At 43.3% G+C, this 144,179-nt stretch overlaps 2 protein-coding genes across 3 annotated transcripts; both read right to left on the bottom strand.

Moving 5' to 3' along the window:
* Positions 1-10,446: 10,446 nt before the first annotated feature.
* On the bottom strand, positions 10,447-44,424 carry THOC5 (THO complex subunit 5). Of its 2 annotated transcripts, XM_075829887.1 has the most exons (21): positions 44,319-44,424; positions 43,973-44,079; positions 42,990-43,133; positions 41,641-41,754; positions 40,598-40,695; positions 40,349-40,495; positions 40,064-40,178; positions 39,602-39,734; positions 28,800-28,835; positions 27,834-27,911; positions 26,641-26,681; positions 24,480-24,579; positions 24,256-24,364; positions 24,039-24,140; positions 23,623-23,719; positions 23,401-23,515; positions 23,217-23,320; positions 20,827-20,914; positions 14,788-14,903; positions 11,822-12,012; positions 10,447-10,642 (listed from the first exon to the last, which is right to left on the bottom strand). In XM_075829887.1, exons 2-21 carry the CDS (start codon positions 44,048-44,050, stop codon positions 10,579-10,581), a joined length of 2,070 nt encoding a protein of 689 aa, XP_075686002.1. In that variant the 5' UTR covers positions 44,051-44,079; positions 44,319-44,424; the 3' UTR covers positions 10,447-10,578. The 2 variants fall into 2 exon arrangements, with proteins under 2 accessions (XP_075686002.1, XP_075686010.1); XM_075829895.1 differs by lacking the exon at positions 28,800-28,835.
* A 34,646-nt stretch (positions 44,425-79,070) lies between these two features.
* On the bottom strand, positions 79,071-141,944 carry NIPSNAP1 (nipsnap homolog 1). Its single transcript, XM_075829875.1, has 10 exons — positions 141,797-141,944; positions 112,475-112,602; positions 110,392-110,437; positions 103,646-103,740; positions 103,510-103,580; positions 103,166-103,306; positions 98,678-98,709; positions 97,839-97,933; positions 83,510-83,593; positions 79,071-80,392 (listed from the first exon to the last, which is right to left on the bottom strand). Exons 1-10 carry the CDS (start codon positions 141,877-141,879, stop codon positions 80,328-80,330), a joined length of 840 nt encoding a protein of 279 aa, XP_075685990.1. The 5' UTR covers positions 141,880-141,944; the 3' UTR covers positions 79,071-80,327.
* Between the last annotated feature and the right edge of the window lie 2,235 nt (positions 141,945-144,179).

Here is a 144,179-nt window from a genome sequence, read left to right as displayed (position 1 = left end):
GGACTTGGAACAGGCATATATCGAGGAGCCGACTGAGGACAATAGACTGTAATGGCAGCAGGCGGGCAGATTGTATCAGATACATCTCAGAGAGAAGGGGGATAGGAAGCTGTTTTTTCTTAAACAAAACGCCTTTGAACTAGGTAATCAGTCTGGGAGATTATTATCACAAATAGTACACTCCAACCAATCATCTCCGGCCATTCTAGAGATCATGGATGAGGGAAGACGATTTCTTAATGATGCCGAGCAAATAGGGGATAGGTTCTGCAGATTTTATACTGATTTATATACATCCCAATATGATTATTCGGAAGACTCCTTGTTGGAATATTTGGAGGGGATTACATTCCCGCAGTTAGCTGAGGACCATAGAGACCGCTTAGATGAGGATATTACACTGGAAGAATTGCAGACGGCCGTGCAGGATTTAAATAATGGGAAATCGCCTGGGCCTGACGGAATCCCGTTGGAAGTGTACTCCCGATATTTAGAGATTATTGGCCCTGAGCTGCTTCAAATGTATGCAGCAGCCTTTGAAAAGGGAGTTTTGCCCACTTCTTTATATGAAGCTACCATTATCATTCTGCTGAAACCTGACAAAGACCCCGTGGAGTGTGGATCATATAGACCTATCTCCCTGCTCAATTTAGATTATAAGATCCTAACTAAAATTCTGGCAAACAGACTTTATCATATTATCACCTCACTCATACATGAGGATCAATCTGGTTTTATTCCCGGGAGATCTACTTCGGGGAATATTCGGAGGGCTCAGGCGGTTTCACAGGTAGGGGGGAAACTAAACAAACAATGGGCGATGGCCTCACTTGATGCGGCCAAGGCCTTTGATTCAGTGGAGTGGAAATATCTGCAAGCGGTATTGTCTAAATTTGGGATAGGGTCGGGATTCTCCAAATGGATATCTATTCTATATAAACATCCCAAAGCCAATTTATTGATTAATGGGAGAGGTACTTCCTTTTTTGAATTGAGCAGGGGCACCAGGCAGGGATGTCCATTATCCCCTCTTCTCTTTGAACTAGCCATAGAACCTCTGGCCATCCATATACGACAGGATCGTATATTTCAGGGAGTAAAAATTGGAGACAGAGAAAGTAGAGTGGGTCTATATGCGGATGACCTGATCCTTTACATGTCCGAGGTACATGATACTCTCCCAAGGGCAATTGATATTGTGAATCGGTTTGGCCGATATTCTGGACTGCTAATAAACTGGACTAAATCAGCCCTGATGCCGCTTTGGGAGGTAGAATGGCCGGAGATATACTATAATCTGGCCGTGGTCACTCATTTTAAATATTTAGGTATATACATTACAAAGCTCCCTGCAGAGTCTCATGATAAAAACATATATCCCCTAGAGGCTCTATTTATCGAGAAATGTAAGACATGGAAAATGCTGCCGCTGTCTGTGGCAGGTCGGATAAACTTGGTGAAGATGATTCTTTTACCTAAGGGATTATATTTACTGGAACATGCAAATGGTCCCATTCCGAGATATTTTTTTAATAAACTACACTCATTGACGGCTAGCTTTGTCTGGGGGAAATCTCGAAGGAAGCTTGCATTGGCCAAACTACAACGCCCACGGGATAGGGGAGGAATGGCACTGCCTGACTTCTACATTTATTTTTTGAGTGGTCAACTACGTTATTTGAAAGAATGGATAGGACAAGGCACAGAATCCTTTCCCGACTATGCTTTGGGACAGGTGCTGGGGACATCAGTCATGTGGCCGGTGTTGGAGAATCCCAATTTGTTTAGAGGGAGACTACTCCTACTCCATAGATTAGCTCATCAGGTATGGAAAGCAGCTAAGTTGATATATGGCTTTAGGGCCTTGGAGGAGGAGACACCGATGTGGGGAAATCCCATGTTCACACATTTACAAATGATGGAGGGTTCGGAGTATTGGAAGGTGAATGGGGTGCTGTGTCTGGGGGACGTTTATAGGGAAAATGTGTTGCTATCGTTTACTCAGATGATGGAAGAATATGGTTTACATCGCACCCAGTTCTTCAGATATTTGCAACTACGACATGCGTTGAACGCTCAATTTAACACGCAGTCCCCGTCTCTTTCGAAGTTCCCATTGATTGGAGTTCTAAAGACACAGGGACCCAAGGGCATTATTTCGGCACTGTACACTCATCTCCTGAATGTACGAACTGAGTCGCACAAGCTTCCGGTGCAATCGGCGTGGAAAGCAGTTATCCCCGGCTTATCCGAGGAAGACTGGTCAGAAGCCCTGGAGTCTCATATGTTGGTATCTCCTTCTGTTAATAATAGGCTGACCCAACTATACATAATACACCAATGTTACCTTACACCAACACTTCTACATCGAATGGGTCAGATACCGAACTCAGAATGCCATAGGTGCCACTCTTCAGGGGCAAACTTTATACACCTCATTTGGGAATGTTCACGAATCAGCTCCTTCTGGGAGGGGGTGCTTGAGGTTCTGAGGGACATTGTGTCGGTGCCTATACCCAAGACGCCGGAACTGTGCCTGTTGGGATTGTTGTGGGAGGAGGATTGGCAATTGCATACCCGAGTGTTCCTTAGGGAAACACTATTCTTAGCTCGTAAAGCCATAGCACTGAGATGGATGGCGGATAGACCTCCCACGATTGGGCAATGGAAATCCTTGGTTGACAATGTTATCCCATTTGAGAGAGTGGTGTACAGAAATAGGAAATGTGTTAATAAATTTGGGAAGATCTGGGATGGTTGGCTTGCATCATCAGGGACCTTGGGTATGGGAAATAATATGCATTCTCTATTACATTGATCGTCGAGGAGGAGAGGAGAGGAGAGAGAGGAAGGAGATATAGTGAACTAATGTGGTAAACAATTCAACGTTTGTACCTCTACTATCAATGTATGTATAATTGGTGCTAACTTGACCTATATCATAACCACCTACCCATATAAGGGAAGATGCAATGTTTGAATTGTAATTTGTGTTGTATATAATGTCTGGAATACCATGTAACTACTTTGTATTCAATGTTCTGAGATATATAATACCAATGGAAAGTTATTTCTTTTATTCTTGTACTGCAAGCTTGGAGTTCAATAAAACGAGTTTAAAAAAAAAAAAAAATAGGCCAGATTGTGAGATCTGATCATGCTCTGGTAACTATGTCTAGGAGTATTGAGTCCTTGACAAAGAAAACATTTACTTGGCGGCTTAATGACACCCTGTTGACCAAGGAGGGTGATAGACAGATATCTGACAGTATCGCGCAATACTTTCAGGAAAATACAGATGACACGATTGCTCAACCTATTGTTTGGGAAGCTCATAAAGCAGTTATGAGGGGTGAGTTTATATCCCTGGGCACCTGAGTTAAAAAGTCGCAGAGGAAAGACTTAGATGAGACCTTAGCCAAAACACTTCAGTTAGAGGGTCAAAAGAAGAAATCTTTAGCAACACAAGTACAAGAGGACAGGGCCGCCATCAGGGGGGTATTAGGGGTAGTACTGTAGGGGGCCCGGCCAAACTTAATTGAAAGGGGGGCCCGGCAACTGCCGCGACTTGCTTTTGGTAGAAAAAAACAAGCCCCTGCAATGGGGCCTGTTTTTTTCACCAAAACAATGTCGTGAGCTGCTGCGGGCCCCCGAGCTGCGGGCCCCCTTCTCATCACCGCCGCCGCGGCGCGAAACACCACCGCTTGCGCGCGTACGAGCGCGCACGACCGCAAGCGCGCACGATCGCAAGCGCGCGCCCACGTGCGAACGACCAGGCGCGCCGCCGAGAGGGAGCAACACAAGTACATCGACGGGGAAGGACAGCCACACAGGGACAGCGGCGCACGGTTACTTACCTGCTGGCCCGCCTCCGACTCCGCCTCCTCCTCATCCTCCTTGTCCTCCTCGTCCTCCTCGTCCTCCTTGTCCTCCTCCGACTCCTCGACCTCCTCCTCGTCCGCCTCCTCGTCCGACTCCGCCTCCTCCTCCTTCTCCAGAGCGTAGCTACGTAAGGAGAGGGGGAGGAGTCTAGTTCTTGCGCGGCGGCAGTTCTACGATCCCCGCCATTTTCTGGAGCCTGGAGGTGAAGGACGACGTCTGGACCGAAGACATCGCCTGAAGAGGACTGGAGTGGGAGCAGCTCTTCTGACATGGTGAGTAAAGTGTGTCAAAGTGCTGTTTAAGTATGGCCCTGTTCACACAGAGTATTTTGCAGGCCGAAAAAATCTGCCTCAATATTCCTTAAAGAATTTTGAGGCAGATTTTGCCCTGCCCACACTATCTTGCTGCGTTTTTTGCTGCGTTTTTTGCCCGCTGCGATTGAGGACAGCAGACAAAAAACGCAGGGAAAAATGCATTTTCTGCCTCCCATTTATTTCGATGGGAGGTCAGAGGCGGAACTGCGGCAAGAAAGGACGTGCTGCTTTTTATTTTTTCTGCGACTTACTCTCATTGATTTCAGATTAAATCAATGGGAGGCGGTTTTGGAAGTTTTTTGGTGCTGATTCTGACGCAGTGTCCGAGTCAATATCAAGGCCCAAAAACTGTGTGAACTGGGCCTTATTGTTAGGGCTTATTCAGACGAACGTGTAATACGTCCGTGCAACGTGTGTGATTTTCACGCGCCTCGCACGGACCTATGTTACTCTATGGGGCCGTGCAGACTGTCAGTGATTTTCACGCAGCGTGAGTCCGTGTGTCCGCTGCGTAAAACTCACGACATGTCCTATATTTGTGCATTGTTCGCGCATCACGCACCCATTGAAGTCAATGGGTGCGTGAAAATCCCGCCCAGCACTTCCGCAGCAGTATAAACTATGAATGAAAACAGAAAAGCACCACGTGCTACAAACAGAGTGTCATAATGATGGCGGCTGCGTGAAAATCACGCAGCCACGCATCATACGCTGCTGACACATGGAGCTGTTATGGACCTTTTGCATGCGCAGAACGCCACGTTTTTGCGCACGCAAAAAGCACACGCTTGTGTAAATCCAGCCTTAGGGTAGGAACACACTAGGCATGAACGCTGCGGATTTTATGCAACACATTTTATTGTGGATAATCCGCAGCGTATTACAGTCGCAGCCGAGTGGATGAGATTAGAACAAATGTCATTCACACGCTGCAAAAATAATGGACCTGCAGTGTGGCTTTTGGCTTTTTAAGCCGCAACATGTCAATGTATTCTGTGGAATCGCCGCTCCTCTGTTGCGGAAATGCTGCGGTTCTGCCGCAAAAATCACACATGAGAAAAAAAAGGTACTTTTTTACATTTATAAAAAAGTTTAGACTTGCCCCGGCCGTAGTCCAAGTGACGCGATCCTCTATTATTAGCGCAGCCCGGAATAGAGGATCGCGTCACCAGGACTACGGCCGGGGCAAGTCTAAACTTTTTTATAAATTTAAAAAAGTGCCTTTTTTTTTTTTCTCATGTGTGATTTTTGCGGCAGAACCGCAGCATTTCCGCAACAGAGGAGCGGCGATTCCACAGAATACATTGACATGTTGCGGCTTAAAAAGCCAAAAGTCACACTGCAGGTCCATTATTTTTGCAGCGAGTGAATGACATTTGTTCTAATCTCATCCACTCGGCTGCGACTGTAATACGCTGCGGATTATCCACAATAAAATGTGTTGCATAAAATCCGCAGCGTTCATGCCTAGTGTGTTCCTACCCTAAGGCCGGATTTACACAAGCGTGTGCTTTTTGCGTGCGCATGCAAAAGGTCCATAACAGCTCCGTGTGTCAGCAGCGTATGATGTGTGGCTAGGTGATTTTCGCGCAGCCGCCATCATTATGACACTCTGTTTGTAGCACGTGGTGCTTTTCTGTTTTCATTCATAGTTTATACTGCTGCGGAAGTGCTGGGCGTGATTTTCACCCACCCATTGACGTCAATGGGTGCGTGATGCGCGAACAATGCACAAATATAGGACATGTCGTGAGTTTTACGCAGCGGGCACACGAACACACGCTGCGTGAAAATCACTGACAGTCTGAACGGCCCCATAGAGTAATATAGGTCCGTGCGAGGCGCGTGAAAATCACGCACGTTGCACGGATGTATTACACGTTCGTCTGAATAAGCCCTAACAATAAGGCCCAGTTCACAGAGTTTTTGGGCCTTGATATTGACTCGGACACTGCGTCAGAATCAGCACCAAAAAAACTTCCAAAACCGCCTCCCATTGATTTAATCTGAAATCAATGGGAGCCAGTCGCGGAAAAAAGAAAAATCAGCACGTCCTTTCTTGCCGCGGTTCTGCCTCTGACCTCCCATCGAAATCAATGGGAGGCAGAAAATGCATTTTTCGCTGCGTTTTTTGTCTGCTGTCATCAATCGCCGCGGGCAAAAAACGCGGCAAGATAGTGTGGGCAGGTCAAAATCTGCCTCAAAATTCGGTGCGCAGTTCCAGGCGGGTGCGCATGCGCGGGAGTTTGCGGGTGTGCGCGATCGGTCGCATGGGCGGCAGTGTTTGACGACCCCCATGCTACCCAGGGCCGCCATCAGGTGGGGTATTATGGGTACTGATGTGAGAGGCCCGGCCAAACCTAATTGAAAGGGGGGCCCGCAGCTCACGACATTCTTTTGGTGAAAAAAACAAGCCCCATTGCAGGGGCCTGTTTTTTTTCTACCAAAGGCAGGTCTCGGCAGTTGCCGGGCCCCCCTTTCAATTAGGTTTGGCCGGGCCTCTCACATCAGTACCCATAATACCCCCCCCTGATGGCGGCCCTGGGTACCATAATATAGTGCTGGACGGAGTACCGTTAAGAGGCGGTGCCACGGTAGGGGGGCCCAGAAAATTTAGCTGTAGGGGGCCCTGAAATTCCTGATGGCGGCCCTGCAAGAGGACTTGACCATACAAAGAGAACATCTTAAAACGCTTTTAAACTTGAGAGCATCTAAAGCGTATCTATACACTCAGAACGCTATGTATGTTCATGGGAATAGGGGTTCTAAACTTATGGCACTGTTGGCTAAAAAGAGACAAGAGCAGACATTTGTAAAGGTTATACGTACTACTGAGGGGTTAGCGCTTACAGAGACAGATTCTATTGCTATTAAATTCAAAGAATTTTATCAATCTCTTTATAATCTTAAAACTCAGGAAACAAATAACTGAATCCTTGCAGAGGAAAGAGCGGATAGAACTATTTTTTGAGGATTTGCAGCTTCCATGCTTAGGAAGCACGCAACAGGAAGATTTACAAAAGCCCTTTACTATATCTGAGTTAGGGTATGTTCACACGAGGGCATCCGTAACGGCTGAAATTACGGGGATGTTTCAGCCTGAAAACATCCCCGTAATTTCAGCCGTACCGGCATGTGCAGGCGCTTGAACGCCGCGTCAATTACGGACGTAATTGGCGCTGCTATTCATTGGAGTCAATGAATAACGGCTCCAATTACGGCCAAAGAAGTGACAGGTCACTTCTTTGACGCGGGCGTCTATTTACGCGCCGTCTTTTGACAGCGGCGCGTAAATTACGCCTCGTGTGAACAGACAAACGTCTGCCCATTGCTTTCAATGGGCAGATGTTTGTCAGCGCTATTGAGGCGCTATTTTCGGACGTAATTCGGGGCAAAAACGCCCGAATTACGTCCGTAAATAGGCCGTGTGAACATTCCCTTAGAAGCGGTCTTCCGCGCTATGCCATTAGGAAAGAGCCCTCGCCCTGATGGCCTAACGGCCAAGTACTACAAACCCTTTAAAGATCAATTACTCCCGCATATGTTGCAAATGTTTAATTCCTTATCAGAGGGACAGGGCTTTACCAAGCAAACGCTGGAAGCGCATATTTCAGTTCTTCCCAAGGAGGGTAAAGACCCTTCTCTTTGTAGTAGCTATCGCCCAATCTCGCTTCTCAACATAGACATCAAGCTGTATGCTAAACTTCTAGCCAATAGATTGAAAACACTTTTACCAAACTTTATTCAACCGGAACAGGTAGGGTTTGTGACCGGAAGGATAACACCCTAAGGGTGCTTCATGTGATACAATATGCTAAGAAAAAGAGGATCTTTATCTTTACTATCTACTGACGCTGAATTTCTTTCGATAGTGTGGATTGACGTTCAGCACTCTCAGGAAATTTGGTTTACCTGGATTGGTGATAGACCAGGTTATGGCGTTATATACCTATCCCTCAGCTAAAGTCAGAGTTAATGGGGTTCTGTCATCTAGTTTTGATATAGCTACTGGGACGAGGAAAGGTGGTCCGTTGTTGCCCCTTTTGTTTGTTTTGACCCTCGAAACCTTAATACAAGCCATCCGCCACCAGATAGAAGGTATAAAGGTGGGTACCCAGGTACATTATACAGCAGCTTTTGCGGATGATCTGCTCATTTTGACAATTAATACAGATAAATCATTCCCAGCCCTGGCTGCATTGTTTCAGCACTTTCAGGACATCTCCAAATTCAAAATGAATTCCTCCAAATCGATAGCATTAAATATCACTTGTTCCAGGAGGCACGAGACGCTTCCCCATTCTCTTGGACTTCAGAAGTCATTAAGTATTTGGTTATAACATTATCCTGATCACCGAGATCTTGGTATAAACGTAATTATATTCTGCTACTTGCAGAAGTAGATAACATACTGAATAATTGGAAAATTGCCTAAATTTCCTGGATAGGGAAGTGTAACTTAACAAAAATGTTACTAGTGCCAAAACGAACATATTTGTTACAGACTATGCCCATCTATTTACCGCAAATATTTTTTCAGAAGCTTCATAGCAAGTTGTTGAGATATGCTTGGAACAAGAAGGGTCATGGATTAGCTTTTACTAAACGGCCAAAGTCGCAAGGGGGGATTAATCTCACGGATATCCAGAAGTTTTATTGGGTGGTTCAATTTGGTAGAATTTTGGATTGGCAGATTGGCATTCTAATGTTAAACATAAATTGTACGTATCCATAGAGGAAGAATTCAATGATGCCCCATTGACGCAGACACTTACCCGTATCTCCACTTTGGGCTCTTCATCTTCTTGTTCCAATATCTTAACCAAAGCTCCACTTATGATATGGAAAAAGTTTTCAAATCACAAAGAGATTGGACCGGATCCATCACCTCTAATTAAATTGAGAAATCTTGCTGGATTAAGGGACTTCAGTGCTAGTTATCAGACATCATTTCGAACTGAATTGGGGGGGGGTGCCTTTGGGAGATGTTTTACAAAATGGGGAACTACCCTCATCTGTTTTACAACTGAAATTCCCTCGAGCACATTTGCATCAAATGCATTACAATCAGATCCTATTAAATTATAAGTTACTATTGAAACAGGGTTCATTGAGTAGACCACTGTCATGGTAGGAGTCCCTGATCTCTTCAAAACAACCTAGTCCCAAGATAACATCTTTAATTTATAAGAAACTTCTATGTCTGCAGTAAAGTATCAACTTTGGACCTGCAGAAATTGAGCAGATATATAAGTTGAGTAGTCGTCCCTCTAGGTGTATAAACTTGCAAGAAACAAATTACAAGCCGGTTAGTAGATGGTACAAAACCCCTGAGCTTTTACACAAGACTGATAATGCAATTCCCTCGGTTTGCTGGAGGTGTCTGGCTCATCTGGGCTCTTATACCCATATTTGGTGGGATTGTGATTTGATAAACCTTTTGGTGCGAGGTGGAACACATTATGACATCTATGTGCCCTGATGCTCCTTCCCGAACGCCTCCTATGCTGTTCTTGAGTTATTCTCCGATGGTCATTGTTTTCCCGACTAAATCTGCATGGTTTCAATTGCTCTTGGCTGCTAAGGCAATGACACCTTTATACCGGCGCAAAGTAGAACCGCCCCACATAGCTCATTGGCTCAGGAAAGTGGCCCAAATTTCGAGAATGGAAGAATTGTCTTTTCGGTCACAACACAAACTTGCTAACCATCAGAGGATCTGGAGTCCTTGCACAGAGTATCAGGCTGATGGTAATGGGTTTGGTAGGTTAGCATCTGCCTAATGATCTATGTAAACACATGCAGGTGTCGAATCTAGACAAGCTTAATTTGTCTTTCTTCAATGGATTGCTTATCGGGATTTTCGTTCATCCCCTACCTCCATAATATTTGTTGAGATATGCTGTTAATAAAATCACACAGTCTAATTATTGATGTGAATGGGTTTATTATGGAAATACTTCTATAAAGTATATTGTTTGCATTGTATATATTTGTGTGATTGTATGGCGATATACTGTTATGCTTTCAAATGACATGATTTTGTGATCTATATGACTACATGTATCTCATCCTGTAGAAATTAGTTAATTATAGTTTCTATTGAAAAATAATAAAAAGAGATTTGAAACAAAAAGCATTTTCTCTGGGGAGAAAGCTTGTTGTAGCTGCGATTTCACTGATTTGAGGATTCCATTCATTCATTAAAACTGCAAAAAGTAATAACCAATGAAATAAGAGTCTTACTAACTTAATTTGAACAATGTTTTATTTCAAGCTATTATTCTATCGGCTTTCAATAATATGGAGCTGGGAGGAAAACTTCTAAATAAACAAATTCATAAAAAAATGGAAAAATAACCAAAACGTATACATCTGTGCGTCAACGGTGGCTGAAAAACCCTTGTGGATGATTATACTTGAAAGGCTTCATACGGCTTGGTCCCCTGTGATAAAGAAAGTGGAGAACAAGATGTAAATGGAAATGTACTTTGAAGAATGCAGCATTAAATTCCTCCCCCCTTCTCTACGGTTTATCGAATGCCACTACATAATTGTAACTCACATTACAAACTTAAAGTGGTTGTCCAATTTAGAAAACCCATTTTAATATACCCGATTAGGAAATATAAGGGGGTCCCTTGCTCAGAATCCTCATGTCTTGGCCAGAGTGGAGAGCGGCTATAAAGAGTCTCGGACTCTGGTTGATCTTTTCGTCCTGCACTACACAGACAACCCATTCATTCGAATAAACACTGTGTAATGCATTATTGTCCCCTGTGGAGGTGCTGCAGCAAAATCGATCTGTTACTGAAAGGTTTTCTCACAGATGACAATATGATTGGACACCCAGCGATCAGTTGTAAAGGAGCCCTTCTAACAAGTAGGAATTTTCCAAAGCTGACAATTCCTTTGAAAGGGTTGTCTGCTTTGACAAATCAATTTTTGTTAGGAGAGTCTCTCAATAGGCTGATCACAGGATATCCCACTGCTGGGACCCATAATATCAGAGGCCATTCTTAAAGATGATCACAGCAGCAAATGTTAAATTCCCTACAGCGCCACCCCATGGTAATTTGAGCCTTACACAATTTCCATTAAAATCAATAGGTGCCCGAGTAATGCACAGATGTATTGGGTATTGCAGAGACAGTGTTTCTGAATCCGCGCCAACCAGGTAAATTACAAGTGAAATATTTATAACATACCATGGGATATGCCATAAATGTCTGTTCGATGCAGGTCCCAGCTCTGTGACCCGCACCTATCAGACATTTATGGTGGATATGCAATAAAGAATTTAGTTGGGAATTCCCCTTTAAGTACTTTACCCATCCCAAAGTTGAAACTCTTGGAATATAGCATATTTGTATTCAAACTTTGTCCAGAATGTCACATTAAACCGAACTTTAAGAATTCATTAAAAAAAAATGGTTTGAACGAGAAAATTAAATGGAAATGCTCGTTTGCTAAAATCGCAGACATCTGTAAAGCCATTCAATTAGAAATATGTCTGGGATATTAAAACTTCACCATACACACTTCCTCATCCGGAAAAAAAAAAAAAAAGTATTGCTGCAAAAACTTCCAATAGTATATTATACAAGTTTTTCTTCCTTACATACCTGACCAAACGAAGACATATCTTCTCTGGAGGAAATTCATGTGGACCCTCCACACTGTTGTCATGGCATTCAGTCTCCAAATAGACATCTAATAACATGCACAATCGCTGTAGCTGATTTGTCAGCAGCTGAAACCCTGGAGCAGGGCCACAGAGTTCCTTGTAATAGACGTTGATCTCACATTCCATAACCTTTAAGGGAGTATAACGTTTATATCAATCAGCATCATCCAAACACAAAGTGAACCGGATCAGAACGTAAAGCTGAAATTTCTTTATATCATCATACTTTTCTTCTTTCCTTAAAATGCCGCTATGGTAAAACCCAGTTCAAGGGTGCTGCTCAGCACGGTGATAAGAATGGGTAGCTAGTACTTGGGGAAGGGAGCCAGGGCTCTGCTCCCTATTAGCTGCCCATGTGCCATTTTCACAGGGACTGTGTAAATACTGCTTTAATTGCTTGTGGGCATCTTACAGCTGCCTTTATTTAACCCCTTCCCGACCACCCCACAAAGATTAACGGGCTGCAGAGCTGGTCCTTGTGCCTGCAGCCCGTTAATCTACGTGTGCTCCTAACAGAGCACACAGACGCTCCCCGCAGCCCGGCATCTGCCAGTACAAGCTGCTACTAGCAGCCTTAGTACTGGGGGAAAACATCGGGTCGGATCACAGCGTTGATCCGAACCGATTAACCCCTTAAACGCGGCAGTCAATAGTGACCGCCGCATTTAAGTTATAGCAACATCGGTACCCCGCTACGCGATTGCGGTGGCCGATTGTTGTGGGGGGGGGGTGATTGCTATGGCAACCGGAAGCCTAACAAAGGCTTCTGGTCTGCCATCTATGGAAGGCGATTAGGTCCTGACAGAGGCAGGACCCAATATGCCCCCTGTCAGTGTGAAACTGACAGGTATAGTACCCTGCAATACATAAAAATTTGCAGGGTATTATAATAACGATCCAACAATTGGACTAAAAAAATAAAAAAAATAAAAAAAAGTTAAACTTTTTTTTACAAAAAGTTAAATGTCAAAATAATACATAAAAAAAAAAAAAAGAAATAGCCCTTTTCCTTATCAAGTCCTTTATTATTAGAAAAAATAAAATAAACTAAGCATAATTGGTATCGCCGCGTCCGTAACGGCCTGAACTATAAGAATATAATGTAATTTATCCCGCATGGTGACCGCCATAAAATTAAAAAAACAATACCGGAATTGCTAATTTTAGTCAGTTCAGCTCCCAAATAATAGCATAAATAGGGATCAAAAAGTCGCATGTACCCAAAAATTTTACAAAATAAAAATGACAGTTTGTTCCGCAAAAAACAAGCCCTCACACAGCTTTCCTGATAGAAAAATAAAAAAGTTGTGGCTCTTAGAATATGGCGACACAAAAACAAAATAATTTTTTTAAAACCGTGATTTTATCGTGCAAACACCGTAAAACATAAAAAGCCTATATACATATGGTATCGCCGTAATCGCATCGACACGCAGAATAAATTAAATGTGCCATTTATAGCGCACTGTGAAAGCCGTAAAAAAATAAAATAAAAACAATAGAAGTTGACGGCCTAATTACACTAAATTCAGCATAAAACCTATGGGATCAAAATTCTCACTATACCTCTAGACAAACTCTTTTTAGGGTTGTAGTTTCCCAAATGGGGTCACTTCTGGGGGGTGTCCACTGTTTTGGTCCCTCAGGGGCTTGCAAATGCGACATGACACCCGAAAACCAATTGAGTAAACTTGAGCTCCAAAAGCCAAATAGCACTCCTTCCCTTCTGAGCCTTGCCGTGTGTCCAAACTGCCGTTTATTACCACATATGGGGTATTGCCGTAATCAGGAAAAATTGCTCTACAAATCTTGGGGTACTTTTTCTTCTTTATTGCTTGTAAAATTTCTATGTTTTATTGGGAAAAATTTAGATTTTTCATTTTTACGGACTAATTCCACTTCAGCAAAAAACCTGTGGGGTTAAAATGCTCACTATACCCCTTGATAAATTCCCTGAGGGGTGTAGTTTGCCAAATGGTGTCTCTTTGGGGGGTTTCCACTGTTTTGGCACTACAAGACATCTTCAAACCTGACGTGGTGCCTAAAATATATTCTAATAAAATAGCGGCCCCAAAATTCTCTAGGTGCTCTTTTGCTTCTGAGGCCGGTGCTTCAGTCCATTACCACACTGGAGCCACATGTGGGATATTTCTAAAAACTGCACTATCTGGGCAATAAATATTGAGTTGTGTTTCCCTGGTAAAACCTTTTGTGCTACAGAAAAAAATGGATTTTCCGACAAAGAAAAAAGAAATTTGTAAATTTCCCCTCTACTTTGCTTTAATTCCTGTGAGACACCTAAAGGGTTAAGAAACTTTCTAAATGCTGTATTGAATATTTTGAGGGGTGCAGATTTTAAAATTGGGTGACTTATGGGGGTTTCTAATATATAAGGCCCTCAAAGCCACTTCAGAACTGAACTGGCCCCTGTAAAAATAGGTTTTGGAATTTTCTTGAAAATGGGAGAAATTGCTGCTAAAGTTCTAAGCCTTGTGACGTCCTAGAAAAAAAAAGAAGGATGTTCAAAAAACGATTCCAAACTAAAGTAGACATATGGGGGATGTTAATTAGTAACACTTTTGTGCGGTATTACTATCTGTTTTACAAGCAGATACATTTAAATTTAGAAAAATGCAAATTTTTGCAAATTTCCTCTAAAGTTTGGTGTTTTTCACAAACACTGAACTTATTGATGACATTTTTCCACTAACAAAGTACAGCATGTCACAAGAAAATCTCAGAATCGCTTGGATAGGTAAAAGCATTCCCAAGTTATTAACACAAAATGACGTCCGATTTGAAAAAATTGGCTGCGTCCACAAGGCCAAAAGAGGCTCAGTCCTGAAAGGGTTAAAGTGTCACCATCTCATGACGTCCCGATCTGATAAACAATAGTCTACTTACTCGTATGTTTTCATCATTTGTGGAACTACGCTCTCCCTTCCAATTGAGACAAAGACTAAACAACGGAGGGATCAAGCAATAACCGGGATTAAGAACTACTGCTGCATGAAGTTTGGCTGCAAAAAAAAAAAATTCGATACAGTTAAGAAAGCAACCTAGAGAATTTTTCAAGACATTAAGAACCAATAACTTTCTCATTACGTAACATAAAAGGCTGAGAGACATACAGTACTATCAGTGAACGTTAGAATTTCCACCTACCATGTTATTTATACAGGGGTGACATTAGCACATATGCGGGTGTACATACAAGAGATGCAAAAATGTACTAGGAACCTACTAGTGACAACGCAATTACACTAGTCTTACCTGTTACAAGAGAGGCAAACGTCCCTATAATACAAGACCACTGACCTGAAGAACTTACATACAACTTAGGGTATGTGCACACGATAACTGGCTTTTACGTCTGAAAAAGACAGACTGTTTTCAGGAGAAAACAGCTCTGTCGTTTCAGACGTAAAAGCTCCTCCTCGCATTATGCGAGGCGTCATCGACGCCTGTAATCTTGAGCTGCTCTTCATTGAATTCAATGAAAAACGGCTCAAATTAAGTTTCAAAGAAGTGTCCTGCACTTCTTTGCCGAGGCAGTCATTTTACGCGTCGTCGTTCGTTTGACAGCTGTCAAACGACGACGCGTAAATGACTGGTCGTTGGCACAGTACGTCGGCAAACCCATTCAAATGAATGGGCAGATGTTTGCCGACGTATTGGAGCCGTATTTTCAGACGTAAAACGAGGCATAATACGCCTTGTTTACGCCTGAAAATAGGTCGTGTGAACCCAGCCTTACTGTTGTGGTTCCAGCAAGGTCTTTCATTTCATACAATGGTAATGTTACTGTATTGTTCAGCGTGTACCGCTATTAGGCGAGATTCACAAGTTGCAGTTTTACAAGAATTTTTTTTGTTTATTAGCTAAACAGGGGAGTGGATACAAAACATCTACTTTTCATTCGCAGTAAACCGTGCTGTATCCTGCGCTATTCATGCCATCAAATGTAAGATCGGCAGCGTGAACATAACTTTATATAAGGGATCCTTACTGCTCCATACACAACATTTATTATGGAGGTTTCTGGAAATAGTTAATGTTGCCAATTATGTCAACTACCTCAGATGTAAAACCAGGACCTGCCACCTCGGTGCTAGTTGGTACAGGCTCTCATTAAAAAGCGCATCCTAGGGGGCGTGGCTGACTTCCGCCGCGAGCAGTCGCATGCTGTGAGAGCTCCGTCCCGGCTCCGGTGTTTCTGCATTAATCCTGCTGTAAAACTTCCCGCAAAAACTTCTTGAACGTGGGGCAATCGCAGGCACAGTAGAGGAGAGCTCAAAATGAGCAAGACACGCAATTCGGCGGCCGCTGACCGCCTTAAAGAGTTCGCCAGAGCAAGTAGCCATCATGGCGCCGTTACTCCTGGACAGCAGCATGACGAGGCGGACCCTCAGGGAGATGAGGATCCGGAACCATCACTGAAACAAGTCACAGCACAGCTCCTGACTGCTATACGTGAGTCTACTACTTCTCTTACTGGGAAAATAGATGAGGTTAAGGTGGACCTTGGATTGATGCGTCAGGATCTCCAGAAGCTAAGAGACCGGGTTCGTGATACCGAAACTCGGATCTCGCAAATAGAGGATGATTCTGCTCCTGTGGCGCGGCAAATCGGGGCCTTGGAAAGGGCTGCAGAAGCATGGGCGCAAAGATCGGATGATCTTGAGAATAGGATGCGCAGGAATAATGTTCGTATCCTGGGCCTGCCAGAGCGTGCTGAAGGCAGAGATCCAGGGACATTTATGGAGCAATGGCTCAAAGATACGCTGCCTGATGCTACACTGTCTGCGGCCTATGCGGTTGAACGAGCACATCGCGTTCCCGCCAGACCACCACCGCCAGGGGCCATGCCTAGGCCTATGTTGGTTCGCTTACTCAGCAGCAAAGATAGAGACGCCATTTTGAGAGCTGCGCGCCAAAAAGGCCAGATCACACACAACGCCGCTACGGTCACGATTTTTCCAGATTTCTCTGCAGCACTCCAGAAAGCTCGAGCTACATTTGTCGGCATTAAACGACGGTTGAGAGATCTTCAGATTCAGTACTCCATGGTCTTCCCAGCACGGCTCAGAGTTGTACATCATGATAAATCTATCTTTTTCAATACTCCGGGAGAGGCTGACGAATGGCTGAACAGCCGAAATAACCTAGGCCCCAGACCATGATTGTGGTTTTACTATCCGACACCTAGAATCGTGGACACGGAGACTCTGGGACTTTTGTGGAGCTGAGGACTGCTCCGGGAACTTTTATTATCCTCTTCTCTTGACGTTGATCCAGGTTGCTGCGTTGTGGTATAATATATGCATATCTGATACGTTTTCATTGAATGTATGCTCTCTCTAACCACTGTATTTTACTTTTGCTTATATTGTTGATATTGGATTGGGATTGTCCATGAATGGGTTGCTAGACCGATCTGAGGCGACTAGATACTCCATATTATTGCGGGTTCTAATGTGACGGGTTGTATGCCTGTCTTATGTGGGTTGGAGACGCTGGAGGAGGGAAGTTGGAGTAATAGTCTGTGTGGAGTTTCCAGTCTCACACAGGCTACCCCCGTGATTCAGAAGGGATATATTCCCCTAGTTCGGAAGATTTTCTTGATAGGGCGACTAAGTTCACCCTCCTACTATTGTTGTTTTGTTAAATCTTCTACTTTTGTATTTTAAGGATCGTTCATTTAGCGGTGCATGATGTTTCTAAGTGTTATGTCTTGGAATGTGCGGGGACTGGGAGAGCCACGTAAACGCAATCAAATCTTCTCACAGATCAGGGCAAGAGGCCCGCAAATAATATGTTTGCAAGAAACGCACTTAATGTCAGACACTATTAAATTTATGAGGAAGCCATGGATACAATGGTCAGCTCACTCCACGCACTCCTCATATTCCAGGGGGGTCTCCTTGTTAATTCACAAGTCCCTAAGGTGGGAGCCAGGAGTTATGCAAAAAGACCCAGATGGGAGATATATTTTTGTACATGCCTGGATAGAGAGTCATCCTTTTGTCATACTGGGTATTTATATTCCCCCGACACAATCCCTAGCGGTACTATATGAGGCAGCCAAATTTGCATCAGAGTATCCCCAAGCTACGGTCCTCTGCATGGGAGACTATAATACTGTAGCAAATCCTACATTGGACAGATTTCGTCCGGATGTGGGGACAGATCCCCCCGGTATAGCTAGACCCCCTTCTTTATTGCTATTTCTGGAAGAGGTGGGATGGCATGATCTATGGAGGTATATGTGGCCGGATGTTCTAGAATATACTTGTTATACCCCGGGGAGAAATGCATTGTCCCGGATTGACTACATTTGCGGTAATGTACGAGCATGTTCGATGCTCTCATCTGTAGAACATTTACCCCGGGTGTTTTCTGACCACTCCCCTATGATGGTTAAATTGGTCACGTCCCAGAGAAGGAGCCATATCTGTAGGAAAATACATCCATTTTGGTTAACTCAATTTACCCAGCAGGATCGCATTCCCGATCAAATTCATATTTACACACAGGGCAACGGAAATGGTACAAATCACTCAGCTTACTGGGATGCATTAAAAGCCTATTTGAGGGGCTGTCTCCAGTCCTCCATTTCTTATATTAAAAAGGAATCGGTTAAAAGGGAACAGGAACTAGCTAACTTCTGCAAGGTACTAGAGGCCACTTATGTCTCGGACCCATCGGAGAACAATAGGGTCAGCTGGTTAAAAGCGGGAAGACAATATTTGCTGTATTTGACGGAAAAAAGCAAGCGTAAAATGTTCTTTGCAAACCAGAAGTATTTTGAACAGGGAAACCAATCCAGCAGCCTGTTAGCACACCTCATCCATCAGAATACTTCCTCCCCAGCTATCTTGAAAATTAGAAGCCCTAATGGGGTTATTCTCACTGCTACGTCAGATATACTTTCTGCATTTTCTGATTTTTACAAAGACTTATATGTCTCTAGAACTACGGAAACGGCAGAAGAGTTGCAGGTATATTGTGAATCTGTCCCCTGCCCCTCTATAACTAATGAACAGAGTCTCCTACTTGATAGTCAGCCTAAATGTCTTTATATTCTGCAACACATATTTGTATATATCCCAAGGGCATTTTTCCAAGAAATAGACTCGCAACTAATTAAATTCATATGGGGATCTTCTAGATCTAAGCTACAGCTAGCAAAATTGCAACGACCCAGAGATCTAGGGGGAATGGCCCTCTCTGATTTATATTTATACTACCTGGCGGGTCAGCTCAAGTATATGGCTGCCTGGGTGTCACCTGAAGTACCGGAAGGATTGGAACTATGTCTGGCAAAATACTTAGATATTCCTAAACTCTGGCCTGTATTAGAACCCTCACTTCCCCTTAGTAGGAAATCTTTACCGATACATAGGGTGGCTCGTAATGTCTGGTCGGCGGCACTTAAGATCTCAGGAGAAGACCAAATAATAGCGGAAACACCCCTATGGCAGAATGAGGCACTAGATCAGTTACTCTCCTCACAGGATGATACATTTTGGTCGACACTAGGGGTAAATACGGTGGGAGATCTATTTGTGAATAATGTGATGCTGTCCTTTACTCAAGTTGAGGAAACCTATCAAGCTCCGAGAAGAGCTTTCTATAAGTATTTACAATTGCGCCATTCACTACTGACCCAGTATAGGGGAAGAGAAACACCTATTTCCACCTATCCCTTGATTGGGGTTATTAGATCACAGGGACCTGGAGGATTAATCTCATCTATCTATTCTTACCTTATACATGCGAAGGCAAATAAAGCGGATCTCCCAGCAATGGGCAGGTGGCAGACCTTGATCCCATCCCTAGATGAGGATTCTAGATTGGATCTACTAGAGTCACATAGATTCGTCTCTCCTGCTATTAACAACAAGCTTATACAGCTCTACATCATACACCAGAGCTATCTTACCCCGGTCAGTCTTTTTAAAATGGGTAGACGGCCTAACCCCAGTTGTCATAGGTGTCCTTATGAACCTGCGGATTTTCATCACATGATATGGGAATGTCCTCTGCTTCAGGTTTTCTGGACTGAAGTTACTGACCTGTTATCCCGGGTATTGGAAGTTCCAGTTAGACTGGAACCAGGAGTTTGTCTATTTGGATTGGTGGAGGATGGGATGTATGCTCATACAACACGTACGTGCCTTCGAGAGACGTTATTTATAGCTAGGAAGGCTATTGCTATTAGGTGGATGAATCCTCGTACTCCCACTAAATCTATGTGGATAGAAATGATTAATTCCATGATACCTTATGAACGAATTGTGTATGTTAATAGAAGATGTCCGGATAAATTTCATAGGGTGTGGGATCAGTGGTGTAATTCTGAACTCACATCCTACTCCAACAATGCTTTATCTAGGGCTCTTGAAGCAGCCCCCACTTAATGTGTGTTGTAAAGGGAAGGGAGGAGGTTGCCTCTCCTATCTGTTTGGGTAATGTATAAGCTTTAAGATGAGATGCGATATTATAGGTACCCTAGATCGCTTAGATGGAATCGAGATTTGTGGGATCTCTGTCTTCTGCATATGGTGATATATTATTGCTTCTAAAATATGGAGCACCATGCACTATGAACGATTGTGAAAAGGTTTTTTGTATACTATGTTTTAGTTTATTACCTGTTTAAATTTGAAAGAGATTGTAATGCCATGCATTGCTGATATGATATTGTAACACGCACTTTTGTATTTAATGTAGGGCATGTCCGCTGTGCGGGGGCCCAGAAATGTCTTGTATCATGGTGTTTATGTATCTCCTTCAATAAAACGAGTTTAAAAAAAAAAAAAAGCGCATCCTAGTACAAAATGTTACTGTACATTCAAACAATGATAATAAAGTCTGCTGTACACCTGTCAAGATAGGTCAATAAACCCCAATATTAATATGAGTGACCTCAGTCCCTACCTGTCCCCCTCTCAATCATGAGGGAGTAATAAAGATGGGTATCCTGTGCTAATCCAAATTCCACAACTTCCTTAGTATAGGGAAGCACCTGTAACAGAAGCGATCACACTGAGTAACAATGTACATAAAAGTGTAAATGCACATGTAGCTTTCATGATATACAAAGAGATAATTCAAATCCAGGAAATCTAGACAGGACTATATATACAAAATATCATTTAAAAATAAATCGCTGCACCTGCTCGCCCTAGTAAAGAAATGCCAAAAAATGGAGCAGCGCTGCAGCGGAGAAGCCTCACGGCCGATGCAAAGCTTCAGAGGAGCGACCTCTCGTCACAAGAACAGAAGAAATGGCAAGGAAGCAGCACCCAAAAACATGGGCAATGTATTCACCAGATATCAATCACCTAGTACGTGCTGATCCGCCACTCAAATGCCCTTCTTCAATTAAAGAAATGCAGGCTAAATTTGTGCATTTTTATTCTACGGGTTGTTCCGATTGAGCCGGTGCGCTACATTATTTTTTTTTTTCATATTTCTAATATCTATATTTAATTTAAAAAGCATTATTTTTTTCTTCTTTTTGTTTCTTTAGAGAACTAGTTTGTGATCATTTGTATAATGCTTTAGAATGCTTACTATTCCAAAGCGTTATTGCCTGTCAGTGATACAGATGACTATTGCACACCTGGGTCCCCCGGCTGCCATGGGCACCCCGCATTTGTATTGCAGCACGCCGATGGGCAGGAAGAGGGACCCCCCCTCAGTGTCAAGCACCTTAAATGCTGCAGTCACAATTGACCGCCGCATCTAAGGGGTTAATGGCCGGGATCACAAGTTTCTCTTATCCCAGCCTTTACAGCTGGAGCCCGGCATGACTGTCAATTACAGCGAAGAGTCTGCTGTTGATCGCACCATCACCATGAAGTAGATGTACATCATGGAGCCTTCAGTTAGAGAAATCCATGACCTACATGTATGTCATGGTATCTTAAGGAGTTAACCCCTTCCCGCCACGGGACGAGTCGTAGTTTTTCGTAGCACCATTTATTTTGCCATATAATGTACTACGCAAATGGGAAAGAAAATTATTTGTGGGGTAGAAAATGAAAAAAACAGCGACTCCTCCATGGTTTTTTGCGCGCCTTTTTACGGAATTCACTGTGCAATTAAAACAACATGTTAACTTTATTCTGCGGGTCAATACGATTACGGCGATACCAAATATATATAGTTTTTTCTATATTTTACTACTTTTACAAGTAAAAACCTAAGTGTAAAAAAGAAAATTTATTTTGTGTCGCCAAATTCCGAGAGCCATATCTTTTTTATTTTTCCATCGATTAAGTGGTATGAGGGCTTATTTTTTGGGGGATAAGCTGTAGTTTTTAATAATACAATTTTGGGGAACATGCGACTGTTTGATCACTTTTTATTTAATTTTTTGTGGGAGATTAGGTGACCAAAAAATAGACATTCTGGCGTTTACAATTTATTTATTTTTACGCCATTTACCGTGCCGGTTAAATAATGATATATTGTAACAGTTCAGACTATTACGGATGCGGCAATACCAATTATGTTTATAAATTTATTTTTTTACTATGCTCTAGGGGGAAATGGGAAAAGGGTTTTTTTTTTTTTAACTTTTTTTTTTTTTTTTTTACACAAATAAAAAACTTTAATTTTTACTTTTTTTTTTATTAGTCGTTAGATCGCTCGCACGTTATACTGCAATATTAATGCATTGCGTAGATCGTGATTCTGACAGGCAACTATTAAGCCCTGCCGGAGGCAAGGCTTAATAGGTGTACAAAGATGGCGGACCAGGCCGCCATAGCAAACATCGCCCCCCCCCCCCGTGATTGCATTGCCGGGGGCACGATGAGCTTTTAGAGGGGGTCGCCCCCCTCTTTCTAACGATTTAAATGCTGCGGTTGCTATTGACTGCAGAATTTAACGAGTTAAACGAGCGGGATCGCGCTCGAGCACAATTCCACTTGTTACTCTGAAGTGTCGGCTGTAACAAACAGCTGACACCGGCATCGTATGGAGCGGGTTCACTCCATGATCCCGCTCCATAATTCCCCTACCCGACTTTGGCGTATGGATACGTCAAATGTCGGGAAGGGGTTAAAGCTCCACTTTTGTGCATAATTACAAGATTACACAATCTAAATCTGCTCAAAATGTAAAATGTATTTTCAGATATTTTGCTTTCGTAAAATAAAAGTTCTCCATTCCGGTTAGCAGAAAGCAGTGTATTCTGGGAGGGCAGCTGACTAGTTAGTATTTAAGTGGGAGACGTTGCTCAAAATGAGATTGCTTTATGATCGCAAGAATGATTGGTTCCATCTTCCTAAAAGAATATTAAATCAATGTCAACTCACCAGGTAATCTTCATATGGGATCATGCTCCATCTAGTTAGGCGTGATACGACCTTTGTAGGAAATAGATTCTGGCATTCTCCAGAAATTGGAATAATGCCATGTTCTGCAAAATAAAACACCATGTCACAAAAGAAAAGTACAAGGTCTGCGGTGAAGAAGATGGAAAAGGACTAGATCACTTACCCAGGGAAGCAAATTGTTTGTGTAGAGATAAACGGGACATTACCCGCAACCTCAATAACTTAATGGTCTTCTCCATGTGACTGGCGCTTAGAGTGTTGTCTGCTATAATTGACGGCTGTGGGAGAGACATATGAACTATTGCGTCTTGTTTATGTATTTACAATCGCTGCTTGGTAGACAAAAAGGCCATGAAGCTACAGGTTTTGTAAATGGAGTATTTACCTGTGGTTGATCTGTTGGAAAATGTAGCCCTCCCATTGTTTGTACCCATAGGTAGGGGTGGCCAAGCTCTGATATATAGTCACTAAGATCCAAGATACTGCAATGATATCATAAAGAATGTCATTTACACAAACATTTCACCAGTTCTGTCAGCAGGTCGTCTTACTCCATTTTACACAGGACATTATGTCCTGTCTACAAAGATGGAATTCATTGAGAGACCGGTTCTCCTGGGAGAAAATAGTATGTATTGAGCCTACTCCTCTCTTCCTTGAAAACAGGAGATGCTTCCCTCTAGAAAGCGCTGCTTGATCGACAGTAAGACAACCAACCGGAGATGCCCTGTACACAAGGTAGAGTAGGAAACGATGTCCCTTTAATTAGCCCCATCTTGTCAGTAAATAAGTAGAACTCACCCCACTTTATCAAACTGATACTGGTTAGCTGGATTTGGAGTTTTCTTTCCATCATCTCCAGGGTAGAGGCAGTTGAGAACAGTTTCATGGTTCAGTAGCTCACTAGAAAAGAAGAGGATGATGGAAAGTGATATTAGAGAGATAAAAAAAAAAAAAGAAAAAAAGAAAAAGGACCTAGTTATTCATGTTAAATGGGCTTTTTTGTTTGCCCACTTACCTTGCAAAGATGGAGCTTGCCAGTTCAGAAGCTGGCACAACTTTTACCTTTACGGTGAGTATGTTGAGGTTCATAAGGAAGAAGAAAGTAAGATTTAATGAGCTGTTGTCTATAAAAGAGAAAAAAGAGAAAAAAAAACAAAAAAACGAAACAACGTTACAATAAATTTATTTTTACCCACGAAAACATATCCTACGGTCATACATGGACCAACACGAAGTTACCTTTGCCCTTCACTATGAGGGAAACATGAAGCGGATGCCTCTTTAACATCTCCTTCCTTTTATCATCCAGCTGCACACCGAGTGTTGGACGCCGACGCTTCTAAAAAATAAATGAGTAGTCAGTTGTTAAGCAGTGAAAAAAGAAGATCCTTATGAGCAGACAGGGATGTCTGTTACTTTATTTTTTATTTTTTTTAGAACAGCCTATACTAGTCGTCTCATCAAAGGCAACCCTTGAAGCAGCCTTGAAGCAGATGGCACTAGAGATCATTTTTTCCTTCTGGAGGAGAGCCATTTTCTAAAGATTTTCTACCAGCTGGATCTCTGCAGGCAGAATCTGTACATCCAAAATAAAATTAAGACTGCAGTCATGCAATCTCCACAGACCATGGATGCACAATCCACGGCCCATGGGCTGCTTGGGACCCGCAATGCAATTCTGTGTGGCCACCAGCAATCAAGACAGACATGCTTGTCGGTGACTGGATAGTTCAGAAAGACACGCCTTGACAGCCATGTTATTGGCACGGTTATGAGGGGCACAAGACACTGTGGGGTTGTATGAATTCTATTTTAGACAGCGTAAAGGAGCAATCCAGGTAAAACTGTTACCGTGTTCTGCCTTGTGCAGACCATGACCTATCAGTTCTACACAGAGTTCTTCTGTAAGGCGGTATTCTTGTGTAAGACTTATGGCAGATCCACAGTCCGGAGAGGCGGCTGTGCGGCTCTCTACTATGTCGTTTATGGGAGTTCCGACATGCTCAGCTGTTTCCCTAGCTCCATAACTACAATGCGACCACCTCGTCTTTTGTTTGGAGTGCAGGGAACTATTATCCAGATACGCGGTGGTTCAAGAAGTGAAACCCCACATTTACTGTCGATACTTCATAAACGCCATATATGGGAAGACCCCTTTTTTCTGCAGCCCTTTTGAGTGGTAGATTAATATGAATCAGTGTCCAAACAGCAGAAGTAAGCACTAGGCATTACTTTCAACTCCTACAGTGAGTCAGCTAAAAGGTGAATTGGAGTAACTGAAGTAAAACACACTTTATGGCCAATAGTATGTGGACACCAGACCATCAAAGAAGATTTTGGAGTGTGTCTGTGGGAATTTTTGCCCATTCATCCAGAAGAACAACATTTGTAAGGTCAGATACTGTAGTGAGTGATGTGACAGTGGATGGACGACTTCCCGCTCTGAGTTTGCGTGGTCTACCGCTTCGTGGCTAAGCGGTTAACTCAAACACTTTCACTTCATAATAATAGAATTTTTAAGGGCCTTTTAGATGGGGCGATAATCGCCCACACAATCGTTAGAGTAAACTAATTTTCCCAACAATTCTCCAGTGAAACATGTGCAGCGAGTAAACAATCAATGAAAAAATCGCTAATTTGTCATTATTTGCACCTTTTACTCGGACCTTAAAATTATCATCTGTCGGTAACACATCCACTCGTGTAATCAGTCAGCTCACGGTCACTTGGAAAGGAAACCGCATGAGAGGAAGAAAAGCAATCGCACAAACATCCACAGTTCCAAAAAAACAACACCCGATTATTGCAACGTAAAAATACAAGTCTTGTTAACGACTTGCTAATATTGGCGCTCGCTTCAGCAATCTATCTTTCCGTGCAAAAGGACCCTACCAGTTGACCGAGGCAGATCTAGCCGATCACAAATTTCACAAACTGACTTCCCATCTCGGACATTTATGGCGTATCCATAGGCAGTTTTTTTTGGTACGGGGGGCCCACCCAATCTCGAGATATGTGCGAGTCCCAAAGCTGAACCCACATCAATCCGACAAGTATATTTTAAGGACATTTTAAGTCACTGAGCTTTTCAGCATGACCGATACGACTAGCAATGTTGGTCTATGGAGAGAACATTTCTGTGTGCTTGATTTTATGCACTGGTTTGCAATAGTTGTGGCTAAAACATCTGAACTCAATGAGTAGGAGGGGTGTCCACATACTTTTGGCCATGTAGTATATAAATTGGAAGTATTATTATCAGGAATGACTGGAGATAGTGGAGCCAGATATCTGGTACTAATCTGCTTTGGATTATGAACCAATGTAAAACATGCCCATCCAAGACAAAAATGTTACATGGACTCCAGGCGGTTAATAGAAAAAAAACTATTTTCCTTACCGTTGTTTGCTCCTCCTCTGCATCAGAATCGCTTTCATCATCTACAATAAGAAAGAAGATGAGCAATGTGATCCCCTCTACTGACCCTTTCTAGAGCAGGATTACTTCACATTCTGCATATATAACGGCTTCAATAATTCATCTGCCATTCACGGACAAATTCTGCTTTGCTTATTTTAAGTCATTATAAAGGGGGTTCGGGTTTCCATTCAGCTTCTCAGCCATTGTTTTTCTGATTGTAAATATGTCAATACATATTTAAAGAACTAGACAAGAGATCAGCGTTGGGGCTCCGTGATTTTCTTCAATGCGATCCTGCATAAACTCACAAAAAGATCGAATACAATATTGCACTGAAGAAAACCACATTTGATATTCAGCAATTTAGGGGATAAAATCTTTACAATAGTAATAAAAATAAAAAAAGCAACAATGTGAAACCCAGCATGTGATTTTAACCATTTCGCTGCCAGGACAATTTCCACATCTTTGATAAACACAACCTGAATTAAAAGGGCACGTCACTTCGGTTGTGGATTTGTTGCACCATGCATAGGGTGCAATCCACACCAAAATCGTATCTTTTTTTGCGAACTCCACAGTGGAAACAGTGGAAATAGTCGGCAACATGTGCTTACAGACTGATTTTTCTTCCTCCCACCCCTTCCTTATAGCAACACAAAACCAGTAAGTAAAAACTTTTAAAATCGGATCCCCGACTTCAAGCAAGTGCAGCGCCCTGATTATTGCACTTAGAGTTATGATCCTGGTAACATTTGAAAGCGAATTCTGGACTTTAACATGCTACTAAGATTTAAAGTTCTACCCCTTATTTACTAGCTGCAGCAAGTGTTTAAATTCATACATATTTGGCAGTGAAAGGGTTAATATGTTCCTATGGTAGGGTAGCATGTGATTCACAATAATTAAAAAAAAAGACAAAAAAACAAATAAATTATATATGTGTATATATATATATATATATATATATATATATATTAATATCCCGGTCACATAAAACAAAGTAAGCATGCAACCTCATAGGAATACATGAGGCGAGACGTTGCACCGCTAGAATAGGTGGAGTGTGCTCCAGCATTTTCTTTATGTTGATAGAATGTAGTAATGCTGCAATAGGAAAGCCCTACATCTATAGATTATATATTCACTTCATTCCATGTTACATTATATACCTTGAGAATCCTCCGGTGGCTTAAATAAGGCTTTTGCTTCTTCAACACTTCCTTCAATACTGACCACAAGCTTCTTGTCTAAGATACAAGATGAAAGAATTAATCAATACAATATAAAGCGTTTAAAAAAACACACACACACGTGCGGTGTACTCTCCCGCCATGTAAATAGGAAATCTGTGTTACGTCATACTGAATGCATGTACGGATAAGCGGTAATTAGGGTATGTTCACACGGTTAACAAAATACGACAGAAAACAGCTCCTCATTTTCAGCTGGTTTTTTAATCAAACTAGCGTGTTTCAAGGCCGTTTTTGGAGCCGTTTTTCTATTGACTCAATGAAAAACTGCTCCAAAAACAACTCAAGAAGTGACCTGCACTTCCTATTACTGGGCGTTTTTTTACACGCCGTTATTTGAAAATGAGGCGTAAAAAAACGCTCCATCTGAACAGAACGCCATATTTCCCATTGAAATCAATGAGCGTTTTTTGTAGGCGTTCTGCTTCCGATTTTTCAGCCGTTTCAGGACAATAGCACGTGTGAAGATACCCTTATAGTAAGATATTGTGTCCCTAATGTAGATGTGGATGTACTCATTAACATATCATGGCTGCCTATACTATTAATTGTTTTAACACAAGTAGTCAACTCAATATTGATTTTTCTAGATTGAAAAAAAATTAAAAAAAAATTACATTTTATCATGCATGATCTTTGCAAAAACAACTGTTCATGCTTTTAGCCCCAGACCGCAAAGCACACTTCAAGACAACAAAAGCATATTAGCCAGCAAAAAACAAACAAAAAATTACACCATGAGACTTGAGGCCGCTATAATGTCTCTCCCAATTGTGATCACACCCAGATGCCTTCTTGACACCGGAAGCAAAGAGCTGTGTGTCTGCAATTTACCACACAGACGTAAAGCGACAGAGCAGAGGTGAATGAAAGATGTATACTCACCCTGTTTATAGGGCTTGGAGTAACTCTTCATGTTGGCTGACATCAGGGCAAGGGAAAAAACAGACACAGAGAAAGCAAGACATAAATTAGAGTGAAAAAGAGAGGTCAGAGAATGTAGGAGGGGACAGCAAGGAGAAGAGCGAGGGGTTATCTTGATCACTAGACTGAACAAGGTGACTAATCCTCAGGGATTACTATGATGAGCCCCTGTCAATTCTCGTGACTAAAAAGGTACAAATAATGTAAAAATCCCCAAGAAGAGGCAAGGAAAAAGTAAATAAAAGGATAGCAAAGCTAATGACAAATAAACACAGAAAGTAAATAATATTAATGTTATGCAAAAAAGGGTCCCGTGTAGTGATCTAGAAAACATAACACCACCTCTGATGAACCTTGTGCTACTCTTGACCAGTCTTAAGGCCTCGTGCACACTTACATCACCGATTTCACAGCCGCTTTTGATGGGTCCGTGAACCCGTTTTAGCGGCCGTGTGGTTTCCGTGTGCACTCCCATGTGCACTCCGTGTTTCCGTGCGCCGAGCATTGGTACTATCCAGGGTGCTGAAAGAGTTAACCCCTTAAGGACGCAGCCTAGTTTGGGCCTTAAGGCTCAGATCCCATTTTTCAAATCGGACATATTTCACTTTATGTGGTAATAACGTCGGAATGCTTAAACCTGTCCAAGCGATTCGGAGATTGTTTTCTCGTGACACTTTGGGCTTCATGTTCGTGGTAAAATTTGGTCGATATATTCAGTCTTTATTTGTGAAAAATTGCAAAATTTAGAGAAAATTTTCAAAAAATAGAATTTTTCAGAATTTAAATGCATCTGCTTAAAAAACAGACGGTAATACCACCCAAAATAGTTACTAGTTCACATTTCCCATATGTCTACTTTAGATTGGCATCGTTTTTTGAACATTATTTTATTTTTCTTGGATGTTACAAGGCTTAGAACATAAAACAGCAATTTCTCATATTAAGAAAATTTCAAGCCTTATTTTTAAGGTACCTGTTCAGTTCTGAAGTGGATTTGAGGGGCCTATTAGAAACCCCCATAAAACACCCCATTTTAAAAACTAGACCCCTCAAAGTATTCAAAACAGCATATAGAAAGTTTTTTAACCCTTCAGGCATTTCACAGGAATTAAAGCAAAGTGGAGGTGAAATTTGCAAATTTCATTTTTTCGGCTGAATTTCAATTTTATTAAATTTTTTCTGTAACAGAGAAGGTTTTACCAGAGAAACACTACTAAATATGTATTGTCCAGATTCTGCAGTTTTTAGAAATGTCCCACATGTGTCTCTACTGCGCTCGTGGACTAAAACACAAGCCCTAGAAGCAAAGAAGCACCTAGTGCATTTTGAGGACTCTTTTTTTATTAGAATATATTTTAGGCAGCATGCCAGGTTTGAAGAGGTGTTGAGGTATCAAAACAATGGAAACCCACCAGAAGTGACCCCATTTTGGAAACTACACCCCTCAAGGAATTCATTTATGGTTTTTGTTATCATTTTGACCGCACAGTTTTTTCACAGCACCTATTTGAATTGGGCTGTGAAATGAAAAAAATGATATTTTTTCCAATAAGATGTCATTTTTGATCAAAATTTCTTATTTTCACAGGGAACAAGATACCCCATTTTGTTGCCCAATTTGTCCTTAGTGCAGCAATACCCCATTTGTGGTGATAAACTGCCGTTTGGGCCCATTGGAGGGCTCAGAAGGAAAGGACCACCATTTGGCCTACTGAAGCTTTTCTGGTGCTAAGTCATGTATGCAGAAGCCCCTGAGGTACCAATACAGTTGAAACCCCCGAGAAGTGACCCCATTTTAAAAACTACACCCCTTAAGACATTCATCTAGAGGCGTAGTGAGCATTTTGACCCCACAGGTACTGTGTAAAAGATAATGCGCAGCAGATGGTGCAGAGTGAGATTTGCAATTTTATATATATATATGGCATGTCAGTGTCCGATATAGTGTGCCCAGCATGCGCCACCGGAGATATACACCCCTTAAATTGTAATGTGGGTTCTCCTGGGTACGGCAATACCCTACATGTGGCTGTTATCAGCTGCCTGGGCACACGGCAGGGCTTAGAAGGGAAGGACCACCATTTGGCCTACTGGAGCTTTTCTGGTGCTAAGTCATGTATGCAGAAGCCCCTGAGGTACCAGTACAGTTGAAACCCCCGAGAAGTGACCCCATTTTAAAAACTCCACCCCTTAAGACATTCATCTAGAGGTGTAGTGAGCATTTTGACCCCACAGGTACTGTGTAAAAGGTAATGCGCAGCAGATGGTGCAGAGTGAGATTTGCAATTTTATATATATATATGGCATGTCAGTGTCAGCGATATAGTGTGCCCAGCATGCGCCACCGGAGATATACACCCCTTAAATTGTAATGTGGGTTCTCCTGGGTACGGCAATACCCTACATGTGGCTGTTATCAGCTGCCTGGGCATACGGCAGGGCTCAGAAGGGAAAGATGAGGGGGATAAGCTGTGCGGAGTGCATCAGGGTAAATTAAAAATCAAGGGATGTATGATACATTTAAAAAAAATCTTTTATACAGAGCCCTGGTTTTTCGGGACACTTGTCACATTGATATATTGTGTTCTTCCTTATCCCCCTCTTATAGCAGACTCTGCACCTCTTTTGACTCTTTCCCTTTCCACCGGTTTGGGGAACTTCTCCTGGAAAGTGTTGTCCTGGAAAGTGTTGCCCTGGTACGATGCGTGTGGCCTCGCTTCCAAAAGTACTGGGTGCCCCCCCTTCCTGGTCCCTAAAGATTAGATTTTTGATAACCACCTCTTGAAATTCCAGGAAAGTTCCCGTCTGGCCTGCACATCGACGTAGCACATACGCATTGTACAAAGCCATCTGTATGATGTGCACGGCCAGCTTCTTACACCACACCGCATGGCGCTGTAGGGCTTCAGGACTTGATCTGACAAGTCCACCCCTCCCATGTACCTATTATAGTCCAGGATGCAGTCTGGTTTGGGGGTCTCTGTACTGGTACCTCGTACTGGTACATGGGTGCTGGTGTGGCCATGTATTGTTGTCAATACAAGGACAGCTCTCTTGTCCTTGTACTTGACACACAATATGTTGCTGCTAGAATGTGCCCTGCTCTCACCCCTTCTGAGTGTTTGCCCAAGCAGTGTTTTAAGGAGACCTCTCATATTTTTTCTAGAAGTGCCACAGTATTTCTGGAAGCGAGGCACTTGAAGAGTGGGACGCTGGTATAAAAATGATCCAGGTAGAGGTGGTAACCCTGGTCCAGCAGTGGGTGCACCAAATCCCACACAATTTTTGCATTAATTCCCAGTAAGGGGGGGCTGAATACTGGTGTCCTTCCCTTCATATATCCTGTATTTATATGTATGACGCACTCTCACACAGCTTATACATCTTCACGCCTTACCTTGCCCTCTTACTCGGCAGGTACTGGCGGAATTGAACCCTCCGTTTAAAATGTACCAGGGACTCATCAATAGAAATACACGTCTCGGGGGTGTATGCTTGGGAAAACCGGGCACCGAAACGGTCTAATAGGGGTCTCAGTTTAAACAAACTGTTAAACCTGGGGTAATCTCGGGGTGGGCACGGCTCATTATCAGTATAATGTAAGAAATGAAGTATTGCCTCATTTATTTATTTTTTTAGGTTCCAGTTCAGTTCTGAAGTTGCTTTGAGGGGCCTATATATTAGAAACCCCTATCAAACACCCCATTTTAAAAACTAGACCCCTCAAATATTCACAACAGCATTTAGAAAGTTTATGAACCCTTTAGGTGTTTCACAAAAATTTAGAGCAAAGTAGAGGTGAAATTTACATTATTTTTTTTGTCAGAAAATCCTTTTTTTATAACACAAAAGGTTTTAACCAGAAAAACGCAACTCAATACCTATTGCCCAGATTCTGCAGTTTTGAGAAATATCCCACATGTGGCCCTAGTGCGGTAATGGACTGAAGCCCCGGCCTCCGAAGCAAAGGAGCACCTAGTGGATTATGAGACCTCCTTTTTATTAGGCACCATGTCCGGTTTGAAGAGGTCTTGTGGTGCCAAAACACTGGAAACCCCCCAAAAGTGACCCCATTTTGGAAACTAGACCCCTTGAGGAATCCATTGTAGTTTTCTTGGGGTGCATGCGGCTTTTTGATCAGTTTTTATTCTATTTTTAGGTGGCGTGGTGACTAAAAAATAGCAATTCTACTATTGTTTTTTTGTTCTATTTTTTTTACAGCATTCACCCTGCGCTATAAATGACACATTCGCTTCATTCTGCGGTGCGATACGATTACGGTGATACCAGAGGTTTATAGTTTTTTTATGTCTTATGGCGTTTGCACAATAAAATACTTCTTGTAATAAATCATTCACTTTTTGTGTTACCTTATTCTAAGAGCCATAACGTTCTTATTTTTCCTTCAATAAAGCCGTGCGAGGACTTATTTTTTGCGTAACGAACTGTAGTTTCCATCAATACCATTTTTCGGTACATGCGAGTTTTTGATCTCTTTTTATTCCATTTATTAGGAGGTGAAGTGACCAAAAAAATAGTGATTCTGGTACGGTTTATTATTTATTTATTTTTACGGCGTTCACCGCGCGGGATAAATAACGAAATAATTTTGTAGTTCAGGCCGTTACGGACGCGGCGATACCAATTATGTATAGTTTATTTGTTTATTTATTGAAATAATAAAGACTGATCAGGGAAAAGGGGTGATTTTTACTTTTATCACTTTTAAAACTTTTATTTTCTTATTTTTACACAACTTTTTTTTACTTTTTTTTTACTTTGTCCCACTAGGGGACTTAGCCAGGAGGCTCTGATCGTTATTCTAATACACTGCACTACATGCGTAGTGCAGTGTATTAGAACTGTCAGCTACTCACTGACAGCAAGCATATTGGGTCCTGACTCTGTCAGGACCCACCAGGCTTCCGTCGATGGCATAGCCGGACGCCATTGTTTGGTGTCCGGTTGCCATAGTCACCATCCGCTATCGTGTAGCAGGCCGGCGATGGCGGATTAACCCCTAAGAAGCCGCGATCGCTATTGAACGCGGCTTCTGAGGGGTTAATCTGCGGGGACCACCGCGATCGGTCCCTGCACATTGAGCTGTGATAGCCTGCTGTCGGAAACAGCAGCTATCACAGCTCATGAACGCGCCCCGCGCGAACGGCGCCGTGTTTACTCCGTGACATACTATTATGTCATGGAGCACGAACGATGCACTTACCATGACATAAAATAGTATGTCCTGGAGCGTTAAGGGGTTAATGGGGTGCACTGATCGGCGGTAAATCTTTCAGCACCCTGGACAGTACCATGCTCGGCGCACGGAAAATCCGATTTTAATGTAAATAAAAAAAAGAATATATAAGTTCATACTTACATTCCTCCTGTCTGGCCTCCAGCGATGACGCTCAATCCATGTCGCCGCTGCAGCCAATCACAGGCTGTAGGGGCGGTCACGCACGTCAGGATGACGTCAGAAGGCCGGCCTCCAGGGATGACGCTTCATCCCACGTGACCGCCTCTGCAGCCAATAACAGGCTGCAGCGGCCTCTGCAGCCAATCACAGGCTGCCGCGTCACAAAAGAAGGTCGGACTGGAGGAAGAAGAGGGACTCGTCACCTAGACAACAACCGGGTACGTATGAAATGCTTTTTATTTTATTTTTATCAGCAGCCTCTTTTCTCTATCAGTTATTGATAGAGACAAGTAGCTGCCGATTAGTGTAATATTTTTATAATGTTCTTCTGCCCGCCCGGCGGTTGCTAGGCAACAGCTCCGTCACACACGGACGGCACACGGATGCCTTCCGTGTGACTTCAGTTTTTTTTGACGGCCCCATTGACTTGCATGGGCCTCACGGTCACGGATTCTCTGACCAAAGTAGGACATGCTCTACTTTGGATCGGAACGGAGCAACGGGACCGTCAAAAAAACTGAAGTGTGCATGGCCCCATTGAAATTAATGGGTCAGTGTGCTAGCCGTCAGAAAAACGGCTAGCACACTGAAGAAAAACACTGAAGTGTGCACGAGGCCTTATGAACCATGACAATAACGAGTGGACTATAGAATTCAATGGGAACTTCTTTAAGAAGGCCACATCTTTTAAAGAAATAGCTCTTAAAATATTGGTCTTTCATGATCAGTGTAATGTACTAGACACCAGTAGGACTGGACTAAAAAAAGTCTTCTATTCATACATGGTATCTCCCTGATGAAGAGGCCTAACATACTTTAAAAGGGGCTTTCCAGCTAATAACATGTTTTTTCTCATTTAAATGTAAAAAAACGGTTACTCACATATAGATCGCCGCACTTGCGGTCAGATATACCATTCCGCCCCGTTCCACCATCATCAGCGCCAGTCACATGATCACCCCACTCCATCCTTGTTTCATTGGTATTCCAATGGGCAGGTCAATTACATCACATGCAGCCTGAACCCCTCCTTCTCCTCCTCTACATCTTGCCGCTCGCAAGCAGATGTATTTGGTATGGCCTGATGGGCCGACCAACGGGGAAGCGTCTAGAATGGCGACACGTGGTCAGAACCACTGACTACTAACGAAGAGGCGGCGCTGATCTAATCACGAAACTGGTGCCGATAACAGGGAACAAGATGGAACGGCGCATCTAACAGCAGAAGTGGCGATCTATATGTGATTAACTCTTTAGATTTTTTTTTTAAACTATTTCAAAAAATTTCATGACAAGGTACAAGAAATAATATCCAAATTCACAAGTAGGCAAACATAGCCTAATGACCTTTAGAAAGCAACAGTTGCTCTGGAAGAATCATGTACATAGATGAGCAAGCTTGCATGGAAAAGTGTCAGCAAAGAGACATTGCAGGAACTAACAGAACATCAAAATATCAGAATGAACAGTCAGCATTACAGGTCCAATATGGTTTGGAGATACTTGACAGAGAGCACGGAGCAGTGATCCAACATAAAATCATCTACATGACGACTAAACATTAATTCAGGCATCCATCCTCGACTAGGAAGTCGGATTCACAGTATCAGCTGAGGCACGCCATCCAGTACAAATGTTGTCAAATTTAGTTGGACATCCCCGGTTATGGAAAATTACTTTCTCAAAGGGCAGCATGTTGTTAATCAAGGCTATCCATTGGGATGCCTCAGGTGCAGCAGGAGCCATCCATCTCAAGGCAATAGCCTTACACGCCATGAATAGGGCTTCTCTTAGGAATATCCGCTGATGGGGAGACCATGCTCCTTCATCCTCAAGTAACCCAGCAAACAGGGTTTAGGGTCTAACATAATGGGGGCTATTGGGAAGGGATTGATAATACGGATTACCGCAGCCCAGAACCTATGCATCTGGGGGCACTCCCAGATGAGGTGCCAAAAATCAGCATCATCAGCCGCACATCTATGGCATTGGGAGGATGGGAGACGTCCCGCTCTATATAGACGTATTGGTGTTAAGTATGTCTGATGAGTTATATATAGCTGGAAAAGACGGTTTGTAGGTGCAGGGGATACCAAGAGGCAAGAACCTAGCGCCTCTTGCCATTCCTCTTTGGTCAGGGAAAGGATGTGTTGTATCCAGCGTAATTTGGCTGGAGGAGGTCGGCTGTCATGAAATCTACTAAGTAGCTCCTTATAAATTTAGGATGTGCTAGCTATAGGCGAGAGTGTAGTAAAGTTGAAAACGAGGGTTGAGGCACCTATGGGACAGATGGAGTAATTAGGGAGTTGAGCTTGCAGGGCGTGCCTCAACTGGAGGAACCTGTAAAAGGCCCAATTCGGGAATATTTTGCAATTGAGCAAAGAACATCCAAACATTGTCAGGAATTAAATGTCCCAAACATAAAACACCCCCATCCCGCTAAAACCCACCTCCCTGAAACTCTCTCAATATTGGCATAAGAGCGTTGTTCCACAGCAACCATGAAGACTGATGGCAAGAGAGGTAATCATAGAAGGTCTTTACCCGTCTCCACACCTGTCTAGTGAGTGTATGTAATGGAGCAAGGTTTTCCCGTGGAGTAATACAGTTAATGGCCTCAAGATAAGCTTGCAGACCCCCCCCGCCCCCTTCCCAATCGGTTTCGTAGCAACATTTCAGCTCCCATATCTAAGGAGGGGCCATCAAAGATCGAGGATACCGAAGCTGAGCAGCCAGGTAGTACAGATGGAAGTGTGGGAGGGCGAGACCCCCCCTTTTCCTTAGTATGTTTGAGTGTGACAAGTCACAATTTGATTCTGGACGAGTGCCAAATAGAGGGGATCAAGATACTGTCAAGGGACTTTAAAAAAAAAACGACTGGGTGATGGGGCAACATACATGTTGTAGGGTATATAGGAGCTTAGGGAAGAATTATTTTGATTAACTTTATTCTCCCCACCACGGAGATAGGGAAAGGGCGCCAAGTGGTTATCTTGTGTCTAACCAACCCCAGTAAGGGTGCAACATTACGTTGGTGGAACTCTAACTGAGGGCGTTATGTGAATTCCTAAGTATCTAAAGCTATTTGAGGGAACCAGTGGTAAGCCTCAAGATGCAAGTATCGTCGGATCAGCATCAATAGGGTAAAGGACCGACTTATACCAATTGATGAGCAGGCCCGAATAGGAGCCAAACTCATCAATCAGCTGGATCCCAGCCCGTAGGGATTGGTCCGAAATCACTAAGGAAAAGGTCGAGGTCATCAGTATAGAGAACGAGTCGGGATTCAACCCCATTTCTAGTCAGACCTTTAACATCAGGGGAGGCTCGGAGCTGAATGGCAAGCGCCTCTATAGCTATAGCATATAAAGTGGGGGATAGGGGGCACCCCTGCCTAGTTCCACTTCCCAAGCGGAAGGAAGGAGAAAGGTGGCCGTTGGTAAGAATTCTGGCCTCCGGAGATACATATAGTAGGCGAACCCATCTAATAAATTAAAGCCCGAAGCCAAAGGCCTCCAGACATGCCCAAAGGAACCTCCACTCCAAGGAATCTAAGGCCTTGGCCGCATCAAGGGACACGAATACTCTGTCACCCATCACATCATGTTTTTTGTCTGGTGGGCTCTTTTAACCATGAAGGCAGGTGACAGGGCCGTGGTCCCAAAAACCTCTTGAAGCCATATTTCAGCAAATTTTTCCAGTCGTTGGCCCTCCACAAATTCAGGTAATCCGATAATTTGTACATTGTTGCGGCACAGCCGATTCTCCAGGTCTTCCGCCTTGGATTACCAGGCTGCTGCTGTAGTCAAGTAGTCGACCTTAGTAGATATAGGGGGAAGTTGATCCTCCACCGCAGAAATAAGGCCCTCCGCGTCCGACACGCAGTCTCTTAGGGCTTGGAAGTCATGCCTGAGAAGGCCCAGATCAACCCTCACCTCTTCGATTTTCCCAGTGAGGGTGGTTTGGCAGGCCATTATAGCATGCAGGAGCTGGGCTGTTAATTGCTGTAAAATAAGCTCCGGTTCGGCCGTCGGGGGCAGCTTAGGCTCCAAGGGCGTAGCCGCTGGGGAAGCAGCCAAGGTGCCGTGTTGGTCCTTTTGGCGCGCAAACCGCTCCAGAGGCCGGTGAAGGCCTGATTTTGACCACCCCGGTGCCGAGGCGAAGGTTGAGGCTAATAGAAGGTATGTGTACATGTAAGAACGTAATTGGTACGAGTAGGAGGAAGCAGGATACCGATAAGGAGTCAGAACAGCCGGCTTGCTTTACATTTTAAAACGTATAAAAACATGTTATTAGCTGGTGAAAACCCCTCATTTTAATTAGAGGCAAAGATTAGATACGCCTATGTGCACTGTCAGGGGCGGTCACTTTATCTAGACTAAACCATTTTTCAGCATGCCAACCAGTGGAATCACAAGCATACGTAAGCCCTACTATATACACAATAGTCTAATTTGAAATTCTAGGAGTGTGATTAGGCAGTCAGGCACTGTGCAGCCATGACACTACAACCACCTGGCAAATATTGTGTATGTCCCTCTTGTGCTGACAAAACAGCTCTGACCTGTCAAGGCATGGACTCAACATGAAATCTGGAGGTGTCCTGTGGAATCTGGCAAGATGGTAGCGGCAGAACTTTTAAGTTCTGTAAGTTGCGAGGTGCGGCCTCTATTAACCGGACTTGTTTTTCCAGCACATACCACAGAAGCTCAAACTAATTGAGATCTGGGGAATTTGGAGGCCAACACAAGGTTTCCCAGCAGAATATTGCCCAGAGCATCACACTATTTCCGCCGAAATGCCTACTTCCCAAAGCGCACCCTGGTGTCATCTTCGACTCAGGTATGTGCCACCCGTGTACCCAGCCATGCACACATGATGTGAAAATAAATGTGATTTATCAGACCAGGCCACCTTCTTCCATTGCTCCATGGTCCAGTTCTCATGTTCTAGCTCTTATTGTAGGTGCTTTTGGTGGTGTACAGGGGTCAGAACTGGCACTCTGACCAGTCTGTGTCTACGCAGCCCCAAACAGCAATCTGCGATGTGTTGTGTATTCGGACACCTTTCTATCATAGCCAGCGTAACTTTTTCAGAAATTTGTGCTACAGTAGCTCTTCAGTGGGTTCAGACCAGGTGAACTGGTCGCTCCCCACATGCATCAATGAGCATTGTGTGCCCAGGACCCCGTCTCCAGTCTTCCTTCCTTGGACCACTTTTGGTAGGTACTAGCCACTGCATACCGTGCAGGCCACACATGACCTGCCGTTTTAGAGATGCTCTGACCCAGTTACTAGTGAAGGTCTTATTCTAAAACATTATTTTTGAAAAAAAAAATACTTACCACATGCCTGGCTGTAGGCACTAGCCTGAACAAACAGCACATACAGAGGTGCAGGTAGATGTCGTGCCGTCTCATATTGTTTGTGCATACAATCAAACGGCATTGATAGGTATTCCTGTACTGGCAATGAAGCCTGATGAGTAAAAAAAAAAAAAAAAGTCATGTTCTCACCTCTTCCCAATTGTCTGACATCTAACATGCAGTAGCACAAGTAGCTATCATTTTACATTTGACTATGAAATGCAAGTTCACTGCTTACTCGGGAAATAGATTACTACTGCTGACAGTAGACTGCCCAAGGTCTGGCCTGTTTGTTGGCCTCAGAGAAAGAAAAAAAAAAACACAGCTACCACTTGATCGTTACAATTGAAAAGTTGTGCTACAAAACATCTACATGTAGCCTCAGCCGAAGAAACATATTATGCAACAAACATTGTTGAGCTATATCCTAGAGCCCGTTACCTGCATAATGCTATGAAGCTGCGGCTGCAGACTGTTCAGATATTCCTTCTTAACTTCAATCTCCTTTAGAATCTTCTCCTTACTAGCCAAACTCTCCTTATATTTCTCTGCCAACCTAAGAAGGGACAAGAAGCAGAAAGCAGTGTTTTCACAAAATACTGAGACATAGACTAGAATACAGAAAGGACCATCATTTATCATTAAAAAAAAAAAAAAGTACGAAAATGTGTCAAGTATAAACCTGGGGGTATACAAATCTATCAGCGCAGGACAACTAGTTCTAACCTTTTCCTCTGTTCAAGCTCCCAGTCTAGACGGGCTAACGTTTGCTGATGTGAGTCACTAGATGTACTCTCTGGCTTGCTGATCTCTGAAGGAGCCTCTCGATAAAATTCTTCCACACTTACAAGTTCAATTTCTTCATGTTTTGATCTGTTTTGAAGGCAGAGTTACACATTATTTCACGAAGACCCTAAAAAGTAGAGGATTTGTATTTCATAAGTATTAAGCACATGAGATTGCTTTCAGTATTACTTAAACTCCAGACACTTGGTGATCTCTTTCTGGAGGTGCATCACTTCATACAGTAAATTCTGCAGCTGTAAATGATAGGCATCCACCTTCTGTTTAGACTGAAATATATAAAAAAAAAAAAAATCCAAATCATTTGTTAGAAGCCGGATGTTAATAAGAAGTAGCAGACTGGTGGAAGGGAGGACGACTGCAGGATCCAACTACACAAACACAGTTTGTTTGCAGTCTGCAACCAAGAAGACACATAGGTCCGCATAGGAGCTGTAGACACAAAATGGTCGGAGTCAATGGGGCGGAGTTGTCCATCCATGGACAAGAGTGGCTCTGTTTTTGGAGGAAAGCAGCCATGCTTTTTTTTCTCTAAAAGAGAACCTTTCACCTGCCCATTTTGTTGGAATTTCTGCAACAAGTCTGCCACATGTAAACACGCCCGCAAAATTCTTATTTGCGGCTAAAAGTCTGACTCAAGTAGAGCCCGATACGCTGCTCCTAAAAATAAAATGTCAAGACATACAGAGTGCAGACATGTCACACCTATCTGTACATGTCTTTGCCTATTCACCAGAACTGAAAAGATCACAAATCTCAGAGCCAGATACTAGTGAACATATTGAACAAGTTGACAAATGACCTGATTTGCGGCAGGAGGGAGGGATTTGTGTACAACTGCTCTCTGGTTGGTAAGAGGGGTGATAACATGAAGAAAAGTTCCGGTATCACTCTCATGGGGTCACTGTATAGGGGGAGAGATGACAGTCACAGGCTGTGATCTTTCTACCTGCTGTCACTTGCAGCTTCCACCCTCCCCGACACATCTTTCTGTCTTCGCCCTGAATATTGCACCTTGAGCCTGGTATAATTTGAAGGCTAGGATTCGTGGCTTTAATATACTGCCAGCTCTATCCCTTATATGCAAGTCGTGGCAAGTGTTTAAAGTGAAGCCGTATTACATACATCCTTGGTAGTAAAAGGGTCAAAAGACCAAAGTTTAATCAGTCATTCTACACTCGGGGTAACACAATCATGGAACAAATGCTCCGTACCTCGTGAGTTTGGTCCCTAGCCTTCTTTAGACGGATGTGAGCCAAGCGATTCAGTTTTTTCAGGGTCATGAAGTGTACACAACTCTGGATACGCTTTTCCTCAATCTCTGCAGCCTGACACAGGAGACAGTTAAATGGAGATCATATTGACAATAAATGGAAACAGTAATTGTTATCTACAATAAGATTATACGGATCCATTTAGCTTTCTATTGTTGTATTAACCTTTAAAGTGTAGCTAAACGTTCGACAAACTTCTGACATGTCATAGTGACATGTCAGAAGTTTGGATTGGTGGGGGTCCGAGCACGGAGACCCCCACCAATCGCTAGAACAAAGCAACTGAATTATCGTGTGAGCGCTCAGCTGCTTAGTTTCTGTTCGGCTTTTTCCGGAAATAAATGTATCGTGTACGGTCTCAATAGAAAGTCTATCAGTCTGTACTCCGATACAACGGCTTTCTGGAAAAAGCCGAACAGACACAAAGCAGCTGAGCGCTCACACGAGCGTTCAGCTGCTTCGTTCTAGCGATTGGTGGGGGTCTCCGTGCTCGGACTCCCACCAATCCAAACTTCTGACATGTCAGAAGTTTGTCGAACATTTAGCTACACTTTAAATTAACATGCATCCTATGTGAAGTGGGACACACTAAAGGGGGTTTTACACAGGACGATTATCGGGCGGACAAGCGTGAATATAACGCTCATTCTTGATAATTGCCAAGTGTAAACAGGGCAGCGATCAGCAGATGAACGAGCAAACGCTTGATCTTGTGCTGGTCGTGTCATTTAAAAAAAGTAAAATATTATTATCGTTGTCGGCAGCGCATCTCCCTGTGTAAACAGGGAGACACACCTCCGACATGATAATAATGTTAGTAATGGGGGGACCGCTCGTCCCCATCCATAGCTGTGTGTAACAGGAGCAAGCGAGCGCGGATCATCGATGTCTCGTTAATTGGCGCGCGCTGCACCGGCCACTTATCGGCCAGTGTAAAAGAGCCTTTAGGCTACATTCAGACGAACGTAGCCAACCTTGGACGTGAAAAACTGCCGTTCTTCACGTCCAAGGTGTACCCGTTCTGCACCTGTGCGGGTCGCGTTATCATGCATCCCCCATAGACTAGAGTCTATGGAGGGATGCGTGAAGCCCAAAACAAATAGGACATGTCCTATTTTTTCATGGACCCTGTTGAAACAACGGTCGTGTGAACGGCCCCATTGAAGTACATGAGTACATGTGACGGCCGTTGTTTTTAACGCCCGTCACACGGACTACATATACGCTCGTCTGAATGAGCCCTAAGGCAAACAAGGAGTTAAATTATTTATTTACCGGAAAATACTTACCGCATCTTTGCTTCCCTTGCTCTTGAGATCCTGAATTTCAGCCATGAGTCTCTGCAGATCATCACAGGTATCCTTGTAAAGCTCGTAGTCCTTTTTTGGATCTCGCAAATCTATCTCGGACTCCTCACTGTAATATCGTCCCTCCTGTACAAAGGAAAAAACAACAATTAGGGGTTTTACATTTTAAATAGCAAAATCCTAAAACCAGAACTTGTCACTACATAAAGGCGGTCTGATCCTGCAGCCACGGGTCCTCCCGTTATCTGTAGGTTAGTAAGAAGAGGGGGCAGAGTAGAAGAACACACGACTGCAGGATCCGAATACACAAAGGGCTTAAAGGGGTTGTCCGAGATAACAGAATATTTTTAATAACACCATTAAATCATTTAAGTTAAAAAAATAAATACATTTGTAATATACTTACGTTTTCCAAAGTGGCCCTGTTTCCAGATCCTGCCGTCGGGAACTTGATTGTTGACGTCTCTCTCTGCTCCGGCTCTGCTGCTTTGTTGATCTTGAATTCTTGCCGGGTACACGACACGTCACTTGTGACGTGGTGTGTATCGGCTTGTTCTGTTGTAACGCGCATGCGCGGCCCCTGCTGTTATCTCGAGAACAGCAGGGACTGCAAGAACAGCAGTGACAGCGCATGCGCGTTACGGGCTGTGAAGCAGAAGAAGCCGATCTACACCACGTGACAAGTGACGTGTCGTGTACCATCCGAGGTCTCGCTGGTGCGAGACCATGTGATCGGGATACGACACGACAGTGGAGGCGGCTGAAAAGGTGACGTCAGAGCTCAAGTGACCAGAAGGAAGAAGCAGCCAGAGCGGAGAACAGAAGCAAGATTGCACAGGTAAGTATATTATGCAATTTTTAATGTGTAATGTATTTCTAACTGTACTTTAAAAAAAAATCTCGGACAACCCCTTTAATAGCAGTCTCTAATAATGCAGACACATAAGCCGATTATCTTGCTCTACCTGTTCCTCATGGCGGCTTCGCTTCCCTTCTTCACTTCGAATGACTTTTGGCTTCCTCTTCTTGGCATCTGTAGACATTATTTGCACACTGGAAATATCGATTTGCACTGGTAAAAAAAATCAAAGACAAATTTCTTCATAATGCAAGTTACTGCTCAGTACAGGAGTCTGATGGAGCTGGCATATGCTGGGAGGTGTTGTCCTCCACCAGCCACTATTTAGTGTTGTCATAGGCGGTTTACGTATGCCAACTGCAAGATATCTGATACCATGGGGCACACGAGGCACTACGGTGGAAACCGATAATATAAAACTACATTACAACAGATCGTAATTACGAACTTACAGTTCTACTCAGTCCCCAATGCATTCAATGGATTACGCTACGCTCTTCTACTTCCGGTTTCTTACGCTGTACGTCGCCAGGAAACGCGACCTCTGACACCCGCAGTCCACCATAGAGGTGTCGAAGGCGGAAAGTCTTGCCAGAAGTTGCGTGAGTGTGAAGAGCGCCCTCTGGATGTGGCGGCGTTAACTCCGAAAAGCACAGCAAATAAGATTGCCAATACGAAACGAGAAAGAGAGTAGGAGTACATGATGTGATATTTTATTATAGTCTGAACAGTGGCAGCTTATAAACAGCGACATCATTCACACATATGTATGTAAACGATCCTGGAGATACGTCAGTGATTATGGGGACAGACAGTTTTCTGGACTTCTCATACTATTGAAGTACACTACAGTGCTCTACCCGGTCTGAAATGGCTGATAACAGAGAAGAATGGATTTTATTTACATGCATAGCTAATGGCAATGAGACAGACGTGAGCTTAGGCTGTGCTGGATCATTCACATAGTCTGTATCGTGGTAGCTTTTACTAAACTTGGGATATAAATTTGTGTTACATATATCTAGCTGTATTGTGAGATTGTTTTAATAATACTTTATTCAATAAATCATTTTTTGGTACTTTTAATATTATGTCATTTATTTTTACGTTTTGATATTTCAATTTAAACTGTTTGCATATATCTAAATACCAGTACATTTAGGCTATGTATTATTATAATAATAATAATATTCATATGCAGCTGTTAGTCACTGGCCAGCCCTGGGGGCCCGTATAAACAGTAACCTCATTGACCAATTTACCATAGTTTACTGTGAACAAAGGGGTCTCCCTTTAGTGATGCCATGCAGTGGCGGCTGCTACAGGGCCCGCTGCATGAGGGGGTCCGTCCTGCCCAGGGGCGTAGCTACAGGCTCATGGGCCCCGATGCAAAAATTCTTACTGGGTCCGCGCCAAAAAAAAATGTGTGTATAGGAGACAGCATAGCATATCTATAGCACTACGACCCTATAAACTATGGATAGGATTAGATACAGTGGCTCAGCAGACAGTATCACACATGATCGGATTAGATACAGTGGCTCAGCAGACAGTATCACACATGATTGGATTAGATACACAGCTCAGCAGACAGTATCACACATGATTGGATTAGATACACAGCTCAGCAGACAGTATCACACATGATTGGATTAGATACAGGGCCCAGCTCGCTGACATTGCGTCTCCAGCGCTGGACCCAGGATAGGTAAGAATAATAATTTTGCTTCTTTATGTGTTACTGATTATTCTTGTGTGTTTGTGTTTTTTTACAGGTTCGGTTGTTGGACTTCGGATTCAATGACGGCGTTTTTTTTATTCTCAATAAAATGGTTAATGAGGGTTGTGTTATTTTATTTCAATAAAATATTTTTTCTATGATCTTGTATTTTTTTAAACTTTATTATCACCGCCTTAGTAATGGCCGCTGGCTGATTGACAACCTCCATTACTAAGGCGGGGCTTAATCTTAGCCGGTGCAGAGGCTACACTAACCCCCATTATTACCCCGGTACCCACCGCCACCAGGAGTACTGGCAAGAGCCGGGTACAAACCAGTACCCGACCATCTGAAGTGACGGGCAGGCATCGGGGTGGCCGCAGGCTGGTAGTATTAGGCTGGGGAAGGCCAAAAACAGTGGCCCTTCCCACCCTGGTAATGCTGCCTGCTGCTGCTGTGTTTTATCTGGCTGGTTATGAAAATTGGGGGGGGACCCGACATCGGTCTTTCCAATTATTTTTTATTTCATTTTTTTTTAAATGACGTGGGGTCCCCCCCATTTTTCATAACCAGCCAGATACAATAAAGCAGCAGCAGCCTAGCATTACCAGGGTGGGAAGGACCACTGTTTTTGGCATTTCCCCTCCTGATAATACCAGCCTGCGGCCACCCCAGTGGCCGACCATCACTACAGATGGTCAGGTACTGGATCGTACCCGGCTCTTCCCAGCACCCCTGGTGGCGGTGGGTACCGGGGTAATAAAGGGGGTTAGTGTTAGCCTCTGCATCGGCTAACACTAAGCCCCGCCTTAGCAATGGACGCTGTCAATCAGCCGGCGGCCATTACTAAGGCGGTAGTAATATAGTTAAAAAAAAAACACAAAGACATAGAAAAAATATTTTATTGAAATAAAAAAAAACCCACACAGCCCTCATTAACCATTTTATTGATAATAAAAAAAAAAGCCGTCATCGAAGTAGTCCTGGAATCCGACGTAGTCCAACGACCGCACCTGTAAGAAAACACACAAAAAATTATTAGTAACACATGTGTTAGGCTTAGATACAGGGCCCATGTGTGATACTGTCTGTGGGACCCTGTATCTAAGCCTACCACAAGGTAGGCTTAGATACAGGGTCCAGCAGACAGTAATCTTATACAGTATAAGATTACTGTGTGCTGGGGCCCTGTATCTAAACCTACAGTGTGGTAGGCTTATATACAGGGCCCATCAGACAGGATCACACATGGGCCATGTATCTAAGCCTACCATGTGATTGGCTTAGATTAAGGCCCAGCAGACAGGATCACGCATGGGCCATGTATCTAAGCCTACCATGTGATTGGCTTAGATACAGGGCCCAGCAGACAGGATCACACAATCTGTGATCCTGTCTCATGGGCCCCCTAAGCCTGCTACATCGTAGGCTTAGGGGTTGTGCAGTCCCTAAACATTGACTGGGGATAGGCCATCAATAGCTGATGTGTCTCTCGGGACCCGAAAAATCAGCTGTTTTGAAGGGGCCGCAGCACTCGTACGAGAGCTGCTTCCCCTTCATTTCACTACTCGCCCACACTGTGAATCGCCGACACCGATTCACAGTGTGACCGGAATGAAGGGGAGCAGCTCTCGTACGAGTGCTGCGGCCCCTTCAAAACAGCTGATTGGCGGGTCCCGGGAGTCGGACCCCACCAGTCAGGGCTAACCTTACCTTCCTCTTCGGCCGCGGCGGTAGTTCTGTCATCTCGATGCTGTGCGCGGTGCATAGCGCTGTGACGTCATGCGCTGCGCACAGCGCTTGATGTCAGGACCTCCGCTGCCATCCGGAACCAGGAAGGTAAGTAAAGTATGTTACTATAGTAACAGGGGCCCGCGGCCCGAGTTACTATAGTAACTTTTTATTGATGTGGTGCGGGGGGCCGTGGGCCCCCCTGGCTTCGGGGCCCGGTCGCAATTGCGACCGCTGCGACCCCTATAGCTACGCCAGTGGTCCTGCCCACCAGCACAGGCCGCCCCATGCCCGGTGGCGCCGGTATGGCTGCTACAGCAGTAGCAATGACACACTCAATCGTATCTGCATCCTAATGGCAGAGCAGGGAGGTATCGGCCTGCAGCTGTTCAGGCGGGCGTGATGACGTCACTGGATCACGGTGGCCTACACAAGAATCCCATCGGCGTTTATGCTTTGGAGCCGCTCCATTCGTCACAGGAACGAAGCCTAGGGGAGTATGAAGATGCTTTGCTTTATTTGTCTGGGGAGCGCTATCTGCAAGGAGGGGGGGCTGTAGGGTGCTATCTAAGGGGGGGCTGTATGGCACAATCTACAGGGGGGTTTATGGCACAATCTACAGGGGGCTGTATGGCACAATCTACAGGGGTCTGTATGGCACAATCTACAGGGGGGTCTGTATGGCACAATCTACAGGGGGGTTTATGACACAATCTACAGCGGGCTGCATGGCACAATCTACAGGGGGCTGTATGGCACAATCTACAGGGGTCTGTATGGCACAATCTACAGGGGGGGTCTGTATGGCACAATCTACAGGGGGGTCTGTATGGCACAATCTACAGGGGTCTGTATGGCACAATCTACAGGGGGGTCTGTATGGCACAATCTACAGGGGGGTCTGTATGGCACAATCTACAGGGGGCTGTATGGCACAATCTACAGGGGTCTGTATGGCACAATATACAGGGGGGTCTGTATGGCACAATCTACAGGGGTCTGTATGGCACAATCTACAGGGGGGTCTGTATGGCACAATCTACAGGGGGGTTTATGGCACAATCTACAGGGGGCTGTATGGCACAATCTACAGGGGTCTGTATGGCACAATCTACAGGGGGGTCTGTATGGCACAATCTACAGGGGGGTTTATGGCACAATCTACAGGGGGCTGTATGGCACAATCTACAGGGGTCTGTATGGCACAATATACAGGGGGGTCTGTATGGCACAATCTACAGGGGGGTTTATGGCACAATCTACAGGGGGCTGTATGGCACAATCTACAGGGGTCTGTATGGCACAATATACAGGGGGGTCTGTATGGCACAATCTACAGGGGTCTGTATGGCACAATCTACAGGGGGGTCTGTATGGCACAATCTACAGGGGTCTGTATGGCACAATCTACAGGGGCTCTGTATGGCACAATCTACAGGGGGGTTTATGGCACAATCTACAGGGGGTTTATGGCACAATCGACAGGGGGCTGTATGGCACAATCTACAGGGGGCTGTATGGCACAATCTACAGAGGTCTGTATGGCACAATCTACAGGGGTATGTATGGCACAATCTACAGGGGGGTCTGTATGGCACAATCTACGGGGGTCTGTATGGCACAATCTACAGGGGGGTCTGTATGGCACAATCTACAGGGGGGTCTGTATGGCACAATCTACAGGTGGCTGTATGGCACAATCTACAGGGGGGTCTGTATGGCACAATCTACAGGTGGGTCTGTATGGCACAATCTAAAGGTGGGTCTGTATGGCACTAACTACAGGGGGGCTGTATGGCACTAACTACAGGGGGGCTGTATGGCACAATCTACAGGGAGGTCTGTATGGCACAGTCTACAGGTGGGTCTGTATGGCACAATCTACAGGGGGGTCTGTATGGCACTAACTACAGGGGGGGCTGTATGGCACAGTCTACAGGGGGGGCTGTATGGCACAGTCTACAGGGGGGCTGTATGGCACAATCTACAGGGAGGTCTGTATGGCACAGTCTACAGGGGGGTCTGTATGGCACTAACTACAGGGGGGTCTGTATGGCACTAACTACAGGGGGGTCTGTATGGCACTAACTACAGGGGGGTCTGTATGGCACTAACTACAGGGGGGTCTGTATGGCACTAACTACAGGGGGGTCTGTATGGCACAGTCTACAGGGGGGCTGTATGGCACAGTCTACAGGGGGGCTGTATGGCACAGTCTACAGGGGGGTCTGTATGGCACAATCTACAGGGGGGTCTGTATGGCACAATCTACAGGGGGGTCTGTATGGCACAATCTACGGGGGTCTGTATGGCACAATCTACAGGGGGGTCTGTATGGCACAACCTACAGGGGGGTCTGTATGGCACAATCTACAGGGGTCTGTATGGCACAATCTACAGGGGGCTGTATGGCACAATCTACAGGGGGGTCTGTATGGCACAATCTACAGGTGGGTCTGTATGGCACAATCTACAGGTGGGTCTGTATGGCACTAACTACAGGGGGGGCTGTATGGCACTAACTACAGGGGGGGCTGTATGGCACAATCTACAGGGAGGTCTGTATGGCACAGTCTACAGGGGGGTCTGTATGGCACAATCTACAGGGGGGTCTGTATGGCACTAACTACAGGGGGGTCTGTATGGCACAGTCTACAGGGGGGCTGTATGGCACAGTCTACAGGGGGGCTGTATGGCACAATCTACAGGGAGGTCTGTATGGCACAGTCTACAGGGGGGTCTGTATGGCACATTCTACAGGGGGGTCTGTATGGCACTAACTACAGGGGGGTCTGTATGGCACTAACTACAGGGGGGTCTGTATGGCACAGTCTACAGGGGGGCTGTATGGCACAGTCTACAGGGGGGCTGTATGGCACAGTCTACAGGGGGGTCTGTATCGCACAATCTACAGGGGGGTCTGTATGGCACAATCTACGGGGGTCTGTATGGCACAATCTACAGGGGGGTCTGTATGGCACAATCTACCGGGGGGCTGTACGGCACAATCTACAGGGGGGGCTGTATGGCACAATCTACAGGGGGCTGTATGGCACAATCTACAGGGGGGTCTGTATGGCACAATCTACAGGTGGGTCTGTATGGCACTAACTACAGGGGGGGCTGTATGGCACTAACTACAGGGGGGGCTGTATGGCACAATCTACAGGGAGGTCTGTATGGCACAGTCTACAGGGGGGTCTGTATGGCACAATCTACAGGTGGGTCTGTATGGCACTAACTACAGGGGGGTCTGTATGGCACTAACTACAGGGGGGTCTGTATGGCACAGTCTACAGGGGGGCTGTATGGCACAGTCTACAGGGGGGCTGTATGGCACAATCTCCAGGGAGGTCTGTATGGCACAGTCTACAGGGGGGTCTGTATGGCACAGTCTACAGGGGGGTCTGTATGGCACTAACTACAGGGGGGTCTGTATGGCACAGTCTACAGGGGGGCTGTATGGCACAGTCTACAGGGGGGTCTGTATGGCACAATCTACAGGGGGGTCTGTATGGCACAATCTACAGGGAGGTCTGTATGGCACAGTATACAGGGGGGTCTGTATGGCACAATCTACAGGGGGGTCTGTATGGCACAATCTACAGGGGGTCTGTATGGCACAATCGACAGGGGGGTCTGTGTGGCACATTCTACAGGGGGGTCTGTATGGACAATCTACAGGGGGGTCTGTATGGCACAATCTACAGGGGGGTCTGTATGGCACAATCTACAGGGGGGTCTGTATGGCACAATCTACAGGGGGGTCTGTATGGCACATTCTACAAGGGGGTCTGTATGGCACAATCTACAGGGGGGTCTGTATGGCACAATCTACAGGGAGGTCTGTATGGCACAATCTACAGGTGGGTCTGTATGGCACTAACTACAGGGGGGTCTGTATGGCACTAACTACAGGGGGGTCTGTATGGCACAGTCTACAGGGGGGTCTGTATGGCACAGTCTACAGGGGGGGCTGTATGGCACAGTCTACAGGGAGGTCTGTATGGCACAGTCTACAGGGGGGTCTGTATGGCACAGTCTACAGGGGGGTCTGTATGGCACTAACTACAGGGGGGTCTGTATGGCACAGTCTACAGGGGGGCTGTATGGCACAGTCTACAGGGGGGTCTGTATGGCACAATCTACAGGGGGGTCTGTATGGCACAATCTACAGGGAGGTCTGTATGGCACAGTATACAGGGGGGTCTGTATGGCACAATCTACAGGGGGGGTCTGTATGGCACAATCTACAGGGGGTCTGTATGGCACAATCGACAGGGGGGTCTGTGTGGCACATTCTACAGGGGGGTCTGTATGGACAATCTACAGGGGGGTCTGTATGGCACAATCTACAGGGGGGTCTGTATGGCACAATCTACAGGGGGGTCTGTATGGCACAATCTACAGGGGGGTCTGTATGGCACATTCTACAAGGGGGTCTGTATGGCACAATCTACAGGGGGGTCTGTATGGCACAATCTACAGGGAGGTCTGTATGGCACAATCTACAGGTGGGTCTGTATGGCACTAACTACAGGGGGGGCTGTATGGCACTAACTACAGGGGGGGCTGTATGGCACAATCTACAGGGAGGTCTGTATGGCACAGTCTACAGGGGGGTCTGTATGGCACAATCTACAGGTGGGTCTGTATGGCACTAACTACAGGGAGGTCTGTATGGCACTAACTACAGGGGGGTCTGTATGGCACATTCTACAAGGGGGTCTGTATGGCACAATCTACAGGGGGGTCTGTATGGCACAATCTACAGGGAGGTCTGTATGGCACAATCTACAGGTGGGTCTGTATGGCACTAACTACAGGGGGGGCTGTATGGCACTAACTACAGGGGGGGCTGTATGGCACAATCTACAGGGAGGTCTGTATGGCACAGTCTACAGGGGGGTCTGTATGGCACAATCTACAGGTGGGTCTGTATGGCACTAACTACAGGGAGGTCTGTATGGCACTAACTACAGGGGGGTCTGTATGGAACAGTCTACAGGGGGGTCTGTATGGCACAATCTACAGGGGGGCTGTATGGCACAGTCTACAGGGGGGGCACTATCTGCAAGGGGGGGCCGTGTGTGGCACCAAGGGGAGGCCCAGTCTTTCCTAGTTACGCCCCTGATGTCATGACCTGTATTTTTTTTTAGCCAAACTCAGAAATGGACACAAAAGAAATGAGATGCATCCGTGTTTTGTTTATACTTTTCCTTCCTTTTGGATCAATTTCTGGCTTAGGCTAAAAAACGGAGCCAAAAAACCTGCATCAAAACTGTTTGTGTGTGTGATCCTGGCCTTAAACCACTGATCTTGGCCATAAGCTTGGGTGTCAATCACATTCGCCCTACCGCAAGTACAATTGCTGTGCCCCATGTGATCACTATGGACGGCCAAAATGCAGGAGCTACCACCCACTTGGGGCATACAAGTCCTGGTGCAGGGCAGGTATATAATAAAAGCAGAAGCATATAGGGGTCATTCAAGTTTTACTATTTTTGTTGTGTTTGAATCTGAAAATATATCTGGTTATAATAAAGCAAAGTTTTTTTTGATAAAAAAAATATCTGTAAAAACGAACAGAATGTTAGCAAAACACTAATGTGAAATCGTTCTTGTCCACTCTGACAATAATTTATTGTCATAGACTAGAGGGGGTTTAAGGCTATGTTCACACGGGGTATTTTGCAGGAGGAATATCTGCCTCAAAATTCAGTTTGGAAGTTTGAGGCAGATATTCCTCTCCCTGCACGCCGATTTTCGCAGAGTTTTTCGCGCCGCTTTTCGCCCGCGGCCATTGAGCGCCGCGGGCATAAAACAGCGCGAAATACGCTTTCTCTGCCTCCCATTGAAGTCAATGGGAGGTCAGAGGCGGAAGCGTCCGAAGATAGGGCATGTCGCTTCTTTTTCCCGCGAGGCAGTTTTACTGCTCGCGGGAAAAAGACGCCGACGCCTCCCATTGAAATCAATGGGAGGCATTTTCGGGCCGTTTTTGCCGAGTTTTGCGACGCGGTTTCCGCGTCAAAAACTCTGCAAAATACTCCGTGTGAACATAGCCTTATACTGGGCAATTATGGGGCAGATAATTGGTCCTCGATCATCTGCTGATAGTATCAATTTAAAAAACTGAAATATCATTGTCAGCAGCACATCTCCCTGTGTAAACAGGGAAACGCGCTGCCAACATGATAATAATGTATGTTTACGAGCTCCTTGTAACAGGAGCAGACGAGCAACGAGCTGTATCATTGATCGGCGCTCGTTGCACCAGACAAAATTGGCCACTGTAAGGGTATGTTCACACGGCCGTAAACGGCCGAGAAATTGGAGACAGAACGCCTCCTAACATCTGCCCATTGATTTCAATTGGAAAAACGGTGTTCTGCTCTGACGGGCCATTTTTTTACTTGGCCGTTTTTAAAAACGGGCATGTAAAAAAACGGCCGTGAAAAACAAGTGCATGTAATTTCTTGAGCCGTTTTTCATTGACTCTATAGAAAAACAGCTCCAAAAACGGCCGTGAAAAACGCGAGCTGCTAAAAAAAAAAAACGTCTGAAAATCAGGAGCTGTTTTCCCTTGAAAACAGCTCTGTATTTTCAGACGTTTTTTAGTAAGCGTGTGGACATACCCTGATAGGGCGTTCAGACTAGTCAGATAAAAAGGGATCTGGCCGCCTGACCTCGAACTAAGGCTTGGTTCACACGACCTATTTTCAGACGTAATGGAGGCGTTTTACGCCTTGAATTACGCCTGAAAAGACGGCTCCAATACGTCGGCAAACATCTGCCCATTGCTTGCAATGGGCTTTACGATGTTCTGTGCAGACGAGCTGTCATTTTACGCGTCGCTGTCAAAATACGGCGTGTAAAATGACGGCTCGTCAAAAGAAGTGCAGGACACTTCTTGGAACGTTTTTGGAGCTGTTTTCTCATAGACTCCAATGAAAATAGCTCCAAAAACGGCCGTAAAAAACGACTCAAAAACCGCGAGTTGCACAAAAAACGTCTGAAAATCAGGGGCTGTTTTCCCTTGAAAACAGCTCCGGATTTTCAGACGTTTTTGACTCTGCGTCTGCACATACCCTTATACAAAGCTTCCTGCTGCCAGCAGAGGAGTTGCTCATGCACAGCCAGTCTCGATTAACCCCTTCCCGACCGCCCACCGTCTTTTGACGTCAGGCGGTGCAGGTCCCCAGTCTACAACGAAGTCTTTTGGCGTCGCTGTAGATGTGGCTGATGAGCGCTCGTGTGACTTACAGCTCCTGATCTCAGAGCAGCCTCCTGAACACAGCTGGGGTCGGAAAACATTCGGACCCCCCCCAGCTGTTTAACTCTTTGATCACTACGGTCCATGACCACGGCATGATCAAAGGGAATTCCCCTCTTTGATCGCATTACCGGATCTCCAGTGATGCGATCAAAGACCAGGGAATCCCTCTGCAGTCAGCCCTGGGGACCTACAAAGGACCCCAGGGCTGTCTGTTCCGTTTGCCTGCTGTTTGAGCACACCATGTGCTGCCCGATCAGCAGCCTGTGTCATAGTGACACAGTGTAATGTATTAGCATACAGGAGTATGTAAAAAATAAAGTTATAAATAAAGTTATCCCTTAAATATTTTTAATCGTTCTTTTCAGGCGGTGACTCTAGAATTTTAGTGAACGGAATATATTATCAGTGTGTACAGTGACTTATCCCTTAATGGGATTTTTTTTAAAAAGTAACAAAAAAATAAATAAATAAAAGAAGTCCCAAAAAAGTCATTATTTTGCATCAAATATATTTTATAGCCCCTACATTACATAAAAACAAAAAAACCTACACATATTAGGTATCTACACGACTGTAATAACCTGAAGAATAAATTTAACGGGTTATTTAGCGTGAAACGTGAACGGGATAAAAAATAAACATGAAAAACAATGCAGAGAATCGCGTAGGCCTATATTCACGCCGCAAAAAAAAAAACTGCGTGTAAAAAAAATACTATCTCTCTTGCATAAAACAAGGCCTCATACAGCCACGTCAATGAAAAAATAAAAAAGTTATGGCTGCTGAAAGGCAGAAGCAAAAACAGAAAAAAATAGCTGGTCATTAAGGGGTTAATGAATTTTTATATTTTTATAAGATTGTATGGTGATGCTGGAGGAGACTGTCAGCAAGATTGGGTAGGGATGCTGGAGGAGACTGTCAGCAAGATTGGGTGGGGATGCTGGAGGAGACTGTCAGCAGTATTGGGTGGTGATCCTGGAGGAGATTGTCAGCAGGATGGAGGGATAAAGACATTTAGCAGGAGAGGCATGTAAAATGCGCAAAAAAAACTTGTCAAATACACGCCGTGTGAACCTGTCAACTGAAAAGTCATTCACTTCACTTTCATCATTCTAAGGGTATGTTCACACGCAGTTTTTCGGGCCGTAAATGTCACGAAAAACAGCTGAAAAATCAGAAGCAGAACGTCTACAAACATCTGCCCATTGGTTTCAATGGGAAATACGGCATTCTGTTCCGACGGGGCGTTTTTTTATGCGGTCATTTTCCAAAAACGGCACGTAAAAAGACGCCCGTCACTTCTTGGGACGTTTTTGGAGACGTTTTTTCATTGACTCTATAGAAAAACAGCTCCAAAAATGTCCGTAAAAAACTAGAGTTTGGTTAAAAAATGGCTGAAAATCAGGAGCTGGTTTCCCATTTGTTTAGTAAGCGTGTGAACATACCCTTAGCCTTTTGGTGTATCCTATAGCTTCTGCCAGCTGCATTTAAACAATCACACCCAAAATGGCAGCCGGACACTGCTTAGCAATTTGAAGACACCTTTTCCTGGCATGTAGGGGGGGGGGGGGGTGAGATTCCCTCCCATATTTACAGCAGTTGTGAGTCAGGTTGCTTTGCCTTATTCACCTTGCTGTAATTCTGGGAAGTGCTCCCTCTGGTGGCCAACATAGGAAAACATGTCAAATTATTATTTAATTTGTAGTACTTTCCACCATGTGGAAGAAAAAAAAATATATAGCAAAAAAATTAAAAAATATTATAGAAATAAGTAACATACTTAAAAAAAAAGATTTCATTTGTGACACATTCCCTTTAAGGTCTTTTCAGGCCCAGTCATTAAGGGGTTAAAAGGATTTTCCTACCCAAGGAAATGACAGCATATTGCTAGTATATGATGTCACTTGCTGATTGGTGGGGGCCCAATCACTTGCTAGAAAGAAGTGGCTGTGGCATTGTCTTCTTCACTGGAATGAGGCAGAGTGGCAGTCCTCTGCACAGTGCCAGGATAGAGCCTCATCCCCTTCGTGATCGGTGGTGGGGGTCACTGCAGTCTGGTAGGAAAACCCTTTAAGACCACATGCACACGATGGGTATTATGTGTGAATTTACTGTGCCAAGTCCACAGTGTAATACAGTACCAGCAAAGTAAATGTACTTATATATTGCAGTGTATGGTACATTCAATAGTCTCCCCTACCTCTGGCAGGGTTTAAAAGGAGGCGACACATTGCCCCCAACAGCACCCTCTTCTCCCACTCTTCACACACTGATAGCAACACCGCAGAAGAAATGCCTCCCGATCTGACTCCCTTAGACTTTTATCTTTGGGGTCATCTGAAGGCAATTGTCTATGCTGTGAAGATACGAGATGTGCAGCAACTGAAACTACAGATACTGGAAAAGAAAAAAAGATGTGGTTATTGCAAACCATACCTAACGAACCCAAAATTGCAATATAATATAGCACGGTGCCATTCCTGATATAGATTAATGAAAAAAGAAAAAAAGAAAAAGATCCAGAAATATAGCTAAGCACTCTTGGGTTCAATAAGAATAAATAATTATTTTATTTTTTGAATCCAGATAATACCGGCAAAGTTAAATTTATACATAAATACACAAAAAACAATTTAAAAAGAGAATTCTCCTGGCCAGGAAAGAGAACATACAATAAACCTTCAAAACATAAGTGATATTGCCTGATGAATATATAGCATGATGTATATGTGTTACACGATTTTACAAAGAGATTTCCAAATGGAAAACCGCTGGACTGTGTTCACACTTGCGGTTTCCAAACATATATGTAATTTGTATCACAATATTGCCAAGATACCTATTTGGAGTAGCTGATAATGATATAAATAACGAGATTTTCTTCATATGCATATAATAAGACTTGACTCTAAAAATAGAAAAATAGCCTCACGAATTTAAAGAAATGTGGTTATAAGCGTGCTTTTTTCTCTCATCAAGTGGATCAATAATTCCAATTCAAATCTAATGGTGATAGGAAGTCTTTTCACAGACCCTTGGGTCAATGTATAGCCCTCAAGCAGTTGGACTTTGAAGCAAGATATGGGCTTATATGGGTTTTTACCTTCACCTCCGACATCCAGTAAGTGCCGGGAAGACCATGCAGGGAGGTAGTTAACTCCGGTGTAAGGAATGGCAGATCTCCTCAAATGGAAAGTTCGCCTGTGTGGCCACACATTTGGTTTCAAAGCATCCACATCTCCACCATTCCTTCCCTTGGCGCTTTCCTCTACAGATACTGGAAGCCTGTGCTAGCATTTCTTCTGCGGTGTTGCTATCAGTGTGTGAAGAGTGGGAGAAGAGGGTTGCATTGACAATCCAACACAATGGGCAGCACTTTGAACACATTTTATAAGTGGTCAGAAACTTGTAAATAACTCATGAAAGAATAAAGTAACACTAAAACCAAGCACACCATTGTTTTTCTTGTGAAATTCTCGATAAGTTTGATGTGTCACATGACCCTCTTCCCATTGAAAAAACTAAAGTTGGATACAAAATGGCCGACTTCAAAATGGCCGCCATGGTCAACACCCAGCTTGAAAAGTTTCCCCCCTCCCATATACTAATGTGCCACAAACAGGAAGTTAATATCACCAACCATTCCCATTTTATTTAGGTGTATCCATATAAATGGCCCACCCTGTATATTGTGATCGGCAGTTTCTGTCCAGGGTGCTGAAAGAGTTACTGCCGATCGTTTAACTCTTTCAGCACCCTGGACAGTGACTATACACTGACGTCGCCTAGCAACGCTCCCGTAATTATGGGTACACACACGTAGTCACCCGTAATTACGGGAGCCCCAAAGACTTCTATGGGCCTGCCCGTGCCGTAATAACGGCCTGAAATAGGACATGATCTATGTTTTTACGTTCGTGTGCATGGTGCCTTAGATCTCTGTTCCCTCTTAGGGTATGTTCACACGCACTAATTACGGACGTAATTCGGGCGTTTTTGCCCCGAATTACGTCCGAAAAATGCGCCTCGATAGCGTTGACAAACATCTGCCCATTGAAAGCAATGGGCTGACGTTTGTCTGTTCACACGAGGCGTATATTTACGCGCCGCTGTCAAATGACGGCGCGTAAATTGACGCCCGCGTCAAAGAAGTGACCTGTCACTTCTTTGGGCGTAATTGGAGCCGTTATTCATTGACTCCAATGAAAAGCAGCGCCAATTACGTCCGTAATGGACGCGGCGTTCAAGCGCCTGCACATGCCGTTACGGCTGAAATTACGGGGATGTTTCCTCCTGAAAACATCCCCGTAATTTCAGCCGTTACGGATGCTGCCGTGTGAACATACCCTTATAGTCCAGGGGTAGCTTACTCCATGAGACAATCCATTTAACCCCTTCCTGCTTTGGCCACTTTTGACCTTCCTGACAGGGCCTCATTTTTCAAATCTGACATGTTTCACTTTATGTGGTAATAACTTCTAAATGCTTTTACCTATCCAAGCGATTCTGAGATTGTTTTCTTGTGACACATTGTACATTAACCCCTTCAGCACAAAGCCATTTCTTGATTTTTCATTTTCGTTTTTCACTTGCCGCCTTCCAAGAGCCATAACTCTTTTATTTTTCCGTCAATAGAGTGGTGTGAGGACTTATTTTCTGCAGGAGTAGTTTATATTGGTAGCATTTAAAGTACCATATAATGTACTGGGAAACTGAAAAAAAATTCTTTGCGGGCTGAAATTGGAAAAAACGGAGATTCCTCAATAGTTTGTTGGGTTTCGTTCTTACGCCTTTCACCGTGCGGTAAAGAGAATAACTTAACTTTATTCTGTGGCTCAATATGATTACGGTGATACCAAATTTATATAGGTTTTTTTTATATTTTACAACTTTTAAAGAAAAAAACTTTTTGTTTAAAAAAAAAAACAACATGATTTGTGTCGCCACATTCTGAGAGCCATAACTTTTTTATCGATTGAGCGGCGTGATGGCTTATTTTTTGGGGGACAAGCTTTAGTTTTTATCGGTATTATTTTTTGGTACATATCATTTTTTGATCACTTTTTATGACTTTGTTTTTTTAATTAAGTTGATCAAAAAAATTAAGATTTTGGTGTTTTAAATGTGTTATTTTTTACGCTGTTCACCGTGCACGTTAGATAATGGTATATTATAATAGTTCAGACCTTTACGGACGCAGCGATACCAATTTTGTTAACTTTTTTTATTTTTTAGGAAAAATTGTAAAAGGGTTTTTATTTGGAATTGTTTATTTTTTTCTCACAGGCTGATCTCATTGCGGGGAGGCGACGAGCTATCGGAGGGGGCCGCCCCCTCTTTTAAAAGCCTCAGATGCTGCGGTCCGATTGACCGCAGCATTTGAGGGGTTAAACAGCCAGGAACAGCGGGAACGCTGTACCTAGCAGTCAGCTGTAAAACTCTGTGCGCTCCATACATTTCTCCCCGTACTACGACGTACTAGACACGTCGTTTTGCAGAAAGGGGTTAAGTTAGTGGTGTAATTTGATCGATACATTTAGTATTTAATTGTGAAAAACATGTGTAGAAAAAAATTGCAAAAATTTGTGAGACTGGCAGTTATACCACTCAAAATTGTTGCTAATTAACATCCCCTATATGTGTACTTTATGTTGTCATAGTTGTTTGAACATCCTTTTATTTTTCTAGGACGTTACAAGGCTTAGAACTTTAGCAGCAATTTCTCACATTTTCAAGAAAATTCCAAAAGGCTATTTTTACAGGGGCCAGTTCAGATCTGAAGTGCCTTTGAGGGGCCTATATAATACAAACCCCTATAAGTCACCCCATTTTAAAAACTGCACCCCTCAAAGTATTCAAAACAGCATTTAGAATGTTTCTTAAAGAGGCTCTGTCACCACATTATAAGTGGCCTATCTTGTACATAATATGATCGGCGCTGTAATGTAGATTACAGCAGTGTTTTTTTATTTAGAAAAACGATACATTTTGACCACGTTATGACCTATTTTAGATTTATGCTAATGACTTTCTTAATGCACAACTGAAAGTTTTTTTTAGCTTTTAACCAAGTGGGCGTTGTAAAGAGAAGTGTATGACGCTGACCAATCAGCGTCATACACTTCTCTCCATTCATGTACTCAGCACATAGTAATCTTGCGAGATCACGATGTGCTGTCACTTACTCACACATTAATGTTACTGAAGTGTCTTGAGAGTGAATAGACATCACCTCCAGCCAGGACGCGATGTCTATTCACAATACCAACACTTCGGTAGAAGATAGGGCACTTATAATGTGGTGACAGAGCCTCTTTAACCCTTTAGGCGTTTCACGAGAATTAAACTGCTGTTTGGGCACACTGTAGGGCTCAGAAAAGAGGGAGTGCCATTTGGCTTTTGGGGCGTGGATTTTGCTTGGTAGTAGTTTTCCTTGAGTATTGCTGGTGTTTCCAATTATAATGTGGGGGCATATGTAAGCTGGGCAGAGTACATCAGGGGCATAGTCAGGTGGTAAAATAATGGGGTAAAAAAAAAAACAATAAAATAATACATAGATGTGAAGCAATCCTTTATTCACAGGCCAGTCGCACTGATAAATGGTGTCCTTTCTAATACCCCTTTTGGTCCACACTCCGCACCTTTGCAGTTTGGGGAAAGTGCTGTCCTGGTATAATACGGGCACCCTTCCAGCAGATATGTTTGGGCCCTGCCCTTCTTGGTTCCCTAATTTTAGGGCCTTGATAAATCGCCTCTTGAAACAGAAGACATGTTCCCCTCGGACCTGCACAATTGCATATTTTTTCTTTACTGACTTATTGGAGCCTTAACTTATTTTATTTTTTCATAGACGTAATGGTATGAGGGCTGTTTTTTTGCGGGACGAGCTGTAGTTATTATTGGTACCATTTTGGTGTACATGCGACTTTTTTATCACCTATTTTTTTGGGAGGCAAGATGACTAAAAAACAGTAATTCTGGCACCGTTATTTCGGTTTTTATTCCGGTTCACTGCGTGGAATAAATAACGTAATATTGTTATAGTTCAGTCCGTTACGGTCGCGGTGAAACCAAATATGTATGGTTTATTTCAATAATAATATTGATAAGAGAAAAAGGGCGCTTTTGATCGCTGCATCTAAGGGGTTAATGGCAGGGACGGGAGCTAGCTCTGGTCCCTGCCGTCACAGGAGGATGTCAGCTGTAACATACAGCTGACGCCCACTGCTGATGACGCCAGCTCAGGTCCTGAGCCAGCGCCATCTTGCCATCGGCTACGGAAGGCTTTTAAGCCCTGCCTCCGGGCCGGGCCTGGAAGGCTTCCGTACTAGGCAGACTAGGGGGCCAGTATTATGCCTCCGGTTGCTTCCGGTGATGAGCTGCAACCACCTTAAATGCAGTGATCGCTTTTGACTGCTGCATTTAAGAGGTTAATGGCAGGTATCGGAGCGAACGTCAGTCCCCGCCATTACAGCAGGGTGTCAGCTGTAACATACAGCTGACACCTGGGGATGATGGCACTGACTCAGCTTCTGAGCCGGTGTCCACCATTTGTCGTATTGATACGGCAAATTCCGGGAAGCACTGGCTTTCCATGACTTATCCACACAACAAATGTCGGGAACGGGTTAAGGCCCTGTTCACACAGTTTTTTGTAGGCGGAATAATTTTGAGGCAGATTTTGACCTGCTGGCAGAACATTTGTCACGTCTTTCGCTCCGTTTTTTGGCCACGGCCATTGAGCGCCACTGGCAAAAAATTAAGCAAAAACTCCTTTCTGTGCCTCCCCCATTAACGTCACTGGGAGGTCAGAGACGGAAACACCCACAAAAAGGGGCATGTCGCTTCCTTTTCCCGCGAACATTTTTTACCGCTCACGGGAAAAAACCGCCTCCGCCTTCCATTGTAATCAATGGAAGGCGATTTCGGGCGGTTTTTGGCACTGTTTCCGACACAGATTCCGCATCAAAATCAGCGCCAAAATACTCCATGTGAACTAGCCCTAAAGTATCATCCAACTTTTGGGGTTTTCCCATCAGGCACATTTATCCACAGGATATCCTCAGAAAAAGCATGGTTGAACAGCAGCACGTCTCCCAAATTTCAATCAATAGATTATTTTATTGGTCAAACATCCAGTAAAAAATACCCACTGGATGTTTGACCAATAAAAGAATATATTGATTGAAATTTGGGAGACGTGCTGCTGTTCAACCATGCTTTTTCTGAAGGGTAAGGGTATGTGCACACGATAACTGCATTTACGTCTGAAATTACGGAGCTGTTTTCAGGAGAAAACAGCTCCTGAATTTCAGACGTAATAGCTCGTACTCGCGTTTTGCGGGGCGTCCATTACGGACGTAATTTGGAGCTGTTATTCATTGGATTCAATGAAAAATGGCTCCAATTACGTCCCAAGAAGTGTCCAGCACTTCTTTGAGGAGGCTGTTATTTTACGCGCCGTCTTTTGACAGTGATGCGTAAAATTACAGGTCGTCGGCACAGTACATCGGCAAACCCATTGAAATGAATGGGCAGATGTTTGCCGACGTATTGGAGCCGTGTTTTCAGGCGTAATTCGAGGTGTAAAACGCCTCCATTACGCCTGAAAATAGGTCGTGTGAACCCAGCCTAACATTACGTTAGACTGGGTTTGTCTGATTTTACAGCGTGACACCGCTCCTGATATAGGGATTTGTACTGCTTCACATACTTTATTTTTGGATATCCACAGGATATGTCAGAAATTTCAGTTAGGGTATGTTCACACGACAGCGTCCGTAACGGCTGAAATTACGGGGATGTTTCCGCCTGAAAACATCCCCGTAATTTAAGCCGTAACGGCATGTGCAGGCGCTTGAACGCCGTGTCCATTACGGACGTAATTGGCGCTGCTTTTCATTGGAGTTAATGAATAACGGCTCCAATTACGCCCCAAGAAGTGACAGGTCACTTCTTTGACGCGGGCGTCTATTTACGCGCCGTCATTTGACAGCGGCGCGTAAATATACGCCTCGTGTGAACAGACAAACGTCAGCCCATTGCTTTCAATGGGCAGATGTTTGTCAACGCTATCGAGGCGCATTTTTTGGACGTAATTCGGGGCAAAAACGCCTGAATTACGTCCGTAATTAGTGCGTGTGAACATACCCTTAGATGCGGGTCATCCTCTGGGACCCGCACCTATCTCTAGTACGGGGCCCCCTAAACGCGTTCTACCTCTCTGTGTTGTGGCTGAAGCATGTGATTTCCGATCAGGTTAGATAAAAACAATGTAACTCGCTGAGCTACGCTGTTTCCGTACGTCCCATAGAAGTGAATGGCAGTTACGGAAGCAGTGTAGCTCGCATGCTACGCTGTTTCTGTTACTGCCATTCACTACTATGGGAATTACGGAAACAGCGTAGCTCAGCGAGCTACATTGTTTTTATCTAACCTGGTCGGAAATCACACGCTTTAGCGAGAACACAGAGAGGTAGAACGCGTTTAGGGGGCACCGTACTAGAGATAGGTGGGACCCGCATCTGACATATCCTGTGGATAGGTCATAAATGTCCCTGATGGGAATACCTCTTTAAGTAAATTGCTGCTAATTTCCGCTAAAAGACGCCAGTGTATTTATGATAAATGTAATTCTGGATATTTTGAGCCAACTTTTTCGGCGGTGGTTTGAAAAATGTACAGGCAACTTTAGGCTAAATGCACACGTTGCGTAATTTGGTGCAGAAAATCTGCCCTTAAAGCCGGATTCACACAAGTGTGTGCGTTTTGCGCGGGCAAAAGGCACTTAACAGATCCGTGTGTCATGATCATATGGTGCGCGGCTGCGTGCTTTTCGCGCAGCCGCCATCATTATGACACTCTGTTTGGATGTTTGTAAACAGAAAAGCATGTGGTGCTTTTGTTTGCAATAGTTTGCCTGCTGTTGCGCAAATCACGCACGTCCCACGGAGGTGCCTCGGTGTGGCATGCGTGATTTTCACGCACCCATTGACTTCAATGGGTGCATGATGCACGAAATACGCACAAAGAACGGACATGTCGTGAGTTTTACGTGTTTTTTTTTATTTTTTTATTTCCTTGTCAGAGGCGGAAATACGTGCTGCAGCTTTCAAAATACGCACCACAGGTCAATTTACATGCGCGAAAAATTCCACAACGTGTAGATGAGATTACTTGAAATCTTACTTATTTTGCTAGTATTTTATTATGCGGCAGGTTTGCCGCATGAAAATACGCACGTAATACACATCGTGTGCATTTGGCCTTAGACTTCAAGCATGTCCTGTAGAAGTAGATAATGTCCAATTTAGTGTCCATACCTTCTGCTATATCACAGCTGAAAGAAATATGCAGTATATCACTTCATGTCCGGTAACATCATCCCACAATATATTTCTTCTAAAAATGAGGTACAATCATTATTGGCAACTGTAAAGTATATGGCTAGAAAATAAGTAACAGCAACTACCAGGCTGTCAATGTGATTACCAAACACACAAACTGCCTACACTGGAAACTATATTGATCTGGCTTATCTCGTGGTGGGAAATCCCACAAGCTGTGTAATTACATTGGTATATGTATATCGCATGGAACAGTCTGAATTTTAATAGTCATAAACATACCATGGTACCTGGGTGAAGTGTTACGTGTGATGTGAAACGTCCATAGTGTTGATGTTCGGAGAAGGAGCCCCGGTATGGCCCTAGCATTGTAAGTATAAGTGACTAAATGTATCTATGTGAAAAAAATGTTTAAGAAAACCGGGTAAGTGCTGTATATTTCTCTCTCTTTGAGGTGTTGAAATGGACATACTGGTCTGTATCTAGAATAATTACAGACTACCACTAGCGTTCCACACCGAAGATACCCGATATATATCAACTTTGTAATTTACTTACTGTTAAAATTTAGTTCCCTTACTATCTTAACAGCAGCACAATAATGGGGTAATCCTGCCCCTGTGAACTGGTAAGTCAGATAAATGTTTAAATTTATTAAAAGTGACTGAGACAACCCCCTATGCTATATAGGCCTAGGCAGCCCCACCCACAGTGCGTTTTTTTTTTTTTTGCCCTGTGGACATTTGTAGTGAGGTGCTGCTTTGGCATCTCACCTCTTAGTAGTAGAGTTTTTCCTCCAGCCGTTCCCTTTTGTATCAGGGAACAGACTGGTGTCTCTGCTAAAAAGTTAAGAAATACAAACTAAACCACCCCCAATAAAATATGGGGGGGCGGAAGTGATGTTACAACAAAAAGCAGAGTTTCAATGGGAAACTCGGTATGGCTTAGTCACTTAAAGGGTTAACTCCCTTTTGAAAGAACCTGAACTCTCATAATTAAATTAGGGTGTCCCCTAGCCTTGTCTGCTGGTATCATTGAGCCGATGAGAGAAATGTTTTTCTTCTCTGGTCATTGAGACCTATTGTGTGGGATTGAGAGTTCTAATTTTTTTTTTGCTTCTTTCAAGGTGTTTTTTTTTCCTTTACAGTTCCTTTTCTAGCTTATTTCGGTACCCCCGATCAACTTTTCAGTATGGTCTTTTAGATGTCCTCTGCAGGGTCAGGTGACCGCAGTTCAAGTGGTAGGAAGGCGACTTCCGAACGCAAACATCTATCCTGTGTTGAATGCGAAGTTCCATTACCTGACAGTTGAGTTTAATAGATGTCAGACATGCCGCCCGCACGCGCCGGCTGCAGAACTGTCCTTTCAAGACGTTGTAATCTGGGTGAAGGATTATGTGCAAGAATCCATGAAGGAATCTTTTGCACAGATGTCTAAGGAGTCTACTCTGCACGCTAAACGCACAAGATCGGTTCGTCAAACTGAAGACGAATTTCAAGTTATTAATGAAGCCTATTCATCATCAGAGGCGGAAGAGGAAACAGGAAAGACCTTTTCTTTTCCTACTGTGAAGATCCAAAAATTAATGAAATCCATCTGGTCATGCAACCAGGATGTTGATCAGGGGGCCTAGGGCCATCAAAGTGGATGAGACTTTACGTAAGTCTATGATGGCTGAATGGAAATACCTGGGTAAAGGTCAAGTTTTCTCAAGAAGATTTAGGAACATGTTCCTCCAGTATAGGGAACATTATGACGAATGGGGACTACCACCCAAGGTTGATATGGCAATTGCCAAACTTTCCGGTGATACCATCCCACCTTCAGGAGATGGTGCAAATTTGCAAGAGCCCATGGATCGGCGCGCAGACTGTGCCCTCATGAGGGGTTACTCTACTTCAGCAGCCCAGTGTGAGTCACTATAGCCTCTGAGAAGGTTTCTAAGAGTCTCTGGAAATGGATCCTTCAACTCCGGAGGGATATTGATTCCGGGGTTCCCCTGAACGATATGTTAGCCTTTTTCAAATATATCAATCTGGCGACTAATTTTCTGTGCGACGGCTCCTATCAACAGGTAAGATAGTCGGCCAAAGCATGGCCCTTTCTACTGCTGGTATGCGCTCGCATTGGCTAAAGCTCTGGATAGCTTTTTATTTGGCAACAAAAATTTGATTTTATACTGTATGTGTACTGAAAAATTTAAAAAAAATAAAAAAACCCTGGATAGCTGATAACTCTTCTAAATAAAGTTTATGTAGCCTTCCATTTGAGGCAGGTGGGTCTTTCGGATTTGAGCTGGATAAGCTCATGGAGAGCTTCTCCGACAAGGGTAATATTTTTACCCCAGTCCTTTCATGGTAGTCAGTCCATCCCAGAGAGAAAGATCTCCGCAGAGATTGCATCCTGCGGGTATGTAATTCCAGAGAAGATCTGGGTTTCAGATAGGGGCTAGGCATGCTAGAGGGGCCAATAGACAGAGAAGATCTATTTCTTATGCCAGGATTTCTCTGTTACTTCCTCTAGTCTCAGAGAACATTCCTGTAGGAAGTCGCCTTTTGCACTTCCTAGAGGCTTGGATTTCCTCCATCTCAGACCCTTGGGTCGTCAACATCATCCGATTCAGCTACTCCAGAGATTAAATTACCATCCTCCACACAGGTTTGTTCAAACTAGCCTCCAACCTTCATTGAAGCAAGCGGTTCTGGAACACTCAATTCAGCATTTTCTCTAGAGGGGAGTAATAGAAGAGGTTCCAATTGCCAAAAAAGGAAGTGTCTTCTCCCCAGCTTTTCTAGTTCCCAAATCGGCGGGAGATTGGACTATAAATCTAGATCTAACCTCAACCTTTTCATTCAGGAAAAGAAGTTCTATATGGAAACATTACGGTCTGTCATTTCAAGCAGCCTAAATTTACCGCTCTTCCCTTTGGGATAACTTTGGTTTCTCATACATTTAGTCTCGGTAATGGTATCTCCCCTGAGGACTCGAGGAATCTCGATCGTCCCCTGTCTGGATGACTGGTTCTTGAAAGCATCTTCAGAAGATCTGCTTCTGGATCATCTGCAGAGTACACTCTCTTTTCTACAACATCTCGGGTGGATGATCAATTTGGAAAATTCATGCGTTCATCCGTCCACCACCGTGGCGTTTCTGGGGTTTATTGTAGACTCTTGAGGGATGTCACGGTCCCTACTTCCAGCAAGACTAACAAAGATTCTGGCATCATTGAATTTTCTGTAAGTACCTCGCCAGGTCTCACTAAGAACACTAATGAAGGTACTGGGTCTGATGTAGTCGGTCGTTGAGGCAGCTCCCTGGGCCCTGTGGCTCTTACAGCCCCTACAGAGGGAAGTGCGGTGTCTATAAAATCAACTTTAATGGGTTGGATCTAAGGTGCTCCCGGTCTTTAGAAGCTCTTTACTCCCTCAGCTGGTTGAAGCATCTAGGGATGGAAAGTCCATGTTTCAGCCCCTTTGGACCCGGTTGACAACTGATGCATCCTAAACAGGTTGGGGAGCCCATCTAGACGAGATCCCTGTACAAGGCACATAGAATCATCAGGAAGTACTGATGTCTTCAAACCTAAGGGAGCTCAGGGCCATTCGATAAGTCCCTCATCATTTTGCCTCTCTGATTAGTGGGGAGGCGTTCAAAGTAATATTGGACAACATGACGTCTGTCCTGTACTTAAACAGGGAGGCATTCGATCTCAACCTCTTCTCAGGGAAGTGGGATGATCCTATTATGGACAGAGAAGAAACTTTCCCATCTGTTGGCAGTTCACATTCATGGATCCTTGAATGTGGTGGCCGATTGTCTGAGTCGAGGACAAGCCGTACAGGGGGAGTGGTCCTTAAGCCCATAGATTTTTCTTCAGATATGTTAGAGATGGGGAATGCCAGAGATGGATCTCATAGTGACGAAGTTCAACGCCGAGGTGAGGAATTTCTGGTCCCTTTACCTGGACGACAGTCCCTTGGCAGTGGATGCTCTTTCCATTCCTTGGAGGTTCAGGCTGGCCTAATTTTCCATCCACTTTCCTTGATACAGAGGGTATTGATGATAATCAGGCAGGACCAGGCCACGGTAACATACCATTTTGGCCAAAGAGGTCTTGGTTTACCAAACTCATTCAGATGAGTCGAGGGTGCTATTGGAGGCTTCCCCCAGTGCAGAATCGGGTGTCTCAAAGCACGCAGCTCTGCCCAGACCTAGCCAGATTCAACCTGACAGCCTCAAGGTTGACCAGTCCCTAGAGGGCTTTCTGAGACGGTCCTAAGGACAGATGCCACTAAGAAGGCCTACTCCAAAATCAGAAGGATTTTCTCGGCCTGGTGTCTAAAGGATATGGACACCCCAAATACGCCACTCAACAAGATTCAGGATTCCTTTCAAGACAGTCTAGAAATAGGGCTCAGTCCATCTACCCTAAAGGTTCAAGCTGCTGCTAGGTCAGCATTCCTTGACAGACGGTTGTCGCACGAGCCCTTAGTGAAAAGATTTCTCAAAGGTTCTGTTAAATAGAAACCTTCCATCATGAGACCTGTTCCTCAGTGGGACTTGGCAGTTGTGTTAAAGGGCCTATGCTCTTCACCATTTGAGCCTGTGGCGGAGTTTAATCATAAAGATCTATCTTTTAAGATAGTGTTTTTTGTTTTTTTTTGTTGGCCGCTACCTCGGCCAGGAGAATAGGGGAGCTTCAAGCTCTATCCGCAATTGATCCATAAGTTATCTTTTAGACAGAGTCCGATTAAGTTTTTGCCTACTTTCTCTCCGAAGGTACCAAGAGAATATGAACCAGGTCATTTCTCGGTCTGTTTTCTATCCTAATTCTTCCTCGGATGAGGAAGTTAGATTAAATTCTCTGGACATTTCCAGATGTGTAAGAATGTATCTGGATAGGTCCAGTAACATCAGGAAAGAGGAAAACCTGTTAATTCTTTTTACATTCCAAATCAACCCTCAGTAGTGGGATTAGAGAAGCTATTAGGATAGCTTACTGTCTCAAGGGTTAGATCCACCTGCCTTTGTAAGGGCTCACTCGACCCAGACAATCTCTAGCTCCTGGGCTGAGCAGACCCGGATTCCTTTAAATCAGATCTGTAGATCAGCCTCGTGGAGGTCACACTATACATTCATCAACCACAATAAGTTGAATTCCCAGATAGAAGAGGAAACGGCCTTCGGTCGTTCGATTCAGAGTTCTGTACTCCAGGAAAACCCTTCCTAATGGAATTTACTCCTTGCTAGTTCCCCATTATTATGCTGCTGTTAAGACGTAAGGGAAGCGCTGATTTCTAACGCTAATCTATTTTCCCTTCGTCCTAACAGCAGCACAAGCTTCCCACCCTATATGGAGTGTCTGTAGTTCTTTATAATAAACCCACTGTGGGTGTGGCTGTCTAAGCCTATACAGCATGGGGGTCTCAGTCACTTAAATATTTACATTTATTAAAAGTTCCATCTGTCCTATCAGTTCACAGGGGCAAGATTACCCCATTCCTGTGATGATGTTAGGACTAAGGGAAAACAGATTAGCGTTAGAAATCAACGCTTTTTATCCACGCAAATTGTAACACGTTACTGCCACTAGGCGTCTCCCTTGGTGGGGGGTGTATCTATTCACTGCCTACTATACAAGTCTATGGGGAGGGAGAAAGAGGGAGAACAGAAACACTGCCCAAACACATCTATGGAGAGGGGAACAGGAGCAGAGTGAGAAAGACACACAACCGTTGCAGCTTCCAGTAAGTGTTATATCTCTTTACTAGAAAAAGTACATGGCGCTGCCCGGGTATAATGTGTCGTTCTGTCTATTTGTGTGTTCATTGGATTTGTTCCAAGGGTGCCTAGGAGTCTAATCCATGCCCTCATTTTCTTGGTTTCTCTGGAAATTGCTAGTAGCCCTATATACCCCGACAGTTACACACTGTTTATTTCAATTTTAACTCCCTAAATACCTAACAGCTAAACTGGTAGGAAATGGAGTCATAAGACAGTGACAGAGCCTGTTGATTAAGAACATTGGCAGTTTTATTACCAGTTGACCATAGACTATGGTTGGATCATAATTGAAAACAGCATCATGCATGAAAGCTCACTCATTAGCACACCAAACATGATGTGCTCTATCAGCTTGCTGACTGGCCTGGGTTCGGGCAGGAGTCTCTGCGTTTCCGAGAGCCACCTGTCTGATCTGTTGCGGAGAAAGCCCAAGTTTGCTGAGGAGTTTCAACAGTTCGAGCAGCAGTATGATGCATTTGATGAGCTTACAGTTGGGCAAAAGGAGCTTCTGCAGCTAGTAATGCACCTTTCCTCTTGGCCATCAGTAATCCGATTGGTTGCTATGGGTAACCACTCCCCTGTACCTTCCCATCTAGGATTATCTTGTAAAGAGCACTACCTGCTACTGTCAGATATAAACATCTTTACTATAAAAGCGAATATCTGTATTTGCTTTTATAGTATTGGATCGTGATCATGTAATAATGGCTGATAACAGAGCACACTGGTAAGGTTGGAACATTTACGAAAAACCTTCCCGGACACCCGATGTACCTATGTGCCAAATTTGGGGTCAAATGGCTCAGGCGTTTGGATGCCTATACAGGACAGACAGACAGACATTCATTTTTATAATATAGAATAGCAGAGTTCTTCGGCTTCACACTGGTCTATTTGTTTGCGTGTGTGGTTAAAAACTTAATTTGCTACTTACAGTGAAGGAAATAAGTATTTGATCCCTTGCTGATTTTGTACGTTTGCAAATGAACATCTGGATGATTGAGAGTGATTGGGAGAAGGTGCTGTGGTCAGATGAGACTAAAATTGAGCTCTTTGGCATTAACTCAACTCGCCGTGTTTGGAGCAAGAGAAATGCTGCCTATGACCCAAAGAACACCGTCCCCACTGTCAAGCATGAAGGTGGAAACATTATGTTTTGGGGGTGTTTCTCTGCTAAGGGCACAGGACTACTTCACCGCATCAATGGGAGAATGGATGGAGCCATGTACCGTCAAATCCTGAGTGACAACCTCCTTCCCTCCACCAGGACATAAAAAATGGCTCGTGGCTGGGTCTTCCAGCACGACAATGACCAGAAACATACAGCCAAGGCAACAAAGGAGTGGCTCAAAAAGAAGCACATTAAGGTCATGGAGTGGCCTAGCCAGTCTCCAGACCTTAATCCCATCGAAAACTTATGGAGGGAGCTGAAGATCCGAGTTGCCAAGCGACAGCCTCGAAATCTTAATGATTTACAGATGATCTGCAAAGAGGAGTGGGCCAAAATTCCATCTAACATGTGTGCAAACCTCATCATCAACTACAAGAAATGTCTGACTGCTGTGCTTGCCAACAAGAGTTTTGCCACCAAGTATTAAGTCTTGTTTGCCAAAGGGATCAAATACTTATTTCTCTGTGCACAATGCAAATAAATATATATAATTTTGACAATGTGATTTTCTTTTTTTCTTTTTATATACTCTCTCACTGGTAAAATTAACCTAGCCTAAAAATTCTAGACTGTTCATGTCTTTGACAGTGGGCAAACTTCCAAAATCAGCAAGGGATCAAATACTTATTTCCTTCACTGTATATGAAGCCAACATATCCAATAAAGTCCAAGTGCAGGGTTCCTTTTTGGAGGCATGACTGGTATGAAAAGGTTTCAATTTATGAGAATGCTCAAATCCAGTATAGGTGCACTTCGTTTACAGCGAGTAACACGTAAAAGAAAAATGGCTGGGTTGTTATGGAAACCTTGTCTAAAACTGTGGGTGAGGCGAAGAATGAAGGACCTGCGAGCTTCTATTGGCTAATACGGGTCATGTAATATGGAGGACGGTCCTTGATGTGGAAGCCAGCGGTGTAATATTTGCTTTTGCGAATATGTCAAGAACGGTAGGTCCTAGAGAGCTAAAACCCGGTCTAAACCTTCGGAAGCGCATGATTTACTTATGTGGAAAATTTGGTTCAGATTGGTCCAGTCGCTTGGCAGTGCATAAAGAACATGCAACAGAAATTAAAATTACATATATAAAAGGGCTCTTTTTGAATTGGTCCATAACGACAACCTTATCAAACCTGCAGACAAAGGGGATGCGGTAGTCGTTACGGACCGATCCACATATCTACAGGAAGTTTATGGACCGCTTGGAGACATTGAGGTTTATAGCAAAACGCTTGTGGATCCCAGAAGGGGTATAGAAAAACATATGCAGCTCTTGATAGATAATGCTTTTGCGAATGAGCTGATAGACAAAGATCTACATTTATTTTGATTTCCCAAATGTCCCATTACACCTGTTATATTGTTTACCTAAAATACACAAGAGTTTGATTTCACCCCCTGGTAGACCAATAGTCTCGGGTAGGGAATCCCTTTTAAGTCCAATGGCTATTTTCCTAGATAAAGTCCTTCAGAGATTTGCTAAATCAGCTAAATCTTACATTAGAGACACTACGGACTTCTTGAGTAAAATTAATGAGGTTTCGATTCCTATTGGAGGCAAACTGGTCTCGCTTGACGTGACCAGTCTGTATACATCTATCAATCATGAACGGGGCCTTAATAGTGTGAATAAGGCACTTAACCAGACTGATTTCACACCAGAATGCAAAGATTTTCTCTTGGGACTCCTTGAGATTGTGTTAACATGCAACTACTTTTTGTTCAATGATGAATTCTTTGTGCAACGTAGAGGTACCGCCATGGGTTCAAATGTTGCACCCACGTATGGGAACATTGTCATGGCGGACAGCGAGGAGACGTCGGTCTATGTATCCCACCACTTTAGCCATGTGCTGAGGTGGTGGCGTTACATCGACGACGTCTTCTTAATTTGGACGGGCGATACTTCTGACCTGGATCTATTCTTTGAGAGTCTTAACGAGATAGATCCGGGTATTAGGTTTACCATTACAGTTTCAGATACTAACTTGACCTTTTTGGACACTATGGTCTATACATGTGATGGGAGATTGAGGACAGACCTCTATATAAAACCCAGACTGCTTTGACAGCCACCATCCAGGTGGAATGATTAGGTCTTTACCTTATAGCCAACTACTTAGGGTGAAGAGAGTAGTTGATGACCCAAGGGATCTGAATATCAGATGGAATCAAATGACTAGGAGATTTTTAAATAGGGGTTACCCACCAAGAATTGTAAATAAACATCTAGAGAAAGTTAAACGACTAAGTAGAGAGGAGTTATGTCAGGATAACAAGAGAGCGATACAATCCAAGAGAATTCCAATGGTGTCCACCTTTAATACAGGGAGCTCTAATGTGGCAGGAATTAGAAAACAAAACATTGGTATGTCCTGGGCAACTATTATGATAAAATTGTAGAATTTAATTCCCCTCCTTTATTTTCATATAGGAGACCCTACAATTTGAGAGACAGATTGGTTAAAACTGATGTGAGTAAGGATGACATAGGACGGACTACTGTACTACGCAAAGGATGTTTTCCTTGCCTTTCATGTGATAATTGTTCATTTATGATAAAAGGGGATACCTACATAGATCCAAGTACGCATAAATCTTTCAATATTAATTCCTTCTATACGTGCAAGAGTGACTTTGTGATATATGATGCAATGCCCGTGTAACTTGATTTACGTGGGCGAAACGACGACAGTGAAGACTGAACAATCACAAGTCAAGCATACACACAAATAAGGTGGAATTGCCGGTAGCACAACATTTTGTGGATGCAGGACATCAGGTCCAACACCTTAAATTTACCATCATTGATAGGGTACCCCTACTAAAACGGGGTGGTAATAGGGAATTAATTTTAAACCAGAAAGAGAAGAAAAGTCACGACCAAGTATTTGCAAAATTACAAACAATCTTTATTTCAGTCAAAAATACACAGAAAAAACACATTACAACTATACACAGTAAAAAGAATGAACCCTCATAAAGAGATGGAATCCGAACATGAAAGCAGCCTGGTCCCCCTGATGTTAAATTGGTCACAAGATCCCACAAAGAGCATAAATAAATATTTTTAGGCAGGTGCTAAGCATAGTACATTTGCACAGATAGATACCTAATAAAACACATGCAAAGTGCAGTCATAGGCAAACTAATGAGCAGTATACCTACGTAGTGGAAAATGAGCAGGAGATCAGGACCGGGAGGGGAGACCGCTGCCAGACCCGACGCGCGTTTCGCTGGTGCTTCGTCAGTTTCACCCCTGACGAAGCACCAGCGAAACGCGCGTCGGGTCTGGCAGCGGTCTCCCCTCCCGGTCCTGATCTCCTGCTCATTTTCCACTACGTAGGTGTAGGTATACTGCTCATTAGTTTGCCTATGACTGCACTTTGCATGTATTTTATTAGGTATCTATCTGTGCAAATGTACTATGCTTAGCACCTGCGTAAAAATATTTATTTATGCTCTTTGTGGGATCTTGTGACCAATTTAAAATCAGGGGGACCAGGCTGCTTTCATGTTCGGATTCCATCTCTTTATGAGGGTTCATTCTTTTTACTGTGTATAGTTGTAATGTGTTTTTTCTGTGTATTTTTGACTGAAATAAAGATTGTTTGTAATTTTGCAAATACTTGGTCGTGACTTTTCTTCTCTTTCTGGTTTATTATATCAGTCACTGTGAACATTGGCACAATTTGGGGCATTGCTCGGTCTGCTAGAGGGAATTAATTTTGAAGCAACGTGAATTACAGTGGATAACTAAATTAAATTCTCTACATACAGATGGCTCAAATGTAGACTATCCACTGAATGTCTATAAATAATGTCTAGACCAATAAATCTCTGTTTCTCTTATAACCATCTCTCATCACAATAGTGTTGGATAGTTTATTCTCTCACCTGGTTTTCTGTTCCGAGTTTCTGTCGATATCATGGGATGGTAGTTGAATTATCTTATGTGTGAGCCCTGTATATATGATTATACAGTAATAATCTTTTTTTTGTTCTTTTCTCTTTTTAGATTGTCAATAACAATGTGACTGGAGACACACGATCTGGAATTGGAAAGTTTGGACTCATATGTTATAATCTTACCTCAATAATAACTCCTCTACTGTATATCTGCACATGTGAAAATATTTGTCTTTTTTTTTTAATAACAATAAATAATTGAAAAAAAAAAATTTCTTTGAAAAATTATTACCGTATTGGTGAACTTGATATACAACATAACAATGCCAAATGTTAATGGGATTTGAATTTGATAAAACATTATCTGAAACTTTGATATATTGACTCCATATGCTTTGTCCATGTTCACACAAGGGATCGGTGGCGTTTATGATTACTTTGATTAGGGTACAGTTCCTTTCCCCTCTTTTTATAATTAATACATATACAATGAGCAGATTTCTTTAATTAAAATGGATCCCTGAATTTAGTGTCCATCACAAATCCTCCGATGTGGGAAACGATCACCTGATGATGTGATGGGTACTTTTGACACAGATTGTTCCCTCATAAGACATGTGGGTTACAGTTTGTGCCTAGGGACTTAATACTTTTTGGTCTGTACCAATATGAATAGACTAAACGTTTTTCGCAATGTACGTGAATAGACCGTTAACCCCTTAGTGACCAGCCCATTTTAGGCCCTAATGACCAAGCTATTTTATTCGTTTTTCTATAGTCGCATTCAAAGAGCTATAACTTTTTTATTTTTTCGTCTACATCGCTGTATGAGGACTTGTTTTTTGCGGGATTTGTTGTACTTTAAAATAGGACCATTTTTGGGTACATATAATTTTTTTATTAACTTTTTTGGGGGGGGGGGGGGGATTATAAAAAAACCTGAAATTCCACCATTGTTCTATGCGTTTTTAAATTGACGCCGTTCACTTTGCGAAGTAAATAACATGTTACCTTTATTCTATGGGTCGGTACGATTACGGCGATACCACATATGTAGAGGTTTTTTATGTTTTACGACTTTTGCACAATAAAAACACTTTTGAACTAAAATTATTTGTTTTTGCATCGTTGCTTTCCAAGAGCCGTAACTTTTTTATTTTTCCATCAATGTAGTGATTTTTTGGGCTTGTTTTCTGCGGGACGAGACGTAGTTTTGATTGGTACTGTTTTGGGGTGCATGGGACTTGATTCATTTTTATTATGACTTTTTTGGGGGGCAATGGAAAAAAATTGCAATTTCGCCATTGTTTTTTGCTTTTTTTTTTTACGGTGTTCACCTTGCGGTTTAAATTACATATTAACTTCATTAATGGAGTCATTACGGTCGCGGCGATACCATATATGTGTACTTTTATTAATTTTTTTACACTTTTACTTAATAAAACCACTTTTTATGGAAAAAAATGGATTTTTTTACTGTAACTTATTAATAATCTTTATTTCACATTTATTATTTATTTCACTAGTCCCACTAGGGGACTTTACTGTGCGATCTTCAGATCGCTGCTATAATGCTTTGGTATACTTCGTATACCAGAGCATTATTGCCTGTCAGTGTAAATCTGACAGGCAATCTGTTAGGACGTGCCTCCGGCGCGTCCTAACAGGCATATGTCCAGGGCAGACCTGGGGGCTTTTATCAAGCTGCCGGCTGCCATGACACTCCATCGGAGACCCGCGATTGCATTCGCGGGCCGCCGATGGGTGACAGAGGGAGCGCACTCCCTATGTAAACAAAGTTAAATGCTATTGGCGGCGGCATTTAACGGGTTAAACAGGCGCGATCGAAGTAAACTTCGATCGCGGGCGTTGGAGCAGGAGCTCAGCTGTCATCAGACTTAGACTAGGCTCACGTGAAAAGGCGTCAGCCTAGCCTAAGGCCCCTTAGTAACCAACGTAAAAAGGCGTATTGGTGGTCACTAAGGGGAGTGGTTAATGCCCTTGTTGTGGTGATGGACGGAGCATCAAAAATCGAGTGTTTTCTCGCTTATTATATACAAGATTTAGAAACCCATTCACTTTATTGTTTTCCCTTTTTAATAATGGCGTCTTTTCGCTTCATGGGATAGTGACGCATGTACGCAGTCACTTCCACTACTGTGGTTGACTCGTACTGCGTCATTTGAAGTTGTTGTCTTGACGAGCACTGATCACATGTGCACCTTGACCCAATTGGTGGGTTAGTTAGAGGCTTGCACAGTTTGAGGTTTAGAACGCCGATAATGGAGGATATGCAACACCTGAGTCCAGCTATAACGATTTCCCTCTTTTCTAGATTGGTGAGTGCCAGCTGTCTGTGTTTTTAATAATCACATTGTTTATATTCAATTAACTTTTAAACACTTTTTGTACATTGTGGATGCTATATTTTATGAAAAGCATGTCTTATTCCTAATATCACTGATTTTTGTGTCACTGATAACTTTATATGATTGGATGTTAACAAAAATTGTAGTTATTGTATGATCACATACTGATTCATTGCACTGATTGTTTGGGCTGTGCCCTCTATTTATACGTATGTATTCCTAACACACATTGCTTTAAAATGCCTTCATAGAGGAAGTGAAACGTTACGGTCTTATGTTGGATGAATAAATGTCCTTTTTTTAGTGCTGCTTCATGTTCTCTTCTTTCGGATATCTAGTATATAAGGAGAGGTCACACCTTTATTTTTTGAAGCTTTGCACCAGCCTAGTTAGGCGTTTATTCACATGGTTGGGGGTTGGGGGGGGGGGGGGGGGGTGTAGTGAGAGATAAGACATGATAGCAAATAGGCTCCACTCACTAGCTCAGACAACAACTGAGAATTCGAGCCTGCAGAGGGGAGAGCTGCTAAATAATGCAGAATACAAGTCATATCATGGTCAGAATTAGTGTTAATCCTCTAGTACACACATGACCGCTTATTATGAAAAGTCATGTACGCTTTCTTCAAGATCTCCTGTGAGGTGTAGTGCTGACTGTTGCCTTCTACGTAGTTGAATTTATAAAACATAAGATTGAGTGCCTTTAGTTCTAGTGAATATACCACAGGTCAAAAAAAGAAAACAATAAAATGCATCTGCTATCTAGTGTTGCTGCCAAGAAATGAATACTGCTTCTTTATCTTGCATTTATTTTCAGACCGTTCTATTCTGCTTCTGCATGTATAAAGCAAGCGGAATACCTCTAACATATGAGAGAACATAGACCCACAGACGATACATATACGGAGCTAAGATTTATTGCATTATTTACATTCTATTGCAAAGGGCAGCAAATTTCACGTGACCATAAGTAAACCGCAGCGCTTATAGGGCACATGCTACCGCTGGTGCGAACGGCTTAGTCGTGCTTTTCCTTCAACAGCATCCTAGTGGTGAGACCGCTTTTAGTTTTCCCTGAGTACAATTTACTCATTTACTATACTAACGCCTCGTATATTCTGGGCTACTTTACTTTAATGGATCGTCTAGAATAAAAAATTAGAATATATATCTATATCGATATATCTATCTGTGTCTGGTATTGGCACTTCTCCCGATTGAAGTTTATTTGGTTAAGCTGCAATACCAGACACACCCTATGGACAAAAGTGGTACTTTTTATTTTGGGACAGAAAAAATAAATAAAGATTGTGTTGCAGAAATGTTCTGCTTCCATTTATCTTAATATGGTTGTTTCTACAGCAGTTGTGTGGATTTCTGAAGTTTACATTCAAATGAATGAAACAGATTTTCAGCCACAGAAAAATTTCTACAAAATCTGCCACGTGCGACTGTACCCTTAAGGGTGTATTCACATGGTACAGTTTTGCCCCACATCCAAAAACGCAGTGCAAAACCAAATGCGTTTTTTTAAAAATAAAAAAAACGCTTTTGCAGTGAAGTTTTCAGCAACGCTGCAAAAAAAAAAAAAAAACACGAAAAAAACCACAGCAAGACTGCACCATGTGAATACACCCTAAAAGCTCACTTTTAGGCCTCATGCACACGACCGTAGCCGTGTGCACGGCCGTGATTTTCGGGTCGGCCGGCTGCGGACTGTCAGCGGACTGTCAGCCGCAAGCCGACCGCACATGCACATGGCCGCGGCCATTGTTTTCAATGAGCCCGGACCGCAGCTCCGGACCGTAATAAGACATGGCCGTACTTTCTGCGGTCCGGGCTCCCGGGCCGTGCACGGACCGCAAAAACTACGGTCGTGTGAACGGCCCCATAGAAAAGAATGGGGCCGCAATTCTCCCCTGGATTTTCGGGGGAATTGCGGACGCAAAAACACGGTCGTGTGCATGAGGCCTTAGTCTTTGACATTCAGATCACTATACTAACAAATTTCAAGGTTGTTTATTCCACACCTTCAGTACTATTGGTCATAGCCTGCTACAAGATCTGCTCTTATTGATGTAAAGATCACAGGTAAAGGAGCAGAAACAACAGACACCTCAAAAATGAGAACAGTTTCTATGAAGAGATGACCGCTGTGTCACTGAAGAGGGGAGATCTTTAAAGGAATCATGATACGAGACTCCATGTTCCGCACAAGAGGTACTGCAAGGAAACAAAAGAAATACGCGAATGATTTGTCATTTAAAAGAACAGTATGTTAGGTTAAGATCAATAGCAATCTTGGTAAATGTCTCAAGTTCTCACATAAAACTGTAAACCTTAAAAAAGTGAGTAAAAAAAATAAAGTGTATAAACATATATAAAATATAATAGGCAGCTCTGATATGCATGATTTTCAAATATTGCTCACATACGTCTCATATCAGAGAATTAGGCCCCTGTTCTGGGTGGTGCATTCATGGGTTGACTAAAAACGGTTAAATATAGCACCAATCATATGACTGGATTCATTGCGCTAACTGAATGCCAGCCATGGGTCACTTAACTGACCCCATGCTTAGCCTACGGCTGCACTTCACAGGACTTACCTATACAGTCAAATATTACGACACAGAGAAATGGATCTATTGTACTGGTATAATAAGGGTATATAAACAATACTTTAAACTCCTTTTTATTTATATTTGCATTGTTCCCTATTTTATAAATTAAAATAAACCAATATTTAACTTGAGAAGCACTCCGGGCTTGTGTTTTCCGCCCTGTAAATTTAAGCCATGAGTAAGGACGGAGGAACCATCAGTAACGCGTAGGCTTCTTACATCTACCCCCTGATGTCGCCATAGAATTAAAAAATAAATAAAAAAAAAGACGACATGAAAAAGATTGGACATTAACTCTGAAGCTCTGGATTCAACTTCTATTTTTCCTGTAACTGTAATGTAGTGATGTGTATTGACTTACCCGATGCTGTATTTCAAGGGACGCTGCTCTGTTCCAGGCTGCCGTGGGGCGACATGATTTGTACTCAGACAACACAGATCCTACATCGTCTACTGTAGAAACCAGATGTCAGTCCCTCTATGCAAGTCTAGGATACAGGGAGTCAGACTGCAGATCACATGACCTCACGGCGGCTCGTGAATTACCTCACCAGGTAAAGGCCCTTTTACACCGGCCGATAGTCGGCCTATGCAGCGAGCGCCGATCAACGAGAGATCGGTGATCGGCTCTCGTATGCTCCTGTTAAACAAAGCTATGGATGGGGACGAGCGGTCGTTACTTCGATCGCTCGTCCCTATATATTATCATCATGTTGGCAGCGCGTCAGGGAGAAGTGCTGGCAAGAAAGAGAATATTTAACTTTTTTTAAACCGTACGATCAGCAGACGATCGAGCGTTTGCTCATTCATCGCTGTCCGGTTTACACAGGGCAATTATAGGAAACGAGCGTTCCACGAACGCTCGTCTGCCCGATAATCGCTTAGTGTAAAGCCCCCTTAAAGAGGCTCTGTCACCAGTTTATAACTTCCCTATCTCCTACATAATTTAATAGGCGCTTTAATGTAGGTAACAGTTTTAAAAAAAAATAAAAAAAATAAAAAACACGTTTATGATCGACCAAGTTATGAAATTTTTTGGATTTATGCTAATTTTGTCTAAATACCCAACTGGGCGTCTTTTTTTCTATTCACCAAGTGGCGTTGTATATAAAAGTGTATGATGCTGACCAATCAGCGTCATACACTTCTCTTCATTCCAGCCCAGCATGATTCACAGCACAGCATGATTCACAGCACAGCGTGATCTTGCGAGATCACGCTGCAACGTGACTTCCACCTGCAGGTCCTTCACGGGGCGATGGAAGACTGAACAGACATCGCCTCCAGCTGTGCCAGGACTTTCATCCGAACCTGCAGCGGCTGGAGGCGATGTCTGTTCAGTCTTCCGTCGCTCCGGTGAAGGACCTACGGGAGGAAGTCACGTCACAGCGTGATCTCGTGAGATCACGCTGTGCTGTGAATCAAGCTGGGCTGGAATGAAGAGAAGTGTATGACGCTGATTCTTTCCCATACAACGCCCACTTGGTAAATAGAAAAAAAAACGTCCAGTTGGACATTTATGAAAAGGTTTCAATTTATGCAAATTTTTTCAAAATTTGGTCAAAAAACAAACAAACAGTAGTTATCTACATCAAAGCACCTTTTAGATTAAGTAGGAGATAAACAAGTTATAAACTGATGACAGAGCCTCAATACACATCACTACATTAAGGGTATGTTCACACGCAGTGTTTTCACGCGTATTTCGTGGTGTTTACGCCTTGAAAAACGCCTGAAAAAAACGGAAGATGTACGCCTACAAACATCTGCCCTTTGAAATCAATGAGAAAAAACTGCATTTAGTTCATACGGGGGGCATCTTTTTACGCCGCTGTTTTAAATTCCATTGAACACTATGAAAAATGCCTCAAAAGAAGCCTGAAAAAAAGCCTCAAAAGAAGCTCCAAATTAAAAGAAGCTTCATTTTCAGCTTCAAAAACGACTGAAAATACGGAGCTGTTTTCAGAGAAAACTGCCTCTGATTTTCAGACTGTTTTTAGTAAGCGTGTGAACATACCCTCACAAGGGGGGGGGGGGCAGAAAAACCACAAACCCCAAGTGCTTCTTCAAAGAGAACCTTTCACCTGCCCTTACATGTGCAGCGGAGTGCAGCACGTAATAGGCAGGGATGCACAAACACTGTCTCAATTGAAGTTATTTTCCGATCTTCCTCCATTATTTACATATCGGTGCCGTTATATTTGGCGCCCGATATGTAAAGCCCCTGAACTGTCAATGGGGCGTTTCTGTCCAGATAAATGCCAAGTGGGCATGATGTCTTCGCTCTGACACTGGACAGTCAACTACGGACAGTGTCAGGGCGGCTTGCACTGTGTTCCCTCCCGTGAGAACACACACAGAGTGCTCTCTGCAGAACCACCAGTCTGTGTGGGCTCTCGAGGGAGGGAACACCGTGCAAGCCGCCCTGACGCTGTCCGTAGCTGATTAGACAGAGTGAAGAGATCACGCCCACTTGCCATTTTGTTAGAAACGCCCCATTGACCGTTTAGGGGCTTATTTACATATCAGGCGCCAAATAGAACGGCACCGATATGTAAATAACGGAGGAAGTTAAAAAAAAATATTTCAAGTGAGACAGTGTTTGTGAAGCCCCGTCCATTACATGCTGCACACGTATGGGCAGGTAAAAGGTTCTCTTTAAGGAGACATTTTACCTTTAAAAATAGATATCTGAGATACTACTGACTTAGAATACCTGTATAATAGACATTTTCATCCCAGCCTCTCTTTGTCCATGCCGATTTCCTAGTTTCTTCTCTACACTGTAGATCTTTGTAAGCTGACAAACCAATAATTATTACATTCAGAAATATATATTCATTAGATCACACATATATATATATATATATATGTTTATTATATAAACAAATGACATACAACGATCTAAAAACACATACACTGAAGAGGAGAGTTTTATATAAAGTAGATTGTCTTAGGAATCTCTTTGGCTACTAACTTCATATAACTCTTTAACGCATAGATCCTCATGTACCGTACATTTGTGAAGCCTTTTTCGTCAAAGCTCAGCTGTTTGTTCGTGAATTAGGAGAGGTCTGCACTACACTGTCTCATGCTTACTTGGAAAAGGGGTTCTGTTTCCCCAAAATGCGTTGTATTTTAGAGACTTGTTTTATTATGTTTTTTTCTGGATATTTGGTAAAAAAAAAAAAAAAGAAGATATTTATTGTCGGAGTCATGGAAGTCTTGCGGCTGAATGATGTCGCTTTCTTACGGTGGATCCCCACCTGGTCTCCATTCCTTTTATCTACCTAAGTCACTAACAGTTCTCAATGTCTGCCATGTTACAGATACAGCGGTGCTGGAGCCTGGTCACGGAGAGGACGTAAAAGGCAGCAATAATTCAAGTCTCTTCATACTCTGCTCCTTATTGAAATGAATGGAATGTGCAGACTACAAGCCAATGACGCTAAGAAACAGCAATTTTTTTTTATTTCTAGACTCTAAACTTGAATTCCCACATATCCCAAGAGGTTTTTAAATGTATCATTGGAGGAACACTAAGCAGATCATCAGATAATACTGCTCTGTTTAAGGGTAGCCTTAATATGCTAGCCTTAAAGGGAACCGGTCACCAGCATTTCACCTATTGAACTTTACTTATCCCTCACTGACCGCTGCTATCAAAAGTTCATTGCCGTTATCCCCTCTCCTAAACGCCTCCGACTGTAAATAACGGTCTGCAAACATTTTGCGCCTTTTATCGTAATAATCCGGTGTCCCTTTGAGCGCACACCCCAGAAGAGGACATCAATGCACAAGCACGGGATATTGTGTGCTGGGGGAAGGCGAGGAGCTGTCAATCAAAAAGTAAGAAGGCGGGGTTAACGCGGAAAGACTTGAGGAATGAAATATGACTCTTTTCAAATGAAGATTTGACTCTTTTATGCTCATTAGCATACGGCGTGGGAACACAAAAAAACTGAACACTAAAGCTACAGAGCCGACTAAGAAGACAATTATAGGTTATATAGAAATGATTTTTCACCCACTACTACCAGGTATTGCTGGTTTAATAGGTGAAATGCTGGTGACAGGTTCACTTTAAATAGGGCAGCATATTCTGATGTAGGGCTGGGCGATTATGATCTAAATAAAAAACACGATTAATTGAACATGTAACCTCAATTAAGATTATTTAGGCCACACCCATTTTTGCATACCACGCCATTGAATTAACATTTATTCCCTGAGCCTGCTGTATACTACTGTTAGAATATACCCACTGGCACTTCCCCCACACACAGTATAATGCCCCATAGCTTCCCCCACACATTATAATACCCCCATAGCTTTCTCCATACAGTATAATGCCCCTATAACTGCCCTCCACACAGAATACAGCCCCCATACAGTATAATTTCCCTATAGTTGCCCTCCACATAGTATAATGCTTCTGAAGCTGCCCTCCACACACAGTATATTTCCGCCTATAGCCGCCCTCCACACAGAATAAAGTACCCCATAGCTGTCCCCACGCTGTATAATGCCCCACAGGTTTTCCCACGCGGTTTAATGCCCCCATAGCTGCCCCCACACAGCGGAGCAAGACAATCACAATGACATGAGCGTCTGGCGATACATAGTGAATGGATTGGATTGAACTGCATCAGTGTCCTGAGTATGCAGATACAGTTGAAATCGGGTCAGTTGGCTAAATTTGATGTGACAAAAAGATGACGACCACTTATATTAAATCTCAAGAGCCAGTCTTCCATAATTTGTCATCTCACTGATGGGCTACTGCAAAATCGCTCATATTTATGATGGTCTTCGTATAATTGTTTTTAAGCAAGTCAGGCAAACAAGGTTAAAAGTGGAAAATCATGAAATATCCTATCAACAGAATTATTCATCTAAGAAAAAAAATATAGAATTTTGCTGCAAGAACAGATGTGAGCAGGTTATGGTAAGAGTTGCTCGACTGCTAATAAAAATTGTAGTTTGTAAAATGTTGGTTTTTCAGTGTGTAAAAATTAGAATTTATAGAACCGCACAACTTTTGGGCAAAAGCATGAATTAGTGCTTTTTATGGGACTCTTCCAGAAGTACATAAAAAATGTAAGAAAAAACAAAAGAATGTGACACCCAACCCATAATTCCTTAGAAGCTAGAAATTGAGGTGGCTTAAAAGCGGCATGAGCTGCAGAAAAACAGTATGACTGTCAGCCAACTATGACAAAGAAATAAAAACAGACATAATAGTTATGATGGATGAATAACTATCTGAACAGCAGTTTGACTAAATGGAATATTTCCTCAGTGTTCCATCCGCTCCTCTATAAATCTTTCTCCCTTCCATCATCACCCGTAGTCATGTTTTCCTTTTAAAAGCTAGGAGGGATGACAGCAGACTGCAAAAGTTATACTGTACCCACAGTATGGTTTCCAGGCAGGGGCGTAGCTAGAGGCTCATGGGCCCCGATGCAAAAATTCTTACTGCCCCCCCTCCCCCCCCCGCAAACTTCTCATGGCCGACGGTCCGCTTTCAGCTGCATCACTGGGTCTCCTAAGTGACCTAACAATGCAGCACTAGCAGCCGGGGCGTCACTAAGGCTGGGTTCACACACACTATTTACGGACGTCATTCGGGCGTTTTAGCATTGAATTACATCCGAAAATGCGGCTCAAAAGCGTCGGCAAACATCTGCCCATTCATTTGAATGGGTCTTACGATGTTCTGTGCCGACGGTCATTTTTTTTTACGCGCCGCTGTCAAAAGGCGGCGCGTAAAAAAGTGCCTGTCACTTCTTCAGACGTAAATGGAGCCGTTTTCCATGGACTCCATGGAAAACCAGCTTCAATTACTTCCGTAATGGACACAGCAAAAGACGCCTGCACATGCCATTACGGCTGAAATTACGGTGCTGTTTTCTCCTGAAAACAGCACAGTAATTTCAGCCGTAACGGACGCTGCCGTGTGAACATACCCTCAGGGCTTAAAATGTCCGGGAAATAGCCCCAATACATATGTCTCCGCCCCCAAAAAAAGTGTGTATATGAGACAGCATAGCATATCTATAGCACTACGACCCTATAAACTATGGATAGGATTAGATACAGTGGCTGAGCAGACAGTATTACACATGATAGGATTATATACAGTGGCTCAGAAGGCAGTATCACACATGATAGGATTAGATACACAGCTCAGCAGACAGTATCACACATGATAGGATTAGATACAGTGGCTCAGCAGACAGTATCACACATGATAGGATTAGATACAGTGGCTCAGCAGACAGTACCACACATGATAGGATTAGATACAGTGGCTCAGCAGACAGTATCACACATGATAGGATTAGATACAGTGGCTCAGCAGACAGTATCACACATGATCGGATTAGATATAGGGCCCAGCAGACAGTATCATACATGATTGGATTAGATACACAGCTCAGCAGACTGTATCACACATGATAGGATTAGATACAGGGCCCAGCTCGCTGACATTGCGGCTCCAGTGCTGGACCCAGGATAGGTAAGAATAATAATTTTGCTTCTTTATGTGTTACTGATTATTTTTGTGTGTTTGTGTTTTTTTTACAGGTTCGGTTGTTGGACTTCGGATACGAGGACTTCAATGACGGCGTTTTTTTTATTCTCAATAAAATGGTTAATGAGGGTTGTGTTTTTTTATTTCAATAAAATATTTTTTCTATGTGCTTGTATCTTTTTAAACTTTATTATCACCGCCTTAGTAATGGCCGCTGGCTGATTGACAACCTCCATTACTAAGGCGAGGCTTAAAGAGGCTCTGTCACCAGATTTTGGAACCCCTATCTGCTATTGCAGCAGATAGGCGCTGCAATGTAGATTACAGTAACGTTTTTATTTTTAAAAAACGAGCATTTTTGGCCAAGTTATGACCATTTTCGTATTTATGCAAATGAGGCTTGCAAAAGTACAACTGGGCGTGTTGAAAAGTAAAAGTACAACTGGGCGTGTATTATGTGCGTACATCGGGGCGTGTTTACTACTTTTACTAGCTGGGCTTTCTGATGAGAAGTATCATCCACTTCTCTTCAGAACGCCCAGCTTCTGGCAGTGCAGATCTGTGACGTCACTCACAGGTCCTGCATCGTGTCGGCACCAGAGGCTACAGTTGATTCTGCAGCAGCATCAGCATTTGCAGGTAAGTAGCTACATCGACTTACCTGCAAACGCCGATGCTGCTGCCGAATCATCTGTAGCCTCTGGTGCCGACACGATGCAGGACCTGTGAGTGACGTCACAGCGTGATCTCTGGAGAACACGGCTGTGTCTGCACTGCCAGAAGCTGGGCGTTGTGAAGAGAAGTGGATGATACTTCTCATCAGAACGCCCAGCTAGTAAAAGTAGTAAACACGCCCCGATGTACGCACATAATACACGCCCAGTTGTACTTTTACATTTCAACACGCCCAGTTGTACTTTTGCAAGCCTCATTTGCATAAATACGAAAATGGTCATAACTTGGCCAAAAATGCTCGTTTTTTAAAAATAAAACGTTACTGTAATCTACATTGCAGCGCCGATCTACTGCAATAGCAGATAGGGGTTCCAAAATCTGGTGACAGAGCCTCTTTAATGTTAGCCGGTGCAGAGGCTACACTAACCCCCATTATTACCCCGGTACCCACCGCCACCAGGGGTACTGGGAAGAGCCGGGTACAAACCAGTACCCGACCATCTGTAGTGACCGCCAGGCACCGGGGTGGCCGCAGGCTGGTAGTATTAGGCTGGGGAAGGCCAAAAACAGTGGCCCTTCCCACCCTTGTAATGCTGCCTGCTGCTGCTGTGTTGTATCTGGCTGGTTATGAAAATTGGGGGGGACCCGACATCGTTCTTTCCAATTATTATTTTTTTTTTAAATGACGTGGGGTCCCCCCCATTTTCATAACCAGCCAGATACAATAAAGCAGCAGCAGGCAGCATTACCAGGATGGGAAGGGCCACTGTTTTTGGCCTTTCCCCTCCTGATAATACCAGCCTGCGGCCACCCCAGTGGCCGACCATCACTACAGATGGTCAGGTACTGGATCGTACCCGGCTCTTCCCAGCACCCCTGGTGGCGGTGGGTACCGGGGTAATAAAGGGGGTTAGTGTTAGCCTCTGCAGCAGCTAACACTAAGCCCCGCCTTAGCAATGGATGCTGTCAATCAGCCGGCGGCCATTACTAAGGCGGTAGTAATATAGTTTAAAAAAAAAACACAAAGACATAGAAAAAATATTTTATTGAAATTAAAAAAAAACCCACACAGCCCTCATTAACCATTTTATTAATAAAAAAAAAGCTGTCATCGAAGTAGTCCTGGAATCCGCCGTAGTCCAACGACCGAACCTGTAAGAAAACACACAAAAAATTATTAGTAACACGTGTTAGGGTATGTGCACACACACTAATTACGTCCGTAATTGACGGACGTATTTCGGCCGCAAGTACCGGACCGAACACAGTGCAGGGTGCCGGGTTCCTAGTGTCGTACTTATGTACGACGCTAGGAGTCCCTGCCTCGCTGTCGGACAACTGTCCCGTACTGAAAACATGTTTACAGTACGGGACAGTTGTCCTGCAGCGAGCCAGGGACTCCTAGCATCGTACATAACTATAATGCTAGGAGCCCGGCTCCCTGCACTGTGTTCGGTCCGGTACTTGCGGCCGAAATACGTCCGTCAATTACGGACGTAATTAGTGTCTGTGCACATACCCTAAGGCTTAGATACAGGGCCCATGTGTGATACGGTCTGTGGGACCCTGTATCTAAGCCTACCACAAGGTAGGCTTAGATACAGGGTCCAGCAGACAGTAATCTTATACAGTATAAGATTACTGTGTGCTGGGGCCCTGTATCTAAACCTACAGTGTGGTAGGCTTAGATACAGGGCCCAGCAGACAGGATCACACAATCTGTGATCCTGTCTCATGGGCCCCCTAAGCCTGCTACATCGTAGGCTTAGGGGTTGTGCAGTCCCTAAACATTGATGGCCTATCCACAGGATAGGCCATCAATAGCTGATGTGTCGCCCGGGACCCGCAAATCAGCTGTTTTGAAGGGGCCGCAGCACTCGTACGAGAGCTGCTTCCCCTTCATTTCACTACTCGCCCACACTGTGAATCGCCGACACCGATTCACAGTGTGACCGGAATGAAGTGACAGGAATGAAGGGGAGCAGCTCTCATACGATTGCTGCGGCCCCTTCAAAACAGCTGATTGGCGGGTCCCAGGAGACGGACCCCGCCAGTCAGGGCTAACCTTACCCTCCTCTTCGGCCGCGGCGGGAGTTCTGTAGCCTCGATGCTGTGCGCGGCGGCATAGCGCTGTGACGTCATGCACTGCGCACAGCGCTTGACGTCAGGACCTCCGCTGCGATCCGGAACCAGGAAGGTAAGTAAAGTATGTTACTATAGTAACAGGGGCCCGCGGCCCGAGTTACTATAGTAACTTTTTATTGATGTGGTGCGGGGGGCCGTGGGCCCCCCTGGCTTCGGGGCCCGGTCGCAATTGCGACCGCTGCGACCCCTATAGCTACGCCAGTGTTTCCAGGAGCAGAACTATAGGGCGTGCAGAGGTAGCAGTCGCACCCGGGCCCTGGTGCTTTAGGGGGCCACCTATGATGACACCAGTATTATAAAATAGCACACGGTAGGTGGTGGGCCCTTTGCAAAGGGGGCCCAGAAGCTTTAAGTCATCTGTGGTTGTTTCAGAATTAGAACGCAGAGTCCTCACAACTATTATCTGACACACACGATTAAGGCCAGGATCACATACACAGAAAGGAAAGGTAAAAAAAGTAAAGACTGATGCATCTCTTTTCTTTTGTGTCCACTACTGTGTTTGGCTCAAAAAGCTAAGAAAAAAAACGCATCAAAACTGTGTGTGTTTGATCCTGGCTGAAGGAAGCCAATTTGCCAATGACGCTTAAAGAGGCTCTGTCACCAGATTTTGGAACCCCTATCTGCTATTGCAGCAGATAGGCGCTGCAATGTAGATTACAGTAACATTTTTATTTTTAAAAAACGAGCATTTTTGGCCAAGTTATGACCATTTTTGTAATTATGCAAATGAGGCTTGCAAAAGTCCAAGTGGGTGTGTTTAAAAGTAAAAGTCCAAGTGGGCGTGTATTATGTGCGTACATCGGGGCGTTTTTAATACTTTCACTAGCTGGGCGCTCTGAAGAGAAGTAACATCCTCTTCTCTTCAGAACGCCCAGCTTCTGACAGTGCAGATCTGTGACGTCACTCACAGGTCCTGCATCGTGACGGCCACATCGGCACCAGAGGCTACAGTTGATTCTGCAGCAGCATCAGCGTTTGCAGGTAAGTCGATCTTACCTGCAAACGCTGATGCTGCTGCAGAATCAACTGTAGCCTCTGCTGCCGATGTGGCCGTCACGATGCAGGACCTGTGAGTGACATCACAGATCTGCACTGTCAGAAGCTGGGCGTTCTGAAGAGAAGAGGATGTTACTTCTCTTCACAGCGCCCAGCTAGTAAAAGTATTAAAAACGCCCCGATGTACGCACCTAATACACGCCCACTTGGACTTTTACTTTTAAACACACCCACTTGGATTTTTGCAAGCCTCATTTGCATAACTACAAAAATGGTCATAACTTGGCCAAAAATGCTCGTTTTTTAAAAATAAAAACGTTACTGTAATCTACATTGCAGCGCCTATCTGCTGCAATAGCAGATAGGGGTTGCAAAATCTGGTGACAGAGCCTCTTTAACCCCTTCAGGACTGAACCTGTTTTGGCCTTCAGGACGAAGCAGATTTTTCAAATCTGACATGTGTCACTTTATGTGGTAATAACTCTGGAATGCTTTTACCTATCCAAGCGATTCTGAGATTGTTTTCTCGTGACACATTGGACTTTATGTAAGGCCTTATTTACACAAACGTGTTTAACGTCCGGGATACGCGCGTGAAAAATCACGCACGTCACACGGACCTATGTTAGTCAATGGGGCCGTTCAGATAGTCCGTGATTTTCACACAGCGTATGTCCACTGCGTAAAACTCGCGACATGTCCTATACTTGGCCGTTTTTCGAGCATCACGCACCCATTGAAGTCAATGGGTGCATGAAAATCGCGCACAACACACGGAAGCACTTCCGTGTGTCGCACGTGATTCACGCAACAGTAGAAAAAGAAATGAAGGAAAAAATAAAAGCACTTCCTTCATTTCTTTTTCTAAATATCAAAACCGCTTGTCATAAGGATGGCATATGCGTGAAAATCACGCAGCTACGCACCATTCACTGGTGACACACGGAACTGCAACGCGTGCAAAACCCACACGTTCGTGTGAATAAGGCCTTAGGGAAAAAATTTGGTCGATAAATTCAATATTTGTTTGTAAAAAACACCAAGATTTAGAGAAAATTAGCAAAAATTTGCATTTTTCTAAATTTAAATGTATCTACTTGTAAAACAGATAGTAATACCACACAAAATACTGAATAGGTCTTGTGGTACCAAAACAGTAAAGACCCCCAAAAAGTGACCCCATTTTGGAAACTACACCCCTCAAGAAATTTATCCAGGGGTATAGTTAGCATTTTGAACCCATAGTTTTTTTGCTAAATTTATTTGAATTAGTATGTGAAGATGAAAATCTACTTTTTTTGTGAAAAAACATAGAAATTTTACATTTTTACAAGGAATAAAAAGGAGAAAAAACACCCCAACATATGTAAAGCAATTTTTTCCGATTAGAGCAATACCCCATATGTGGTAATAAACTGCTGTTTGGACCCACAGCAGGGCTCAGAAGGGAAGGAGCACCATTTGGATTCCTGATTTTGCTGGAATAGTTTTTAGTGCCGTGTCACGTTTGCAATGCACTGGAGGGATGAAAACAGTGGAAACCCCCCAAAAGTGACCCCATTTTGGAAACGACACCACTCAAGGAATTTTTTTTAGGGGTAAAGATAGCATTTTGACACCACAGTTTTGCTGAATTCATTGGAATTAGTCTGTTAAGGTAAAAATCAACTTTTTTTTTTTTCTGTAAAAAACGTAGACATTTTTCATTTTTACAAGGAATAAAGGAGAAAAAGCACCCCAACATTTGTCAAACAATTTCTCCCGATTACGTAAATACGCTATATGCGGTAATAAAGTGCTGTTTGGACCCACACCGGGGCTTAGAAGGGATGGAGCGCCATTTGGCTTTTGGAGCTCAAATTTAGCTGGAATAATTTTTGGGTGTCATGTCGAATTTGCGAAGCCGTCGAGGAACCAAAATAGTGGAAGCCCACCAAAAGTAACCCGATTTTGGAAACTACACCACTTAAGGAATCTATCTAGGGGTATAGTGAGCATTTAGACCTCACACATCTTTTGCAGAATTTATTAGAATTAGGTCGTGAAAATTATCATCAACATTATTTCCACTAAAAAGTTAAATTTTTTTCAATTTCACAAAGGATAAAGGAGGAAAAAGCACCCCAACATTTGTAAAGCAATTTCTCCCGAGTATGGCTATACCCCACATGTGGTCATAAATGTTTTTTTATTAGAAAGTAATTAACCCTTTCCGAACTGATCCATGTTTTGCTTTTTCTTTTTTTCTCCCCGCTTTCCGAGAGCCAGAACTTTATTTTTCCGTCAGTAGAGTGGTGAGAGAGCTTATTTTTTGCGGGACGAGATGTAGTTTTTATTGGTACCATTTTTTCGTACATATGACTTTTTGAGCACTTTTTATAAAAATTCTTGGTAGAGCCAAGTTGACCAAAAAACAGCGATTTTGCCATTTAAAATGCTTTATTTTTCACAGCGTTCACCGTGTGAGTTCAATAATGGTATATTGTAATAGCTTGGACTTTTACGGACGTAGCGATACCAATTGTGTATTTCTTTTATTTTTTTACATTACTTGGAGAAAAAAAATGTGAAAAGTGTTTCTTTTTGAACTTTCAAATATTTAATTTTTTCCACTAATAATAAACTATTTACTTTTGTTTTTACACATTTTATTAGTCCCCATAGGAGACTTGAACCAGCAATCGTTAGATCACTGGTAGAATACACTGACATACTAATGTATTGCAGTATATTGTGATTTTTACAGGCTCCTGTAACAGCGCGATCGCTGTTTCTGTCAGTTAGTCCCGGGTATCAGCGGTAATATACAGCAGACACCCGCAGTGTATGGAGTGGGCTCAGCGTGTCGATGTAGCTACTTACCTGCAAACGCTGATACTGCTGCAGAATCATCTGTAGCCTCTGGTGCCGATGTGTCCTCGCTCGTCCGACACGATGCAGGACCTGTGAGTGACGACACAGCGTGATCTCTTGAGAACACGGCTGTGTCTGCACTGCCAGAAGCTGGGCGTTCTGAAGAGAAGTGGATGATACTTCTCGTCAGAACGCCCAGCTAGCAAAAGTAGTAAAAACGCCCCCATGTACGCACATAATACACGCCCAGTTGGACTTTTACGTTAAACACGCCCACTTGGACTTTTGCAAGCCTCATTTGCATAAATACAAAAATGGTCATAACTTGGCCAAAAATGCTCGTTTTTTTAAAAATAAAAACGTTACTGTAATCTACATTGCAGCGCCGATCTGCTGCAATAGCAGATAGGGGTTGCAAAATCTGGTGACAGAGCCTCTTTAAGTTTGTTACAACAGAAAGATAAGAAAGGTAAACTGCAGAGACATCACCCCATAAATCAAGCATGGACCATTACCATGCACTCTGTTTTATTGCTCCAATCACTTGTAAACCAACAATAATCCTCCTGACAGGGTGTCTGTGACGAATACACCAGTGTTTTACAAGTGATCAGACCAAGAAAACAACTGGTTCTGAAACTTTTCGGACTTCATTTATTGGCCTCTTTTGGTGCAGTTAACCCCCCCTAGTGTACCACGTAAACGAAACACATTTTTATTATAGGTATGGTTATATATTTAAAGAAATTACATATATTTCATGTTTGACTTATTTTTATTGTGACCTGTACCTTAACTCTTCCACGACTGGAGTGTTTTTAGACCTTTGTGACAACAACGAATATTTAATCTTTTAGAATTAGAATTAAGCAGTCTAAAGTGGACTATATTTTACTGCCTAACCTGCCCTTTCAAATAAGCTAGCACATCGGCCATGTTATTACAGGGGGGTGGGTGGAGAGATAAGAGAGTGCTGATGCCACTTCTCCCTGAGGAATCAGGATCACAGATTAGAATCCAGCCTAATTTCTCCCAATGGTAGGGGACAGTAAGGGCATGACCACACATGGCGGAATTCCTCCGCAACTGTCCGCATCAATGCCGCACCTAATCCGGGTTGCGGATTACGGCTGCGGATCTGCACAAAATGTGCAGAAAATTGATGCGGACTGGCCGCTGCGGACTGCAGGAAAAGTGCTTCCCTTCTCCCTATCAGTGCAGGATAGAGAGAAGGGACAGCACTTTCCCTAGTGAAAGTAAAAGAAATTCATACTTACCGCCCGTTGTCTTGATGACGCGTCCCTCCTTCGGCATCCAGCCCGACCTCCCTGGATGACGCGCCAGTCCATGTGACCGCTGCAGCCTGTGCTTGGCCTGTGATTGGCTGCAGCCGTCACTTCCACTGAAACGTCATCCTGGGAGGCCGGACTGGAGACAGAAACAGGGAGTTCTCGGTAAGTATGAACTTATATGTTTTTTTACAGATACATGTATATTGGGATCGGTAGTCACTGTCCCGGGTGCAGAAACAGTTACTGCCGATCGCTTAACTCTTTCAGCACCCTGGACAGTGACTATTTACTGACGTCTCCTAGCAACGCTCCCGTCATTACGGGAGCCCCATTGACTTCCTCAGTCTGGCTGTAGACCTAGAAATACATAGGTCCAGCCAGAATGAAGAAATGTCATGTTAAAAAACCAATACGCTCCGCACCACACAACATGTGCATGACAGCTGCGGACTTCATTGCGGAACTTAGAATCTCCATTGAAGTCAATGGAGAAATTCCGCCATGAGTCCGCAACCAGTCCGCCACTGCTCCGCAACAGACAGAGCATGCTGCGGACACCACATTCCGCTCCGCAGCCTATGCTCCGCAGCGGAATTGTACGCATCGTGTAAACGAACACTGCGAAATTAAAGTGAAAGTCAATGGAGAAACGGCTCCGCTGCGGATTAACGCTGCGGAGTGTCCGCAGCGGAATTTAAGTGAAAATCCGCCATGTGTGAACCCGCCCTTAGTCTAATGAGTATTTTACAGCCTGTCAGGAAACACCCTATAAAAGGGTATTCACACGTGCCGATTTTGTGGCTTATTACCCTCAATTAAACAGTAGCAAAAACGTTGTCGTTTTCCATAACTATAGCATATTTTAGTTGCCATTTTGTGTTGCTCGCTGCAAAAAAAACCACAAAACAACCCTCAAAAAAAGGCACAAAACCAGCAGTGTTCATGCACCCTAATGTTTTATTCTTTTTTCCAAGTCAATCAGTGTCTGCAACTATGAGGGTTTGTTCACACGCTTAGCAAAAAACGTCTGAAAATACGGAGCTGTTTTCAAGGGAAGACAGACTGATTTTCAGGTGTTTTTCATAGTGTTCAATGGAAAATCAGCTCCAAAAAACGCCTCAAGAAGTGACATGCACTTCTTTTTACGGAGCGTCTTTTTACGCTCTGTTTTTTAAAACAGCAGCGTAAAAAGACTCACCGTATGAACTAAATTATGTTTTTCCCATTGATTTCAATGGGCAGATGTTTGTAGGTGTTCAGCTTCCGTTTTTTCAGACGTTTTGAGGCGTCAACGCCCTGAAATACGCCTGAGAACAGTGCGTGTGAACATACCCTTACAGTGAACAGATCAGAAAAATGTATAGTACATGATTGAACCTGATGGAGCAAATCATTGTACACATTTCATTCAAATCACCTATTGTCTTGATCAAACAACTTATCTGAATTCTACAGGATACACAGTTTACAATGTGACTTTTTAACCCCTTAAGGACACGGCCAATTTTAGCCTTGAGGACAGAACAATTTTTTTTACATTTCCCTCTTTGCATCCCGACGCTTATAACGCTTTTATTTTTTGTACGACGTAGTTGTAGGAGACTGTTTTTTGCGGGACGAGTTGTACTTTATGTACGTACCATTTTTTGGTACAAATACATTATCGTTTAATTTCTATAAATTTTTAATTAGATTAAAATGCAGAAAAAAAAGCAGTTGTGCAGCAGTTTTAATATTTTTTTTACACCATACACCGATCATAATAAATAATGGTATACATTTGTAGTACAGGTTGTTACGGTCGTGGCGATACCAAATATGTCTATATTATTTCATGTTTTGGGACTTATATTTTAAAAAGTTGATTTATTATAAAAAAATGTGTATTTCTGTGTATTTTATTTACTTTTTATTTATTTATTTACCATTATTTTTTTTTTACATTCATTTAACTTTTTTTTTTAATCCCATAAAGGGATTTATCATTTTGATTTTTATTTTGTAACTGTAATGTACTGGCATAGATCTATATGCCAGTACATTAGCCTGTTACTGATCATACACAGGCAGTTGTTAGGGCATACTTCAGTATGCCCTAACAACAGGAAATATGTTCAGACAGCCCTGGGGTCCTTCAATGGACCCTGGGCGGTCTGGCCATACGAGTTGTTGGCTTTGATCGCGTGACAGTTATTTTCTGTGACGCGATCAATGTGCAGTCCCCTCTCCTTGAACGCCGCGATCAGCTGTCATCGCGGCGTTCAAAGGGTTAACAGCGGAGAGAAGATGTTTCTCTCCTCTCCGCTGTCAGAGTGGGGCCGTGGCTGTGCATTACAGCCGTTGCCCCGCTCTCGATCGCACGTACAGACGCGCGCAGGGACGGCTGTCACACAGGACGAGTATGCTCGTCCTAATGCGCGAAGTGCTCGCCGCTCAGGACGAGCATACTCGTCTTGTGTCGGCAACCAGTTAAAGAACAGTATTTTATTACTGATCAATGCATTAAGAGGAAACATCTGCTCATGGTGTCTCAACATCCTTACCCCAAAGGTGATGCACTACATACAGTTCTCCAATCTGAGAAAAAAATCCTCCCACAGCTTCCCGATTCTCCTGGCGATGTTTGATAGCACGAGCCCTTAGTGCAACAATATAAACAAATGTGTATGTAAATAACGACAGTGTTGATACGGACAATAAGCGAAAAACTCTGAATTTATTAAAAAACAAAAATTGTGCAGAAAGCAGCTGTATTCTCAGATGAATTGCTATTTTTAATCCTTCCAATAGGAAAGTCTGCACTAGAAATTACAATATGCTATAGTTTGCATTTTTATAGAATAATCAGCTTCACAAGTATGCAAAATATCTCTTTCAGGAAAAAGAAAAAACGGTCTCACTAGTACCACGTATAGGCAACTACCCTGTAAGTCAATGTCCGACCCTTTATAAAGCTTTGAAACATGAATTGGGTCAGGTGTTCACTGCAGATTCTGGCTTTGTATCCTTTTCCGAACTTAAAGAGGCTCTGTCACCACATTATAAGTGGCCTAACTTGTACATGATGTGATCGGCGCTGTAATGTAGATTACAGCAGTGTTTTTTTATTTAGAAAAACGATAATTTTGGACTGAGTTATGACCTATATTTGCTTTATGCTCGCCTACTCGACAGTTAAAGGCCTTAGTTTTGGTGCCTGATATGCAAATAACAGCCGATGTCTCAGAAACGGTGGAGGTGAGAAGAAAAAAACCAGAGAGCGGCAGAATCAGTGAGGCACCTGCAATCTAACGGAGAGGTTAGCTGCAGTTTATTGGGCAGATGACCGGTTTGCTTTAAGTATAGGATGGATGATATTATACTGGAAGCCTTTCTAACTTACCAGTTATTTCCCCATTCAATCATTGTTCCTGGCTGGAAAGTAAACACATATTAGTATTATTTCAAAATACCCAAATGCAAAAATAGGTTTAATAATTCAATAAAGTACAACATATTTGGTACATTTTTAATAATATGGTTGTTTGTACATACAGTGAAGGAAATAAGTATTTGATCCCTTGCTGATTTTGTAAGTTTGCCCACTGTCAAAGTCATGAACAGTCTAGAATTTTTAGGCTAGGTTAATTTTTATCAGCAAGAGATAGATTAGATTTAAAAAAAAAAAAAAAATCACATTGTCAAAATAATATATATTTATTTGCATTGTGCACAGAGAAATAAGTATTTGATCCCTTTGGCAAACAAGACTTAATACTTGGTGGCAAAACCCTTGTTGGCAAGCACAGCAGTCAGACGTTTTTCGTAGTTGATGATGAGGTTTGCACACGTTAGATGGAATTTTGGCCCACTCCCCTTTGCAGATCATCTGTAAATCATTAAGATTTCGAGGCTGTCGCTTGGCAACTCGGATCTTCAGCTCCCTCCATAAGTTTTCGATGGGATTAAGGTCTGGAGACTGGCTAGGCCACTCCATGACCTTAATGTGCTTCTTTTTGAGCCACTCCTTTGTTGCCTTGGCTGTATGTTTCGGGTCATTGTCGTGCTGGAAGACCCAGCCACGAGCCATTTTTAATGTCCTGGTGGAGGGAATAATAATAATAATAATCTTTATTTATATAGCGCCAACATATTACGCAGCACTTTACAATTTAGAGGGGACATGAAACAAACAATATCAGACATTACATAGTGACAAAGTTCATTTACAATTCAAATCTGGGGAGTGAGGACCCTGCTCGCAAGAGCTTACAATCTATGGGGAAATAAGGGAGACACAAAGTGTAACAGGGTTTATTCTGTACAATGGTCCGGCCATTTTTATACACATGCGGTGGTAACATAAAGCTGCATGAGCCGGTCACCAGCCAGTATCCGTGTATGATGGCTCCATCCATTCTCCCATTGATGCGGTGATGTAGTCCTGTGCCCTTAGCAGAGAAACATCCCCAAAACATAATGTTTGCACCTCCATGCTTGACAGTGGGGACGGTGTTCTTTGGGTCATAGGCAGCATTTCTCTTCCTCCAAACACGGCGAGTTGAGTTAATGCCAAAGAGCTCAATTTTAGTCTCATCCGACCACAGCACCTTCTCCCAGTCACTCTCAGAATCATCCAGATGTTCATTTGCAAACTTCAGACGGGCCTGTACATGTGCCTTCTTGAGCAGGGAGACCTTGTGGGCACTGCAGGATTTTAATCCATTACGGCGTAATGTGTTACCAATGGTTTTCTTGGTGACTGTGGTCCCAGCTGCCTTGAGATCATTAACAAGTTCCCCCCGTGTAGTTTTTGGCTGAGCTCTCACCTTCCTCAGGATCAAGGACACCCCACGAGGTGAGATTTTGCATGGAGCCCCAGATCGATGTCGATTGACAGTCATTTTGTATGTCTTCCATTTTCTTACTATTGCACCAACAGTTGTCTCCTTCTCACCCAGCGTCTTACTTATGGTTTTGTAGTCCATTCCAGCCTTGTGCAGGTCTATGATCTTGTCCCTGACATCCTTAGAGAGCTCTTTGGTCTTGCCCATGTTGTAGAGGTTAGAGCCAGACTGATTCATTGAGTATGTGGACAGGAGTCTTTTATACAGGTGACCATGTAAGACAGCTGTCTTTAAGGCAGGCATCAAGTTGATTTGGAGCGTGTAACTGGTCTGGAGGAGGCTGAACTCTTAATGGTTGGTAGGGGATCAAATACTTATTTCTCTGTGCACAATGCAAATAAATATATATAATTTTGACTATGTGATTTTCTTTTTTTTTTTTTTTTTATATAATCTATCTCTCACTGGTAAAATTAACCTAGCCTAAAAATTCTAGACTGTTCATGTCTTTGACAGTGGGCAAACTTACAAAATCAGCAAGGGATCAAATACTTATTTCCTTCACTGTAAATGTTTGAGTTGCTACAAATAATTAGCAACTACTGATGTAGCAGTCTCTTAAAGTGGTTCTATACTTTAACCAGCTGCACAATAACCCTAATTTACAAGGGACTCCGATTCTACTAAGGGTGCGCTCACACGTGGCATACTTGCATTGTGTTTCCACTGCGGAAAACTACAATGTATGCCTATGTAAAAAGAAAAAAAATTATTTCTCTGGTTCTTGTGTTGCAGAATATTTTCTCCCATAGGAATACATTGTAAAGTATTTTACAGCATAGGTTTACGCTGCGGAAGTAGAATGCCACAACAGATAAGGAACATGGCAGTTCTATGAAACCTATTCTTTCCTGCCGTAGCGGTGCATGACAGTTATGGCGTCTGATCTTAAAGTTTAGGGATGGTGATTATACGCTTACAATTTGGATTACAAAAAAAAAAAAAAAAAAAAAAAAGGGGCGTGGCATCAACATAAAACAGTTACGGTATACCCATACCTATCAATGTATCTACTGGAATCGGAAATATAAACATCTCACTATTTCTTGGATATGTTTTTTCTATTCTCATGAACTGTGCTGTGGCACCAAATGTGTGAATGAGAACTATATAGAAAATATATATAGATGTATTAAATCTGTTCCTCATTGTATTTTCTACATTTTACTACACTTGAGTTGTAGTAATGGACCAAACAAAAAATTCTTAACTGACGCCACGCATCATAAATGTACAGCACTGAATGCTTGTACATATCGCCCAGAGTTGTACATTTTTTGGCATGGTGATAGTGGGGGGGGGGTCACAGCAGCTGTGCCCGCGTGATCACCAGCTGTTTGGGCTGAGGTGATTGACAGTCGCCACCCTGCTGCAATTGCTGGGATGACAATAAAATAACAAACTCAAATTCAGCAGAATAACCTTTGTGATGCTGAACTCAATAGTGATCATGGCATAAGGGGAGGGGAATGGGATATATAAAAAAAAAAAAAAAAGAGAAAAAAGAAAAAAAATGTACACGGCCGACGGATTTATGCCTATTTCACACGCACACACTTTTTTTCAGCGTCCTAAAATGCACGTTGAAAACAAACGTTTTTAGTGGCGTTTTTGGTGGTTCTATAGAGAATCACTGATAGTGATGTAAAACATTTTTTATTAAATATCTTGTTAAAACCGGGGGTACAATCACCTCCGTGATAACCCAATGTGCTCTGTAAAAGGGCTCGTAATCTCGTGGGGTTCTCTGGCTAGTGTCACCCACTTAGGTTATGTCTAGTTTCCCCTACCTTTCTCTTGTATTAACGTAAATCTATTTTCTTTGCTACAGTACTAAATAAAGGTAATATTTAGGGTATGTTCACACGCAGTGTCTTCAGACGTAATTCGGGCATTTTACGCCTCGAATTACGCCTGAAAAAACGGCTCCGTTACGCCTACAAACATCTGCCCATTGCTTGCAATGGGTTTTACGGTGTTCTGTTCCCAGGAGGTGTAATTTTACGCGTTGCTGTCAAAATACGGCTCGTAAAAAAAGACGCCAGCGAAAAATAAGTGCATGTCAGTTCTTGGGACTTTTTTGGCGCAGTTTTTAATGGACTCCATTGAAAAACAGCTCCAATAACGGCCGTAAAATACACCGCGAAAAACGCCTGAAAATCAGGAGCCGTTTTCCCTTGAAAACAGCTCTGTATTTTCAGACGTTTTTGAGTTTGTGTGTGAACATACCCTCATTAATACAAACAGTAATCACAATTAGATATAAAAAAATCCTTAAAAAAAAATAAATACACTACATCCTCAAGGCAAAAATGAGAGGAGTCCTTTTAAAAGGGGTTTTCCACGACTGGACAACGGATGACAGACACCTGGACCCCGCACCGGCTGCCTCCGGATGTTTTGAACGGTATGCAGAAGTTGGAGCCGGAAGCTGATGGCTCCGACCACTGCATAGAAGCCATTCTGCAGAGCAGAGCGGCCGATCATATACTGATGATCTATCCTTTGGATAGGTCATCAGTTGTCCGGTCGTGAAAAACCCCTTTAAGGGGTTAATATCCTGTCTGTTTCATATTGCAATGATAACTGGGAGAAATATTTAAAAGAATTCTTCTATTGTCTAATCCTCAGGCAAGAACGGTCTCTGGCTGTAAGGCAACTGGCTGCAGTAGGAGCTTTTGGCCAATGCTTTACCTAAAATAGGAGACCAGGAATGCGAAGCCCCACCCGTTTAGCTAAGCCTTTTGGAGGTACTCTGCAGGATTTTCTGCATGTTCCTGAAACAAGCATTCTTGTAGAAATTTTATAGTCTGAGACACCGTGGACAAGTTTTTCTTCTACTTTTAGCATTCATTTCTAGATTTAGTGTTTCTTTAATGTTGAATATAATGTAACTATACGCAAAAACATTTCAGATGTGCTGGGAAGAACTTTACAATCTATGCAAATGTATATCAGTACAGTTATTATGTTGTTGAACAGACCTTTAATCGATATGTACGCAATTCATAGATGTTAGGACCTTTACGAGGAGTTGGCTCATTCCAAAAACTAAACTCCAGAAGCAGTTGGTTTCTACGGGAGAGAAGCATGCGACTACGCTCCTCACGGAAAGCCAGGTATTCCTGTAGAAGGAAAAGAATTGTATATATATATATTTAAAAAAATACTTGTCATAGAAGAACAGGTCTGGTACGTCGGATTGCGCTAAGTTACTGAAGCAGAAAAATATGGACTATAAGAAGTGAGGAACAAATGAAGACTAGGCACTAAAGATATACTTTTTATGTCTACTACAGGATTTTGTACCATTGTTTTTACTCATTACCTTGTTATTTCTCAATTTATTCATACAGTCCATGAGCGCAGGATATCCCCCCGAAAATCGCCACAGATGAACTGAAATGAAAATCAGCATTTAACCGGCAACAGTTCAAATACCCTCCCAAAAAGTCTCTACCCACCTGCTTGGTCCTGCTCCCCATACCACGTATTCCAATTACCCACCAAATCACATGGGTAATCTGGGTCCTGGTGCAGTTTAGGCAGTACTTCCTCTCTACATACATATACAAAGCAGAAAACAAGTGTATTAGATAACAGGGCCATGTAAATTAAAAGTGGATGTCTCATGAAGCGATCCACATTCCATATGCCCTACTAGGGGATACAGATTTAATAGAGGGGAGTACACTACTCGGGACCACCCTCTATGAGCCAGACTGGAAAGCTGCTATATAAGGGAGGCTCCTGCTGTGGGTGACCCAGTCTGTGCATGCGTTCTTGGTCAGCAATCCATTTGATCAACTTGATCAAATTTGGTCAACATGAATAATGCGTGCTGCAAGGGAAAGTATGGACAGGCAGACCTTTCCCTGGCAATCACAGCTGATGACCAAAGCTTCCAGGAGCTGGACCTGTGGCTCAGCTGATCACCAGGGTGGCTGTCATTTGAGAAAGGGTTGTCTTCATGACAAAATTATTTTAAAGGGGGTTATCCAGGTTTTTTTTAAATTGATGGCCTTTCCTCAGGATAGGCCATCAATATTAGATCGGTGGGGGCCCGACTGTCGGCACAGCCGACATTCAGTTGTTTTAAGGGGCCACAGTGCTCGTATGAGTGTCACAGCCTCTTCATTGTTTATGCAATACTTCTTTCTGTTCGTACTTGCACGTGCGATTGCACGTGCGATTACACTTGTAGCAAAGTATCGCACCGCTGTCCCATTCAAGTGAGGCTGTGGCCCCTTTAAACAGCGAGGATAAGCCATCAATTTAAACAATCCGGATAACCCCTTTAAGTCTGTAACAGTTGGAATGTAGTGGTAGCCTATCTGCATATTTAACCCCTTCCCGCAAAAATGACCGGTCTGGTACGTTGGCATTGCAAGTAACTTAGCGCAATCCGACGTACCAGACCCGTCATGTAGATGAAGTGGGCACATCTTCAGCGGGTGTCAGTAATATACAGCTGACATCCCGCTGCAACGGTGGCAAATCGCAGTTACCGCTGATCGCTGCCGTCTAACCCCTTCAATGCTGCAGTCAATGGCATCCGCCGCATTGAAGTGGTTGACGCAGTGGGGGCTGTGGGGTACAGAGGGAACCCCCTCACTGGGAGAGATTGCGGGTGCATGGTTGCTATGGCAACCAGGAAGCCTAGCAACAGCTTCATGGTTGGCTAGGTACGGAAGCCTATTAGGTCCTGCCTGAACTATAAAAATATCACATTATTTTGACCACGCTGTGAACACTTACATTTTTTTCTATAAAAAAAAAAAAACATGACCATTTCTTTTTGGTCACGGTCTCAGAAAAAAAAAAATGTAATAAAAAGTGATCAAAAAGTCATAAGTACTCCAAAATGGTACCCATAAAAAATACAGTTCGTCAAGCAAAAAACAAGCCCTCCTACTGCGATATAAACTGAAAAATAAATGGACACTAAAACATGATTTTTTCTTTTAGAAAAGTATTTTTATTGTGGAAAAGTAGTAAAACGTAAAACAAATATAAATTTGGTATCGCTGTAATCGTATCGACCCACAGAATGAAGTTAACATGTTGTTTATACTGCACAGTGAACACTGTAAAAAAACGAAAAAAAAAAAAACAGTGCTAGAATTGATGCTTTTTGGTTTCCTCATCTCCCAAAAAATGGAATAAATAGTGAAAACATTTAAAAAAAAAATAATAATAAAAACACGGCATGTACCCCACTCACACAGCTCAGTCAACAGAAAAATATCACTTATGACTCTCAAAACGCAATGATGCAAAATGACGGCCCAGACTAATTTTTTAGGTCCAGTAGTTTTTCACTAAAAAACCCACAATCATTTGCTAGACCCCACAAGTGGACCCTGTAGATGCAGCGGAGATGAGGAAACTTTAGGCCCTGTGCTGCTTATATGGCTAGTGAAGAAGTCAAAGATTAGGCAATACTGGAGCGCAGATATTTTGTATAATACCCTTAAACCCGGCCTGTGCATAAAGGAATGGTTCAAAGCGTACCACACCAATCCATGGATTATTCATTTTATTACCCCATTATTACATCCTATTATACCCCGATGTGCTCCGCCCAGTTTACATATACACCGATGTGCTCCGCCCAGCTTACATATACCCCGATGTGCTCCGCGCAGCTTACATATACACCGATGTACTCCGCCCAGCTTACACATACCCCGATGTACTCCGCCCAGCTTACACATACCCCGATGTACTCCACCCAGTTTACACATACACCGATGTACTCCGCCCAGCTTACACATACACCGATGTATTCCGCCCAGCTTACATATACACCGATGTACTCCGCCCAGCTTACATATACCCTGATGTACTCCGCCCAGCTTATATATACCCTGATGTACTCCGCCCAGCTTACATATACCCTGATGTGCTCCGCCCAGTTTACATATACCCTGATGTACTCCGCCCAGCTTACATATGCCCCCACGTTATAAGCTGAAATAGCAGTAAAACGCCAAACAAAACTACTACCAAGCAAAATCTACGCTCCAAAAGCCAAAATGGCGGTCCTTCTGAGCCAGACAGTGTGCCCAAACAGCAGTTTATGACCACATATGGGGTATTACTGTACTCTGGAGAATCCGCTCAACAATTTATGGGGTGTGTCTCCAGTGGAACAAGCTGGGCACAGCATATTGGTCACTTAAATAGTATCAGTGGAAAAATGGCAATTTTCAATCTGCAATATCCTCTGTGCACTAATTTCTGCAACACACTTGCGGGCTCAAAATGCTCACAATACCTCTAGATAAATTTCTTCAGGGATGTAGTTTACAAACTGGGGTAATTTTTTGGGGCTTTCCACTTGTACTGGTACCTTAGCTCAATGCAAGATTGTGTCAGAAAACAGATTTTGTAAAATTTCCACTCCAAAAACCAAAATTGCGCTAATTCCCTTTAGGGCCTTGCTGTGTGTCCAAATAGTAGGATATGACCACATGTGGGGTATTGCCATACTCTGGAGAAATTGCTTTACGAATGTTGATAGGCTTTTTCTCCTTTATCCCTCATGAAAATGAAAAAAAAATAAAAAATAAATTTTAATTTTTATGACCTAATTCCAATAAACTCTGCAAAAGACCTGTCTGGTCTAAATGCTCACTATACCACTAGATAGATTCCTTAAGGTGAGTAGTGGGGTCACTTTTGGGGGGCTCCTACGGTTTTGGCCCTGCAGGGGCTTTTGAATTGTGACATGGCACCTGAAAACCATTCCAGCTAAATTTGAGCTCCAAATGGTGCTCCTTCCCTTTTGAGCTCTGCAGTGTGTCCAAACAGCAGTTTACAACCACTTTTGGGGTATTGCCGTAATCGGGAGAAATTGCTTTTCAAATGTTGGGGTGCTTTTTCTCCTTTATTCCTTGTAAAAATGTCCACGTTTTATTGGAAAAAATGAAGCTTTTAAATTTTATGGCCTAATTTCACAAAATTCGGCAAAAAAACTGTGGGGTCAAAAAGCTCCCTATAACCCTAGATAAATTCCTTCAGGGGTGTAGTTTCCCAAATGGGGTCACTTTTGGGAGTTTCCACTGATTTGGTCCCGCAGGGGCTTTGCAAATTTGACATGGCGCCGCAAACCATTCCAGCTAAATTTGAGCTCCAAAAGCCAAATGGTGCTCCTTCCCTTCTAAGCCCTGCTGTGGGTCCAAACAGCAGTTTATTGCCACATATGGGGTATTGCTGTGCTCAGAAGAGGTTGCTGCACACATTTTGGGGTTGCTTTTTCTCCTTTATTTATTGTGAAAATTGAAAAATCTGAGCTAAAACTACATTTTATTAGAAAAAAAAATAAAAAAAAAATTTGATTTTATTTTCACGGCCCTATTCCACTAAATTCAGCAAAAAAACCTGTGGGGTCAAAACGCTCACTATACCCCTTGATAAATTCCTTCAGGGGTGTAGTTTGCCAAACTGTGTCTTCAAACCTAACATGGTGCCGAAAATATATTCTAATAAAAAGAAGGCCCCAAAATCCTCTAGGTGCTCCTTTGCTTCGGAGGCCTGTGTTTCAGTCTACACTACGGCCACATGTGGGATATTTAAAAGTATTAAATATGAATTCCTACAAAAAAAAATAATAATAATTAATTTGTACATTTCACCCCTACTTTGCATTAATTCTTGTGAAAGGCATAAAGGGTTAAGAAACTTTATTAATACTGTTTTGAATACTTTGAGAGGTGCAGTTTTTAAAATGGGGTGATTTATGGGTGTTTGTATTGTATGGGCCCCTCAAAGCCACTTCACATCTTAACTGGTCCCTGAAAAAATAGCCTTCTGAAATTTTCTTGAATATGTGAGAAATTGCTGCTAAAAGGTTTAACCCGTAAGTGACCGGCCCATAGTATTTTTACGTCGGTCACTAACGGGCCTTATTCCGATGCCATAGACTTTTTACGTTGCGGCATCGGAATAAGTAAACAGAGCAGGGAGCTGTCAAATCTCCCTGCTCTCAGCTGCCAGAGGCAGCTGAGGGCTGGGAGCGTCCCTGCTCTGCCGGGTGAGATCGATATTAGTATCGATCTCACCCGTTTAACCCCTCAGATGCGGTGCTCAATAGCGAGCACCGCATCTGAGTGGTTTTGGAGAGAGGGAGGGAGCTCCCTCTCTCTCCCACCGACACGATCGCCGAGTGTCCGAGTGTCCGTGTCTGCCTGGAGCGACTGCCTGCTAGATCATGCCGGAGGCATGACCTAGCAGATGCCTGTCCGTTTTAAATGGACAGGCATAATACACTACAATACAAAAGTATTGCAGTGTATTATAATAGCGATCGGAGGATCGCATAGTGAAGTCCCCTAGTGGGACTAGTAAAAAAGTAAAAAAAAAAAAAAAACGTTTAATACAGTTAATAAAAAAATACAAAAGTGAAAAAATGAAAAAGCCACTTTTTCCCCTTACAAACTGCTTTACTATTAAAAAACCAAAATAAAAGTTAAAAAGTTACACATATTTGGTATCGCCACGTCTGCAACGACCCCGACTATAAATCTATTACATTACTTAACCCGCACGGTGAACGCCGTAAAAAATGAAATAAAAAACGACGGAAAAATTGCTGTTTTCTGTGAATCCGGACTTAAAAAAAAATGTGATTAAAAAGTGATCAAAAAGTCGCATCTACTCCAAAATGGTACCAATAAAAACTACAAGTCTTCCCGCAAAAAAAAAGCCCACATACAACTGCATCGGCGAAAAAATAAAACCGTTACGGCTCTTCAAATATGGAGACACAAAAACAAATAATATTGAAAAAAAAAAGTTTTTACTATGTAAAAGTAGTAAAACATACAAAAACGATACAAATTTGGTATCGTTGCAATCGCAACAACCCGCTGAATAAAGTTATTGTGTTATTTATACCACACGGTAAACGGCGTAGATTTAGGACGCAAAAAAAAGAGTGGCGAAATTTCAGATTTTTTTCTATCCCCCCCCCAAAAGAAGTTAATAAAAGTTTATCAAATAATATGTACCTCAAAATGGTGCTATTAAAAAATACAACTTGTCCCGCAAAAAACAAGACCTTATACAGCTATGTCGACGCAAAAATCAGAAGGTTATAGCTCTTGGAATGTGACGATGGAAAAACGTAAAAAATAGCCTGGTCATTAAGGTCTAAAATAGGCCATTAAGTCATTAAGGGGTTAAGCCTTGTAACGTGGTAGGAAAAGCAAATAAAAAAATAAATAAAAAACAAACAAAGCCAACATAAAGAAGACCTATGGGATATGTGAAATAGTAATACCACAAAAAATAGTTACTATCTGTTTTACAAGCAGATACATTTAAATTTAGAAAAGCGCTAATTTTTGCACATTTTCTAAAAATGTGTTTTTCACATAAATATTGAATTTAAAAAATCGACCACATTTTTCAACGAACATTAAAGTACAATGGCACAAGAAAATCTCAGAATCGTTTGGATAGGTAAAAGCATTCCAAAAGTGAGCAATACAAAGTGACACCTCCGATTTGAAAAAAATAAAATAAATTAAATTTAAAAAAAAAAAAAAATAGGCTTGGTCTTTAGGCTGTGCCCTGAAGGGGTTAAACAACGGTTAGTAAACAAAGCATGAACACATGAAAATCACATCATGAAAGGAACACTTTGAGGTGGATTTATCAATACTAGAGAAAGAAAAAAAAAAAAAAAAAAAAAGTGAAGGAGTTGACAATAGTTAATGTCAGGGTGGCTTTAGCCAGACTAACCACGAGGGTTCCAGAGCTCCACATAGCCTGATGAAGGACTCTACGTATTCCAAAATGTTGTATATGAGTATACAGCTATTGCTTTGGATATTGTGAAACCCAAAATAAAGTAAAAGCAACTGATTGAACAATACTCCAGGCTTGAATTTTGTTTATCTAAACAAATAAACCTATTGATAAAGCAGCGAGATTCAGAACATGCACACAGAAATCCCTATTATGACCCATATTTTGAGTGCGTCCTTTCGGATGTGTGGTAAACCAGCCCATTTTAGCGATGAGTAGAAAATGAAAAAATGCACATGACGGATTTCCACTGTTCTGCTTTTTCGGCTAACTACATGTCACACACACGTCACGCAAGCCTAAGGATATTTATTTATGCATACAGAGAAGATAGAGCAAGAAAGAGGGAAGGCCCAAAATTACTCACATAGCAAGATGAATAGAAGTTACTTACGTCAATTTGTTATAAGAATCCAGGCATTCTGGCTTCACATTATGAACTGGAGTGAAAGAAACAGAACAAACTTCTTTTAGGGGAGATTTGCTCAATGGCTTCAGATAATAAACACTTTTTTAAACCAGATAAAAAAAAGTCTATTGGATTTACAAGGATAACAGTAGCAGTGTACAGTCAGCAACAATAAGAGCAGAAAAGTGCAAAGGATTCTGGAGATACAAGAAAGTATGAACATCTCATGGCTGTATGGTAAAATACATTAGAATGGACACATGTCTAAGTGGTACCATAAAGAGCATATGTCAGTAGAAACAGGCTCCGAATAAAACAAAAACTTACCCTCTCCGAGCCCAAAAACCCTAAGCCCACAATATAATATGGCGAATACAGAATCAAAAGATAGTATGTAAAACTAGCCTAAAGGCATCAAAAGCCACATCAAAGCTTTCCATCAATTTGTCACTTCTCTCAACTTGAAACCAAAAAAGGTATAAGTAAACATCAACAAAAACCAGCACTGTGTGTATGTGAGCTGATTTTGTTTGGTATAATCCTAGAGTAACATACGTCAAATTATAACATTACACGTTGAGCTTCATTTGGATATGAAACAACGTGCAAATTGTTGTGAAATCACAATTGGAAATTTTCCAACAGTCACAGGCCACTTATGACGGACTACCATAGAGAACAACTGAACCTGAATTGGGACCAATTTTACCGACATGTATGTTTCTAGCCTTAAGAAAACCGGAACCGCAAAAAAAAATAAAAAAAAGGTAAATTTGTCTAACGTTAGTATAAGAAAAAGGTAGGGGAACTAGGCATAACCCTAGTGACCCCGATTATAAAGGAGGTAGTAAATGGTGGGTGACACGAGTAGGTGAATCCCACCATTATACCAGCCCTTTTACAAGTGCAGGTCAGGAAATTAGGTAATTTTACGCGTCGCTGTCAAAAGACGGCGCATAAAAAGACGCCCGCGTCAAAGACGTGCATGTCACTTCTTGGGACGTTTTTGGAGCAGTTTTTCATTGACTCCATTCAAAAACAGCTCCAAGAACGTCCGTAAAATACACCGCGAAAAACGCGAGTTGTTAAAAAACATCTGAAAATCAGGAGCTGTTTTCAGGCGAAATCAGCTTTTGTCATTTCAGACGTATTTTGCTACTGCGTGTGAACATACCCTTATAGATTCAATCAGGTGTCAGTCACCAACAGAGCCTCCGACGTAGATGTGAACAGAGCTGAATTTGCAAACATCTGTATTGTAGAAGCCTCATGCAGAAACAGACTATATAAACTACAATTCAGGTAAATGTAAGACACTGCAGATTGCCGTAGCTGGAAGCTATGGTAGAATATTACACTTGCTAAATTAAGACAGGGAAAATGAAAACACAATGGCTCCCCCATTCTCAGAACGGGGGGGGGGGGGAGCGGTGGGGCCCCTTATCAATCAGGACAATAATCACCTTTCCCGTGGATAGGTGATCATTAATGAATTTGGGAATACCGCTTTAAAATGTTGGAGGTGGAAAGGCCAGAAACTAGAGCCAAGATGTGACGATCCGGAATATAGGACCCTCCCTCTATCAGCTCAGACTTTCCCGATATTTGATATGAAAATAGGTTTTCTAAACTAGCTAGCCGCTTTTCTTAGGTATGTACAGTATTATGAACTGTTTAAAAAATAATTTATATGCACTGGGAAACCACTTTAATCTACAAAGAAACCACTGAAAAGTAGCTGTCCAGTTTGGACAAATCCTTTAAACCCAGACAACCCCTCTATAAAATAGCAGATCCTCTTAAACACGCTGGTCAAAAGGGCCTGGTGCTGGAGTTCCCACCGACAGCTGGGGTTGTCAGGGGGACCGCTGAATGACTTAATTTAGTAAAAACGATCAAGCATTTAAGAAACTCATTAAAATCAATGTATCCATAGTTCTCAATGGGTACGGTGGTCCTCAGAGCTGGTAGGCATGCCAGATGCAAAACCTACTTGATACATGAAAAGGCATTCTCTAAAGCAGACAACGCAGCAGACTCTTCATAATCCTTAAAACTGTGCTCTTACACTGAATTTTGTACAGGCCACTGGTCTCCTTTTTAGACAGCAAAGTTGAATGTGCATCTTTGCGAGGATCCACCTTCCGTACAAAAAGGGACCGAAGCCAGCTGCTCTCTCCGGAATCAGATGAATAGCTGTTGGTAAAAGGATGGAAAGTCAGGATAAGTTATTCAGCATCTACTCAGAACAGGAAGCAGAGCGCAAATGCAGTAGCAAAGACGCATTACCTAGAAATAAAAATAATCATTTCGAATGTCCACCTTTAACACTTGAAGCGAAAAACAAAAATAGGGTTCAATATATATATATTTATTTATAGTGTATGGAGCTCAGTTTTTCTAAAAGAGCTTGAAATCCCCTGCATTCTAGTGAAGAACTTTTCTTCCGTAGAAAAGATCACTGCCCGACAATAAATTAAGTCTGTAATGCTTAGTAAACGTATGCACAGAGGACCAAGTTGCAGCCCTGCAAATCTGATCTAGAGGGGCTTCCGCTCTTTCTGCCCAGGAAACTGACACCACACGAGTAGAGTGGGCTTTGATTTTTACTGAAGGAGTTAATTTCTGAATGCTAGGTTTCATGGATCGCTTTTTTAATCCAATTGGCAACTGTGCCTTTTGAGGCATTATTCCCTTTATTTGGACACCAAATTTGAACAAAAAGATTTAAAGGCGTTGTTCGAGATTTAATGACTTTGTGTTAATGCTTGCAAATTATAAATGTAAATACATTTGTAATATACTGACATTTTCCAAAGTGGCCCCGTTTCCAGATCCTGCCGTGGGGAAATTGACGGGTGATGTCACTCTCTGCACTGGCTCTGGCCGCTGTGTTGATCTTGAATTCTTTGCCGGGTATACGACACGTCACTTGTCACGTGGTGTATATTGGCTTGTTCTGCTTCACAGCCCGTAACGCGCATGCGCGGTCACTGCTGTTCTCGCGGTCCCTGCTGTTCTCGAGATAACAGCAGGGGCCGCGCATGCGCATTACAACAGAACAAGCCGATATACACCACGTTATAAGTGACGTGTCGTATACCCGGAAAACAATTCAAGATCAACAAAGCGGCAGAGCCAGTGCAGAGAGTGACGTCACCCGTCAAGTTCCCCACAGCAGGATCTGGAAACAGGGCCACTTTGGAAAACGTAAGTATATTACAAATGTATTTACATTTATAAATTACAAGCATTAACACAAAGTCATTAAATCTCGAACAACCCCTTTAAATCTTTCCTGAAGATTTAGATACTTGAGGATAGTTCTGTGCACATCTAGAAGATGAAAGTCCTCCTTTCTATTAGCTGGGTTTTGGCAGAAAGAAGGAAGTGTTATCTCTTGAGACAGGTGAAAGTCTGAAACCACTTTAGGTAGAAAAGTGGGCTCAGGACAAAATACTATTCAAATCTTCTAAAATTTTTAAGTAGGGTTCACAGATGGTTAGGGCCTGAATGTCACCTACTCTACGAGCCGTGGTGACTGCTACCATAAGAGCGGCCGAGCCATGGTGACTGCTACCATAAGAGCGGCCTTCCAGGAGCGATTCCAGATGTTACAATCGGTTATTGGCTCAAAAGGGACTTAGTTAACCCCTGAAGGACTACTTCCAAATCCCAGGTGAGTAAGAGAGATCTCTCCCTCAGAGATAACCTATAGGCTGCTGCAAAAAAAAAATGATTTAGCTTCTCACAGGTGGATAAAAAAATTATCAAAATAAGAGCTTAACCCCTTCCCGCTCCTGGACGTACTATTAGGTCATGGCAGCTGTATCGTTCGCGCTCCATGACCTAATAGTACGTCTCGGGAGTAACGGCCGTTGCGGCCCTCCTCCCGACACATACACGAGCGGTGACAGCTGCTGTCTCGTACAGATGGCTTTGTACAATGCGTACGTGCTACGCCGATGTGCAGGCCAGACGGGAACTTTCCTGGAATTTCAAGAGGGGATTATCAAGAACCTAATCTTTAGGGACCAAGAAGGGGGGGCACCCAGTACTTCTGGAAGCGGGGCCACACGCATCGTACCAGGGCAACACTTTCCAGGAGAAGTTCCCCAAACTGGCAAGAAGGGAAAAAGTCAAAAGAGGTGCAATGTCTGCTATAAGAGGGCGATAAGGGATGACACAATATATCAATGTGACACGTGTCCCGAATAACCAGAGCTCTGTATGAAAGAGTGTTTTAAAATTTATCATACATCCCTTGGTTTATAATTTACCCCAATTTTACTTACCCTGATGCACTCCGCACAGCTTTGTGCCCAGGCAGCTGATAACCGCCACATGTAGGGAATTGCCATACCCGGGAGAACCCACATTACAGTTTATGGGGTGTAGGTCTCCGGTCAAAATGCTCACTACACCTCTAGATGAATGCCTTAAGGGTGTCGTTTTTAAAACGGGGTCACTTCTTGCGGGTTTCAACTGTACTGGTACCTCAGGTGCTTCTGCATACATGACTTCGCACTAGAAAATCCCCAGTAGGCCAAATGGTGGTGCTTTCCTTCTGAGCCCTCCCATGGGCCCAAACGGCAGTTTATCACCACAAATGGGGTATTGCGGCACTCAGAACAAATTGCGCAACAGAATGGGGTATTTTGTTTCTTGTGAAAATAAGAAATTGAGCTAAAATGACATAATATTTGAAAAAAATAATTTTGTTTTCATTCCCAGCCCAATTCAAATAAGTTCTGAGAAAAAACTATGGGGTCAAAATGGTCACAACACCCATAAATGAATTCCTTGAGGGGTGTAGTTTCCAAAATGGGGTCATTTGTGGTTGGTTTCTATTGCTTTGATACCTCTGGGGCTCTGCAAATGTGACATGGCACCCGAAAACCAATCCAGCAAAATCTGGACTCCAAAGAACAAATAGCGCTCCTTTGCTTCTGAGCCCTCCCATGGGCCCAAACAGCAGTTTATCGCCACAAATGGGGTATTGCTGCACTCAGGAGAAATTGGGCAACAAAATGGAGTATTTTGTTCCCTGTGAAAATAAGAAATTTTGATTTAAAAAAATTACATCTTATTGGAAAAAAATGAAATTTTTTTAATGTCACAGCCCAATTGAAATACGTGCTGTGAAAAAACTGTGCGGTCAAAATGCTAACAACCATAAATGAATTCCTTGAGGGGTGTAGTTTCCAAAATGGGGTCACTATTGGGGGATTCCTACTGTTTTGGCACCTCAACACCTCTTCAAACCTGGCATGCTGCCTAAAATATATTCTAATAAAAAAAGAGGACTCAAAATGCACTAGGTGCTTCTTTGCTTCTAGGGCTTGTGTTTTATTCCACGAGCGCACTAGAGGCACATGTGGGACATTTCTAAAAACTGCAGAATCTGGACAATACATATTTAGTAGTGTTTCTTTGGTAAAACCTTCTGTGTCACAGAAAAAAAAAATGAATAAAATTGAAATTCAGCAAGAAAAATGAAATTTGCAAATTTCACCTCCACTTTGCTTTAATTCCTGTGAAATGCCTGAAGGGTTAAAAAAAAACTTTCTAAATGCTGTTTTGAATACTTTGAGGGGTCTAGTTTTTAAAATGGGGTGTTTTATCAGGGTTTCTAATACATAGGCCCCTCAAAGCCACTTCAGAACTCAAGAGGTACCTTAAAAAAAAGGCTTTTGACATTTTCTTAAAAATGAGAAATTGCGGTTTATGTTCTAAGCCTTGTAACGTCCAAGAAAAATAAAAGAATGTTCAAAAAAACTATGCCAATCTAAAGCAGACATATGGGAAATGTGAACTAGTAACTATTTTGGGTGGTATAACCGTCTGTTTTACAAGCAGATGCATTTAAATTCTGAAAAATGCTATTTTTTCAACATTTTCTCTAAATTTTGCAATTTTTCACCAATAAACACTGAATATAAATCGACCAAATTTTACCACGAACATGAAGCCCAATGTGTCACGAGAAAATCTCAGAATCGCTTGGGTAGGTTTAAGCATTCCGACGTTATTACCACATAAAGTGAAATATGTCAGATTTTAAAAATGGGCTCTGAGCCTTAAGGCCAAAACTAGGCTGCGTCCTTAAGGGGTTAAAGCTGAAATCTGTACTTTTAGGGTACTAGGTTTAAAGACACTTTTCATGCCTGTAAAAAAATAAATAAAGAATCTGGGCCACATTAGGATGATCTAGGTCTGGCTTATTATCCCCTCACCAGGAAAGAAACTTTTTCCACACCTTATTATACATGGAATCTCCTTCCTACTTTTCTGTAAAGCAAGGATAACGTCTTCAGATAAGCAGTTGGCTTTCAGGACTGAGGCTTCAGAAGCCAAGTTGCCAGATAATATTTCTGTGGGTCTGGATGGAAAAATTGGTCCTTGGAAAAGGAGGTCTTGAGATATTGGAAGAACCCAGGGTTCTGTCATTTTTAAGCTGTTTAGCAGGCCGAACCAAACTCTTTTTGGCCAAAATGGAGCGATTAGCATTTTCTCTCCCTTTCCTCTCTGGTATATTGGAGTGCCCTGGGAAGTAGAACAGCATACCCCAAATTGAAGTTCCAGCTGTGAGCTAGAGCATCTATACCGAGCCCATTTTCCCTTGAGTCTAGGGAGAAGAATTTTTGCATTTTCCTGAGTCGCAAACAAGTCCACTTCTGGAGAACCCCATTCCTTGGTAATCTGGAGGAAATATATTTTTGGTGAGAGTGAGTGGGTGAGTGAGAGCCCCCGTGATGTCTAAAGTAGGCTACCGTAGTTGTGTTTTTGGATGCAGACTCTGGCATGAGAACCCCTGAGAAGGTGACTTGCAGCTCTTTAGGTTTCCAGTACCGCCCTGAGTCCCCTAAAGTTTGAGGAGTGTTGGCTTATTCTTAGTGGCCAAGTTCCCTGAAATGAATTTCTGGGCTACAATGTGACTCCCTTTCCCAGATTCTGAGGTTTCAGCTACCAAAGGAGGGATCTTTTTACAGTTTTAGAGTAAGTTTCTTGTCCAGGGATAGAACAGATTTGTCCCACTGAAGAAGATTTCTGGAATGGCTTGGAGACCAGTAGAAGCATATATGGGAACAACACTCCTTATATTACCTGGTAGAATGGTGGTGCACACCAAACCTGGGGCATGGTCCCAACCTTGAAATCCTGCCCCCCACACTTATAGCTTCATTGTCGATTCCAATTTTGTTTCTGGTTGAACAGAATATGCCGGCCTTTACCCCCTTTTGGGTAGTTCCATCAGCCTGATTTCCCTTTGCCTCTATAACTTTGTTGGTGTTCCGAAAGGGGTGTCTTTTTAAAAAAATATTTTTAGGATCTGGAAGGCTTTTCTCATCAGCCGCTTTCTCAATCATAGTATCCAGCTCTGGCCCAAATAGGTATTAACCCCGGAAATGAATTCCGCAGAGTTTGGTTTTTGAGAGGGGATCCCCTTTCCACATTTTTAGCCATAAGGCCCTTCTAGTTGTGTTGGATAAAACAGCTGCTTTAGAAGCGATTTTAATAGATTCAGCCGAAGAATCAGCCAGAAAGCCGGTTGCCATAGAAAGAAGAGGGCTGGAGGCAATAATATACTCTCTGGCTGTGCCGTCCATTAGGGGAGACTCCAGCTGGTTAAGCCATCTAGCCCGAGGCGTGGCTTAGGCATGGTGGAGTGAGGACGCGTGCAGCAGCAGCTCCGGACTCACCCCGCCGAATATCGCCCAACAGGGCTCACCTATCAGCCGCCTGACACCAGCATGACCAGGGGGAAACACCGTCGGCACCCCCGGACACTTCGGGCACTCCAAGCATCGGCCGGTTCCTCCGGTCGGCTCAGGACGGCCCGCCGCAGCGATCCTCCTCGTCACCTCCAGTAGGCCGCCATCAGCCTCCCGCCTCGCCGCGGAGACACACCCCGCCTCCCTCACTCTCCGGCCAGCAACAGCCCGGCGCCGGCACCGACGGATCTGGAGGAGGGATGCAGCCGGCAGAAAGAGGTCAGTGTGGGGCAGGACACACAGGGACACTGCCACCGGCCCAGTCAGGGATGGTCCCCCTTCTACAGAGCCTCCACCAACCCGTTCCCAGACATGAGGCCCCTAACATGGCACCCACAGGCGGAGCATGTGAGACACCCCTACCATCACCGGCCCACACCAGTGCCAGGCAGTCAGCAGAGCCAGGAGCTGCCGGTTATCTTCAGGGAGATCCCCCTCCCCCACCCCGCCAGTGCACACAGGAGACCACTATGCAGGCCTGTCCTCGGGCCCCCCGCTCTCCATGGAGCGGACCCTGGCAGAACTTTGGGAGATGGTCAAGGTACTGCCCACTAAAACGGATTTAGACCTCCGCCTCGCACGACTAGAAGAGAAACATGACAGGGCCATCGGGGAGGTCACACAAGAAGTACGGGCCCTAGCTGTGAGAGTGGACACCTTAGAGCGCCAGCACTCCGTCGACTCTCTGGACATATCGGTCCTCTCCCAGTCCTTGGCTACCCAAGCAACGCAACTCCGAGATCTCTCCCTACACTTAGACGATGTCAAGAATAGGGGAAGGCGTAATAATTTGAAACTGAGGGGTTTGTCCGAGTCTGTACCCCCCGACGGACTTTACGATGCTGTGACCCACATTTTTAACAAGCTCCTGGAACGCCCGCGAGATATGCCCATAGAGATGGACAGAGTTCACAGACTAGCTGGCCCCAGGAATGGAGACGGCAATCGACCGAGGGATGTTATCTGTAGGGTGCATTTCTACAAGCAAAAAGAGGAGATCGCCCGCAGAGCCTGGGAAAAAGGGGCCGTCCCATACATCACCGTCCTGCCGGATGTTTCCAGATTGACGCTTTCCATGCGTAGAATTGTTCGCCCATTATTGGAAGCAACAAAGGCGGCAAGCGCAACATACAGGTGGGGACACCCGTTCCACATCATCCTTCGAAAGCAGGGAATGTCGTTCGCTGTCCGCTCTCCCGACGATCTGGAGGAAGCATTCCGGTTCTTGGAAACCTCGCCGGTGCGGTTACCAGACTGGACCGAACCACCGCCACCTTTCGCTCCCAGAGGAGGCCCGTATCCGGACTATGGGTCCCGTCAGCCAAACAGACCTGGAGCAGAGCCACCTGACCTTCGACCTTTGGAACGTCGATCTCCACGCAGAGACAGAGGGTCGGGATCCGTTGACCTCCATCCTCCTGGACGACGATCGCCGCAGAGGGACTGAATGTGCACAGCTGCCTTAATGTGAACGTTTTCCTGGACTAGATTTTGCACTTTCCTTATCTCTTTTTCCCACAGGGTTCCTGAAGGACTGTCAGGAACGCATGGCTGGAACTGCCTTACAGCTGGTTGTATCACTGTGGGTCAAGGGGGCGGGCGGATACACACCGGTTGGGGGAGGCTTAAATAAGTTTACCGGCTTTAATAGTTTTACCGGCCCAATCTGAGTTTTCACATAGGGGAAGGTGGATACTGGGAATGTTAACCGTTAATAGGGTGAGTCCGGGGCTCTAAAGCAATTTGGTTAATTGAATTTTCTAGTTGATATTTTAACTGTTATGCTGTCTTTGCACTCCGGTCTTTCCTTGTTCCCTATTAGGGTTCCGTGTAGCTGTGTCGTGTTTGAGGTTTTCCGACGGGCGACACAGCTCGCGTTGAGTAGTGGAGAGGTATTGTACTCAGACTTTAGAGAACTTGCTCTGCACACAAGATCTTTTTCTTCCCTTCCTTTCCCTCCCCTTTCCCTTCGGTCCACTCCGGACATTTCAGTGGCCATGTCTGACATTACTGTTGTCTCCCTAAATGCACAGGGTCTGAATGTTCCGGAAAAGAGGTCCTCCGTTCTCCGTCTCCTATGGAAACGGAAAGCACACGTGGCCTTCCTGCAAGAAACTCACTTCCGGGCAGACAACATCCCAAAGATTACAGACTCCAACTACCCCGCGGGGTATCATAGTGCGTCTTCTGACTCCAAGACCAAGGGAGTCTCCATCCTGGTCTCCCGCTCCCTACACTGGGAACACGTGGACACTTGCGCAGATGAAGCGGGACCATACCTTTTCGTAAAGGGTAAGTTGGATAACGCACTGTACACATTGGCCTCATACTATCTCCCTAACTCTGGTCAGGTGGCCTACCTGGACAGAGTTTTGAGGGCTCTGGAAGGCTTTCTGGAAGGTACCTTAGTCATGGGGGGGGGGGGGGGGGTCTAAATGTCACCCTAGACCCCGTTTTAGACACGTCACGAGGACACTCCTCCCTACCCAGGGCAGCACATAGTCGTATACGGCGATTGCTGGATGAACATCAACTTGTGGACGCATGGCGAGTTATGCATCCCTCAGTCAAAGACTACACATACTACTCGGCGCCACACAACTCCTATTCCAGGTTGGACTACTTTTTCCTACGCCATGCACATCTTCCCAGCCTGCCATCATCCTCCATAGATGACATAACGTTATCTGACCATGCCCTTATTTCCCTCACCCTAGCCCGCCTATTGGCCCATCCAACCCCCTGGCAGTGGCGACTGAATGAGTCCCTCCTGCAGGATACGACAGTGGTCTCTGAAGTACGCCGAGACCTGGTGGAATACTTTGATAAAAATGACACACCGGGGATGGACCCGTTCTGTATATGGGAGGCGCATAAATGTGTGGTGCGAGGTTCCCTTATACGGATGGGAGCCAAACTCAAGAAAGAGCGGACGGCTCATCTCAGAGACCTACTGTCACGCATACACAAACTGGAACAGTCCCACAAGATAACACAGGATCGGTTACTAGGGGCAGAATTAGGGCAATTGCGGGAGCAAGTGCGATCACTCTGCCTTGCTAAGGCAAAGGCCACACTAGTCAAATGTAGAAGGCATTTTTATGAATTCAGTAAATAAGCCCAGTAGGACATTAGCCCGCGCCCTCCGGAAAACCCGTTCGCGTACATACGTACCGCACATCACAGGTGCCCAGAATAAACGACTGCAACTCCCACATGACATCTCAGAGACCTTCCGTGCCTACTACCACTCTCTCTACAATCTCCCAAAGGCACCCTCCTCACAGGACGGCGGTAGCCAACGGGAGTGGATCGAGGAGTATCTCCGATCCTCGGGGATGAAATCCATCCCACTTGATGATCTAGCAGCCTTGGAGGCCCCTATCTCACCGGAGGAGTGGTCGTGGGCACTGAGGGACTCACCCACGGGGAAGGCCCCGGATGGCCTGTCTCTGCCGTACTATAAAGTGCTCGAACCCCAATTCGCTAACCGAAGGGGGCTCCATTCCCAGGGATACACTGAGGGCACAGATCACGGTTATACCCAAGGAAGGGAAGGACCCATCCCTATGCCAGAGTTATCGTCCTATTTCCCTACTGGATGTAGACTTGAAACTCTTTGCCAAGATTCTGGCATATCGGCTGTCTCCGCTCCTTCAAACAGTCATACATACTGACCAAGTGGGTTTCATGCCCCTACGGGAAGCGAGAGATAACACCACACGGGCAATTAATTTAATGTACCAAGCGGCAGTCACGTCACTCCCCACTTGTTTTTTGTCAACGGACGCGGAAAAGGCCTTCGACAGGGTTAGTTGGGACTTTATGTTGGCCACTTTACGACACATCGGAATAGGGACTCATATGATGTCCTGGATCTCTGGTCTCTACTCCTCCCCGTCAGCTCAGGTCAAGGTCAATGGACACCTCTCATCCTCCTTCACGATTACTAACGGCACGCGCGAACGCTGCCCTCTATCGCCTCTGATCTTTATTTTATGCCTGGAGCCCTTGCTGTGCCACATCCGCTCCAACCCGGACATTACAGGCTTGGACCTGGGCGGCAGAGCCCATAAGGTTGCCGCCTACGCGGATGATCTGCTGTTTTTCCTCACAGCTCCTAGAATTTCCTTGCCTAACCTGATGGCGGAGCTGAGTAGATACTCGAGATTATCCAATTTCAAAATAAACTACCAGAAGTCGGAGGCCCTTAACATCTCGTTACCACAGACTCTGGTCGCTGATCTGTCGGAGTCCTTTTCATTCAAGTGGGCAAGGGACTCGCTTAAATACCTGGGAGTTCGGCTTCCCGGTGATCTATCTCGCCTTTATGCGGTGAACTTCCCTTTGCTACTTCAACGTATAAAGGCGGACCTAGACAGATGGATATCGGGCACATTCACCTGCTTCGGTAGGTGCGCAATTTTTAAAATGAACATCCTACCACGGATTTTGTACCTCCTACAGGCCCTACCGATACATATCCCACGCCCATTCTTTCAGTCCCTACTTTCCCTAGTGCACAAATTCATATGGGCAGGGAAACCAGCACGTATCGCCCGATCGTTGCTATTTCGTGTAAAGGGGGAGGGGGGCATTGGTCTTCCGGACTTTGTCTCCTATCACCACGCCTTCCACTTGACACGAATCTTAGATTGGTTCTGGCACGGCGGGATGAAAGAATGGGTGTCCATGGAACAGGCGTTTACATCCATCCCACTACAGGCCCTGCCGTGGTTGGGCAGACATGTTCCCAGGGTTGTGCGGTCCCACCCGACAATCGGTCCCACCCTAGCAGTCGCATTGCGGGTGTTTCCTCGGGCGGAATTCTCGCCGTCCCCCTCCCCGCTATTTCCGATTTTAGGCAACCCTGCATTTCCACCGGGACAGGATAGTGGCCCATTTCAAGTATGGTTGCGGGCGGGTAAGGGGCAGGCCCTACAATTTCAGCAGGAGGGGAGGTGGATGACAAGCGATCAAATACGAGCTCTGTCGGATCCGGTCTCTTTCTCGGCGTGGCAGGTTACCCAGTTGCGACATTTCCTGATGTCCCCAGATCATCCTGGAGTGCAGCAACGGGACTGCTCCGCGTTTGAACTCCTGGGTACAGGCACAGGCACGATCCGACATGCTTTGTCCAGAGTCTATGGGTTCTTGATCTCGCCCCCCAATCTGCCGCCACCTCCGTACTTGCGTAGCTGGGAAAGGGACTTGGGCGAAACATTCACCCCTGAACAATGAGACCGCCTGTTCACCATGACGCATAAGTCCTCCATGGCCAGTAGATTTCAAGAGGCAGGATTTAAGATATTGTCCCGTTGGTACAGGGTGCCTTCCAGATTGCATGCAATGATCCCGGCGGCCTCGCCACTATGCTGGAGATGTGGGGACCAAGTGGGTACAATCCTGCATATTTTCTGGGAATGCCCACTCCTGACTGGGTTCTGGTGCGAGGTGTGGCGCATCTCCTCAAAATTCACGGATTGTCCTCTCCCGCGATCTCCGGGCCTCTTCCTGCTTCATTTGTGCGAGGTCCCACTGCCCTTGTATAGACGTTCGGTAGTTCGACACCTGGTAAACGCGGCTAGGGCATGTGTTCCTGCACTGTGGAGACAGTCCTGTCCGCCGACGGTGGGCATGTGGTTCGGCAAGATCCAGGAGATCATGAGAATGGAGGACCTCACGGCATCAATGAAGGGGACTCATGCCTCCTTCCTAAAAACGTGGCGTGAATGGAATCGTTTCAAAACGACCGAGGAATATAAAACCATCATGGCCTCGTGAATTCCCGTCTAGTCACGGTATGTCAGGTTTTCTCCCCCCATTTCCTTCTCTTTCTTTCCTCACTATTTTGTCTTTCCTTCTTTCTGTCTCTGCATCTCTCTTCTCCTTTGATGCACCTGTGCGCACTCAGGATATATCATGCATGGCTGCGGGTTCAGGGTGCATATCGGAGATTCCTTAATTAACTGTATTTAGCGACATGGTACTATCAGGTGACCCCATGTACATAGGCGGGGCAGATAACGGACCTGTGAAACGTTGACTGTTTTTCATTGCCTTTTTTCGCACTGTGTTATGCATATTCTGTACGATTTGTAATTTAAAAAAAAAACACAAAATGACAAATAAAAGAATTTATAGAAAAAAAAAAAAAGCCATCTATACATAGACCTTGCCACACATGGTGGCTTGAATAAGCACAGTGGATGCTTCCCAAGATTTTTAAATCAAGCGGTCTGCTTTACGATCTAAGGGATCCTTCAATTGTGAAGATTCCTCAAGGGGGGGGGGGCAAGGTTTTTTCCCCCACCTGGGCCAACTGATCATCAATTTTGGAAACTTCCAGCCATTTAAATTGGTCCTCATCCAAGGGAAAATGGATGAGGACAGCACTATTGATTCCGTCAAACCACGTAACCCTGTCACAACGGTGACAGACGGAAACCATTAGCTAGGTTTCAGTTTGCCTTTCCGCTGAGGGGTTAACGGTCTGCATAAAAAAATAGAACATGGCCTATTTTTTACAGAAACTTTCTATGGCCCGGACACCTTCCCATAAATATACAGGAAGGTGTCAGTCGGCCATAGAAATGAATGGGTCCGTAATTACGGATAAAATCCACGCTCAGGTGCATGGGTCCTAAGCCAAAAAAGAGGGGGCTGGCTTAGCTTTCAAAATGATCCAGGCAGCTAGCCCCTTCATCACACCACTTGTCGACACACGGGGAGAGAGAGGAAGCTCCCTGCTACATGAGGGACACTTCACTGCTTACCTGAAAGCCACGTGACTGCATATTAATAATTTGCTTGATTTTAAAACTTTCACACTACGAAAAACTGTTTTTTGGTTGTCAGACCACTTTAATTCTTTTATTCTAGTACCCAAAATGCAAGCTTCCAAGGTGCTCAATATATTATGGGGGTGGAGTGGGGATGCAGCACCTTTCTTAAAATATTGGGCCGTTAGTTCAGGTGTCCGATATGTAAATGAGGCCATTGACTCAAGTGGGCAGGTAACACCAGTCACTTGATAAGGGGTGACCGCCCACTTGACAAAGGCATTATTTGCATATCGGGCACCAAAACTAACGGCCCCGATATCTCAGGAACGGTGGGTGCTAGAAGAAGAAAAAAAAAAAAAAAAAGTCAGAATCTGTGAGGCACCTGCAAATCGAACAGATTAACAGGTGACCGGCTCTCTTAATAGAGGCTCTGTCACCACATTATAAGTGGTCTATATTGTACATGATGTGATTGGCACATGTAATGTAGATTACAGCAGTGTTTTTTTATTTCGAAAAACTATAATTTTTGACAGTTATGACCTATTTTAGCTTTATGCTAATGAGTTTCTTAATGAACTGGGCGTGTTTTGCTTTTTCGCCAAGTGGGCGTTGTACAGAGGAGTGTATGACGCTGACCAATCAGCGTCATACACTTCTCCCCATTCATTTACACAGCACTAGCGATACAGCTATATCGCTATGTGCAGCCACATAAACGTTACTGCAGTGTCCTGACAATGAATATACATTACCTCCAGCCAGGACGTGATGTGTATTCAGAATTCTGACACGTCGCTAACACAATCCCGACACTACAGCACAGGAAGCGTAACCTCTATTCTTTCCCCCATACAGGATAAATAGATTTTTATCTGGTCTCCAAGAGGAGATTCTATCCAGATACTGAAGAATTGTTCGCCTGACATCCAGGCAATGGAATTTTTCTTCTTGTTGGTCTTTAGGATCTGGACAAAAGGAAGATAGAATTATTTCTTGTTCCCTATGGATACTTTTTCGGAATAAAGGAAGGAACTAGCTTTAGAATTATATCTTTTTTTCTTGTACTTTTAGGTAGGGTTCTATGACCGACAGAAATTGGATTTCTCCAATCCTTCTTGCTGAAGTAATCGCGACTAAGAATGCAGCTTTTAGAGTTAAAAAAAAAATGAATACTAATCGTGTCAAGAAGCTCAAAGGGGGGGGGGGGGGGATTGCAAAGAGCCGTTAACACTACATTCAAATCCCAGGTAGGTACGGATTTCTTTAGGGAAGGTTTCAGTTTAGAGACTGCTTGAGTGAATCTTCTGATCCACCAATTTTCAGCTAAAGGAGTATTGAAAAAAAATTACTTAAGGCTGAAATCTTCACTTTTAAAAAAAAGTACTAGGGCGAAGCCCTTTTTTGAATCCGGATTGTAGAAAATCTAGGATTTTCACGCTGTTGGGAGTAAAGGGATCTGGTCCTGGGTCTCCATACCAGGAACAGAATTTCTTCCAAATTTTTTGATAGATTTTTGAGGTAACTTCTTTATGACTTGTTAAGATAGTTGAAATTACCTCGTCTGACAAACCGTGGGTTCTCAAGATCGGTCTTACAGGATCCAGGCTGACAAATTTAGAACTTCTATTCCCTGAAAGAATAAGGGACACTGGGAGGGAAGATTCTTCTTGACTGGGAGCATGATAGGGTCTTCCAATGCTAGGTACTTTACGATTGGAAACCAGCTTCTTTTTGGCCAATAGGGAAGAATAATGATGAGCTTTGTCAAATCTTCCTGGATTTTTTTTAATACCATTGGTATTCGAGGAAACGGAGGAAAGGCACAGGCCAGATCCATGTCCCAAGGATGGGATAATGCATCTACCCCCAATGGGTTGTCTTTGAGATTTAGGAAGAAGAATGTCTCTACTTGGGAGTTTTTCCTTGTGGCAAACGGGGTTATCCACAAATAGACCTATCTTCGGGTTAAGGACAGAAAGACTTCCCTGTTTAGGGACCATTCTCCAGGGACCCCCTTGCTTATGTTTGTGCAGAGCCACCAATAGAGAGAGGATTTCACAGTTTCGGAAATCTGAATCCTTGAATTCAAGGAGTCCTGTTTTCGATCCCACTGGGATAGGATCAGATTCTGTATGGGTCTGGAGTGAAATTGACTCCATGGAATAGATCGGATGCAAGACGTCATAATTCCCAACATCCGCATTTCTTCCCTTATGGAACAGGAGCTTTTCCTCCAAAATTTCCTCACTTCTGTCAGTAGAAGTATTTGTTTCTCTCTTGGGAGGAAGGACTGTTGAAGGGAGGAGTCTAGTAGCACTCCTAAGAAGACCTTTGGTTTTTGGGGAGGAAGACCTTCTGGAAGTGGATTGTCCATCCCAATTCCTGTAGTAGGGAAAGAACCTGTGACCGATGAGGTTTGAGATAGACTGAGTATCTGCTGTCAACAGGAAATCGCCTAAATATGGGATAATTACTATGCCCTGACTTCTTAAGAATGCCATAATTTCTGCCATAATTTTTGTAAAAATTCTGGGGGCGGAGGAAATGCCGAAGGGAAGGCAGACAAACTGGAAGTGGAGAATGGAAGGAAAATTCTGAATCACGAATCTGAGGAATCTCTGGTAAGCGGTGTGGATAGAGACGTGATAGTACGCATCCTTTAAATCGATCGTACACATTGACGCCTCTTCCCTTATTAGAGGAATAGTCGATCTGATAGACTCCATCTTGAATTTGCGATATTTTACCAATTTGTAACTTTAGGTAGATTATTGTCCTGTAAGGACCGTTTGGTTTTTTGACTAAGATCATCTATGAATAGTGGCCCTTTAATTTTTCGTTGTGGGGAACTGGAGTAATTTCTCTCAAATTGAGCAGTTTCTGGACGTCCAGGATAAGGATCTGATGAAGGTCTTTTGCTTGGTACTTGGTTATTAGAAATTTCTCTGGAGGAATGGAGGAGAATTCTAATTTGTACCCTTATTTTATAATCTTTAAAACCCAAGGGTTCTGGGTTATTCCGGTCCATTTGGAATAAAAATGTAGGAGTCTTCCCCCCACACTCTTGGCGTCATTGCTTTGAGGGCTGAAATGAGTTATTGGGGTTAAGGAGATGTCCTCGACCCCTCCCTCCCTTGGGGTAACTCCAGCGACCGGACTTTCCTTTCCCGCCGTAGTTCTGTAAGGTTGGCTCACTCGGTTGGCAAAACCTCTGAAACTGGAGTTTGTTTTTTTTAGGTTTCTCTTCTGGAAACCCCTTTTTCCTATCCGCTGCGTTCTCCAGCATGTTATCCAGGAGAGGACCGAACATCAGAGAACCTGTAAATGGGATAGAACATAACTTGTTCTTGGACTTCGTATCTCCTGACCACATTGAGCCACCGAATCCTCCCATTCAGTTGTTACCGTTTTCGTTCAGTGGAAAAATCTTTGTTTTCTTCTCCGATAAGCCCCCAAACATCTCATCCTGAACGGTATGGGGTTGGTCTTCTTCGGGAATATCCATGGTCTCCTGTATTGCCTGGATTAAGGTATCGGACATCTCAGAGGAGAAGAATTTTTTTTCTCTTGAGTAGAAAAAGTTGAAGGCAAGAGTTCCTCTCCTTCTAACTCACCCTCCGATAAGTAATAACACTCCTGCTCCGAGTCAGACTCCTGAGATGGTGGACAATATTTTTGTTCCACTTCAGTCCGTGGCCTTTTTGCCCGGGACTGTGTGGGACTTTTTTGATAAGGGGCGAGGGAGGCTACTGACTGACTCACTTCTTTGCGAATCGTAGCCCTAAGTTCAGACATAAATATGTCGGTTGTTCCTCTTTTAGTAATTTTGCAATACAATCTTGACACAATTGTTTCCTATGTGACTCTGGCAATTTTTTCGCACAAGTCGCACATTTTTTAACCTTCTTTTTTATCAGTTTGTCTCTGAGAGGAATCTTTATCCTAAAGAAAACAGGTAAAGTATGGTGTACTTACATACGGAGTCATAACCCTTAGGCTGGGTTCACACGAGCACATTAACGTCCGTATTGGACGGACGTATTTCGGCCGGAAGTCCCGGACCGAACTCAATGCAGGGAGCCGGGCTCCTAGCATCGTAGTTATGTACGACGCTAGGAGTCCCTGCCTCTCCGTGGAACTACTGTCCCATACTGAAAACATGATTACAGTAAGGGACAGTTGTCCTGCAGAGAGGCAGGGACTCCTAGCATCGTACATAACTGATGCTAGGAGCCCGGCTCCCTGAACTGAGTTAGGTCCGGGACTTCCGGCCGAAATACGTCTGTCCATTACGGACGTTAATGTGCTCGTGTGAACCCAGCCTTACCCCAAGGGTGAGACTCACGTGACCCTGGGACATATCTGGAATTCCATCAGAACGGGGAAGCTCCATTCCGCAACAAGTAATAGACAACGCAATATCCACAAGATGTAAATCCAAGTTAGAGGTATCAGCTCTAACTACATACCTGTACGTGTCCCTTTAAATGCGGGCGGTTTGAATTTCCCGCCTTTTAAGATGGCCGCGGACCAGAAGTAGCCCGACATTTCCGGTCGCGGCTATTCGATTGAGGTCCAGCCACATCATAGCCAGCGACCGAGATTTCCGGCTATGCAGCGCTTACGAGGATGTTTTGCAGACGCTTCCAACCATATGGAGCAGCCGGTCCCCGCACGGTCACGCAGCCAGGTCGAAGCCTGCTTGGGAATCCCAAACCGCACACACTACCAGAATCCTGCCTAGGATTCCTAAGGTAGGTGTTTTAGGTTGGGAGCGAAGGGACCTCTCGTTAGAGGGGTATTAGCCTAGGCTTTAAGAGGAATAGAAGGGGGAGTGCACGGACTCCTCGATCTTGCCCCCTGCCCGAGTTTTCTCCTGACAGCACCACAGGAGCGACGTCTCTCTGCTCTTGACCCTGTAGGGACAGGAAGAACACTGGCAAGTGGGTGGTGGGAGGGGCCTTTTAACCTCTCTGTCTTCCTGTCCCTATGGAGGTCAATAGGGCAACCTCCTGTGGTGCTGTCATGAGGGATGTAGTGGAAAACGCAGTTATTTACTGGGTTATGTCAAGTCCAGAGTCAACGCAGCCGTCTACCAGGAAATTTTAGAGCACTTCATGCTTCCCTCTACTGACAAGCTTTATGTAGATTTCATTTTCCAGCAGGACTTGGCACCTGCCCACACTGCCAAAAGTACCAATACCTGGTTTAGAAACCACAGTATCACTGCGCTTGATTGGCCTGCAAACTCGACTGACCTAAACCTCATAGAGAATCTATAGGGTATTGTCAAGAGGAAGATGAGACACCAGACCCAACAATGCAGACGAGCTGAAGGTCACTATCAAAGCAACCTGTGCTTCCATAACACCTCAGCAGTGCCACAGGCTGATCGCCTCCATGTCACGCCGAATTGATGCAGTAATTCATGCAGAGTCAGAGCCCCGACCAAGTATGGAGGGCATATACTGTACATACTTTTCAGGACGACAACATTTCGGTATTAAAAATCATTTTTGAAATTGGGCTTATATAAAATATTCTAATTTTCTGAGATAATAAATTTTGGGTTTTCATTAACTGTTAGCCATAATCAACCTTAAAAGAAAAAAAGTTCTGGAAATAGATCAGTGTGTGTAATGAATCTATTATATTGAGTTTCACTTTTTGAATTGAATTACTGAAATAAAATAATGAAATAAATTGATGATATTTTAATTCATTGAGAAATTCTAGTATATATTAGAGTTTCAATTTTTTTAAATTATTATATTGGCAAAAAGTCTAGGAAAAACCGGTTTCACTGCATTTTTTGCGCAGCATATACCGATCAATTTACTGTGCAGGTTGATACGGTCGTCGTGCCAACACTAAATATGTTTATATTTGATGTTTTGGTAGATTTAATAAAGTTTTTATTTTTTTTACAATAAATAAAATATGTGCACTTGTGCGTTTTTTTTTTTTACGAATTTGTTTTATTTGACTTTTATACTTTTTTTTTTAATCCCAGATAGAGGATTTTGATTTTACTATAATGTACTGTTATATCTGTATGCCAGTACATTAGCCAGTGTACCGATCGTACACAGGCTGTTCTTCGAGCATATTTAGGTATGCGCTAACAACAAGAAATATAGTCAGACAGCCTTGGGGTCCTTCAATGGACCCTGGGCTGTTTGTCCATATAAGGTATGTATATCGATCACATCGCAAGGATTCCCTGTGATACGATTAAAAGGGGAGACCCCCCCTCACTCTTTCCATTTGAATGGTGGCACTCAAGGGGTTACAAGCGGAGATCATAGGCTCCTCTGATCTCCGCCGTTAAAGCGGGGCTGCAGCTGTGTATTAAAGCCGTTGCCCCGCACCTGATTGAGTAGGACAAGTATGCTCGTCCTGATGCGGCAACGTCCTACCACTCAAGCATACTACTACTGACGCGCATACTACTCAGTCGGCAAACCGGTTAAAACCCTTAACAGTGGATCCAAGTGTGGAATTTCACTTTAAGGACTCTTCTGCAAATTATATTTGATGACATGGTGTATAATTGGAAATCTCAGTGTGTATCTTGACAGTCAATGTATAATACGTAAAGAGTAACTTAAATACAGATATATCAGAACCTTGGATCAGTGGGGCTCCAGGTGTTAAGACCCCCCACTGTCGCTGAAAGGAAGGTGCAGAAGCGCTCATCTGACCATCCTGCAACTTCGGCTGTGATCGGCACTCCGTTAGGCTGAAGACATTCTAGTCTTCTTTTTAACAAGGGGAGCCGATCACAGCCGAAGACGCAGGATAGTCAGAGGAGCACTTCTGCACCTTCATTTCAGCAACGGTGGGGGGGGGGGGGGGGGTGTGTCTCAAACACCCGGACCCCACTAATCCCAAGTTCTGATAAGACTATTACATATCAAAAGTTTAATAAAAGTGTGGTTACTCCTTGAAGGTGTGGTTGAAAACAATTGTGGCACCACTACATAAAACACCTTTCACTTTCAAGTCCAAAAGTCATCCTATAACTTTTATGTCAAAGTTAATGGATAACAAAGAACGCTTCTGTAGATACTGATGTTTATTTGTATTCAACGTCACTATGAATCAGTAACTGCTAGTGGGAGTTCCTGCACCTTACATCACTGAAATGTGGTCATTCCTATCCTTATATCAGGACAGTCAAATTATGTGATTTAGTTATGCATGATCCAACTACAGTTGAAAGAAAAAGTAAGTGAACCCTTGAGAATTACCTGGATTTCTGAATGGATTACTAATAAATTGTGGTCTGATTGTTATCCAAGTCACAATTCTAGACAACACAATCTAACTAAAAGTAAAAATGCACAAATAGTTGTACAGTTCATGTCTTTTATTGAGCACATTTAGAGTAAATATCCACAGCGCAGGGAGAAAAAGAAAATGAACCCTTGAATTTAATAACCCGTAGATCCCACTTTAGCAGCAATCACCTCTACCAAGGCCGTGAGGCAGCAAAGCACGATTCTCACTTCACCATGTTTCAGTTAGGATTTGGTGTGCAGTGTTCTTTTCCTCCAAACATAGTGTTATGCATTGGTGATTAAAAAGATCCACTTTTGTCTTTGTCCATAGAACATTTTCCCAGAAGCAATGTGGAATATCCAGATGGTCTCAGGCAAACATACGACAGGCCACAATGTTTTTTTTTTTCTACGGCAGTGGCTTCCTTTGTGGTGTCCTTCCATGAACCCCATTCTTGTTTAGTGTTTTTCTAATAGCGGACATATGAACAGAGGTTTTTGCAGTTTGTAGTCTTCAAGTGGTCTTTTGCTCTTTCACCTTTCAGGATTACCTATTGTGCTCTTTGAGTGATCTTAACCCCTTAAGGACACAGCCTGTTTTCGCCTAATGAACTAGGCCATTTTTTTCAAATTTGACATGTGTCACTTTATGTGAAATGCTTTTGATTTTTCCAGCGATTCGGAGATTGTTTTCTCACGACACCTTGGACTTTAAGTTAGTGGTAAAATTTGGTTGATATATTCAGTTATTTGTGAAAAATACCAAAATTTAGAGAAAATTTGCAAAAATTAGCATTTTTCTAAGTTTAAATGTATCTACTTGTAAAACAGATCGGAATACTACACAAAATAGTTACTAGTTAACATTTCCAATATGTCTACTATATGTTTGCATCATTTTTTGAATTGTTATTTTTCTAGGACGTTACAAGGCTTAGAACTTCAGCAGCAATTTCTCCCATTTTCAAGAAAAAATTCAGGGACCAGTTCAGTTCTGAAGTGGCTTTGAGGGCCTTATATATTAGAAACCCACTACAAAACACCTAATTTTAAAAACTGCACCCCTCAAACAGCATTTAGAAAGTTTCGTAACCCTTTTGGTGTTTCATGAGAATTAAAGCAAAGTGGAGGTGAAATTTAGAATAATTATTTTTTATTTTTTGCAGAAAATCTATTTTAAAGAGGCTCTGTCACCAGATTTTCAAATCCCTATCTCCTATTGCAGCAGATCGGCGCTGCAATGTAGAGAACAGTAACGTGTTTTTTTTTCAAAAACGAGCATTTTTGGCCAAGTTACGACTATTTTTATATTTATGCAAATGAGCCTTTAAGTACAACTGGGCGTGTTTAAAGTTATGTCCAAGTGGGCGTGTATTGTGTGTGTACATCTGGGCGTTTTTACTTGTTTTACTAGCTGGGCGTTGTGAATGGAAGTGTATGATGCTGACGAATCAGAATCATACACTTCTCTTCACAATGCCCAGCTTCTGGCAGTGCACAGACACACAGCGCGTCCTAGCGAGCTCACGCTGTGACGTCACTCACTTCCTCCCACAGGAACTTCATCGTGTCGGATGAGCGAGGACACGCTGTGTGTCTGTGCACTGCCAGAAGCTGGGTGGTAACGAAGAGAAGTGGATGATGCGGATTCGTCAGCATCACACACTTCTATTCACAACGCCCAGCTAGGAAAACAAGTAAAAATGCCCAGATGTAGCACACAATACACGCCCACTTGGACATAACTTTAAACACGCCCAGTTATACTTAAGAAAGGCTCATTTGCATAAATATAAAAATAGTCATAACTTGGCCAAAAATGCTCGTTTTAAAAAACAAAAACGTTACTGTTCTCTACATTGCAGTCCCGATCTGCTGCAATAGGAGATAGGGGTTTGAAAATCTGGTGACAGAGCCTCTTTAAGTAATTTTTTTCTGGAACACAGAAGGCTTTAAAGAGGCTCTGTCACCACATTATAAGTGCCCTATCTTGTACATAATATGATCGGTGCTGTAATGTAGAGGTGGTTTTTATTTAGAAAAACAATCATTTTTGATGGAGTTATGACCTATATTAGCTTTATGCTAATGACTTTCTTAATGAACAACTGGGCATGTTACACTTTTTGGCCAAGTGGGCGTTGTACAGAGGAGTCTATGACGCTGACCAGTGTCATACACTTCTCCCCATTCATTTACACAGCACATAGCGATATAGCTATATCGCTATGTGCAGCCACATAAACACTAACGATACTGCAGTGTCCGGACAATGAATATACATTACCTCCAGCCAGGACGGGATGTGTATTCAGAATCCTGACCACTTCTGTAGCGTCTCTATGACATTTACAGCAAGGAGGCGATGTCTGTTCAGTCTTCCATGGCTCCGATGAAGAACCTGTGGGAGGAAGTCCCGTCACAGCGTGATCTAGCGAGATCACGCTGTGCAGTGAAACAAGCTGAGCTGGTACAATGAGAAGTGTATGACACTGATTGGTCAGAGTCATACACTTCTCTTTACAGCGCCCACTTGATAAAAAGTTAAAAAACGCCCAGTTGGTCATCAAGAAAATCATTAGCATAAATCTAAAATAGGTCATAACTTGGTCAAAAATGATTGTTTTTCAAAATAAAAACCACTGCTGTTATCTACATTACAGCGCCGATCAGATTATGTAGGAGATAGGGCACTTAAACTGATGACAGAGCCTCTATAAAAGGACAGTCCAAAATCTGTCCATTTTATTAAAGAGGCATGCAACTTGATTAATTTGGTGTGAAGAGATCAGCAGCACAACCAAAAAGGTTCTTTTGAGGGAGACCAGGTAGATAATCCCTAGCAAGGGATGGTGCACGCAGCAAATGTCCCAGGTCCAACGGGACAACTTGCACACAGTAGATTGAAGAAAAAGATGTTGGTCTTTATTCACCAAGCAGTAAAAATGACAACGTTTCAACCCCTGTTGGGTCTTTGTCAAGCATAGTGATAGTAAATCAGTGCACTCTTTATATAACACATGTTTAATGACATCACTTCCTGAACGTATTAGGTATCAACAATAGTAAAATACCCTTTAAAAAATACATCATAACGTTAAATATCCCCCACATCATCAAAGTGAAATACAATTATGAAACATGAATAGATCACCAGTCTAGTACCTGTATATCAGTTGGTTTAAGACACATCTTTTCTTGTCAGCCTCTATGGTTCTCCATTGCGCATGCCAGGAAGTCCTAGTAACCTCAATGTCCGGCGTCTGGCGTTACTATGGTTTCGCATCGTGATCTCACTCAGGACCGCGCATGCGCATTGAGGTAAGTTACACAATCGTAACATAATTACCACGGAACCCGTTGTTATAGTAACAAGACGCTAACATAACATAGATGAGTCCCAAAAAGAGGGATTCTGCGTGTCTCATCAGGAGAGTGGTAATCAAAGTACATTTATTTTACAATATATTTAACAGATGTCCAAAAATGGAGTCGTTAATATCAATTTCAATAAGAATGAACAGAAAAGCCTATAACAATCCTGCACTTCAAATTTTTCTTTTTCGATAAGACAGGCAGACAATCCCAAGACAGACAGCAATCCAAAAGACTGAGAAGGTTTCATCAAAGCTTTCTTCACGAATAATTCTAAAAGTGATTCTCCATATAGTGTAAGTGACCTAAAATATAAAAAAGAACAAAGTAATATTAAAAGGAATATCCAATAATATTACAATCACATGACTCCTGGTCAGGTACTCTATCTTAAATCTATTACAGATGACGATGGGGCCAGAACCACGTCCAAAGACACAATTCTAAAAAATGCCCGTTGTTCTGAACTCCCTGTTTAACCCCTTGGGTTCCAGGGTGTCCAGTTCATAAGTCCATTTTAATTCAAGTTTTTTAAGGGTCTTTTCCCTATCACCTCCTCTCCTCATTGGAGCTACCCCATCAATTATTCTAAATCGCAACTGCGAAATACTATGTCCGAATTTAATGAAATGTTCTGGAATCGGTAAGTCTACCTTCTTACTCCTAATGGTATACTTATGCTGGTTAATTCGTGTTCTACATTCCTGAGTGGTTTCTCCCACATATAACAGTCCACACGGACATTGGATAACATATATGATGAAACTGGAAAGACACGTAAAAAATTGTTTAATCCCATATATTTTCCCTGTCCTTGGATGTACCATGGTGTTACCCCGCATCATACTGTTGCAATTGCAACATCCAAAGCAGGGAAGACATCCCTTTTTTTGGGTCTTAGCCCCAGTCAGAGAACCAATATCCTCACGTACAAGGCGGTCTCTAAGATTAGGAGGTCTACGAAAGGACATAATAGGAGGGTCCTGAAATTCAATATTCTTAGGGAAAGTATCGCTGAGAATAGGCCAATAATCCCTAAGGATTTTGGAGATTTTTCTACTCGCAGGAGGAATTCTCTTCAGTATTTTATTATTTGGATTTTTCACAAGTAGATCACTACATTTGCATTTTTTAACCTCATTAGTTGCCCTTTCGATCACAAGTCTAGGGTAACCTCGACTAAGAAATTTGCTGCACATAATATTGTGGAGGATAGACTTAATAATATCATCTGAAACAATTCTTTTGACTTTGAGGAGTTGACTAAATGGAAGGGATTTTATTGTTCCCCGAGGATGCCAACTATTATATTGCAACAAATTATTACAGTCGGTGGGTTTCACATATAAATCGGTAACAAGACGATTGTCCTTCTTAGATACAGTTGTATCCAAAAATTGTATATGGTGTCCAGAATATGTCAACGTGAATTGAAGTTCGGGAAAATGACTATTAATTTCTTCTTGAAATTTCAGTAGCTGTACTTCACTACTGTACCATATAACGAAGATATCGTCTATGTACCTCATCCAGCCCCCCACAAATTGGAAGAAGCTGGATGGGTACACAAAACTTAAACCTCAAAGAATGCCATGAAGATGTTGGAGCGACATTGGACCCCATAGCCGTGCCACTGCACTGGCCATAAAAGGTGTCCTGAAAAAGAAAATAATCGCACTGTAGTACAATCTCCAATAGTGTCACTATAAATTCCTTTTGTTCATTATCAAGGGTCCAATGTCGCAACAATTCAGTAACCGCCAACATCCCCTTCTCATGTTCAATACTATTATATAAGGATACCACATCAAAGGACACAAGGAAACAGTCATCATGGACTACTATATCTCTCAATTTATTAATAAATTGGGTTGTGTCCTGGACATAAGACCTTGCATTTGTAGCTCCTTTACGTAATAACTGGTCAAGGAATGTAGCAATTGGTGTGAATAATGTCTCGGGTGTTGGACCAATTGGTCTACCTGGTGGTTTACACATACTTTTGTGGATCTTCGGGAGTAAATATAAAACAGGTGTCCTAGGATGTTCAACCCGTAAATATTCATATCATTTGACATCAAATCTAGAGCATATGCATTATCAACAGCAATTTTAACTTTTCTCATGATGTCAAATTTAGGATCATAATCAAGTTTTTTGTACACCTGTGCATCTGTCCTTTCGTAGACCCCCTAATCTTAGAGACCGCCTTGTACGTGAGGATATTGGTTCTCTGACTAGGGCTAAGACCCAAAAAAAGGGATGTCTTCCCTGCTTTGGATGTTGCAATTGCAACAGTATGATGCGGGGTAACACCATGGTACATCCAAGGACAGGGAAAATATATGGGATTAAACAATTTTTTACGTGTCTTTCCAGTTTCATCATATATGTTATCCAATGTCCGTGTGGACTGTTATATGTGGGAGAAACCACTCAGGAATGTAGAACACGAATTAACCAGCATAAGTATACCATTAGGAGTAAGAAGGTAGACTTACCGATTCCAGAACATTTCATTAAATTCGGACATAGTATTTCGCAGTTGCGATTTAGAATAATTGATGGGGTAGCTCCAATGAGGAGAGGAGGTGATAGGGAAAAGACCCTTAAAAAACTTGAATTAAAATGGACTTATGAACTGGACACCCTGGAACCCAAGGGGTTAAACAGGGAGTTCAGAACAACGGGCATTTGTTAGAATTGTGTCTTTGGACGTGGTTCTGGCCCCATCGTCATCTGTAATAGATTTAAGATAGAGTACCTGAACAGGAGTCATGTGATTGTAATATTATTGGATATTCCTTTTAATATTACTTGTTCTTTTTTATATTTTAGGTCACTTACACTATATGGAGAATCACTTTTTGAATTATTCGTGAAGAAAGCTCTGATGAAACCTTCTCAGTCTTTTGGATTGCTGTCTGTCTTGGGATTGTCTGCCTGTCTTATCGAAAAAAAAAAATTTGAAGTGCAGGATTGTTATAGGCTTTTCTGTTCATTCTTATTGAAATTGATATTAACGACTCCATTTTTGGACATCTGTTAAATATATTGTAAAATAAATGTACTTTGATTACCACTCCTGATGAGACACGCAGAATCCCTCTTTTTGGGACTCATCTATGTTATGTTAGCGTCTTGTTGTTATTATAACAACGGATTCCGTGGTAATTATGTTACGATTGTGTAACTTACCTCAATGCGCATGCGCGGTCCTGAGTGAGATCACGATGCTAAACCATAGTAACGCCGGACATTGAGGTTACTAGGACTTCCTGGCATGCGCAATGGAGAACCATAGAGGCTGGCAAGATAAGATGTGTCTTAAACCAACTGATATACAGGTACTAGACTGGTGATCTATTCATGTTTCATAATTGTATTTCACTTTGATGATGTGGGGGATATTTAACGTTATGATGTATTTTTTAAAGGGTATTTTACTATTGTTACCTAATACGTTCAGGAAGTGATGTCATTAAACATGTGTTATATAAAGAGTGCACTGATTTACTATCACTATGCGTGACAAAGACCCAACAGGGGTTGAAACGTTGTCGCTTTTACTGCTTGGTGAATAAAGACCAACATCTTTTGGATATCGGAGTGCTGCAGTTTTTCTTCAATCTGTTGATTCATTTGGTGCAATTTACTCCATAAATCTGAGGTCTTCAAAGTTCCCAATAAAATTTAGTGTCTGCAAGAAAAAGCTCTAAAAACAACAGAAGAACCCATACTCATTTGATAGACCCGCCACCGCTCTGGTGGTCGTGAAGTCACTGAATTTTATTCGTAACTTGGAAAACTTCTTTAACCCCTTCCTATACCATGATGTAACTGTACTTCATGACGTGGGGGAGATATATAGAGCGGGCTCACTTTTCCCCTAAAGTAATATAAAAATAAATATATTTGGTATCGCCGTGTCCGTCAAAATGCTGGACTATTCCAATATAATGCTATATAACCCGCATTGTATACGAAGTAAAAATAAAAAAAATAAAACCGCCAATATTGCCTTTTTTTTGGTCACCTTAGCTCCCCCCAAAAAAATTGAATAAAAAGTAAAACTAATAGTCATATGTACCTAAAAATGGTACAAGTAAAAACAAGCCCTCACACCGCTCGATAAAAAAAATAAATAAAAAAAAGTTATTGGTCTCAGAATATGGTGAAACTAAACATTTTTTTTTTTTTTTTTAAACGTGCTTTCTTTGTATAAGTAGTAAATCATAAAAAAGCAATATACATTCGGTAATCGTATTGACCCGCAGAATAAATTTAACATGTAGTTTACCGAACGGTGAACGCCGTAGAAACTAAACCCCCCAAAAAAAACAAAGGAATTGCGGTTTTCTGTTTTTCAGTACATTATATGGTACAATAAAGCATGCTGTTAAAAACTACAACCCTCACATGGCTATGTCGACGGAAAAAAAATAAATAAAAATAAAATGATGGCCCTTGGAAGGCGGGGATGGAAAAACAAAAAATGGCCTCGTCCTTAAGGGGTTAATAAATGTGTGCCCATGTATCGGTGGTCTATATATACACATGCACACACCCTATAGCTAATGTCTATGCCCCTAATTAAGATATTACAGATTTAGAGCATTATCAGCAGATTGTCACCTATTAGATTCCTCCTTGAGTCGAAGTTTACAACAGAAAAATTATATACAGTCCGCTACTTAAAGTATTATAAATGCACTAACGACTATGGGTTAAACTTAAGAGAAGTGGAAAAGTTGCCCATAGCAACCAATCAAGTTACAGCTTATATTACCCAAAAGGACTTTAGGAAAATTAGAACTTGAATCGGATTGGTTAGCCAATGGGAAAGCCTCCACATCTACTTTTGCCCCAGTTTTGATAGATCCACGTCTTCTGATCGGTCTACTTAATATTTAGTTATTATAGCCAACAATATCAGGCAACACCAACTACGCTCATCTTCCAATCCGTTAACATTCGTAATATACTGTGGTATGACCACGTTCTGGTAAACTGCATGTTTTATGAATTTCTCCAGTTACATCACTTGTGCAGTCAATGTAGGACGTAGAATTCACAATGAATGTACAAACTGCATCTGCTGGTTTGCATGCACTAGACAGTACGATTGACATTAGATACTGGCCCAGTTGAAGGCTGGATAGGTTTACCACCAGACATCCCCACGCCAAATGTTCTTAGAAGACATAGTTACGTTGGGAGGTTTTCCTGAGAAGGATGGAAGCCACATATGGAGGTGTCTGACTGCACGCCTGCCTCCATAGATATAAACATATACGCTTGGCATGTTTATGGAAGGATTGTTTTCAGGAACCTTCAGCGATGATGCCATCCAACATCCTGCACATATGTGCCGAATGTGAACCAATTGTCACAATGTAGACTTGTGACGATCACTGTACAACTTCTCAGAAACTGTACAAGAGCAGGGGGACGTAAACCTGGCTAAACTTGTTTACACACGGACGATAGAGCAAAAGGTTAATTGCTGCCAGTCCCTGCAGTAAACACAACCTTCACCCTCCTCCTCCCCTCCCCCACACTTGTGAGGGGGCACTAGATAGGGGTACCTGACGCACAACAGGTCTAGCAATACATAACCTAGAATCACAGCTAGCGCTTAGAAATGGATTGTGCAACTCCTCACCCAGCATGAAACAAGCACATACAGTCTCTGGTAGAAGACATGAAACAGACAGTTATTAGTCTTTTGGCCTAGGCTACATGGTGCCCTGCATCATTGGAGGTTCGAGACATTTGCACCCACTATGTGTCTATATGGAGCTTATTTATCAATAAGAGTGCAGCAGTTTTTTGGTACATTTGCAGTGAAAGAAAAAAAAAAAAAAAAAAAGTGACCACCATATTTATCAAGCCCTGCACCAATTTTTCCGACACCTGCAAAGTATTACTAAAAGGGGGCGTGGCTTCCAAGTTGTAGGGACTAGAGACCTTGATTATTGGGAGTACCCCACAGTGGAGAGTCGCCAGGCATACAAACGGTTAATTATAATATACACTTCTGCTGCCTCCCCACGGTTGTAGAGCAGCCACACGCATTCCTATGAGGTGTCCGCTCCAGTTATGTCAGGTGGCGGCAACGACGACGACACCTCCGCATAGAAAAACATCCACTAGCTTCCCTTCTTACCAGCGTGTCAGCTCGGCCATGCATTCTCCTTGTAGACCAGAACAGCGTCTCAGTCTCGTGACGAGGGATATCCGTGACAGCATGTTGGTAGTGTCACATGAAAGATGGGAGCTTAGGTAGGTTCTCGTGTGCGCGCGCTCACTAACCGCGTACCCGGAGCTTCACTGCGCATGCGCGTCAGGTAATATGTGCTTCTATGCGCGCCACCTTCTGTAGTGTGTTGGTTGATGCTGACGAGGAAATTCAGTGTTTACCAACAAGCTACGTGTATTTATATGGGTAAAATGAGCTGCACTAAACTAACAAAGTGAATAAATAAACTGAAGCGTTTAAATTCCTATCTAATTTGTCATGGAGTCCTGGGCAAAAAGTGGGGCTTTTCATTTAAGTGTCCCTCCAGTAGTATTCTCCCTCCCGAACTGAAATTGGGCATTGAGAAACGCTTCTGCGTGCTGTGCGGTACAGTTGTAATGGCAGCGGTACGAGTACGACGCCTGGAGAGTATCACGACACTCTGAGGATGTCGTACAACGTTTTTGCATGAATTACGCCTTTTGCACAAGTTGCGACTTGATAAACGCCTCCCCATAATGTCTTTTTTGGTGTTACGGTCTTCACTGTGTGGTATAAATAATAGGTTATGGCAATGTAATAGTGTGGGAGTGACCCCCATTCTTAAAGGGTCACTAAATATATATTTTTTTGCATTTGCACATGTGGAAGTCCAATGTAAATATAGCCGTGCCTTTTTAAATGCATTTTGCGTGCTCTAATATGCTTTTCTCCCCAGGGTTGGAGTTCTGGAGGAAGACCTATTCCTAATGTACATTGCATGTTATTTGTATTGTATTGATTGTGGTGCACAGGTAATGACGGATTGCTACTGCAGCTTTAAGAGATCTTAGTTAGTTAGGAAGTATTGCTGCGCCATAACAGGTTTGTGGATGTGACACGTGGCTATGTTGCTTCCTCACGCTGCATAAAAGCACTTTGATATTGTACAAAAACTATTCCCATCTAACAGGGTTCAGTGCACGGGCTACGGCCTATTGACAGCACCTCATTGCTGCGTAGTGCCAGGGGGCACCAGTGTTACGTGAGGGCCGTGAGTATTGGAGAGGGTTTGGAGCTGTTGCAGGTGAACACAGCATGTGGATGACATTTGATTAAATCTCATCCAATTGGCTGCTACTGGGATACGCTACAGAATTTCCGCATCAAAATTCCATAGTTTTTCCGTCCCCTGTGCAGGAGCCTAAAGAGATGGTTCCTTTCCTATCCTGAGAAGTGTTGCTGTCTGCTTGTGGCCATGTGTGAGAGTTAGGCCTCATGCACACGACCGTGTTCGGTCCGTGATATACGGTCCGCATGTCGGCCGCTTGTCCCGGACCGTACAAAGTACAGGGAGCCGGGCTCCTAGCATCATACTTATCTATGACGCTAGGTGTCACTGCCTATCCACGTAACTACTGTCACACACTAAAACATGATTACAGTACGGGACAGTAGTTCCGCGGACAGGCAGTGACCCCTATCGTCATAGATAAGTGTGATGCTAGGAGCCTGACTCCCTGCACTGTGTTCGGTCCGGGACATGCAGCCGACATGCGGACCGTATATCACGGACCGAACACGGTCGTGTGCATGGGGCCTAAGGGTATGTTCACACGCTTAACCAAAAACGTCTCCAAAAACGTCCCAAGAAGTGACATGCACTTCTTTTTCGTGGCCGTTTTTTCACGCAGTCGTTTGGCAAAACGGCCGCGTAAAAAAACGACCCGTCGGAACAGAATGCCGTTTTCTCATTGCAATCAATGCTTCCGATTTTTCGGGCGTTTACTGCCAAAAAAAAGTGCCGAGAATAGGCCGTGTGAACATACCCTGAGGGCTTATTCAGACGAACGGGATATATGTCCGTGCAACGCGCGTGATTTTCACGCGCGTCGCATGGACCTATATTAGTCTATGGGGCAGTGCAGTCAGTTGCGTGATTTTTACGCAGCGTGAGTCCGCTGCGTAAAACTCACATGTCCTATATTTCTGCGTTTTTCACGCATCACGCACCCATTGAAGTCAATGGGCACGTGAAAATCATGCGCACCACACGGAAGCACTTCCGTGCGAGCAGCGTGATTCGCGCAACAGCTGTAAAACTATGAATGAAAACAGAAAAGCACCACATGCTTTTCTGTTTACAAACATCCAGAGTGTCATAATGATGGCGGCTGCGCGAAAATCACGCAGCCGCGCATCATACGGGGCTGACACACGGAGCTGTTAAGTGCCTTTTGCGCATGCAAAACGCCACGTTTTTTGCGTGTGCAAAACGCACACGCGCGTGTGAATCCGGCCTCAGGCTGAATTCAGACGACCATAGTATATC

The sequence above is a fragment of the Rhinoderma darwinii genome, chromosome 1 (genome assembly GCF_050947455.1).
Source record: "Rhinoderma darwinii isolate aRhiDar2 chromosome 1, aRhiDar2.hap1, whole genome shotgun sequence".
Taxonomy (NCBI): domain Eukaryota; kingdom Metazoa; phylum Chordata; class Amphibia; order Anura; family Rhinodermatidae; genus Rhinoderma; species Rhinoderma darwinii.
The sequence above is the reverse complement of the archived record's forward strand: the minus strand, read 5'-3'. Positions and strand labels throughout refer to the sequence as shown.

Coding starts and splice junctions, on each gene's coding strand:
- THOC5 (XM_075829887.1), bottom strand. CDS start 44,050: ATGTCTACAGATGCCAAGAAGAGGAAGCCAAAAGTCATTCGAAGTGAA. Junction 26,682..27,833: donor GCCACCGGAGGATTCTCAAG/GTATATAATGTA, acceptor TTCTTATTGTAG/ATGATGAAAGCGATTCTGAT. Junction 24,580..26,640: donor CAGAGGAGGAGCAAACAACG/GTAAGGAAAATA, acceptor TTTATTTTTTAG/AAGCGTCGGCGTCCAACACT.
- NIPSNAP1 (XM_075829875.1), bottom strand. CDS start 141,879: ATGCTGTCACGGATATCCCTCGTCACGAGACTGAGACGCTGTTCTGGT. Junction 103,741..110,391: donor GATTCTTATAACAAATTGAC/GTAAGTAACTTC, acceptor ATATGTATGTAG/AGAGGAAGTACTGCCTAAAC. Junction 103,581..103,645: donor TGGGGAGCAGGACCAAGCAG/GTGGGTAGAGAC, acceptor TTTTCATTTCAG/TTCATCTGTGGCGATTTTCG.